The sequence below is a fragment of the Pezoporus wallicus genome, unplaced genomic scaffold, assembly GCF_028554395.1.
Source record: "Pezoporus wallicus isolate ANWC-B61680 ecotype Strahan unplaced genomic scaffold, APGP_CSIRO_Pwel_v1 contig_7068, whole genome shotgun sequence".
Taxonomy (NCBI): Eukaryota; Metazoa; Chordata; class Aves; order Psittaciformes; family Psittacidae; genus Pezoporus; species Pezoporus wallicus.
Window position 1 is genome coordinate 1,313,063 of NW_026635623.1, and position 140,353 is coordinate 1,453,415.

The 140,353-nt window shown below is 46.1% G+C and overlaps 3 protein-coding genes and 1 long non-coding RNA gene across 7 annotated transcripts in view; 3 read left to right on the forward strand and 1 right to left on the reverse strand.

Moving 5' to 3' along the window:
• Nucleotides 1-2,717: 2,717 nt before the first annotated feature.
• On the forward strand, nt 2,718-23,082 carry LBHD2 (LBH domain containing 2). The gene is made up of 4 exons (XM_057397152.1): nt 2,718-2,901; nt 16,232-16,322; nt 20,108-20,312; nt 20,946-23,082. Exons 2-4 carry the CDS (start codon nt 16,233-16,235, stop codon nt 21,020-21,022), a joined length of 372 nt encoding a protein of 123 aa, XP_057253135.1. The 5' UTR covers nt 2,718-2,901; nt 16,232; the 3' UTR covers nt 21,023-23,082.
• Nucleotides 23,083-55,754: 32,672 nt separating this feature from the next.
• On the reverse strand, nt 55,755-65,273 carry LOC130592664 (uncharacterized). The gene is made up of 3 exons (XR_008970626.1): nt 65,219-65,273; nt 64,438-64,498; nt 55,755-55,986 (listed from the first exon to the last, which is right to left on the reverse strand). It is a non-coding gene; the product is annotated as an uncharacterized LOC130592664 (long non-coding RNA).
• A 23,780-nt stretch (nt 65,274-89,053) lies between these two features.
• EXOC3L4 (exocyst complex component 3 like 4) lies at nt 89,054-111,752 on the forward strand. 2 transcript variants are annotated; one of them, XM_057397145.1, is made up of 12 exons: nt 89,054-89,070; nt 90,420-90,795; nt 94,131-94,782; nt 97,741-97,858; nt 98,876-99,001; nt 99,991-100,091; nt 102,004-102,099; nt 104,048-104,162; nt 106,227-106,349; nt 107,003-107,155; nt 108,035-108,156; nt 110,212-111,752. In XM_057397145.1, the coding sequence occupies exons 2-12, from the start codon at nt 90,450-90,452 to the stop codon at nt 110,372-110,374; spliced, it is 2,115 nt and encodes a 704-aa protein (XP_057253128.1). In that variant the 5' UTR covers nt 89,054-89,070; nt 90,420-90,449; the 3' UTR covers nt 110,375-111,752. The 2 variants fall into 2 exon arrangements, with proteins under 2 accessions (XP_057253128.1, XP_057253127.1); XM_057397144.1 differs by lacking the exon at nt 89,054-89,070 and adding an exon at nt 89,149-89,216.
• Nucleotides 111,753-123,561: 11,809 nt separating this feature from the next.
• The window catches only part of TNFAIP2 (TNF alpha induced protein 2), an 18,169-nt gene continuing 1,377 nt past the window's right edge, over nt 123,562-140,353 (forward strand). Inside the window, exons 1-12 of one of the 3 annotated variants that reach the window (XM_057397149.1) lie at nt 123,562-123,632; nt 130,182-130,533; nt 132,299-132,926; nt 134,128-134,242; nt 135,446-135,571; nt 136,406-136,506; nt 136,596-136,694; nt 136,897-137,020; nt 138,033-138,155; nt 139,040-139,195; nt 139,667-139,788; nt 140,212-140,353. The exon at nt 140,212-140,353 is cut by the window's right edge and continues 1,377 nt beyond it. In XM_057397149.1, the coding sequence (XP_057253132.1) occupies nt 130,194-130,533; nt 132,299-132,926; nt 134,128-134,242; nt 135,446-135,571; nt 136,406-136,506; nt 136,596-136,694; nt 136,897-137,020; nt 138,033-138,155; nt 139,040-139,195; nt 139,667-139,788; nt 140,212-140,353 (2,076 nt within the window). In that variant the 5' untranslated portion in view covers nt 123,562-123,632; nt 130,182-130,193. Of the gene's footprint in view, nt 123,633-125,568; nt 125,587-128,970; nt 129,059-130,181; nt 130,534-132,298; nt 132,927-134,127; nt 134,243-135,445; nt 135,572-136,405; nt 136,507-136,595; nt 136,695-136,896; nt 137,021-138,032; nt 138,156-139,039; nt 139,196-139,666; nt 139,789-140,211 lie in introns of those variants that run through there. The other 2 variants (XM_057397150.1, XM_057397148.1) reach the window with 2 other exon arrangements.

Sequence of the window (140,353 nt, forward strand, 5' to 3'; positions counted from 1 at the left end):
CAGTGGAGGTACTGCTAAATGAGGACCATCAAACAGTGTGTGCAGATTTCTCATGATCCAAAGGGACCTCAACCACCTCCTCTTATTGTCCACGTCATTGCTCATTATCCCTGCTGCTCTGTCTGGGTAGTGTCCTAGCCAGCTGCTCTACAGTCAGTCTCAGCTAGCAGCTGCCTGTTGCCCAGTGACACCCAAAGAAAGGAAGAGAGCCCTCAACCAGTGCCCAGCCCTCAAAGGCCCCGACATATTGCTTGGGAGGAAGGACAGAGAGGCTCTGAGCTTACCTGTTACCTGAAAGCCCCTCATGAAGAGGCACAACCACCCACTTCCACATCATGATCTCTGCAAGGAGCAGGAGCAAAGCCCCACCACATTGCAGGGCACTGTGCGGGCTGAAGGCAGGCAGCACATCCCACAGCACCCACAGGGCTTGGTTCAGCCTGTGTGCCGCAGAGGCATATGTGCCGCTCAGGACTATACAGATCCTGTGGTGGAGACAGGAGCTTGTTCTTTTCTTCCTTGTGGCCACAAACAAAAATAAATAGTTGTTTCTGCCAAACTCAAAACAGATTTAAACCATCTTTTTTTTTTCCCAGCAGCAGTCAACCGCTGCCCCATCTCTCCTCCTTGCTTTTTGCAGCTTCTGGTGAAGCAACTTGGGAAAAAGTGCAGGCAGGAACCTGCCTGTGGGTTGTGGAGAGCAGAAGCAGAGGGAAAGTTCTCTTGGTGGTACTGCACTGTCCCCACCAGCCTCCCCACAAGATTTTGGTGCTATTAGACATAGTGGGCAGCCACAGCAGCAGCAGTTCATCTGTTTCACTCAGTGGGGCAGATTGCCCAGCCCAGTGGCTGGATCCTACTATGTACCAGCCACCATCTGCACTGCACATGATGGCGTACCTAGGCTCCCTAATATCACCCTAAGGTTCTAATCACACAGACACCTTCTTCCTAAAGATATCCTACAGTTCCCAGTGTTATTGGGAAGCCAGGTTTAATATCCACCCTATTAATCTCCCCTTACTGCTGTTGCTCTCAAGCAAGTATAACTCACTATTACGAGTCTGGGAATAAAACTGCCAGAAACAAATAGCCAGCCCACTGCCATGGCAGAGCTCGTTCTCATAACACTGTCATTATACACTGAAGGTATATATTGCAGGTATAGGTTTAAACTGGTGGCTACATTTTATGCACACTTGCAAAAGGAGCATGTAAAAAGCACACAGTGTGTAAAATTCACAGTTTAGGAACAGCTCCTGAAGGAGAGCCGACACAATCAGTTCTTGGGTGATTGTTGAATTGGGGTAACCCTGACACTGGAAAATACCTGGGTAGACACACTCTGTATGGAGAGTATACATACATCTATATATATCCTTTGGAAGGAGCTGCCTTCACTCCCAAATAGGTTCACTGGGCATGGGCCCAGATCCCTCCTGTCCACTGTCCTGGGTGAATGAAGAGCTGAATGCAGCTCTGCCAGCACTGCCCCACTGCACTCATTCGGTTACCTTTCAGCATTGCTCACAGAAATGGGTGGGTGTCTTGCCTTAAGTCACCAGCAGCTGACATTCTTCTCCCCACCAGCCAAGCGTGAATCACCCTGAAATGGAGATCCAGCTCCTTGTTTCCTGACAACTAGTTAGCCCAAGCAGAGATCAAAGAGTAGGTTCCACATTGCTTCCTCTTCCCCTGCCTGCTGCTGGTTGGGCAGAGACTCTAGTGCTTGCAGCTGTGCCTCCCCTGGATGCTCCATGTGCCTGCTGCTGTCAGTGCATGCTGGCACTGGTTTTGTAGGACCTCACATAAGCCAAGTCCTGGAAGGGCCTCCCCTGGTTGACACCCATCTCCCCTTTTATGCTCACACTGCTCCATCATGCTCTCATGTGTTCAGGCTGGAACCACCACTCTTGGGAAAAGAATAAATGGAAAAGCCTGTTCCAGCAACCATGGTGCACGTTCCCCCTTAGAGCTCCACTGCCCCTGGGCACAAGTGAAGACAGGACCCCTGGGGCTGTGCCTCTGCAGGCTGATCCCACATCTCTGGTCACTGAATGTGCAGAGGAAGGCAGGTTTTGGCCCCCCTCACACCTGCACTTGAGGTGCTTCCCAGGGGAATGCAGGGAGGACCATGCTCTTCCATAACAGCCCTCCCAGGGCCACATCCCTCCACTGTCACTGCTCCCTGGGCCTCGGCCTCAGTGCCTCACTCCACTGCAGATGTCCTCTGCCACTTTCCCCAGCATCACAGATACAAGCAGAACTGCAGCTGCTCCCCTGACAACCTCTATCCAGTGGGTATGAAGTGGGATTATGGCAGCCCCCAGCTACGGGGGAGCCCATTATTACTGCCCCGGCGCTGTGGCCCCTCTGGGCGAGGTGGTGGCAGGATGCTGACGCGGGAGCGGGATGCAGATGGGAAACCGACTCTGGGGCGCAGCCCCCCCCCCCCCCCCCCCCCCCCCCGCCAACCCCCCTCAAAACAGAACCAGAAGTTTGTGCTGCTGAATTCAGCCTTTTCTCAGCAGGGAACGACCCCCGTATCAGCCCCACACCCGTGAGCAAGGCGAGGGGGAAACCGCTCGGGGCACAAAAGGCCGGGAAGGAGAGGGTTGCGCCCCGCTTCCCCCCCCCCCGCGGGGCGGCCGGGGAGCGGCGGGGGGCCGAGCCGTGCCGGGGGGCCGTGTCTGCGCGCCGCCCCGCAGGCGCTGCCGGGGGAGTGGTTTCCCCGCGCTGGCAGTGGCGGGGCCGGTCTGCGGGCGGGGAGGTGCCGCGGCGGCGGTGCCAGCGCCCGGCCCGGGAGGATGCGGACGCGCTGACGGAGCTGCCGGCTCCCTTCTGCCGCCGTGCATGGGCGGCGGGCGGCTGCCGCCTCGCCTCGCCTCGCCTGCCCCGCCGGTGAGCCGCGCCGGGACGCGGGGGGGCTCCGCCGGGCTCGGGGGAGGCGCGGGTGGAGGGACACGCCTGCGGGGTCCAGCGGTAGCTCGGGAAGAGCCGACACCTGTAAGTCCTCCGCTGGCAGCGCCGGGGAGGCACGAACCCGCTTCCCGGGACCGTGCCACCACCGCGGTGCAGCGCCGCCGTAGCGGAGCCGGAGCCGGGTGGGGCGACGGGAGCGGGGCGCGGTGCGGTGCGGGGAGAAGTCACTCCTTCGCCTGGCTAAAGGGGTAACGGGGGGGCAGAAAGTGAGCCCTAGACTTGGCTTGTTTCAACAGATTCTTACTCTTCTGAGTGAAGGACGTTCAGGAGAATTCACTGAAAAACTGGCTCTCCTTTAAAAAAAACCAACCCAGCAACAACTTGTTCGGCAGCCGACAGGGCTGTGTGAGGGAATCCTGATGAATGAGCATAGCACTGAGGGAGCTGTTGGTTTGTGGGCTGCCATCGCCTCAGCTGTTCGTTTATTCCAGTTCTGTTTTTTTTTTTTCCAAGGCAACTTTTGAGGCGAGGAAGCGGGTAGGAAAGCTCAAGTTTAACACAGTGATACTTTTGCTTGCAGCCTAGCTAAACTGGGTAAAAGAGCACTGAAATCCTGCTTTTCCCATCAGGTAGCAAATGCCACACATACGATTACTTGTAGAGAAAGAAAAACCTTACTTTGCTCTGTAAATGAGGACTGTGTTTCACTCTGGGCAAGCGGTGTGAATATTTTCCAGCTGCCAAACGAACATACCACAAAATTTTTCTCTTCATCTGGGACAGAGCCGTGTTTGTAGATCTCTGAATATGCCTACAGTGACAGAGGGGAGTTAGGTGAGCCTGGATATACCATTAACCCCTCAAGCCACAATAAGCGATAGACAGAGGGAACATTTGTTTCCATTAGTCTTTTCGTGACTGGGATCGTTATTGCAGTCGTATAGGCAGTGCAGCAAAGGAAGCCCTGCTGGCTATAGGCTCAACTCTTACTGAAGGACCCAGAAGTTGGTGCTCACACCTGTCCTCTAGCCTGGCTCCTGGCACAATGCGTCCTTATGAGTAGCCTGAAATGAAAGTAAAGTGGGGACATCTGCCTACACACAACCAGGCTCAAGCCAATGTTTTCCATCTCTTAGATTTAATGAACAATCAATTTTGTGCCCAGAAAAGAATCCAGCTCACAGCTCAGGATTTTGGTAATTAATATCCCATTAAAAAAACAATATTTTCAGAGTCAACATTATGATTACAGAGAGAAAACAAGCAAACAGGGAATGGCTTGACCTGGTTTCCTTGCTTTTCCCAATCTAGACTGACAATTTGTCAGTGAAGTGGAATTTTCTCCAAAGTCCCTGGCACATTACTTTAGCAGAAGAGATGAATGTGCAAATATAGTTGCTACTTTCCCTCCCTTCTCACAATGATCTCTTTGTATTAAGCAACAGGCTTTTGCATAGATCAGGTATCAACCCCACAGTGTTACAGGCTGAAATTGCTCCTTCTCCCTCGTTTCTGAAATTACACCCCTGCATTTGAGCCTATTTAACCACATTTGTCTATTTTGGAGAGGTTGGTCAGAGAAGCCTTGATCCGGGGCAGATCCTGTGTCATGTAAGGCAGGAGGCACCCTGCCAGGACTTCAAGGAGACTAGCATCTGCTTCAGCAAGAGCCCTTCCCTTTGCTCCTTAGACATGCATACATTCTCTGGAAAAATCTGTAAATGAATCAATTTCCTGCATTTTCCATCTTCAAATGAAGGCTTTATTGCAAACCCCAGGAAAACTGCCAAACCAACAGCTCCCGGGTAGAATGAAAAAGACCAATTGATACCAACAGGTCCTTCAAACCTTGTCTCAGCCCCCTGTTTCAGCCTTTGTCTCTCTTTGATTACAAGTCCTTAGGGACTGGGATCACCTCTCCTTCATAGTTTGGAGAGAGCATGACCAGTGCCATCCTCTGCAGAGCGGATGGATACCAGTACTGGAAGAAACTGTGGTCCAGCAGGACAATCCCCTGCTCTCACCAGGGTGCATTGACTGATTCCACGGCATTTTGCCCCACAGTGCTGTCTCCCTGTAGGACTAGGAGAAAATAGTCCAAGTCCATCTCCACTGCTGAGACCACTGTAACTTCTGTAAGATGTAACCTGAATTTTCATCTGAATTCTGTCCCTTCTGTGCAAATATTTAGGAGACCTCTAGATCCAGAAGGTGCATATTAATTGGTTGGCAGGAGGACTCATAGCCCTATTGATGCATATCTGCTTATCTGCTTTCAGCATTAATGACTCATTAAAAAAACAAACATACTGCATTTTTATTTTTTTCATCATTTCATTATTTTTAGCTGTGTGTTGTCCTCACCCTCCATCGTGCCCCCTCCTACTGCGATAGCACGCGCTGTTCTCATATCCTCCATCTCAGGCTGAGCCTCCCATACTTGGAAATTCAATTATGGTGACGGACTTTTAATTTCTAGAAAAAAACAGTGTTGAGTTGTGATGTCGTGACACCTGCGGTTATGCCCTTAACTACCAACAGGGGACATTAAAAGTCTCTTCATTGTCTTTGTACTCTTTAAGAGTGTCTTTTGGGTTTTCGTTTGCTTGTATTTTAAATCTAACACTTTTGCCGTGTTGGCTTTACTAAGTTCTCTACTAAATGCTCAATATCGCATCATATTACAGCACTAATAGCACCATATTCTAATTTTCCCAAAGTTATAAGGGAAGAACTAGTTTAGCCATTAAATAAATATTGTTCCACCTGACAGTACCTAACCTCTTACCTTATTCTGTTACCCAGAAATGAACCCAGACATAGACTGTCTGGAGTATTCTTTCACAGCACTAGAAAGACATTAGGCATTTCACAATCCATTTCCCATGACATTTCAATGTAAGAATCTCCTACTCTGTGTTGATGCTCTAAGATAACCTCTTTTCCCCACTTATTTTCTGAATTCAAGACCGTCCAGAAATACCTAGGGAATAGCAGAAAGGGCGCAGGAAGCTAATTTTGATCTGTCACCAATTCCCAGATCACAGGTGTAATGATGAGAGACAACTGTGGCAGGAAATATGAGGAATGGGAGAATCATAATCTTCCAGAAACAAAAGCATTTATTTCTGAGACCCTTTAGTAACAAACAGTTGCTCTGCATTAGAAGGAATGATATACTGATTTGTAAGGTGCTGGCTTCATAAGGTTGTTTTGAGAAGCTGAAGCCAATGCAAGACTCACTGTGTGAGCAGAGCTCAGAAGTACTCTGCTTGGCACAGGCACCTCCTATCCCAAAACCAAGTTCTCAGATGAGAGAGTATTTGCACAGCAAAGATACCTCTGAAAACATGAAGAGATACCTCTAAAAACATTTAACAGATTGTTGAGGCTTATCTCTAATTTCGATGGGGCTGTTTTCTCAATGAGGTTCTCTCACATCAATTAGCTGCTGAATATGGTGTTAAGAAAAATAAATCCAACTTTCTCTTGGCACATGGTTCCTGAGGGCTCTATGGAGATTTCCATGATACCAAGGTCTACCAGCATTTGGAGGAGCTGGCTTAGTCATTCTTCCCATCTGCTATGTTTCTTCCTCCCTCCGCTGCTCTGCACATGCTTCCTGGCTAGCTACTCCTCATCCCTACCCCTGAGCATCCTGGCTGGCTGCCCTACTCTCCTCCCTTGCCATACCTATCCCTTGTGGCATCTTCCACGAGGAAGTTCAGGTAGTTTAGTGCTGAGATCAAAGAGCTGAAATAAATTAGCTTCTCTAAAGTAGCCAGGAGAAAGAAAAAGAAGAAATAAAACCCACCAAGGAAGCACCCATTCGAACATCATTTGAAAAAAAACTGAGTTAAATCATGCTCAAATCATGAGATTACTTTAAAAACTGTGGTAGTTAAATGCAGGCACATTTAGTTCTTTTTCCTTCTTTGACCGTTTGAGTGAAGTTTCTAGCTCCTTTTTGCAAACAGGGCCGGTAGGAACTTGGACAACTACAACAAACTGGAATTTGAGCCTTGCGTGTAGTCATGGTGCTCCAGGAGCAGGAGATGTCAGAACAACACTTCCCCAGTGTCTCTCTGTGCAACATGAGGCATCAAGGAGGCGGAGGCTGAGTTAGAGTGATCTGCCAGGACCATGGCCTTTGCAAGCCTGTGTTTCCTAGCGTTGGTAGTCCACAGATGAGTGTTTGAGAAATTCCCCAGGGTGATATTTACCCCAGGAGCTACTTTGGAGCAGGAACAGTAAAAACTGCAGCTCACTGCAAAGTTAGCCGTGAGAGGCAGCGCGGTCTGGAAATAGCAGCCTCCTACCCCTTTTCGCTCTCCCAAACTATGTGCTGTGTCTCGTGGTGAAATGCCTGCTCCTCCACATTGAGAGTCATTTCATCTCGCTGCTTCCTGAGAGAGATCGGCATCGTCTGCAGAGCACATGCTGCCGAGGAGAGGAAGGCAGTTTTGGCCTGTGGAGAGCAGAACTCAAGTACTGCGTGGGTGGCCGAAGACAAGAGCTTCTGAGATGAGGGAACAGAACAGATCTCTAATCTCCAGACTCTGACACATATCGCACTTCTCTCAGTTGCTTAGGGAAGAGATTTGCATCCAAAAAGAAGTGGGATGTTTAAATAGCAGTTCATACACACACGCGTTTATCTTCTGTGGCCCATGTGGTAATCTACATTTCACTAGTCCCATGGAATCCACAACACTTCATAAAGTGCATCCATTACAGATGTGCAAGCAGGAGAAATAAAGGAGCCGTCCAAGTTCCTATCTGCAGTGTCCAAAAGCTGAGCTCAGTAGGCAGTCATGGAAATTGGAGGCTGAAGGGTGTCAATGAGGTAAGTGCTTACTCTATGTTGTGCCAAAATGCTGAAGATGCTAGTGTCCCATCTTCAGCTGAGCTACTGGGCATGGTCCTACCTATGCATGGCCCAGGACACCTGTGTGTCCTGAAGCACTGCAGGGTCTAAGCTGTAGCTCCATCCTCCTAAGACTGAGTAATGTAAGACTGAGACATAGAAGAGATGGATCCACAGAAGCCCCAGAAAAAGCCAGCTGACATTTCCTTGCAGGGATGTGCACCTTCTGGTACCGTGTGAGCAGCCCCTTAATAGTTTCATCCACCACAACAACTGTAGCTCTTTCCTAGATGGCCCACTCATCCACTCCAGCCAAACTCAACCTGCTCCAGCAGAATGGCCCAAATAAGGCAACCTTTCTTCTTCTGGGTGGAAGAAGTCCTTGGACCTGTTTGTTTATTGGGAATTGCGGAGCAGGGTTTAATGTGGCACATTGAAATTTTCCACTTTGCAAAAATCAAGCAGTAGACCATTGCTTCTCTTGCCCAGCACCATTCTTATGCATGCTCTGTCCCAGTTTTCCTTGTAATCAATAGCAGGGGTTTCTTTTTGTAGCACACACAAAGACTAAACTCCTTGAATGAAGAAAAGTTTGCATTTATCCAGAGGCTTTACTGGGGTGAAGAGGGGGGGACCGGATGCCCAAGGCTGAACTCCTGGTTTGTTTGAGGCACTATCTGAAGTCAGTGGGAACCGCATGTGCACTGAGATTGCATGGGTGAGCTCCCAGAGCTTGGTCTTTACAGTCCCCGCACACAAGGCTGAGCCTGTGAAGCCTCATGGGGAGTGTCTCTCCAGCACAATTTAAACATGGGTCTGGTAAAGCCCTTCAATTGTCCCATTGAAATAAGAAGGGGAGGGCTCCCATTTCTGCAGTGCCAGAAAAATGATATATTTGCACACAGAGCAAATTTTTCAAGGCCAGTTCAAGGCCAGTTTCTGCTGCCTATCTGCACTGAGTTGTTAGAAGGTGCACCTTCAATGTGGTATTGTTAGGCTGTTATCGTCATAGTTCCATGAGTGCTCAGTGGGGGAACGGTTAACAAGGGAAGTCCATGAGGGGAGGAGGCTGTCTCACAGCCCCTGCTAATCTTGCAGCAGCCCTAGCACTCTGTGGTCAGGTCTCACTCTGCCAGTTGTCTCTATCACTAGGGCAGCTGGGGAGGAGGGGTGATCCTTTCAGAGTAGGAGGCATCTCTAAATAAAAGTGACCCGATGCTGGAGGTGCTGCTGCCTCCCAGGGAAGCATCTGGAGCTCAGCACCTCTCAAACACAGGACTGCTTTATCAAGCGGCCAGTCTGTGGGCTGCCAGGGTTGCAGTCTGTGTCCTGTTCCTATTTCTGTTTGCCTGATGAAACGCAAGTGCTTTAAAAACATGTACTCTGCAATTCACAGTCAATTTATCCCAAGGAAAGTCTTCATCTGCTGTGAAGCAAAGCCAGGCAACATTTTGCTTCTCCTCCCTAGGACTAGTTGTCCTGTGGGTGCTGAGACCACCCCACCAGGAAGGACTGTGTCCTTGTGGTGTAGAAATTCCAAACACATAATGTGTCCCAGATGCTTTCCAAAGTGGGAGAGAAGGCACCTTTTGGTGCCTGGGTTTTTGTCCCATGCCAAACAGCACAGGTGGATATCCATCCGTTTGTGTGGGGTGGGAGTCTGAGGGCCCTTGATCTGGGCAAAGGGGCCACCCCTGAAGCATTGCTTGGTTTCACTGGTGGAACCAGCTCTCTTATCATTCCCTTGGTAGCATCTCCTCACATTTTGCATAGTTGCTAAGGTTGCTATGGCTCCTAAAGAGGCAGAACATGACCAGCTCTTTGGAATAGTCCCTGAATCAACTGTTCTTTACTGGGAGGTGTAGCATGGCTCTCCAAGCCCAGAGTCACTGGTGTCTCAGATTTGAGGCTTCTTGGTACCAGTACCAGCTGTATTGGTACTCCTGAAGCCATAGAAGAAGATGGTTATCAAGCTGAGGCAAAGGAGGGCAAGTTATTCTGGGGGAAGAAGTGGGGTAAATTGGGAGAGGATGCATTGAGCAAATGGGCTCCAAGCTGGACTCATCAGCAAAGCAGCTGTAAAGCAGGGTAAAAGTAAGAAGGGACAAGAACAGATAAACGGAGAAAGGTTTCACTTGAGTTATTTCCAGACTGTTTCCATTGCAGTAAAGGTTTGTCTCACAGTCTCAGCAGTCATGCCTGTTTTTTAAAAGATTAAGCAGTATCACAGAAGGAAGGATATTTGTGTTTTCTCTACTTTCAGCCAAAGAAGGTAATAACATCTATCAGGTAGCTAAAGCGAATATTTCCTCTTCAGAGAATAAATGCATCCTGGTAGGTTTATACACTGGAAGCATTGAACTTTTCAACAGTCTTGACTGGGAAGAAGCTTTTCTGTTTTTAAATATGACTGTGGGGCTGGGAGAAGGGATTTCTTCCACACTGCAGTCCCTATGAGATTTTTTTATTACAGCTTTGAAGTAGCTGACTCCCAGAGGCTGACATCTCTTCTCAAGCATTGCATTTGGCATAGGGCAGAGTTGCCCAAAACATTGGGTAGGAGATTGGTCTTGAGTCAGTTCAGTCCAGAAGTCCTTTACTGAGACTGGAAAAGCAGTGGATGTTGGCTTAGTTCATTCAGTACTGTGTGGATCCTTATATGCTGCTAACCAGGTATCTGAAGATACCTCTAAATAGTGAGTGGCCTGGCTTGAATTCCAACCAGTGGCCATGTGGTTCCTGGTTTGTTAGCTCTTACACCGTTTTGTCTCTCACTGACAGATAACTTAGTGCAATAACGGTTCTTATTAAACACAGTCTTTTCTAAAGAACAGACTGAAGGTAGGCGATTTTGTGTTGAATTTTCATAGGTTTAATAGCAGTGGTTTTTTAATGGGTAGTGGGATAAAAATCTTCCCAGAGCAGATAGTATGGTATTGGATGCTCTCTGGTTGCCGTCAAGAGACAAGCACTGACTGTAGTCATGAATTTTTAAGGTACAAAACATTAGTCTCTGAAGTTGGTTTGATCATTGGTTAGGAAGGAAAATTGCCAGACAAGAATTAAACCTTCTGGATTGAATCCTGGGGATGGAGATGTGATTTCCTGCTTCCCTAATTTGCAATAGGCGTGGCTTATGGTTTATGAAGAAACTCCAGAATGCAGTGCACTATTTTTTCACTGTCACTGTTCTTGAATAAAATCAGTGTGCTGTTAGTCCAGTGTTATAAATCTTGGTAGGAAGGCTTCCAGTGCAGGTAGATTTGTTAAATCACTTGGGCTGGAATCCAAAACACTGGAGGATATAAAATATATACACTAGTGCTATTCACTTCACTGAAAACACCTTTTTCCCATCCAAGGAAATAGCTGTGGCTGGCATGAATATATATTTGGCAAGCTGTAGGGCTAAACAAATTTCTCAGAAAATCATCTTTGGCCAAGATACTGGCTATATTTCAGCACTGTAACTCCTCAAGCTCCTAGCAGCTAGGACGTCCTGACAGACAAGTCATAAGAAATAAGTGATTCACACTTCAAAATGATGGAATCCTTACTTCTGCCCACAAGGTTTCCTGTCCTGATACCAGTCAAAGTTTTACCTTCAGTTTAAACTAGACCTTTGAAAAAATCACTTCTGTGACATCTGAAAGAATGATGGTAATGTAATCCTAAGGTATTCTTCTTTCAACGTATTTCATCTTCTTTGTGTCTTGCCCAGTAGCTTCTTGAGCAAGAATAGCTTTCTTTGCTCTTTTGAATTGTTTCTCACTAAGCACACTGATCCTGCCAAATAAGTGTAAGCGTTTTTATTTTCTGATTTTCCAACCGTCATAAAAATTCCTGTATGGGAGAATTTCAGAGTGTCCCAGTTTCAGCAGTTTTTATGTAGTTTACACTAAGGAATAAGGTTTAGCATCACAAAAAGAGTCTGATTGCAAGGTATTTCAGCTAAGAGATTTGGGTGTTTTTGGAACATTAATTGCCTTTTTAATTCACAAGGTATGCTACCAGCAGCATCCTTAGTGAGATCACATCCCATCTGGCATAGAAAATGATACAGACCTTCACAGTATGAGTTTCTGCAGCAAGTTTTCAGTAGTACTCTTTCTCACTGGTCACTGACAGTGTTCTCACTTTGGTTGCATGCTCTGACTCTTGTATCATCTCTTTCAGGCACTTTTAGGATTTGACAGAGTTTGCACAACATTTTGTCAGCAACGTGAACGCCTGCAGCAAGGACAGTTTTGGAAGTGCTATCCACTGATGTGATTGAAGGTAAAATGCTCTTTTCTGTCATTGCCCTCCGTTTGCCACATATCCCCTGTGAAGCCTCATGCCCTGGCTGGGTGGCCCCTTTTTCTGCCTGTCCTGGTTGGTGAGGTGGGAGCAGGATAGGCCTCAGTTTGGTGCATGTCTGAGCATCTTCCAGGTTTATCCTTGCTTCAGGTAATAGCTCTTACTAACCATGGCTCAGCCAGTCCCATAAAATGTGGGTTTGCCCCTCTTCTGAACGAAATCTTTGCTTGCATCATGCAACCTGCCTGTTTTCCATAGCCACATAAGTACTTCATGTTCTTGAATCCTGAAGTTGGTCTTCATTCAAATACTGTTTTGCCACCAGGAATTTCACAGATCAGTTCTGTCCTCTGCTCAAAACCTGAAATAAAAGTGTGTGCATTGTTTCTGAGCGCTTCCTCATGGTAGATGGCACTTGTCAACCTATATATTGCTCCATCACTGACCTTGTTAGTGCCATCACAAATAGCTGAAAGTGAGCTGTGTGTTCCCTCCATGCCTCCAGAAAAGATCAGTATGGTGTGGTCCTGCAACTGTAGCAGTTGCGTTTAAGACAATTTTCTCTAAAAGTAGTTTTCTCACAGAAAAGCAAGCACAATATTTTTTCCCACCCTTAACTGATATCTTTGTGCTTCATTAAATCTAGGGGAAGTAAATGCATCTCTGAATTCACTGGTTCAGAGTGGGTGACTCATCCACCAGAACAAAATTTATTCTTTGTTTGTAAATGCTATTTATTCCATGTTTTGCATCACTATGGCTACTGTATGTCATTGGTGATATCAGCATCTACCATACATAAGGTGACCACAAGACCGAATTTAAGAGATATAGTTCTTACAATAATTTGTTTCTATCAGCCATTTTTCTGATGTATGTTAATAAGTCTCACATAAAAGCAGCACCAAAAGTGGCTCAATATTTTTCCATCAAAAGTGGCTGGAAAATAAAAAATTCTCCTGCACATAAATTGTATCATAATTAAAAAAGCCCTAAGCAGCCACCAACTCCCCTTTTCAGATTCTGTGGCTTTATAAACGACTCAGTGATGTCCTACAGGTGATTTCAAAGTTTCAGGTGAACAGATTTGCAGTGGAATTCCCAATTTTACATCTAGTTATTTTTAGAGTTAAATACCTAGTTAAGCTTGTTAGAAGCATCACTGCTTTCACAGCCAATATAGATTCTTCTGCTTTCCTTTACTGTTTCTAACTGGAGACTGAGAACAATTAATCTATTCCAGTTAAAGCTTAATTCCTTTGCCAATTGCATGGACCCATGTTCTTCTTTGAAACACATCAAGTACAATCACTTCTGCCATCCTATTCAATCAAAGCCTTCAGTTGCACAGATTTTGTGAAATGGCCTGGGCTTTAACATCTTGGGAGCTGATTCAGTGAGGCATCTGCTGTAACTCTGGAAGGACTGTCATCATTTTCCTAGCCAGAATCATTTGTCTTTGTCATTTAGAAATAATCTGCAGGGTATAATGTGGTCTTAGGGGAGCACAGAGCCCATTATTGCTCAATAATAGAATTTCATGAGGTCTTAACAACTTCTTTGAGCTCATATGGCACATTTGACAGTGCATGTGTGAATGTTCTGTGGAAAAAGGACAGAGAAGGGTTTTAAACACTTGGTACTTATTGAAAGGCTGCTAAAATAAACCAGCCAGCTGTGGGCAGCTGCAGAAGTCTGCTGGTGACTGGTGGGGACCAACCCCCAGGACACACAGCAGTGGGACATGTCTTCTCCATGGTAGCCAAGCCCAAGACTTCATAAATTCCATTCCCCACCCAAAGCCTCCAAGATTTTTTTTACCCAGACACACGCTTTCTCATTTCCTTTTCTCTGCAGTCCAGGACAGCTGGGGATTGGGCACTGAATTCCAAAAAGGAACCAAAAAGAAAGATGTTCATCTTGGACACGGTCAGAGCAGTGGGCCCTTGCTCCCCCAGGCTCATGGCCAGATCCGGATCACAGGCAGTGTGATAGCCCCCAGACCAACTCTTCTCAAATAGCTGGGGTGAGAGAGCAGGGTCCTGCTAAGGCCCAGTGTGGTCATCTGCAGGGGCACTGATGGAAAGGCAGCAGGGGGGGTACAAAAGGGTCCCTCTAGGACTGAGGGAGAGACCAGGGACAGGGAAAAAGGGCAAGAACTGTATGAACATCAAGATGGGGATCAGAAGGAGGATGCAGTGGAGGGAGTGCTGCTTTGGTTTTGTCAAGGAAGGGTACAAGAGCATGGCTGTGTCCTTTTAAGTGTTGTCTTGGGTGGCAAGAACAGCTCCGGGAAAGAGTCTCCCATTTCCACATCACCACTCCCTCAGTGCTGCTGTCCATGGGTGACCAGTGCCATGGTGTCCATGGCCTGCTGGATGCTGCAAGACTAAAAGCATGTGTCCAGAAAACAGATAGATGTATTTTATTGAGTAGGTGGTTTGTGGTGTTCTGATGTGGTATCTCTGGGGAGGGTACAGATGTAAGAAAGGCTAGGGAGCTCAACACTCATTTCCTAGCAGGCAAAATCTGTCCCTTTTCTACTCTGTCATGGCTCTGGGAGGATTCAGGCTGTGTAAGTTGGGGGGTGCTCCGATTCTTGCTGAGTTCCAGAGGCTGATATATGTATGTGTACCATTAAATGTGCTGTCTAATTCAGTGTTGGTTGGGTCCAAGGCTGGCACTTCAGGGCTGTTCCCTAAGCTGGTGGATGCCCATAGGGCTGGGTCCTGGCCCACAGCTGAGCTCAAGTGACTCCTGGGTCTGCTGTGCCCTTTTTCAAGTATGATGCTGTGGGAGTGAAGGTCTCTTGTGATATCACGCTGCTCTGTGCTACAGCTAATTAAAGTCATTGTGAAGGGCTTTGTAGTAATTGCAGATATTCTAAAATTTAGTTTTGTGGGTAATTGGTAATATAGGCCTGAAACAAGCTGTCCATAAAATATTTTAGTTTGGATCTCCCAGTAGGAGCAGCCTTTAATAGGAAGGCTTTTTTGGGCGAAGCAGGACCAGAATTAATGGCAGCATTTAGTTGTGCCTAAAGGGGTGCTTGCTGTGGCAGGTGGCAGGGTGGTGTAATTGATGATGCTTACACTCTGTGTGCTGCAGGAGGCTTCAGCAGCCATTAGCTGCTGTACCTGACAAATGCCATCTAGGGAGAGCGAAATGCCTGGTGCAAAACCCACCCAGGGTTGATGTATTTCCATCCAAAATGAAGGTGGCCCCTTCAGTTTTTAGGTCAAATAGAGTGGTTCAGGCTCTGTCTGCTCCTACGTGCTTAATATGCACTATGAAGTTTTCAAACATCCTTAATTTTCCAGTAAAATGCTGTATTTATAAATCTCAAATGTGAGGAAAACCCTAATGCCATGGGAACCTGCAGCTACCCAGCCATGGGCTGGGCTGAGCTCCCTGCAGCAAGGGCTGCAGCCAGATCTCATCCTTCTGCTCCAGGGTGCCCAGCAGAACAAGGAGAAGTCAAGGACCAGCGCTGTAGTGCTTTGGGTGCTAAACAGCACAGGGGGGTACTTAATGGGCACGTAAACAGCTTAGGCTCCTAAGTTGTGGATTTAAATGAGATTTAGGTGCCAAACCTTCCCTCATGCATTTGAAAATCCCACTCAACACCTCTCTGAACACTCAGGCAAGTAAAGATTACTGAAAATCTGGCCCTTAGACACCAATACAGCTGGTGTGTCTGGAATTAGCAGTTTAAAAAGAAGTGCTGGCTCATGACTAAATGGAAGACATTTGGGAAGAGCAAATATTGAAGATGCTATAAAGAATCAGAATAAGAATTTAATTCAAGGCTGATAATTCCATGAACAACTTGTTCATGAGCAAATGCCATTTCTGAGCTCATATATCAGTAATAAACTGTTTTCTGATAACACTGGAGGACTCAGACAATTCTGAGATCTGTGGGAGTCCTCTCTGCTGTTCGGGGGGTAGCTGGGTTTGATGCTCTGCTCTGCATCACAGCATGCACCAGTAGCAGTTGGCCTGGGGTGCAAGGAAATGCTTAGTGGGCTGTTTAGAAACGATAGTCTGCAACATATTTATTTTAATAAACATGAAAAATCAATGTTTTTGTGGGGTGAAAGCTCACAGCTGAGTTTTCCCATTCTGCTTTAATATTTGCAGCATGACAGAGGTGATGAACACACGGGAACCGGTTATGGAGGAATTTGCTCTCAGCCAGACTCCTGAGGAAGAAGGAGGCCCTTCAAGTCAGGTAACTTTAGCAAAAACTGAAAAATATCCTGAGTTGCTTTTCAAAAGCAATTTAATGCAACCAATAACTGTCATACATGTAGATGCTGAATTGCAGAGCACAGCTGACAGAAGAGCAAGCCCTGAAATACATGTGTGATCCTACTTAGGGTTTATTTTTAAAAGGTAAGAGTTCTGGCAGGAGGTGTTTGTCAGGTTCCAGGTCTTGGTGGCATGGTGACAGCAGTGCCTGGTTTCTGTGGGAATGCAGGCAAAGAGGCCATCACCAAGAGTTCAGATCTGAGCAATCATCATGTGATAGAGATGTCCAGTCAATACTGTACCACAGCTTTTCTACAGCCACCCTTGTGATGAGCTGAGTTTCCTCAGGCTCAGAGGGAGCTCCCTTTCTAGAAAAGAGACCATTTGAAATGATTGTGTAATTCACTTAAATGGCTGTGGCATCGTAGCAGCAGCACTGGCCAGGGCCATTTGCTGGCAGGTGCAAGAACATTTTCAGTCTCCAGGCAGTCTCCTGCACCTACTCATGGACCCGCCTGAGGAGCCAATTCCAGCAGGAGACATCACGACGTCCTGAGACCCCTTTTGACAGCTCCCGCACTGTGGTTGTGCTCGTGACTCTCATTGTCACTGCCAGGGACAAACCGCCTAAAAACGTGTCCTGATGGAGCCGAGCTGTCTCTTGGCATAAGGTGTATTATTGCAGGCAGACTCAGAAAACCACCCTAGGAGCAGCCTGTTTCAGGTTCAAACCAAGCACCTGGAAGCCAGGGAAGTCAGAACTGAAATTTTGCAAATTCCTTTCAGATCACTTGTGCATGTAATGAAAGGCTGCATGCAGTTAAAGAGTGTACCATAAGCTTTCCCATGACTCATTGACCACACCAGGATAGATGCTGCTCATTCACTTTTTCAATATTCTCTTTTCTCTTTTTTACCTAGTGCCAGGTTTTCATTACTGTGTTAGTGTAGACTGCCTAAACTCTGCCAGCTCCAACTTGACTTATGTATTTAGGGCAGTTCTATGGTGTCCCTGGTCATATATTCTAGAGGTTTCCCCCTCCCAGCTCCTTTACCCTTCTCCTCTGGGAGAAGGCGGTCCCATCCACATGTTAGTGATGGCCACCTGAGGCAAAAAAGCAAACAGAAATGAGAGGCAGCCCAAAGTCAGTGACTCAGTGGGAAAACTAGATTTCTTCTAGCAACTTCCAGGCACTCTGGCCAGGAGACCGGCCCTTCTCTTCCTGCAGTCTCCTGCCCACTCGTCACACACTCCAGCTTCCACAGCAAAACACAGCGAGACCCGACAGGCAGCTCTGCTTCCTGCAAGTCCTGACTCATTCCTGGAGGGACATGGTAAATACTGGGCCCCAGTGGAAGAAAAACATTATGTGATTGGTGTGAGAAAAGTCCATATGAGAAAGAAATAAATAAAAACAGCCAAGCTGAGGCCGCACAGGTGCCTTGCCTAAGTTCTGTTTCAGCCTTAATAGTTGGCTCTTAGCGTATTTTTAGATCAGTGTGTGTCATTTCCTGGGGCTTCAGAAAGCAGATGAAAAACCAGGCATTTCATTGCATCGGATCCCCCAGCCAGGGGTTGCCAGCAGGCTTGGGGACAGGGTGGCTGTCACACAGCCTTCTTACCACCCAAGCAGGCTGAGCAGCACCTCATATATGCAGCCCTGGGAGGAAGTAAGTCAATTTGCCCACTATTTCATGGCTATTTTCTGCCACTGAGGCATGAGGCTCAGGGAGGTGGGCTCTACCTTAGGTCTGAAGAAGAGCTCTCTGCTGCTCACAGGTGTCTCTGGAGCTCTCCTGGCCAAGGAGATTTTACCTTGTCTGACATTTGGAAATAGCAGGAGTGTATTAGTAGCTTCTTAAAAATTCCTCCCAGTCAAGCCAGCTGCCATGGAAATGTCTTTCCAAATTATAAACGGCTCAGGAGGAGGCTGTGTAATGGTAAGTTTGGGGGAACTTTTCTGATAGGCAGCATGAACAACATTGCTTGATCAGGACAAGTTAAACCCTTGTGGGTGCAGCTCAGGGAGGCATTAGAAAGGTTTACCTTAAGTGATTCACTTGGTCTAGTTGCACTGAAGGGCTTTCTCACAAAAGAAATGTCTTCTTAATTGTGTCTCATTTTGCAACACAAATAATAACATACAGCATTTTTCATCTTTGTGTAGATTTGCAAAGAGTAATGAATCCTTGAAACACTACCATAGGGAGTGAGGGTATGAGGATGAGAATTACTGTCCTTCCCCATCTTCGGAAGTCAGATACAGGCATAGCAGCAATGATAAAAATGTGCTTAGTGCTTCCCAGACACATAGGAAGAGAGTTGCCTTTCCTAAGGTCTTGCATCCCCATACCAGCTCTGATGCCAAGTGGGACAACTAAACCCTAAGCTCTTAGAGAGAGCAGCTACTGGGATGAAGGAAAGCTGCAAAAGCCATGGAGCAAACACCTCCAAGTGGGTTATGACAGCCTCGGGTCCCTGGCAATGCCCTTCAGGATATGCTCAGCTTGATGGTGGTTAGGGAATATCTGTGTGTTTCTCCCTGTGCTCATAGCAGGAGCTGTGTTGAGACTGGCTCACACAACCAGCAGCACTCAGTCTAGCCAGAGACCCTGATACAATAGTGAATGTGTTGCAGGTGTGTGGGGTAGTTCCCCTCAGCAAGCAGAAAACCAGTGTTAAATTCCAGGCATTGCCTGGACTTTAATTTAAGTGGAATAAACCAAAACAAAATAAGATAAACTCCACCCGTATGGAGAAATTTACAGCCCATTAGTGCAGGTATATGGAAGCAGCCTGGAGATGAGGTTTCAGTGAAGCAACAACAGAGTTTGTCTTACGTTAACATCCTGAAGGAGCTGGAATGATTTTTCCTAAAAAAAAACCCAACAACCCAAAACCAATCAAACAAAACCAAAGCAAACCCCAACAGAAAAAAAAAAAAACAAACAAAAACCAATCCAAAACAAAGTACTCTCTTGTACTGAGAGATTTAAATGAACCATCAATGTTGAAAACAAGAAAGCACTTCTATGTGCTACACTATCCTTCACTAAAAAGACCTAGTTCAGCTTCAAGCTCTAACTGCTGCACAGTGTTTGACCTGCAGCTTCAGTGTGACAAATTAAAATAGTAGCTTGAACCACCCTCTGTGTAAAGGTGATATCTGGGGCTATTGTTTTGCATGAACGCATCATAAAATACAACGTTTCACATTACAGAAAATAGCTCTGCAGAATGGTGGCTTCTTAATAAACTGTCACTCCAAGAAAACATGATCTCAGAGTAAAAAACCAACAGCTAGAAGGGCTGCAGCAGCCATTTAGCTTATGACACAGCAACAAACCTTGTGTCCTAAAACCCCACCAGAACTGAGACATGAGTATTTGGCAGCATAATGAATTTTGTCACCTAAGTCTCCATTTTCACTATGCATGTCAGGTCACACAAGTCAAGGCAATCGTCTGCCTGACACACTGGAAAGCAAAGTTGGTTCTTTGCCCAGGAAGGGACAGCATGGGCAGAGAGAGTGTGCTGAGACCTATAGCCCCTCCATGCCCATGGCCAGGAAGAAGCTGGATTCAGCTTTTCTTGAAATCCTCCCTGTGCAGGACTGTTGCCCTGTACCAGTTTGAAGGGGGGTTTTAATAGATGTGGGAGTGCATGTCAAATGCAGAAGGGATGCTAAGATGGAGCAGGTACTCTGCTCTGAACATGCAACCCTGGGCAAGGCTTGATAGATGCGTACCCAAATGTCTCACCAGGCCTTCCCAGACTCACGTGAGAAGTACCCCAAGCTGTCCAAAAGACTGCCATCGATTGTAGTGGAGCCGACCGAGTCCGGGGATGTGGAGAGTGGGGAGCTGCGCTGGCCTCCTGATGACCTGAAATCAGCAGAGGACAAGGGTCTTCACGGTGACCAAAGAGTCTGTGTCCAGCAGCAGCAGCAGCAGCAGATGGATCTGGAAGGTCTGAATGAGTAATTTTCATCCCAGTTCCCCATAGGAAAATAGCAGTTTCAGGCTATGCCATGCACTGAAGTTAGTAGTGTACCAAAGAGCAGTAGGTGCTTGAGGGTGCCCAGGAACACTTGCACTGGAGAGGGAGTCCTGTGGACTGAAAATTTCCTGTAGCTTTAGGGCATATGGTGTTTTCATCTGCATCAGGCTCAGCGCTGGCCATTTGCATGACCAGCAGGCCGTTCACTGCACATCACCAGTTCACCCTAGAAAACTGTAAAACTGCTTGATAGTATTTATCTATCTCCTTGCCTCGAAGCAAAGTGTTTAACAGCTGCACATATGTAAATCATCATGGTGTTCCACGAGCACATTAGTGTAGCAGGAGCTCACAAATATGTAGATATGAGTCGTGATGTCACTGTGGGGAAATTATGGCTAAGGGTAAGAGCTGGTTGGAGTGTAGCTTGCATGGAGTGGAGGGGGGTGGCAGTGCTGGTGGTTAACTGCTAGTTTGCAAGTAGAAAAAGTTGCTCATGTCAGGTGGGATCACTGTAATGGATTAGCTTCCTGATGGAGCAGGGAATCAAAGGCTGTTGTACCTGTATGGGGAAAGAAATACTGAAGAGCCATTTCTCTGCAGATACTTCAGCACACCCAGCTAAAGAAGTGGAAGGCAGTACAGATACTGTGGAAGGCAGAACTGAAGAGGATGAGTAGAAACTCTGCGGCCTCAGAAGTGAAACTTCAAGTTGTGAATGTTGTTGGAAAGCCAACACACTTTGAAGACATGTCAAAGTAACCTGTATTTAAATCTGCAAGGGTTTTATTTAGTTAGTACCTGGTAAGAAGCATCTGGGCTTTAGAACTGTTCTTTTAAACATCTTGATTTTTAGGCTGGGATTCATGTAATTTGTTTATTTTTTCCTTGGGAAACAGTGGGGCGTGTTAGGAAATACGAGATTATCAAGGGAAAAATGCTCCTAATTTCAATTAGCACATTTCATTGGTTTTACCTTTTTCAAGCAAGGCTGCTTTCAGGTATCAACAGCAGGACAAAGGGGTTAGATTTCTACAGGAGGGATGTCTTAAACCTAAAACCTTTCTTGATTTTAGCCATTGAAAACTAGCACTGTGATATTATGGACAATAGATGTAATATAATGTCACCATTTGGTTTTGTAACTTTTGTATAGAGATGCAAGTGTAAGATTTGCCTCCAGGCTGCCTTTCCAGGGGAGCCCAGAGCAGATCTCTCCCTTTGGCTAACCTGTGCAAATTTGGATGAACCAGCCTTTTATTAGCCGCCTTTTCAGAAGCGCTTTCTTGCTGTACATTGATGAAGCAGATAGCTAGTCGCTGGTGCTTGTGGAGTGAGGCTGTCTGTGGTAGGCTTGATCAGGTGGATTGTGCTGTTCGTGTGCATTTCAGGACCAGGTCCACCTGTGGCGTGGAGTGAGCTCCCCTCCCTTGAAGCCAACAAGGTGGCTCCCGCTTCCACCAGGGTTGGATTGGTCCCACCTTATTAATAGAACTTGTTGTGACAATTCTCCTTTTGGTATGTTTTGTGTATACCATAGGTGCAGAGCCCCAGCTGTTTCTCTTTTCACCCAAGCCTGGCGGTGGTTGGGGGTGGGTGACAAGAGCTCAGTAACACAGCCCAAACCTACCCTCCATTGTGCATGACACCAGGTCCCACTCAAGCCACCCGCAGTAGGAGAGGGGTGGAGAAGGGCTGAGGTGGTGGGACACACACCACCTCCCTCCTGCACAAGCGGTGCTGCCAAGGAGAGTGCATGTGCCAGGGTCTGCCGTCACCCGTGGCATGGCTCACTTGGCTGTTTAGATGCACAGCCACCATGGAGACCAGAGCTCACGGTGGGACAAGCTGTCTCTGGACACTTCTGGTCTTCAGTGGATTTTCCTTGGGCATTTGGGCGTCATTTTGACAGGGGTGAACTCTTTCCTGCATGGTGACCTCCCAGAGACTCACTCCCACCAGGAGGAACACTGGTCTCAGCCCAAAACACTACTCTTTAGACAGTGTTAGTGGAGACAGACAATGCGTGTACTCAGAAGGGTTTAATGCATGTACTCAGAAGGGTTTGAGTGTCTCAGTGACAAGTGTCCCATAAGCTAAGAAGTTGGCTTTCTCCATCTCTGCAGGGCTGGCTAGGGGTCTGTACTTCCAGTTAATGTTGCAGCTGGAAGAAGCCTCTAGCTGTAGGTGGAATGAAATAACAGGATTTCTTCTACCATTAACTCCTAAGTTGACTTCAAAGTGCTTTCTTTTCTCTAGTATTAATTTTCTCTAATGGAAACTTTTAATTGTGTGATGGTGGATAAAATTTACTGGCCAGATGTATTAATAAGATAAGTTTATACCTTCTTAGCAACCAAATTTAATATATTTACTTACAAAGAATTCTGTGCAATGAATGTTTAATACAAAGGAAAGAGACTATTTTACTTCAAAGCAACATTAATTTATGTACAAAACTATAGCTCATTATTTGGGGTGTTTGGGATCTTGGACCCTTTTTATAAGCAGTGTAGTATAGTATAATGTGATACTTAAGTTAAATTTTGCTCTCATAACCTATATCACAATCTGTTTTGCCTTCTTGATGTAGACTTTCTTACCTACACTATCACAGAGTTATTCTGTTGGATGAGTGGGGCTCTGGTGAGAGCACTGAATTCCACCAGAGTAACTGACAGGTTCGAGAACACCTCTTAAATTTGGTTGCTCTTCCTGTCACCTCCTTCCCTGGGGACAGTTTCCTCGTAAAGAATCAAGTACAAGCTCGAGCTACATGTTTGGGTGGCACATGAGCAGTGAGAGGAGGTCCTTGTCTGGGACCAGTCTGCAGCTGGTTGCGGCAGGAGAGCTGCACTGGTGAGGTGGCCAGGCAGATGCGAGGTGCTCTTTAAATGCTGCTGTTTTATTGTCCGTCAAGAGGTTTTACAAAACTCTAGGGGAAAAACAACAGTGGTGACGACATATTTTTAGCTATGTGATTTCCTTTCAATCTGCATCTGCCCAGCTCCATGAGGAATGACGTTAGACATATCACTTAATTTGCTTTTCACTTTGTAAAAGGAAAAACAGTTGCTTGAACACTTCCCCCAATTTTATGTGCTCTCTATCTGCTTTCAGACGCTCCCTCCCTTCCTGCTCTGGATGGCCCTTATCCTATTTCCACCTGAGGTCAATGGCACTTCCCTAAATAAGTTTTCCAAAGAAACAACAAAATTCTACATACACCATGAAAAAACTCCACACAGCACTACTTTTTTTACCCTGCTACGTAAAGCTACAGCCCATACAGAAATCTCAGATTTCCTCCTCCCAGCTTAATTACTCCTCTCTTTCCTTTTCCCTCTTTTTCACTGCTCCCTTGAAATATTTTATCTGAAGCAAACGGATGCTTCAAACTAAAGCTTTCTCCTAAAGCTGTGTGGCCTCAGTTTAACAACCACACAAAGCCAAACTCCTCCTCCCATTTTTATTGTTCTGAACATCAGCCAGAGGCCCTAAACTAGGAGAGCAAGATATAGAGAGAAATTGTTTTATACAAATAAGCCCTATTTATTCTACTTGCAGGTCTATGAATGTCCACTTACTTTGTCTGTGTGCAAGTGTTGTCTCTAATAAACTCAATTAGTTGTTTTGTATTTTTCTGGATTAAAAGCTTTGTAGAACCTAAAAAGAGAAAAAAAGACATTCAGTCATATTTTTCTAGTTGAGCTTGTAGAATATTTCATGTAGTGCAGAAAGGAGGTTTTATGGAGTAAGACATTGTTGGATTTTGCTCTATTTCGGTTCTTTCTAATTTTGTAAAATGCCACCTGTACATAATACTCAACTAATGTATGTCCTGTAGATGTATTACACCATTTAGCCTATTAAATGCCTATATTGGACCGACTGGAAGAAGTGGTATACTCAGAGTGTCTTGGTTTAAAGAAATGCAAAGGTTTATTTGTGGTGGTGTGCAGCTCCTGTCCTACCACTAATACTACCAACACAGGGGAACAAAGCTCGCTCTAAGCTTGCCTTTGCCCCGTGGCATGCAAATACTCATGCTGGCCATCCATCACACATGCTCCTACACAGATAAATTCAAATTTATGTCAACAGCAGTTGTCATCTCCGTCTCTTTCCTTCGAGCACTTCCTAGACCAGGCTGCTCAACGCTCACTGATTCTATCTTGGGATTTTCTTGCTCCCCCTCACCCTGGGTGGTACAACACCTTATGTGCTGTGCTAGCAGCGAGCCAGTTGGCTCATCTTCATTCACCATTAATGCAATGCACATTTTTAACGTTTTCTGGAAAGGCTATTGTGGAGCCCAGAAGGAACTCACGTTACTAGAAACCTATACCCTGTGCAAGGAGAGCGGGGTCATGTGGCAGAGAAGATGAGAAGCAGAGATAATCTGCCATGGAACAACCAATTTTATCCCAAAATGTCAAGTTACCAAAAAGTAAAGGATCAGATAACTGGAGGGTGAGACTGCCTCTTACTTTCCCAGTTCAAAAGCAGCTGCTTGCTGCTTGCTGAGATGAGTATACCAGCATGGCAAAAAGCATTGCTTGGGGTCAAAGCCAATTTTTTCCTGCCTGCCACTGCAGGTCTGTGCCTGATAGTCATGGTGCCATGGTTAGGGACATTTTCTGTGTCCCAGACTGGAGGCAATGAGCCCAGCTTTGGCACTGCAGCGCTTGCAAACCTGATGCTTAATGTCACCCAGTACTGGAGTTTCCATGCACCATGCATGGAAAATCTCATGTCCAGGCATATATTACCCTGGGGCTGGGGTGGTAGAAGGACTGACACTGCCTACTTTTCATCTCCCTGGGAGCCATCCCTTCCTTCTAGGGTTTTCCTCTGTGATGTATGGTGTTCAGCCATGTAAGGCACTACCTGATGGCTCCAGGGGCTAGAATTTCAACTAGTGTCAGTTTTATGTCACTGTGAGATCTGTGCTGAATCCTGGATATTCTCTTTCCATGATTCTAAAGGCAGGGGGAGATTATCTGCAATTAATTATATAGGATGAGGATTGCAACACCATTGTCTTGCTCTTCTATTTTACATCGAAATCCACAGGATCCTTAGGTTCATTCAATGTTATCGCATTGACAAATTATGAGACATTTTCATTTATCTTTAATCAGACATCTGCTCAGTAGTTTTTTATTTCAGATGTATTCTGCTTCACACTCCTGTCTAAAGGAGCAAACAACATTTTTAAGTGCAATTAGCCTTTATTTAAACCACCAGGAAGAGATGGAAACTGGCTTTTATGACGTTAAGCTGAAAAATGTCACATCTAAAGCAAATCAATCCTAATTTGCGTTTTTACCATTGTTTTCTCTCTCTCTCTCTTTTTTTTCTTTCCAAATCCAATATTTGTGTGAACTCTTTTGTGGAGAAAGGTGATCCCCAGCAGCTACAGGGAGCCATGACTCCCACAACAAACAGCACATCCCTCACATTCACATTATAAAAGCTGTTATTCATATGCACTGCCTCTATCATAAATTAGAGCAGGGAACCCTTCTTCCCCTTGTCTTTGAAACACAGTGTGGTTTCCATTTTGGAGACAATAACCTTCCACAGTTTAAACTCACTCAGTTCTGGAAATCTAGGATTTTAACAAAGTTTCTGTTTTTCTGTCTTTAGGAAAAAACAACCACAAACAACAAACCCAAACCCAAACAAACCAAACCAACAACAGCAAAACCAAACTCCCTGAAACATCAAAAAGTTGCAATTTTCCTTTAAGAACGTGGATAAAACATTTCCTTCCATTTTCTCTGACATTTCTTCCATACAGTCCAAAAATTGCACACCTGACATTAGATTTCTGTTCTGCAGACCCCCCTGAGCCCAGCTGGGAGGATAGGCAGGAGTGGAAGAGCAGGGACCTTGAGGGAGGTGAGGACATAGATCAGGAGCTATTCTCCTCACACTTAGCTTTCAGACCCCACACTTACACTATGAAGGGCAAGAATCTTTTCATTCTGCCTGACAATTCATACCCAAACACCAAAGGAGATCTGTTTAAAATGCCTGCAATTGCAGTGAGTCCAGCCATTAAATGAATGTTTGCAATCAAGCCAGCATTCAGCTTCGGCATGGTTCCTGGTGTGTGACAAATTCTCTTTATGAATTAGTCATTTAATTTATGAAACATTGGTTGGATATTGTCACATACCCACATGTCCTTCATACCCCTGACAACTGTACCCCTACGCATTTACTATTCAGGAGGCAATGAAGCCATGAAAACCCCTGGGACTGGGATGCTGCTGGGACATACAGCCAGACCCAGGAGGTGGTGAAAGCTCCAGATACCATAGAGCTGGAAACCTAAGAATAATTTATTGTGGCTGTTAGCTATTAACAGATGATGATTTGAGCAGGGAGAAATAGCACAGGTACCTATCCCATCAATCCAGCCTTCCCTTGGCAGCCCCATAAATCCTCCTGGATTAGCATTTCAGGATGGTGAGGTCTTGCAAGTAGAGAACTGCAACTGAAAACACAGGGGCAGAACAAAATAAACTGAACATGGGATCAAAACCAGCAACTCAGGTACTATTTCACTGGTCCGGGTCTTTAACTCTTAGCTCGGGTGTGTAAGGCAAGCTTTTTATCCCCAGATTTACAACAGAGGCAGAACAAAGTGAACTGGACACAGACTTGTCTCCATGCAGCTATGGAGCTCACCAGCTCTGGAAGCAGGATGGTTAATGCTTTAATTCTTATTAGCCATGTCTAGCCACTAGCCCTCCTGTTCCCCAGCAGGACACACATGTCTGGAGTGGCTCATCCTCCCCCTCCTCATGAACCCAAGGGCTGGGACGTTCTGCAGAAGAGGCTTAAGTGGGAACAATACTAAAAATAAGATGGGGTTTGGGATTCTAAACACCAGGAGGATTTGGTACTTGAAGCACAACCAGAAAACATGAGCAAAGGCAAAGCAGCCATTTGACTCCTCATGGCCCCAGCAGCCTCCTTCTAGCACAGTCTCTCTCTCTGGACCAAATGCAGTGTCCTTGGTTACCTTTAATGACCCCTTAGTGTAGGGACTCTTCTCACACAGAAGCTGTGTCTCTCAAGTGTGATCTAACTAAGGAGACACATGTGAATTCCCTAGTTCACATAGAGGCCAAGGTGCTGCTTCCTATTTATAGCTGGCTGAGTTAAATAAAGTGCTTTATTCATCCCTAAGTTTTTACATGAATTCCAGAGAGGACAAAGGGCCTTGTGTCTTTTTCCCCACCCTTCTATTTTCTTTTTTTTTTTTTTGGCCTAGTTTGTACATGCAGAGCTAAGACTTGTTCCAAGAGTGATTCAAAATAAGACTAGAGAATTATTTGCTGGCTCAGCATGAAACACTGTCCTGCTAGAAATCATCTCTGTGATTTTCATATGCATTCTGAGAAAAGAAGCTATTAAAATAATACAAAGTTTTGATATGTTTATACAAACCCTGCTTGCAGATCCACTGATAAAAATCCTCTAAATCTGCTGGCATTGCTTTGGGTCCACTGCAGCTGAGGAATGACTTAGGGTACCAAGGCAGAGAAAAAAAGGCATAAAATTGAGGGCATTTTAAACTCCTGCTTTATAGAAATGCTCACTAATATATTGAAATATGCAGAGCAAGAGATGGTGTTTATCATGCTAAGCTGCTGACCCAAGAAAGTCCAACTGTCTGAGTCAATATGGATTTTATTGCATTCTTCAAAGTTTTTCTGATTTCTAACAGTGATGTGTGTCCTTCTCTCCATGTAGAGACACAGTGCTTTTGGGTGCTGCTGTTTGAACAATGCAGAAAACTACATTGCTTAGGTGTTTGCATTTCATTTCAGCAAATAAGAAAGAACTGATTCAACTCACAAATAACTCAGACATGCAATTACCTGGTTTCTGCAATAGGTGATTCTGTCACAACCTAGCATCTGGCTCCAGTCATGATAACCACTAATGTATTCCAGCCAAAGCTTTCCTTCCAAATGATTCGATTTTAAACTCTTCAGGGTAGCAACTGCCTTTTGGTTGCTTTGCATTGGAAGCACCTGCACAGTGCCTACAGCAGTGGGATCCTGTCTGCAAGCAGGAGAGTCCCCTGTGGTGGGAGGAAGCCGGCAGGAAATACCTGAGTTGCTTGTACCCACACAGAGGTGCGTGATCCATACCCTGCCCAAGGCTCAAGCTGTGCCTGCCTTGCTCTGGGGCAGCTTTTGGCATAAGGCCCCTCTCCCTAGAAGCCTGACCAGAGAGGGAGCTGCCAGCAGAGCCCAGCTGGGTGGGTGAGCTGTATCCAGCAAGGACAAAACCAGCAGGGTTTTGCTGTGTTCTCCACTGTAGGTGCCTGGGGCCAAACTGAGAGTGTGTTGAGACCGAAGTAGGCAGGTGAAATGATCCAAGAGCTGCCCAACACATTTGTCTAAAAGTCAAATAAAAACATCAGCTCTGAGTCTCTCCAGTTATCTTTCCTGAATACTCTTGAGTTGCCAGGAAAACCATAGACAAATTAAATAATTTGTTCCTTTTTTAATTTTTTTTATCCAGAGAAGCTCACATGCATTTCTATGAAGACATAAAGTGATTCTTCCATGCAGAACTCTGCCAAGAGCTGTGCTTGTTATTCCAGATTTACAATAAAAAGTGTTGTGCAAATGACCTAGATACATAGAGTACAGCACTTAAGTAGGGATTTGGATAAATCCAGCACACATATCTAATCAGAAAACATACATAGGCTTGGGAAAACACTGTGGTATGGTGTCACAGAGTCTTAATATACAGGTGTGCGTAGGTTACAGAGGAAGAGACAGGCAATACTGCATTAATGCTGTAAACTGTCTTTTGTATTGGTTTGTAACATCTGCTGGCCAAAGGAAAGAGCTAGGAGCATCTTGAGATGTAAATCAACCTGATCCACCAACTTAGTGCCTGAAATGAAGTCATTTGACCTCATGTGTCTCAGTCATAGAGAACAGGATAAATGACTGATTCCCGAAATGAAAACCAGATGCTGCAACATTTTAGCAAAATCTTCCTGCTTGTGGAACTATTCCTACTTAGAAGGAAATTTCCACACTTTTTTATGCCTTAAACACAAGAGGATGTAGGCTTTTAGCAGAAGCATGACTGCAGATGGAAGGATAAGGTGCAAGCTTTACACCAGAGCAGAATACAGCTATCACTCTACAGCTATCACTATAATGCGGTCACACTTGAAGTGTTCATAAACAACAGAGCAACGCATGCTATAGGAGGTGCATCGCAGTAGGTATGTTTGTAAGTACTATACCACTGCAGAGTAGTTAATTTATAAAAGTTAAACGTACATAAACCAAATGAGACATACTGGCACAGAGCATCTGATGTTCAATATCAAATATTACATGTTCCTAGAGTGACCATCAGCTCTGCTCCAGAGAGAGATTTCAGAAGAAACTGGAAGAGCTCATTTCCACTCCAAATTTATTGTGATTAGCACTGCACCCAAGATACTTATTTTGATATTTCAGGGTTTACAAGGCACCACTATTTATTTGGCTTTACAATGTCACCTTCCTTTTCAGTGCTTTTTACTAAACTTTAAGATCATGACTAGAATTCACAAGATGACTTTTATCAGGACTGTGCCAGTACTAACTCAAAAACTTGCATATACCAGTCTTTCTACTGGCTATATGAACAGATAACACTCCGTACACTGAATTAACCCACAGTTAAACTAGATCTTCTCTTCATGGATTTATTTTAATTCCTAGAATGATACCATTACCCTCTGAGTAATTGTTTTCTCCCAACTCAAAGCAAAACACTCTGGACACAAATACATGAGAAAGCAGGAATCTCCAGTGTCTAACAGGAAAATAGCTAATGAGGTGTCATGGTTTAAAACCAGTCAGAGGGCTCGTTCACTCATTCCCCCACTTCTTGCTCTCCCACTACTCCCGGAGGGACAGAGAGGAGAATGGAATAGAACGCAACTCCCACGGGTTGAGATAAGAACAGTTTAGTAACTAAGGTATAACACAAATCACTACTGCTACCACCAGTAATGACAATGATAAAGGAAATAACAAGGGAAGAGAATACGACACCTCACCATCAGCCAACCGATAACTCGCCCCCCAAGCCCGACCAAGCTCTGACCCATACCTCCTCCAACCCCGCAGTCTCCCAGCCCTTCTGGGTAACTCCCAGTTACATCCTGGGCATGATGTGCTGTGGTATGGAATACCTCTTTGGTCAGTTTGGGTCAGGTGTTCTGTCTCTGCTTCCTCCCAGCTTCCCCTCCTCCCTGGCAGAGCATGAGGCTCACAAAGTCCTTGGCCAAACCAAAACATCCTTGTTATCAGCTCTGTTCCCAGGCCGAAAGTCAAAACACTGCACTGCACCAGCTACCAAGAAGGAGAAAAATGACTGCTACTGCTGAACCCAGGACATGAGGATACTCAGCTTTTGTCACAAAGGTATAAACCAACCCCAGCAGTGCCATGCTGCTAGGCTAGGTCTGGTGAAGTTGTACTTATGCACAGTCACTGCTCTGGTCAACTTGTGCTCAACCTCCAGCCCAATGCTCCTCTGAGATCAGATATATACAGAGGTAATTCCTTTGACTTTGTGGGCCTGCTTCTAGATGGATAATACACTGAATTTGGGCATTTGGACTGTTGTTGGAGCTTACTTTTGAAGTGTTTGTGCCCCTGTTCATCTGGTGTGCTTTTCTTGACAGCTTTGCTGAGCCTCCACTGAGAACTTTCCTTATGTGTCTTCCTGGAGAGATTGGGTAGCTCAAACAAAGGAAGCATTAAAAAAACACAGGATAGGATCCCTTATGGTGCTGATGTGTTTCCCACTTCTTTTGGGAAAAAATTTGCAAAAGGATATGTAGCCCAAGCTAGTGTCTTCTGCGCTAGAGGCTGATGGATTTGACCTACAGCCTGGAGTAGAAGTCAGCTAATACGTCCTATCTTTGCTAAGCAGCTTATTTTCTGTCTTTGAATTCCTACATGACAAGCACACAGAAAGCATATTAAAGATTAATGCAAAAAGCCCTGAAGACTGGAGCTCCTGAAAGGCATCACAGAGCAGGTCTTCGTTAGCAGATGAGAGCAGATGGACACACCACTGGGGGGGCGTCAGCACATGCAATGCTTCTCCACACTTTCTCCTCCAGCCTAATGCCTCTAAACTTCATAAGCAGCCTCAAAACACCCATAAATGATTCAGAAGAAGAGGGATTAACCAGGAAAAGTGTCACTTGCTGGTTCTTGTTTCACCACAAATATATGTAGAGCCCCTACCTTCTATCACACAAGGAAATTTATATATTCAGTCCCCAATTTTTCAAGCCCCCCATCTTTACTCTCCTGGGAGTGTCTACCTTTCCTCAGTAAAGTGCTCTGCATTCTTACATCCAATATCCACAGTCACATATACCTGTGGGATTCCCAAACTTTCTCATCTGCAGGATCTGGTCCAGGAGGCAGTGCCACTGCAAGGTCGATTTGGCTGTCTCTTTTCAGGGCAGGAGGAAGGTTGCTGAGCAGTTGTTAAGTGTTCCCCATTAAGAGCATGGCATCGAGATGATACATCAGTTAAAAGCAGTGACACTCTTCTTTTCCCTTTGTACCCCAAACTTAAAAGCAGCAATTTAAATGCCTAACATTTCAGAAATGTTTAAAATTAAAACAGACTACCAAATAATGCTAATACCCACACAATGTGACACTGAATGCTGCTGCTTTCCAAATTGGACAAGAATCATTATACATGATATCAAAACATGAGTATAACAACAGGGGTTTTTGTTTGCAACTCCTGGAGACAGTAACAGTTTGCACAAAACATATTGGCAAGGCTGGCATGATTTAGGGATTACATCTCAAATTAATGGGTGGAAACATGCATGTAGTTACCAGAAGCTGTCTCTCTTCAATTCTTGACTTTTCTCCTTTTTGGCATTTGCTTTCATGTTGCATTTCTAGTGCTGATGGTAGCTTAATACACAAAAACCAAACCAGCTCAAATATTCTATGTTCCTACCAGCAGCTGCCTGATGTTGCTATACCCCTCCCCAGGACACAGCTGCCTCTGTTGGATGCAAACAGCCACAAGAGAGCTGAGGAGCCAAACCTGTGTCTGTAGCAATGGTCAGCCAAACTCTACTACTGGCACTAACCTTGCTGCCTGCCCCAAGTGTTAGTGCTCAGCCCTCCCCAGGTGCCACCAAGCTAACACCTACGAACAGAATTGTTGCCCTTTTGCAGCCCCCATGTACCCAACACCTTTCTGCTCTGCCTTCTCTTCCTCCCCATCTGCCAAAGGGGCTGACACAAAGGCAGTCACCTGCCACCAGAGTCATTGGCAGATGCTTCCAATAACCCTGGGCCTGGCTTGGGTCATTGTTCCGGATTACAGAGCAGAGAGACAGGCAGCAAGCCTATCATCAGAGGTATCAGTGAGACCTGTCTCTTAGCTCCATGTCCTGTGCTTTAATGTTGACATTTGCTCCATACGGCACTCAGCATTGGCACTGCCCAGCACCCTGCGTGATGCCACAAGCTTTCCATCCTTCTGCTCTGTGACAGTTCATCCGAGCTGCAAACTCAGGCGATGCCTACTTGTTTTCTGAACTTGCATCCAGTTTTGTGGCAAGTTGCTAGACAATCATCCAGCCACACAATTTAATCCACAGCCTGTGGCATCATGTAACTGAATTTTAATGATCAAATGTTCAAAAGGGAACTTTTTTGCAAAAGAACATGTTTCAAAACATCTAACGATCTCCACTTTCTTCAGCATGATGTTTCCAAGTGGAGGGGAAAGAGCCACCTAGCCCAGCTTCCAGAAACGCTCTTCACCATAGAAACTATAAACTAAAACATCCCTACTAGTGACTGCAGCTCACTGGAGCATTTTAGTGAATAGGTTGTTTGAGTAAGAGGGATATTTGCAAAACACCACTACTAATCCTTCCATTTGCTGTATGTGGAAGGGCTCCAGCCAATTTTAGTGAAACTCCACCCATGCAGCAGGACAAGGGGCACACTGAGTGCTAGGCTTTTCCACCAAAATAACCCATCAGCAGCCATATTTCAATGTAAACTGATCAAGAATGAACATGGGATTGTTTCTCCATAGCAGTTTAATGGGGCTTTTTGCTCTCTGTCCCAGCAGAGCAGTTCATGATTTGCTTTCATATCAGCTATCCTGGACGATCATCATTGGCTGTGGGGTAGCCAAGGCTGGGCGTGAGTCATGGGGTAACCAGCCTCTTGTGCTGTCCCAGACCAACTTATTCTGCTCTTGTCCCTGGTCAGTATTGTGAAAACCTCTGTCTTTCTTGGCACAGTTGGAAAATTACAGGAGTGTTCTGAGCAAGGTTCTTCAGCCTGCATCCTTGTTGCAAGCTGACTCTGCTCTTACTCACACCAGCACACCTGGCTGGAAGTGCCACCAGACTCATACCAGATAATCTTGTGTGGGCAGATGTATGAAGTGATAACACTGGGTTTGAGCTCAGCTTAGTTCCACAACAAAGAACACATTCTTTGCACCAGATTTTTCTTTCTGAAGCCTTTCCGTTTAGTGCAGGTTGATATATACTTTCCCATCCCGTTCCCCATGAGAAGTCACAAGCTGAGTTTTTAAGACGAAGCCATAAATTTCCCATACAAGTGCTTCAAAAATCATCCCCTTTTTGCTTCACTGTGCTTGAAAGTCTTTCTGAGCCAGAAAATGCAGACCTCTCTGGGATATTCATTTGAAAGTTGAACAAATGACTGAGGCATCACTTACAAAGTCTATTCAACAGTCTAGAAGTTGAGCAATCCAAATATGCAACTGCGTATGTTATCTTCTTTCTGACTAAGTGACAGCAGCCTCTCCATCATACAGACAAAAAAAACCCTATGAACACTCCAAGAGCCCAGTGCTTTGGAATGTGAATGTTCAAGGTATCAAGTGCCTGTTTTGAGAAACTGAAACAGCTTTTGCAAAATACATTAGAAACTGAAGACACATGTATCTGTGCAGAACTTTGCAAAGGCTGGGTGGTCTAAGCACAAGGACCTCTATGCTGTAGGACTGTCAGCTCCAAGTGTTCAAAAGTTCTATGACTGGTTTAAAATAGCAAGATTTAAAATGTGTGGATCTGGGCTCCCCAGTTGCTTTTTGCAGCAGGCGAAGAGGAGAGGTACTGTGTTTGCAGTAATTTCTCTGTAGCACAAAGGGTTAGGAACATCCTTTAGAAAATCCCAAACTGAGATTTTCCAGTAGTGTCATAACTCCAAGTGCTGGATTTCCAGAGAGAGAATGAAAGAACATAATCTAGTGAGCAATAAAGCCTAAGTCAGTGACATTACCTTGGAAGACCACATTCCACCACCATTTCAAACCTACTCTGTGATGCTGGGCTGGTTGTTGGGTCCCTCTATGCTAAACCCACGTAATGACGTCAGCCTCAGGGCCAGACTCCTGTACATCCTGAAAATCAGTAGACTCACCAAAGGAGAGATGCAGGCTCCCTAGGAGACACATGGGAATACATAGCACCTGGGAAACAGGACTCACTACAGCCAGCCTGGTATGTGTGGGGATGCCCAAGTTATGCTTCAGGAAAGCCTGAGGTGGGTCAAGTTCCACCTCTCCCAGTGACTTACACAGTGGTGTCAAGGGATGTTTTCCTCTGCTCAGTGCTTGCAGCCAGAAGTCTTCTTGGGTCACCCCAGACTTCCTCCAGCCTGACAGAGGGGCACACCCTGACATCAGGAAAGGCTTTTCAGGGCTTTCCCTCCAGCAGATTAGCTGGAAAGAGCACAGCACAGGAGCTGGTACCTGGGGAGATGTGGGGACAAGGGAGAGCAGGACTCCAGGATTTCAACCCTTGCTCTAGTGAATCCTCACTCAAAAAAAAATATGGTTTAATTCACACTTAATCTTCCAGCTGGCTGCCCTAGGTAGAGCCTACGGGGTATTCATCTTCTCTTCTCAGCTGCTTGATGTTGCATTCAAAGTGCAGTAGGTTTTTTGCTCTTTAAGGTGCTAGAAATAAACTGCAGCCTCACAGGTTCCTAGTGCTTTACACACCAATCACCTTTGAGGCAGGAAACATGGTCAAATCACCCAGGCAGGCATGAAAACGCCTGAGGCGTCCCCACATCCCACTGTGTGCACCAGGCAGCTGAGCCCCCGGGTCTGAAAGTGATGGCTTCTTCCCGATGCTGCTGCCTGGGGACAACACTCATAGAACTGCAGAATAATTTCGACTGGAAGGGATGCATTGACTTCATTGACTTCATTTGGCGGCCTCAAAGCATGGCCACCTTTGCCAAGTGAGCAGGCTGCTCTTGGAGAAGTTTTTTTCTTTATGTCCTATCCCTTGGTACAATATGTGACTGTTTTGTCCTGCTCTTTCACTGTGCACACCTGAGAAAAGTTTGCCTCTTCTCCATAACCACCCACTGGTCATTAGCCAAGACAAGACAGAAAGGAGATCTCCCTTTAGCCTTCTGATGATTGGAAAGGTGGACTTAATGAAAGATGAGCCTTTGGCCCAGAGCTGGTGCTCAGGACATCTTGGCATAGTGACTCACTCCAACACCAGCCTCCCTATTACTGCTGGCAGGTAATCAGAGGAACGTGGCTCCTCTTAAACATTCAGCTATCACCCAAACAGCTCCTCTGTGTTCCTAGAGGAGTTCAGTTTCTCACTGCTACCATCTGGACACTTTGGAGCAGATTTTTTCCATGTCATGATCAACTGACATGAAGATCACACTTGAAAATACAGGTGTTTCTTTGACACATAAAAAGCAATTCTTAAAAACTATGCTGGATGTGATAGGTGTGGAGCAGATGGTCTGTGAGGTCTCTGTGCCATAAATAGGACAGTATAAGACTTCCTTTCTCTTATCTTTATCTGCCTTCTCCAGGGACATTTTCAAGGCAAGGGCTGTCTTTACTGAGACCATACATTGTTTAGCTGAAGGGAACTCTGGTCCTGTTTGGGTCCTGTATGACATAAACTGTAGAAAGTCAGAAGCTGCGACTTTCTCTCCATGGTTATTGCTGTAGTAGTGCTACCAGTGACTCACACATCAGCACGCTTCACTTCCACCAGGCTTTTCGTGGGCAAAGGAGGTGTTTCCACAACACACATGTGGAGGAAGCCAGGATGTGTTCTGCAGGCACCTCAGTTGCTCCTTGTCACACCAACCACATTGTGCACTGGCATTGCTAAAAAAGGGTGGAGGACAATAGCTATTGCCATTTTCCCCTGTTGGGACAAGTAACCCCTTGTTTAAAAATCCACACCTTTACGCACACCTACACAATACTCCAAATCATTGCAATATGTGGACTGAGATGATATGAATAATATAAATATGCCTTTGTACTCTCTAAGAGATTTAAGTTCTCCCCTCCACACACCCACCCCTGTGTGCCTCTATATATCTGATAATACAGGGTTACAAAACAGTGCTGTTATTCCTGTGGGGTTTGATTATTTAACATTGTGCTGAGCAAAGTTATCATAGCGATCCCAGTGGACCAAAATAACTCTTTGTTTCTGATGTGGTGTTTGAAAAATGGAAGCCAAAAATAGCTGTTGGCTGGTTGACTTGAAATATTGCTAACCTTTCAGCACACCCAGCAGAATCTGCCAGCATAGAAATCCCTGTGCTCTGTGTGTGCAGAGCACAGCACCCTTTACTCATCTCTTCCATTTGAGTCCTACTAAACTTGGGTCCAGTCCTGTCTGCTTTGAGTCCCGTTGGTTTGTGTGCTGAGGGGGAGACAGATGTCAGCACTACCTGGGAAGATTGTCTTCCAGGAGAAGAGAGGTTTATAAGAACATACCACCCTGTGCCCTGTTTCTGTGATGATTTTAGGTGACTCAGAGCCAGCCGCAACTGTAAATGTCTTTTGAACTGTTTCTTCCTCCCCACACAGAGGCAAACCTGGACCTGGATGCCAGAAGGGAGCCAGGAGAGCATTCCCAGTTCTGCTCGGGTAGGGTGTCCAGCTTTCTGACCTGCGCCCCCTTTTCCTCCCTGGTTTGCATTTCTCCGTCCTGCTCAGGGTTTTCTCAGCCAACTGTCACAACAAATGAGGGGTTTATAGTCACTCAGAGAATCACCATCAAAGGTATTAGCAAGAATAGTTTTAATAGAGTTTGATGGCAAAGTTCACTCTACTACTTACCACACAGATGAAACACAAGAAGGTAAAACCCAGCTAAAATGATTGATACAGAGAACAAAGACACAAAAGGGTAAGGGATACCCTCCCATTAGTTCAAGATACTAACAGGCACTTGACACCTTGAGCAAGGTTCAGAATGGACCCCCTTTGCTTTCTAAACTCCTGATGGAGCCTAGGTGCAGCTGAGTTCAATCTTAGTCTCAGTCTCGAACAACAGTTTATGTCTAATGGAAGAAACACAGAAATAAGGAAATCCTTCCATTAAGTCACAAGTAAACCCCCTTGCTTTTTAAACTCCTTGTGGAGTCTAGGTGCAGGTTTAGTCTTAGTCTCAGACTTGGTTAACAGTTTATATATAAAAGGTTACAAACATACTAATTCACTACAGATAGGGTTTTTACAAGGCTTTTACCTAGCAGCAATCTACAGTTTTAAGGTGTATCTTAACATTTACAAAGTGAGTCAACAAGATTTACTATACTCCCTATAGCAATTTATACACACATACATATGCCCAGACACAAAGACACATAAAGCTATACCTACTAGAAATGTCCTTCAAGTTCAGTGGAATACTCACTTCAAACATCTTAACATTTCCAACTGGCAAAGGGTTGAGCCTTGAGGGGTGAGGTGTCTTCAGCCCAGGTCTCATAGATAGATAGCTTTTGGTGACAGTCCTCCAATTATCACAGAATTGAAAGTTTATGAGTTCTGAGAGACATCCCATGCAGAGGGAGCTGCTTGTTGCTGCCTGTTGCAGTCAAGAAGAGTTCAAAGGGCCTCACTTCAGACCATTATAGGGTTGCAAGGTTTTAGTCATTATTAAGTTCCCATCCTGGTCACAAGCTGAGCCAGTAACTAGCCGAAGTTTTTCAAAACTCCAGTAACAGTGGTACTGTTAAATTCAAGCTACGATCAAGGGCAGGAATGTTCCAAGGATGTCAGGGGATGACTGATAAACCCCACTCTTGCTTCCCACCTTAGTCAGGCAACAAGAGTCCCTGGTAAGGTCAGTGCAACCTACCTTAGCCATGTAAGAGTTCCCTGTACAGTTGAGGAACAATTCACCTCCCAACTCATTACACAAAGGCCAATTCCTGACAGGAATTCCTGAGACCGTAGAGCAGCCCAGAGGATGGGGGTGCAGGATGCACCATCACACTAATGCATTGATAAGCACCTTATACCCCTGAAGAGGCAAAGTGTGTTAGGTGTTTGTCAAAGCTTAGTCCCATGAAACCCCAGTCCCTGCAAATAATTTTTTCCTGTATAACCAGCCCTCCAACTCATCTGTTTCCCTTCTGGTTTAAATACCCTCCTTTGATCAGGGACCATTTCATCTTCTGTCTCACACTGAACCTATAGTCCCATACCAAAGATCAAGGACTTAAGATAATTCCTGCATCGGTCTCATGCCCTTTTTAGCCAGGCAGATGACTGTGAGAGGTGCCTCCTGCTCATCTCATCTCATAGTGTCTCCTGTCCATCATTACTCCTTCTCACCCTTCTTTCACCTCAGATGAGAGAAAAAAAACAGGGCAGAAGGAATGTACACTTCAATAATCAGGGAGCCAGCTGAATGTACAGAGACATCAGGAACTAGTTCAGGCAATAGCCAGAGAAAGGAGGAGATGTGCTCCTTGTCCAGGGGTCTGTTCCTACCCATGGGACCACCAGTGGGAAAGTCCAAGCAGGAGGGAAGGCTATGCCGAGCTGAGTCACACTCAGAGAGAAGCCTTGTGAGAAGCAGCTCCAGTTTTTTCCTAATCACCCTCCCTTGACTGGTCACAAGGCACTCCACTTGGTCTGCAGGATAAAAAGTGAAAATCTCTTTCCTGCCCATGTCTGAAGAGACCATCTGCTCTTGCTGGATCTTGAGGGAAGCTTCAGCCAATGCAGACTGGACCCAGAGCTGTGGGATGTGCAGAAGTGGCTGCAGGGAACAGGCAGTGTAATGCTGCTTTGATAGTTCCAAGGCAACCTTCTCTGCAGTGCACAGAGATCATGGAAAGGAGATGCTCTCTAGGAATTCAGCTGTGAAATTTCTGTAAGCCTGTCCTGTGCAAACTGTGATTATTTTAAGGGCTCACACATTAGCTGCATTGAGGGGAATTTTCACATAGAAAGGCTGCCTTGATACAACACACCCATCAAATTTCACATCGCTCTTGCAATTGTTTCATAAAATGGGCAAAACAGTACACTTCTTATGCTTTATTCTTAAAAACTGCTGCTTTAGGTTAACATTTTCACATAGACAGTAAATATCAAATTACTTGGCTCAGTCAGAATGCTGTTAATGTTACATTTCTGCCCAAGCAGGAAAAGGCTGCACACTAAACAAAAGAGAAGAAAGAGTCTTATAATTGGAAGCATCAGGCAAGCTACTAAAAGGTAGCGTTAGCTGATGGGCCTTTCCAAAGATGGTGCTTTCTGCAAAGGTATTCCTAAGCATGCTGTACAAGTACAAGAGAAACAGCAAAAAGGAGGAACCTGAAAATATTAATAAACTCTACTGACATGGATAATATTTATGCTTCCTGTAATAGCGTAAGAAGTGCACAAGTACTGGTCAGATACCGTGAAGTATACCCTACAGTGAGCCTGCTGGGAAGGGGCTAGACCTACTTTTTAGTTAGTTTCTAATGGTGTCGGGATCAGACTGGTTGTTTAAGGGATGTTCCTTGCCAGCAACACCCTCACTAGGCTTCCTCAAATTTGATTTTATGTAAATGAGACAAAACCTGGGAAAAGAGAGGGTGAAAGCAGAAAGGGATCAGCAACTAAGCCTTGAAGCTCAGCCAGTTTTAAACCTGGTTTGTTTCACGTCTGTGCTGTGGATCACCATGGCAAAGTCATTATTCCCTACCTGACACCCCTGCTGACACCAGTAGGTCTTTTGATTGCAAAATAGGAGCAGGAAAGTGCAGCAGATAGATACTTCATTGCATACTGGATCTTGCGTTAACCCTTTCAGTGGTTATAACAAATTCTTGCTTTACTGCTTTGATCGCAAATTGTCTTCAGGAATTATCTGCAGCAAAATCTGGCTCAGGCAGCGTTGATCTCAGATTTGACCTTCTTGTCTTTGTCTTTTCACATCCTTATTTTATCATTCTTCAGCGACAAGTGTATTTTCTCTGTAAGAAGAACATCACATAGAGGGTTAGCATACAAAGGGCAGATTACTGGAGAACCCAGAGCAAAGCCCTTTGGGACACTTGTGCAAATTGCAGCTGAAGCAGATGGTGTTTAAATGGAAAGTCTGGGCACAATTAGTGCGGGAAGAGGAAGCCACAGATGACCTGGAAGGCAGACTGACAGATCTTGTAGCCTTGGTAACACCTTCTCCTGATTCCTCACATCAGATGCAGAGGATAGTGCATGAAGGAGATTGCTAATCAAGTAACATCTTTGACAATCTTCTTCATCTCTGCCACTCAGCTCTGAAGAGCTCCTGACTTTCCCCAAGCCCATGGAGAGGTGGCGCAAATTTGCCTGGAGGAGCATGGATCAGCTTAACTACAAGAATAAATAGCTCAGTACCTCCAAGGAGCTGTATGAAATCATGCTGATGGCAGGGCAGAAATATAAAAGACACACACAAAAAGGTTTCCGGATGTAACTGTGGTCAGGAAGGGCCTTCCCTCTGCACCCCTTGTTTGCTCGCTCCCTGAGCCCTGCTGACATGCATTGGCAGCATTCTGGTAGCTGGCCATTGTCTGAACTGGAACCGGCAGGGCCCATAGCTAGCCATACAATGTACCAGCAGCTGAGAAGAGAGGCTGCTGTTGGACCCTCTGCTCAGGCATCCACAGGATGGAAAGCTGGAAATAACAAACCAGCATGAGCTTTGCCTTTAGCAACTGCCTAGAGAGGGACAGAAATAGGCTACTGAGGGTCTCAGGCCTTATTATCTCCAAGCACATTCAAACACAATGATTTCCCAAGAGAAATGCCCCAGAACACACACACAGCAAAGTAGAGTCAACTTCTCTTTGGTGCCTTTGGTAAAATTAGAAGTGATATGGAGCAAGTTCTTGGAAAGCAGGTAAAGAGAAGTCCAGAAAAGGCAGATGTCTGGGCAAGCAGGCAGATCCATGCATTAATTTCAGCGTTTTGCACACACCAAGCTATTCCACTTGTAGTCATTGGAGGAAAGCAGACATTTCTAGAGGAAGATCCATCTCATCTTTGAGTAGATGTTTAAAATGAAGGGAAACAAATAGGTTCACTACATAAGATACAAAGAAAATTACATGCAAAACTTGTGACATTGGGATTTCCAAGAAAAGTGAAAAGAACACAGAAATATTTTCTCTCTGCCTTCTCTGGCATAATCACCTTGGACGTTACATAGGAAAACATTCATTTAGATGACAGATGCCATTTTTAACTTGACATCTCTGAATTTCAGGATAAAACTTCTGTATCACCTGCCAACTTACCTAAGATGTGCAGCTACAGTATTTTACCTACAAAAGTGTTTCTAATGCTTTGTCTGCCAAAGAAAGCAGTGGATAAACAACCTGAAATCTAATGTAAGCAGTTCTTATTACCCTGGGATTGTAGGAGGAGAAATAAATAAGGAATATCTACTGCAAGGGTAAGCATTTGGGGGAAAAGGGTAAATAAGGAGCTAAAAAATCGGAGAGAAGAGGAATTGGTTCTTTTCAAAATCCTCCTAATCTTACACAAACCAATTGATGGGGATGTGGATTCAGGTCCTTTTTTCAGACTGCAGTAGCTGCAGGACCAAGTAGCCGCTGCTCTCCACCTCTGCTCTGGTACAGATGGTCCAGAACCTTCTGGCCAGCACAAGGATAAATCTTTTGCATGAATTTTCCCCATACATTTGTCTTTTGTCCTTCAGTAATACCTGCCCTTATCTGCTCCTTTTCCTCCATAAGCAGCATTTTATCAGCAGCATAGATGGGCCCATTTTGCCTTCCACAAGAAGTTCTAAATGAAGAGCTCTGACCTGCACTAGCACTTCGGTCTCACTATTTAGGACTCCCTTGCTGCTCAGTCTTACACGTGTCTTGCAGTGGCTGGGGAATTCTGTGAGCACACCTGCACACAAACACACTCAATCCATCCCCAGTACTTTAATGCTGGAGCCATGCACAGCTTCAAACAAAGCCTTTAAACCTTTTCTAAGAGCCAGTATAGTTGTAAACAACTCTTCCCCCCCCCCCCCCCATTATGGACTATTAACACAGCTGTTCTCTTTCACTGCTCAGCCTATAAAGCAGAAGTATAATTTCAACATGAAAAGGACATTAATAAAATTTTCTCCACTCCTCACTAAACTGCTCTCCCATGTTAATGATCTGCAGTGTTGGATTTGAACAAGTGTCAGAGCTTGCAGCACCTGGAGCTCGGAGAATGCAGGGATCCCTCCACAGACAGCCCAAAAGGTGATGTGCAGAATGGCATGGGAGCAAGGGCAGAGGAGGGAAGGCTGGGAACACCTCCTGCAGCTCAGGGTCTGGCTTTACACGCCTTTGCATGGCTTAAAACCCAGGGAGGAACCGAGGAGTTGTGTGAGCAGACACTTAGTCCCTGTGTCCAGCTTGACCTGGGAGGTCAGCTTCCTCCCTTGCCATGATTTGGGGCTACCTATGTGGAAACCGGATAAGGACATGAGCAGCATCAAAAAAAGTGCTTTGTTAACAAGAAGAGTTGCACACAGACGTATGCTGAAGCAGCGAGCCAGGCACCTCAGAGCTGAGGGTTACTTCTGTGAGGCCAAGCTGCAGCTCTGTTTATGCAGATGGAGGAACCAAGAGGCCCCATACATCGCACTCTGCCTTCCCATACTCAGCGGCTCACTGGCAGAGAGCATCCTTTCATTCCCTGGGCACCTGCACTGACATACCCATCTGTGTACCTGTCCGCCAAGCAGGGTAACACCGCGGATGCCCTGGCAGCAGGAGCAGGGCTGACTCATCACTGTTCTGGGGATATCTTATCAGACTCCTTATTTTCAGAACAGGAGAATAATATTTCTCTTTGCCTGTGTCGGGATCATTCTGGGTGGGTTTGCAGCACTGCTTCTGGGAGAGCATCCAACGTCCTCCGCCGTGTTTGGAAAGGGTGGCTCCCGCCTCACAGCCAGGCCTGCCGTTGATGACATTGGCAGCTGTGGCAGATCTGGCCCATGGACCTTGCTCTCCTGGTTAGTTTTCATCCCATCTCATGTGTTTTTTTTCCACCTGGTCTCCTCTCCCCAGGACTCTCTGGCTGCTCCTTGTGGTTGTCCTTGTTGTCCCCAGCAGCAGTCGGTGCCACACATGGGTTGCTGGGTGCTGGCAGAGTCCCTGGAGCTACCACAACCCCTATTTTCCAGCAGCCAGCCAGCCATGGGATGCAGCCTGAAACCGTACAGGAGGCTCACACCTCTTCCCATCCCTTGCTAGCCAGGAGTTGCCAGTTTTTAACAGCTTTCTGCGCTGTGGCAATGTGAAGGTAAAGAACAGCCTCTCCCCAGCCCAGGAGTGGTCCAGGATCCCACATCTCTGGTTATAATAGCGTGAAAATACTGATTAACTGAAGGTTCACAGCCGCAAGAGCAGTCCCATCCAGACAGTGGGAAAGCATCCCAAGGGCTCTGGAAAGAGCAGACACCAGCCACTGGTAAAGCTACCTGCAGCTTGCCTGGGACAAAGAGCAGTGGGGAAGATTGGGGATGTGCTCTCTGCAGGCACACTGCAGTGAGGAAAACCAGAAAAGGTGGGTTAGCTCCTACACCAATCGCTCTGTGAACTTCCCCATGAGAGGATGAACATGCTTCCTCCCCAGGGGACTGACACTGTGCCCAAGCAAGCACAGGGTGTCCAGATAAGCCCAGAGCACATCCATGCTGGTGGCAGAAATGCCCTTGCAGTCTGGCTGCTCATGGAGCTCCTGGACCCCTGGAGCAGAGCAATTCGCACTGTTGCCTCTTGTGGCAACCCTGCCTGGAGTCATCTAAAACCTCCAGGGACCCGCCTGGACCTTTTCCACACCCTGAGCTCTCCAAATAAATAACATTCAGCAGCCAGGTTTTTTAAGCAGAAGACAACAAAGAGCCCTTTGGCACAGAGAAGAGTCAAAATTATCCAGAATTAAAGCAAATGGTGTTTGCAGTTCTGCAAAGATGGTGTCCCCCCCCCTGGGTTTCACCAGCAGCTGTGTCTCCCTGCACAGAGACAAGCGCTTTTTGAGGACCAGCACTCTCCCCATCACTTCAAGGCTGGGCTGGGCTGTGGGCCATCCGTGCCCATACCAAGCAAACAGAAAGCTTTCTGCTCTGTGTTATCTCTCATAGGCTTTATAGGAATATAACATAGGTACAGAGAACTCTCTGTGAAAACACCATAAGTCATCAGTCATATCCTTGCTGCACCTCAGCACAGATTTAGCCCAATACCTGCTGGTGACTGAGCTTCCTCATCAGCAAAAGCAGTTACCTGTGTTATTTGCTGCTTTAAAACCATCAAATTCCCAGACATTTGCATTTCTCATGATAGCAAACTCAGTCCCCTTCTTTCCCTGGTTTGGCACTCAAACCTGCCCTGATATATAGTCTGAAGAGGTGAAATCAGCACTGCTGTCCCCCTCTCTTAGGCAGCCGCTTCTTGGCACCTGCTAGATGATGCACCATTGATGTGACCACAACTGCTGGAAGCAGCTCAGCACCTCCAGGCTCATTGCTGTCTGATGTGCAACATCAGCAACACCAGAAGTCCCAAATCTGTCCTTCAGAATCATGGAGGTGGCTTAAAAATCATTGGGCATGATTCAGAAATACATTTAAGCTCTTTTTAATTTGATGTTTGTGTTTCTGTGTGGTTAAGAGCAGTGCTTTGTATATTAAACAATGCTGACTTCTGGAAACTTCTTTTTCATTTAAACAGAAGTAAAGTTTCTGCATCTGGGATCTGAGGTTTTAAGAAAACAGTAAATATGAAAATCACAAGACTAAGCAATACTCTCATTAGGAACAGCCATTTTCTGAGAACACCAAATGGTTGGGTAGCCAAAGGCCAGGTTGTGAGGTCTGTGCAATGGAGGCGTGACCCTACTCACAAAACCACACACTTCTTTTATAATTCCTTTTTGTGTGCCAGTTGAAAGAATGCTCTTGTAAAGAAGACACTTACCTGCCTTGCTCAGCATTTGATTGCCAGCTCTGCAGCAGATTTTCTTCTTGAGCTCAGGAAACTGGTGTTTCAACTCTCTCTGCTTCAGTTTTCCCATTTGAAAACTAAGGAAATCAGTGAAACTCTCACAATGGCTAAGAATCTAAAACTATGGCTTGTTTTATACAAGTTTCCAGAGAACTTAGGAAATGTCACATAGGCAGAACTCTGAACTACAAACCATTATTTTTCATATGAACTTTGTCTTGAACTAAACTCTCCCCTTTGACTCACTGTCCTCAACTGACACTGGCATGTTCCTTCTTTCGTGCCTTTAATTGCTTCAATATTTCGTAACTGTGAGACTTATAAAGATTAATTAAAACGTAAATTAAATGATAGCTTGTGGGAAGATTGCAATTACCATGATTTCATCTCTGTTTCATCCCATGGTACCAACAGGTCTGTGCAACAGGTATGCCAATTAGTAGGAGGCAATAGACATGTCTGCAGTCACTTACCTCTCTGTGCTTCAGGTTATTCAGTAAATGCCTTGTGCTGTTACTAATCAAGTAGCTGTGCTGAGTCTCCAGCTCCATCAGACTCAGAGGTGAGAGAATGAGATCTTCATGCAGCAAGAAAAAAATAAGAGAAACATGCTCCAAACACTGTACAAACCTTTAAGAAACTCTTCAGATTATTTCCCACATGGCTGCTGGGATAGTTAAATGAAGCAGCATAATTAAAGTTTTGTTTTGTCACCATGCCTTTCCTTGGTCTAGCTGAAAGTGGATTGGCTTTTCCATTATATCTGTGTATATAGAGCTGGTGAGTTCAACACGTCTTTAGGCTGAAATTACCAAGTATCAAAAAGAATGGCTGTAATTAATTTGATTATACCAAATCAGAAGACAGAGTTGGGGGAATCATGTTTTTTTTTCTTGCTTACCTAGGAATGAAAAATTAAACACTTCCAACAAGGTTATGAAAATAAAGTCACCACGGCATTTACAATGACTCTGAAATAAGTGCAGTATCAACAGTCCTCATAAAACCCATCAGTCTCTTGAAAAAAGGTGGTGGAAACTCAAGTTGTTTAACATCAGAAGATCCCAGAGCTTGTGATCTTCACTGTCTGAGAAGCCAGAGGGACAGCAGCAGCGTTGGCAGCATGCCTTCAGCAGGGCAATAGCCATAACAAAGGGAATATGTCCACACAGAGCTGGCATTGGGGTTTCTGGAGCCACTCACAGGATGGGTGAGGGTGGCAGAGACTTTTGGAGACCATCTGTCCAACCCCCTGTGCAGGGCAGGCTCACCGAAAGTAAGTTGCTCAGGGTTACTCGGATTTTGAGTATCTCCAGGGATGAAGACACCACAGCCCCCCTGAATAACCTCTTCCGGTGTTCAGTCACAGTCAAGGCTGAGCTTAGGAGAGAATGGGCAGAAACAGGCACCTTGTGTGCAAGACAACTTTTGGTAGAAATGTATGAATACAGAGTTAAAATGTCCTGCCTGTGGCATGTGGGGAGATGGAGGTTTTGACTGCGACAGGGGCACTGAAGAAAACTCAGTATCCTGGTCATGCAATAGTGAAATTACAGGAGGTGAAGGTATGGCTTCTGGTCATGCTGTGAAAGGCTGCAGAGAAGTAAGCAGAAAGTATATGCAACAGAGTGAAAAGTGGTTGAACCACATTCTAGGGAATGATGGTCTACTCTCTACAGGACTGTGTGAGGACCCTACTAGAAACTCATCTGGCCATGAACAAATATTGCTATAATGATAACAAGCAAGAGACACACTGGAAGAGTCATATCACTATGGGAGGCTGTACTACTCCAGCAGCAGCCTGGAAAGTTCAACTGCTGATGATATTTCTGATGATTGAGGGTCAGAAACCAGTGAGAAATGCCAAGAATCAGACTGAGTCAAACCTTATACAGGAAACAACAATACAGAGGTTCAGGTTTATAAATGAAAGAAGAAGGATAGAGATGTTCTGTTATGTGGTGAGAGCTCGGTAGATTAAAGGTAACTGAGGTATTTCCCCAAAACGAAGCAAATGTTTTGCTTGAGTGAGAGCATTAATGCTGAAATCATACCAAAAAGTTATCATACCTAAAGTAAAATCATACCAAAAGAAAAAGCATAAACCTAAGATGTTGTTGTGTTAGAGTCAGCAGCTGTGTTGGGAGGAATTGACAGAACAAATATTCTCTGCTGGATTCTTCTTGCATGTGAAATCATTGTCCTAGCAGCAACGCTTCTGAGGGAAGTCAGGGCAGGCACACCTGACTAGGCAATAGCAAATATAGCACATAGGTGCCAGAAGCCCAGTAACAAGTGGTGTCCCTCAGGGAACGGTGTTGGGACCGGTCTTGTTCAACATCTTTGTCGCTGACATGGACAGTGGGATTGAGTGCACCCTCAGCAAGTTTGCCGATGACACCAAGCTGTGTGGTTCGGTTGATACGCTGGAGGGAAGGAATGCCATCCAGAGGGACCTTGACACACTTGTGAGATGGGCTGATGCCAACCTCATGAAGTTTAACCATGACAAGTGTAAGGTCCTACACCTGGGTCAGAGCAATCCCAGGCACAGCTACAGGTTGGGCAGAGAAGAGATTCAGAGCAGCCCTGCGGAGAAGGACTTGGGGGTGTTGGTCAATGAGAAAATGAACATGAGCTGGCTTCAGTGTGCGCTCACAGCCCAGAAAGCCAACTGTATCCTGGGCTGCATCAAAAGGAGCGTGACCAGTAGGTCGAAGGAGGTGATCCTGCCCCTCTACTCTGCTCTTGTGAGACCTCACCTGGAGTATTGTGTGCAGTTCTGGTGTCCTCAACATAAAAAGGACATGGAGCTGTTGGAACAAGTCCAGAGGAGGGCCACGAGGATGATCAGGGGACTGGAGCACCTCCCGTATGAAGACAGGCTGAGAAAGTTGGAGCTGTTCAGCCTGGAGAAGAGAAGGCTGCGTGGAGACCTCATAGCAGCCTTCCAGTATCTGAAGCGGGGCTATAGGGATGCTGGGGAGGGACTCTTCATTAGGGACTGTAGTAATAGGACAAGGGGTAATGGGTTAAAACTTAAAGAGGGGAAGTTTAGATTGGATATAAGGAGGAAATTCTTTCCTGTTAGGGTGGTGAGGCACTGGAATGGGTTGCCCAGGGAGGTTGTGAATGCTCCATCCCTGGTGGTGTTCAAGGCCAGGTTGGACAGAGCCTTGGGTGAGATGGTTTAGTGTGAGGTGTCCCTGCCCGTGGCAGGGGGGTTGGAACTTGATGACCTTAACGTCCTTTCCAACCCTAACTATTCTATGATTCTATGCTGGGAAAAAGGTACAGAAGACTTTATAACACTTCCTGCAAAGAGGAGCAGTTAAATAAATGGATAAAATGGGATAAAAATGGAATTATTTTGCTCAATACTGGGACAGACTAATCTGACCATTTGTGTAAGATTTTCCAGCTGTACATTTCATCAGCCTAGAAAGCAGCAAAATTTTCTTACAGAATCACACAGAAAATACAGAAAATATTTAGGGCAGACAGAAATCAGCAGAAGAAAAGAAAGGCCTTTTTTTCTTGAAAGATAGCTCTTTCCAAACTGTGGCAACCCACCACAGAAACAAATCCCACCTCTAAAGCTGCTTGAAAATTTACTTTTTTCGTATTTCCTGTACTATTCTAGTGTAACAGCTTTATTATAATGCCCTGGATCTTACTGCCCAGGTTTGCAGGAGAACTGGGAAAGAGGAAGATGCCTCTTCATGGACATTTATCTCACAAATGAGAGGGCAAGGATGGATAAGGCGTGGATACCCATGGTCACGTTTTTTTTGAGAAGGCTACAGAGGTCAGCACCAGTGATGTATCCCTTGAAATAGAAAGGGCACCAGCTTTCCTCCCTTGAGGGCTATGAAGGACCCTGAAAGAGAAGCCATTCCAGTCAGGTTCAGTGGCATGGAGAAGAGGGAGGCATGGGAAGGATGACAAAGAAGTGGCACTTAAAGCAATGGTGAGGATGATAATCACAAATGGATCAGGACAGGGTCATGGACTGTTTGTCCAGATCAAGCAGAAGGGGGCTTGCAAGGAGCAAAACAGAAAATAACATGTGTCTAGGCAGAAGCTTTGGCCGTAGCATGGCTAGATGAAAGCTCTATAGAGATGTAGCATGAGAAGAAATCCAGAGGACTTAGTCATGACATGGATACTGGGGTCAAAAGAGACCATCAGCAAAGATGATGCCCCCTCAGTCATGACTTATGTGAAGGCAAGATGCTAGAGAGATTGCCAAAGTGACTTAACCAAGTACTTTGTAAAGCACTGGAGGACAAACAAATCTAACCAAGGTAGGCAAACTTTTCAGATAGGCAGTTATTTCAAGTGGTGAGAAAGTGAAGAGGCCTCTCAAGAACCAATGGCTGGATTGTGCTTTATACCAGTGTAATAACAGCAAGATTTGCCCAAGTAGGATCATTTATTATAATCTTTTATCTATCTCTGTATAGAACATTTTTGCTGTGAATTTGAAATTGAAAGCTTTGGTGCAATAAACTTTCCCTGATTTCTTTATTTGGTACTGGAGAAGAGGCTGAAGATGAAAGTACAAATAGGCTCATAAGATGCAGTAGCCAGTCTCAACAAACAGCTTGCTCAAATACCATAAAACCTGGTCTGCCTTTCCCTGCTGCACAGAGCTGCCAGGGCAGTACCAGAGCACTCCAGAGCCATTTACTGTTGTGCTGCCACTGCACAGAAGAGCTCTGTGTAAGAGCACTAAAGGGTTCAACAGGACGTACCACCTATGGCGAGGTGTTAATGTGAAAAGACACCGTATTAGCAGAAATCGTGGTTGGGAAATACAACTGAAAACTTAGAGAACACAAAACAAGGAATGCATTTTCATCCATCAGGAGATTGGAGCTCCTTGGTTTGCTTTTTTGAAGAGCATAGAGAGACCTTAATATAAACCAACACATATTTCAGGGAAGCTTAGGGTGTAGCTTCTCAGTTCAGGTCTTTTTCAAATATTTAACCAGAAAATGTTTCCAGATAAGATACCCTCAAAACAACAAGCAAGAATGGAAAAAATGAGACAAATGACACATAAACAGCTTTTAACAGAGCCTTTGGAAGAGTAGAGAGCATGGGGACATAGAAAAATACTCCTGAGAGACACCATCCTTAGAAATCAGGATTTACCACAGTGCAGTCCATAGCACTGTGCTGCACTGGCACAAACTGGGACTTTGCAAAGTCTAACTTCTGGTTCAAGGTGAGGCCCTGAAATCCTGCCACTCCTACAATCATCCTTGCAGCTCGGGCAGCGCAGTGTGTGCTCCCTGTGGGAACATAGGCTGTATGCTCAGCTGCAACCTTTAGTGCATGGTACACATGCAGCTCTGGCCACATTTCCAGCAGGTTTCCCAGAATAAGCCCTTGCTGTTTCTGGGTACACACATCCACATGTGGAAAAATCAGCATTTGTGCCATGCTACTATCTATGTGTGCTGCAATTTGCCCAGTTCCTCCAGTCAAACAAGCCTATTTTTGTAGAGCTGCTGAGAACACGGCCCTTAATTACCACCTTCGTCAGGGAGCGGGGTTATCTAGTGGATGAGGTTAGCAGCCTTGTTGCTTTGGGGATGACATGGTGGCCAACGGAACTCCAGTCAACAGTCCTGTTTTGAAACACATTTTGCACCCTCTCCAAAAGTAATAGTGCTTGGTTTAAGTTTATAGAAGAGTTTATCTCTTTTACTTTTGTAATCAGGGCTTTCTTGACTCTTCACATGAAACATTAAAAAAAAAAAGCAAGAAAGGCTTTTATATTGTGGTGTGATCATTGGGAACCCTTGGTGCTTCTATGGTATGAAAATGATGTATTTAGTTCTATAGAGATGGGAGAGAAAAGGACAGTATGCCTGAGACATGTCACTCCATCACAGGCATCCCCATGGGGAGCGGAACCAGACTGAGGAGATACAGCCCATCAGAGGAACCTGGTCAGGGCAAAGAAAGGGGGAGAGAGGGGTGAATATCAACCCTTTTCAAATTATGAATGTGTTTATGCATTGCCATGTCAGAGCATAACCCAACCTTCCCCCTGCCCCACCATTAAATGCATTTTGCTTTTGCACTGTTTTCCTTCCTTCTCCATTGCTTCCTCTTGGCCACCAAGTGACATTGTTATTTTTTTCTTAACTTGAACTGTCCTACTTGTGTCCCTGCACAAGAATGGCTCCACACGTCCTAGAAAAAAAATCAGCATTTTTGGTTTCACAGTTCTGGTTTTTTTTTTCCATTCTCTAACTTCTACAAATTGAAGTTTTGAAAGGTTAGACAGTGGAAAAAGGAATATTTGGAAAGAATATGTGAATATTGTACTTCCCCTGGCAAGCAGATGGAGGGAAAAGCTGAGGGGAGGTGGTGATGAGAGCTGGGAGTGGAAAAGAAAAAACAGACTGAAAGGAAAAAAAACAATTTTGAAAATTGTCAAGTGGAGACAAAACAAAACAAAACAATAATAATAAAAAAAAAATTAGTATTTTCACATTTCCTGAAATTTCTCATGAAATTGCTCTTTTGCCAAAAGTGAAACCTTCCCATGACATCCCTCCCTCTTGTCACAGTGTATTCCCATTGGAAAAAAAAATGTGTGCGTTGAGTCCAGGAAGAACAACATAATGCTGGAGTGCTGTGCCCAGGGAAGGAGGGGGTACAGGGGGAGATGGGCTGCTGCTGTGCCCAGAGGAGAGCTGGCCAGCATAGCAGGCACACTGCTTGCCAGGTCAGTGGTGCTAGAGCCTGGGAGACCCACACTGGGGAACAGTCTGCAGTAACTACAGCTATAATTCAGGAGTACAATAGATCTCAGTGACTATATTCAACTGTACTCCATAATCAGTCTCTCACAGTGAGACTGGAGTTATTTACAGCCCAAAAGACATATTTACAAGGGCCTGCATCCCACAGCATCTTCAGTACTGATGTTAATAATGGGATAGAAAAGATGCTTACACATCTATAAACATAGCATGGGGCAGGCTGCTCCGTGCTGGATCACAAACAAATATATATTCTGAAAAAAAAGGTAGGATGGAAATTGAGAACAAATTCGAAGTCCCACCTGTAGGGAAGAACAGGCCTTCATGTTTATGAGAGATAAGAAACTAGCTTGGTGTCAGCTGAGTAGGAAAAGATCTGAAGGTTTTAGTAGGTCACAACTTGACTGCAAATCAACATTGCTGAACCAGAAGTCAAATACCTTACTGTGACATACAAACAGGTTTGCTGCTGATAACACACGTGTAATTCTAGTCTGTGCAACACTGGCAAGATTTTAACTTGAGTTACTGCCTTCAGTTTTGAGTCAATTTAAGAAGGTCTTGAGCGTTCTAGAGGGAGTTTAGAGGAGACAAAATCTGGGTGAGCAAAGGCACAGAAACAGAACTTGCGTAGGAAGGTCAGAAGGGGGTCTGTTCTGCCTGGAGGAGAGAGGATGAATTCAAAGGAAATAAAGAAAAGCAGAAATATATTTTTCCCTGTTTCCTACTGTGGGTAGGACAAAAGTTATGTGTGCACGTTACAGTGAGGTAGATTCGGATGAAACCCAGCAGAGCTTTGGGTCAGTGGGAGCAAAGCACTACAGTTGCTGAATCAACTTTTCTTTAAGAGATTCGACAAGTACCTTGAGAAACAGCACAGGTATATCACCCAAGATAACGCCTTGTCAGTGCCCTTCCACCCAGTTTCCTGTGATTTTTATGACTGGTGCCATAACAGTCCAGCAAGTGATGATTTTTTAAAATATCTCCTGAAAGGTTTGGTGCTTTACGAAGATGGCCAAACCCTCTCTTTCTGCAAGCTTTTCCTACTGCCTTGTGCTTCCCGTGGTTTCAGTGAAAGGAGGGCTTGCTGACTGCAGCTCTTGGACCACATCAATGACTGCTCACAGTGAAACATTTCATTTACGTCCCAGCCACACTGGGAGGCTCTGGAGTGAGCAGCTATTTTTGAACCCACCATCCTGCCACACTGGAACATTTGCTCAGCAGTAGAAGGTGTGCTCGAAGAAATAATGACTGCCTTTTTATCCAAAGACTATTCTAGCTAATGTTTCAAGTTCACTAAAAAACATGTTTCTGTATATTAATATGGAAGGTATATTTAAGGCAAACCTCCCTCAAACTCTACTCAATAAGCAAAGAACACACAGCAATACTCCACTCTTGACATTTTTAAAAGCCCTCTGATAATCTTTTCTTCCTTTAACAATGGGGCCAATTTTTCCTTTCCTGGCTGCCAGCCTGCCGTTGCTTTTTCTTTTAGCACATCTTGAAATTACCTTGACCTCACCTTTAAGCTAAGCACACTCTTCTCCAGGACACTGAGCTCAGATGTGGTGGGAGGTGTTGCTGATGGAGGAATGAAAGATCAGACATTAGCGTAAGGGTGAGAACATTATCAGCAATCTGTTTTCTCTAATGAGGACCCAGCAACCCCCTGGAGTCACTATTAATATTGATCATGGGCTTTGCCTCTGCCTTGTCCCTTCTCAGGGCTGCAAATCTTTGATGCTTTCTGGCCATTGTTCTCCACGAAAGACAGACTGACTGGCGCACATGGGAGGGGAAAGCAAATGGACCAGGTTCAGTCTAAGAGACAGATGTTGACTGCTGCTGCCACACACTCATCCTCACCACACCAGAGGTAGCTGACTCTCACAGACGGAAAATAAGCAGTTTTCTCACTTAGAGGTTTAAAACTACCAGGGGAAAAAAAGAGATCCTCCCCCTGCTAAAAATAGAAAAGTCATCTACCAAGAGGAGCCGAAAACTGTGAACATGTCTGTGCTGGAGGGGTCGCATTCCCAATTCATAGACACAGGGCTAGCACAGATCTCCACTCTCTCTTACTTCAGGGCAGGTCTGATACAGATTTGTCACTGCCCAGGGACACCCAGGTGATGGACCAGGAAATGGGCTTTCGGACCAGGAGCAAACAGCTGTGCTCTACTCATAGCTGCTTCAGTAAATCACTGAAATGAGGTCATGGGCTCAGCAGTAATCTCTGCCTCATCTAAAAAAAGAGAAAAAAATTTTGCTTCTGAAAAAAATAACATAGCCCTGAAGCTGGTGAAAGACTTCTCTGTCACCATCACTGTGAATGAAATCCTCTATTTATCTTTCTGACACTAAACACCACTGATTCAACCCTGTCAGCGCAGCTCAGTCCCACGCCAGCAAAGGCTTCTCTCTGGGGCAACAGTCTCCCCTGGCTCCATAGCTCCTGGCCTGACTTTTGGGCCACACATATACTTGAAAGGCAAATCAGATTCGAGTAGGCTGCTAATTGTAAATGCAATCCCCATTCTTAAATATCTCTAACTCATCCAAATATCTCAACTCATCCATGTATGCTAAAACAGAAAAGGACATTCAACCTAGATTAAAATGGGTCATGTATAAAAACAGATACCTGCTATGGCAAAAACTAGCCCTGACTTACTCCAAACAAGCAAGCTCTAAGCATGCCAGAAAGCTTGAAAAATGGCACATTTGTGAGGTATTGGCCAGAAAAGAGATCCAGACCATATTCAGTAGACTGAAGAAGGTTTGTAGGCCTGGAGAAAGAAGGCTCTGCATCCTGTTAGCAAACAGTCTGTGTGCCTCTGTGAGCACTCTCCTGAAGGTAATGACAACTCCCACCTTGCCAAGGCTCAGACAAACAGGTTTGGGTTTCTTTAACACCGTGTCCCTTCTGAAGAATACCCTAGGGACATTGCCTGCAGACACATTTTACAGTTGGGTCATGGCAGGGTGCTTCCTCACTGCCAAACACAGTAAAACATTAACTGAACATGCTAACAAAGCCCTACCTGCACCTTTTGCAGTAGGTGACTCACCCTCCATAGCGAGCCCCACGCGTTGCCCCAGGGCCCAGAGGCCTCTCTTCCGGCTCCTTGCAGCATGAGCGATGGCACCGCCTGAATTACAGATAATTTCGAATTGCAGAGGGAAGAAAAATATTTAGCAAAATTATCTAACTGAAGTTCAAAAATAGCCTGTTACCATCTGCTTGTGCTATTTTGAAGACCAGAAACCCCTCAAGTCTTTTTAGAGCTAGCTATACTGTTTGCAAACTCAGCCAAATTTTTCACAAAATCTCCAATTTTGCAGGCCTGATTTACCTCCAGAGTTTTTGGAAGCAGTTTTGCCTGCACACAAGCTGTACTCAGTCATACAGCTCTACTCCACATCTGCCACGCGTGCGTTAAAAGCCCAATCACATTCCTGTGAAAGCAAGTGCACAACATCAGGAAACTGCAGAAGAAGCTAAAATAAAACGTAAAACAAAGTGTAAAGTAAAATATAAAATACAAACCCCTCAAACACTACGGATTAATCCCCAACCCACTGTCCTGCTTCCTTCAGGCATCAGGAGATGGCTATTCTAACAGCCCAAGCTGCAAGGAAAACACCATGCCCCAGCTGTTACTTTTGCTAAAGCAGCTGGGAACTGCAGATAGCCTGAAAGTGTGTGGACATGACCTTCCTCATAAAACAGAAAACTTTGTGTCATTTGCACCCAGTTGAAATGTCAGCATGGAAGGGAGCACTGCTCTGAAACCCCTCCAGGCTTACAGCTCACCACCACAGGGATTGAGCCGAGCACCCAGCCGTGTAACGACATGCCGGGAAGTGAGCTTATCCAGCCACACATCATCACTTCTTAGGTCTAGCATTCAAATATCACTATTGACTGTTAATCTTATCAACAAATCCCAAGCAATCACCTTCCCACAACTGCAATTGAATCTCAAAGGTTATGCATTAGTGAGAGTGACTTGTATGGAAACGTTTAGCATTCAATACTGGTTACGTATCACTATCCAGTTTTCAGGAAAAAAGTAAAATATAAATAACAATGCTTTTAAATGGATTCTAACATCATCTCATTTGAACCTGACCCCTGCAACAGGGATGATGGCAGCACCTACCTGCTCTGCTCTTGAACTTGCCACCACAGCACTAAGCTAATGACTTCCACAGCCAGCGCACCAGGGAAAGACTGTTTCTCTTCAGCAGCTTTATGTGCATTGCCTTTCAGCCTCATTATGTAAGGTTAATTATCTCTGACTTGCTTCCTCTGTACAGGTTGGCAACATGCTCCCATTGCCTGCCCTGATGCTTTGCAGTCCTGACCCCTTTTCACACTTGCCTTCCAAGACAGGAACATGGAGGAGTCTTTTAGCATAGACCTTCATCACCTCTGGATACATCATCTGCCTTCACTAATGCTCACAGGTGGGCAAACCTGGAGGGAAACCTGGCCTGAAACAAAGCCTGAGACAACCCAATTTACCTCCAGGTTGAAGTGCTCCTGCAGGAATTACAGTCATGGAACTGCACACCCAGTTGTAGGTAAAAGCTGAAAGCAAGCTATTTGACAGCATTATTATAGTCTTGGAGTGAACTATTAGCTAATACTTAGGACTTCCTAGGGTTATTTCTTCACTGGAAAAATTGAGAATCCAATTAAGATGTGTCCCAGGTGCAATTCTGTGTATTTATAGTGACTGAGTACAAAGCCTAGTTTTGTCAAGTGTGGAAGAACACAAAAGAGCAGTTTTGCTCCCATTTGCCAAAGGTGTCATTTTCTATAGTAGCTTGTAGCTTTCTAAATGGAGGCTGCTGCCACCCTGTCTGCCCCCATCCTGGCTCCCTGGCTGGGCAGAGCTGCCCTCCTTCTCCAGGAGATGGAGGATCTGACCAGACTGCTAAAAGGTTGTGAAGAAGGTGGAAAGGATGCCAGGATGCCATATGAGTATCAGCTTCAGCTGTCCAAAGTTCCACTCCATTAGCAGGTCTGAGTTTCCAATGAACTCTCTCTCTGATGGACAGCAGTATTTCTTCTGCTTTCTTTCTCAATCACAAGAGGCTATGACTAATTAATCCTTCTGACCTTACGATTACAATCCCAAAGAAAAGCCCTGCCACTCACTGCTCCCCTTGATGAGGCTCCTGCTGACCTGGGCTTGACTTGTAAGGCCAGGCTTGCTGGTCATGTTGGCCAACAAATGACAGCCCCTGGCTGTGCCAGAATCTCAGAGGAGAAAGAGGTGCTCAACACATCTGTCACCCCTACCAGCCTGTGGATAGAGATCAAAGTCCTGCTTGACTGCAGCCATTATAAGAAGTCCTGCAGTGGGGTGTTTTTTCAGCTTCATTTTCCACATCTCCTTGGCAGGCCAATGCCCTGCTCTTTGCACCTGCCTCGCTACCGCTCAGGGAATTGGCTATCCGCAGCAACATGCTGGCTTGTTTTCTCCTCTGGCTGTCACAGTTAATTGGGAAAGCCAATAAAGTATAAGCACTTCAAATTAATTTTCTGAAGAGCCATTATTTAGCCTCTGTCACCACTGAATTTCATCTGAGTCTTATTTGGTCCCTTGCTAACGTAGGAGCAGAGTTTTGCCAGCTCCATCCTTGCCCTCCCTTGAAGGTCACTCATCAAGGTGATGAACATGAGCCCAGGAGGCACCCGCTCTTACCCCACTGTCCTGGCAGCGTGCTGTGCTTTGCTGCACTCACATCCTGACCATCCCATGGGCAGGGCTGTTCACCTGCCTTGATAGCCTCTGTGATGTGGGCTCTTTAGTCAGTGAAGGTCAGAAAAACATTATTCTGTGAATTGCCAGTTTGACATATTGTGCTGCTCCAAACAAAAGCATGCTGAGTTCAAGTTGACAGTTCCAGCTGAAAAGAGTACTTCAAAAAAAACCCTAAACCAGCATTTCTGGGGTAAAAAAAAGAAGAAAAAATTGTCTAAATGGAATTTTTAGTTTGAAAATTACTGTTTTTTTCTTGAAAAGAGGAAGCCAGCAGGTGAAGAACCACATGGCCAGGCAGAAGTTTCCCTCCATCTCTCTCCATACCACGCAGTCTTTGCAGTACATTGCCCTACAGGAGGGACAGGGGAGAATCTGAGTCACCAATTCAAAAAATAACTAAAAAAAAAAAAAAAAATCAAAAATTTACACAGCACTCAGTGTTCACGTGAAACGCCGACTTCCCTGAAAAAGCTTCACAGCTGGTTGTGACTACTGAAGTTCTTGATAAAGTTTCTCCTTCAGGCCAGGACAGAATTTGCCATCAAAGCTAGACAGCTGTGCAGCTGTGTGGCAAACCCACATTTAAGACACTGTTGGCAAGGAAAAGCTGTAACCAGAATATTACCTGGTATGCATTGAGCTGGTTTGTCTCACAGCTTTGCAAGCCCCTCTGTCTTTAGAGGACTTGATTTTATTTCAGAAGGAAATCATATTGCATCTGCATCTGCACCAGCACTGAACACAGAGGAAACACAATCGCACCACTCCCACTCACTGTCTGCTTTATGCACCAGGGAATTGGCTTAGCTCTCAGTCATCAGTACAGCATGCACCTTCTTATTGTTCATCATCATCTTCCCCTCTGCACCTCCAGCAGCCTTCAGAAATGACCGTCTCCCTGGAACCTCATCCTGTGCAATAAGCCTGGTCCCAACTCCTTGCTTCTGGGTGAGAAGGTGCCTCCATTTGGCTGTACTAATACACCAAAAGATTGCACTCAGCATCAAGGTCCTATTCATGAGTTACCACTGTCCCAGTGTCTACATCTGCAAGCTGTTAAGATTTTCTTTGCAAGCTAGTCAGAAAGTCCAATAGGACAAGGCAAAGCTTCAGAACTATCCTCCTAATGTGGTTGCCAACATGATTTCCAGTGAATAGTAAACTCAGAAAGGCAGCAGTCACCACCTCCAACCTGCAAACTGGAGCTTTAGAGAAAGCACTTCTGGAGAGGAGCTCTTTGGACATCCTTTGTGATGTGGAAGAAGGCTTTTACCACTGGTGTAGCTGCCAGTGACTGGGAGGTCTTTTGCCCATACTTCCTCATGTACTGAAATTTCTATTAGGATTTCAGTAGTTAGGCTGCAAGCCCTAGAGTGGCATCTGGGTTGTCCTGGGACATGTATGGGATATGTGGGATGCTTGGGAGGTAGCACTATTTCTCATGGAAAGGTTGCAGAAGAAGTCAGGTGGGAAGCAGGTTTCACATAGGGGGACCATGGGATTCCAAAAGGTTTTAGAGGATAAAGGGAAGGAGCAGGAGATGCTGACATTTGATTTCTAGCAGTAAAAGCACTGTAAATTGGATGTGTGCTCAACTTGGAGGTGCACTAGGACTCTGCATTCCTTTGCTTACTGCATGTTGAAACTTTAATTTTACTTTGTAGTACCTGATGAGGGTCTCTCATGGGAATTTGATCCATTCATACCACTTTGTTAAGAGGTAACTGGAAGCATTGATATATTTCTTGACCATCAGTCAAACTATGGTTGCAGTGGCCCTGTAAGGGAACAGTAGCAGGATAAGAGGATTGGAAAGCCACTTGAGAGAGTTCTTATGCAAGAAAGCCTCCTATATCAACCTTCAGGATGTCTAGAGACTGCAAATGAGAAAGAGGTGAGCCCACCTCCCAAGCAAATCAGCGTGTACCTTCAGCTTAGTGGGAACCAGTTGTGCAGCATGAATGAGATGCCAGAGCTGCTGCTTACCTGTGGCTGGTAAAGGTTGGAAAGAGGCAACAGCCTTCTCAGACCATGTGGTCTTGTTAAGTAAAGAAACTTGTAGAAAAAAAAAAGAGGTTTTAGACGCCTTTTCTCTGCTACCTTGGAACTGACTACATTTCAGAGGGAGCAGGATTTAACTTCTCATGCATGGTAGGAAGAAAGCAAGCCTGGCTGCTGCTAGTGGTCAGGAGCCTGCAGTGAGGTTTCCCAACTGATCAGCAGGTTTAAAGGAAAGGAGTTTCTAGACAGGAAAGAGAAAAAAAATAGGCTCTTAAAAATGGAAGTATTCCAGCTTCCTGCTACAAGCTCTGGCCTGGCATGTGCAGGCTAGTGCCCTGCAGACTGCTCAGTGGCACTGTCATCATCCCACACCAGCCAGAATCTAATTGCACAGGGCTTGTTCAATTGTCCCAGCTGAGACCTCATCAGTGGGCTGGCTGGGAGCTTGAACTGGAAGCCTCTTTCATTTCTTTCATCCAGGCTCTGTCCTCAGTGGAACAAGGAGGCCAGTTCCCAAGGACTGAGCACAGCTCATTTCACCCCAGTACAGCCTTTCCCCAGTGCTGGCAAGTGACTATGGGTGAGATGATCTCTGCCTGCCATCTCCTGGGCAAGTCCTTGGGAAGCCTGGCCATGGTCTGAATTGGAAAAAAGCCTCCACACCGACAAACTGCATGAGGTATGGTTAATGGCTACAGAGACAATGACTACGAGGGAGAAACAGAATCTGCACTGTGGGCTCGTGGCATCACTGAAGAGTTCATCCAAAGCTGTCAAAGACGGGATCTTGTTTGCTGCCAGACACTCGGGAGCCTGCAAAAGTCTCTGCTTTGGTGCCCACCCTGAAGAACAGGGTCACATTAGAGATAGCCTTGATACTGCTCCTGCCCCAGAGCCATAGCAAGGATGGTGGGTAGAGCATGTAGCAGAGTGCTTTGATTGCCTCTGGGAGAGTACACGTTCAGGAAATATGAGAAGGGAAACAAATTGGACTCATGCCCTGTTCTGATTCTTTGTGTATGAGAGGCTGGAAGTGTTTTGTTTTCTGCTTTTTCTTACTCAAAAAAAAAAAAAAATCAAACATGAAGTTGTTTTTTGGCAGAGGTCTCCTCGGAATATCTAGAGAAGTGGAGTGGGAGGTTTTGCAGCTTCTAGGGAAAGGGAGAGAGGAGGAGGTGTTGAACTGCAAAGATTTTTCTCTTCCAACTGTTGGTTAGGAGAGGAGTTAGATAAATGTTAGCTAAATACAGACTGCTTAAAACACTCTGTAGGAAAAGCAATTCTACTCTAAATTCGTCAGCTTTTACTTGCACTGTCATAATACTATTAGTTCTCCACTGAAGAAAAAACAAACAGGGTAGACAAGACCTGAATTGCTAATGTAAAAACAAGAAAGAAAACAATTTTTCTACCATCCTTGCACAACAAAGATGTTGACTGAGTGCCCACTTCTCCTTAGCTTTGCACATTCTTTGCTACTTCTTCCTCTTACTGTAAGAAAAAAAGTGCATGGGACTTACGCTTTATTGCGGTGCAAGATTCCTCAACCCTCCTCACACTCAGCATGCACAGCGCCAGGGGGATTTCTGACATTGACAGTGGCAGGGGTCTAGGAGATACAAGCATAGAGGCCAAGCAAAACTGCTTTCTCAGATCAAGAAATGGAGATGAGGACTGGAGCCTTTGGATGAGCTGACAACTCAACCTGTCAGAAGATACTTCTCAGGTGGAAGAAGGAGCATGCTGGCAGCTATTTTGAGCCTTGGACCACTTAGTGGACCCCTGCTGTCTGATCCTAACCAAACTATCTTGGCCAGAAGTTAGAAACTTGAAGAGAAAGCCTGGAACAACAAACCTATTACAGATAGGTTTCCAGAACATACCTACAGAGAGTCCAGCTGGAAAAGCAGCTTGAGTCATAGGCAAGATGGAGAGAGCAGTGATCTGCTCAGCATGATTTGAGTGCAGACAGCCAGGAGTAGGTTGCAGTAAATTGAAGAACAAGGAAGTGATGAACCTCTGAGGCATGCTGGCTGGAGGGAGACACTGCTCTGCTCCCAAGTAAAACACTGTGCAAGAAAAAGACCAGCAATAGGGGCAAGGTTCTTGACATGGATTATGCTGTTGAAAATCATTCAGCACTACCCTTAAACAAGAAGGTGCAGTGAAGATGACAGACAAGTGCTATCATCATAGAATGCTTTGGGTTGGAAAGGACCTTAAAGATCATCTAGCTTCAGACCCTCTGCCATGGGCAAGGACACTTTCCACTAGACAAGGTTGCTCAAGGCCCCGTCCAGCCTGATTTTGAACACTTCCATGGATGAGTCATCCACACCTTCTCTGGGCAACTGTTCCAGTGTCTCACCACCCTCACACTGAAGAATTTCTTTTTAATATCTAATCTAAATCTCCCTCTGTTATCTTAAAGCAATTCCCCCTTGTACTGTCACTACACGCCCTTGCAAAAAGCCCTTCTCCAGCTTTCTTTTAGGCCACTTTTAGGTACTGGAAGGCTGCTATAAGGTCTCCCCAGAGCTTCTCTTCTCCAGATTGAACAAGCCCAACTCTCTCAGTCTGTATTCATGGGAGAGGTGCTACAGCCTTCTGATCATCTTAGTGGTCTCCTCTGGACTTGCTCCAACATCATGTCGTCAAAGAATTTGTTACAGCAAGGTTATAATACCAAACCATTCACAGGTAAGGTGACTGTGCAAGTAGGGATAGATAAGGATGAAATAAGTAACATCAATGGGCCACAGAGAACTGTTTCACACATTAGAAATAAAGACAGGAACTATGTCAGCAAGTGAAATTGAAAGTGAGACATGTATTACCAGGTAAACTTTCTCATAACTGTAAAGAGCTTGTGTGAGCATATACGGCAGATCTGGACAATGTGGTCAGGAATACAAATGCTTCTCTCTCCCTTCCCTAACCTCGTAATCTTATGTCCTGGGTTCAGCTGTAGCAGTCATTTTTCTCCTTCTTAGTACCCGGTGCAGTGCTGTGTTTTTGACTTTCCGCCTGGGAACAGAGCTGATAACACTGACGTTTTTAGTTGCTGCTCAGGAATGTTTACCCTGACCAAGGACTTTGTGAGCCTCATGCTCTGCCAGGGAGGAGGGGAAGCCGGGAGGAAGCAGAGACAGGACACCTGACCCAAACTGACCAAAGAGGTATTCCATACCACAGCACATCATGCCCAGTATATAAACTGGGAGCAGTTACCCGGGAGGGTTAGATCACTGCTCGGTCGGACAGGGTGTCGGTTGGAGGGTGGTGAGCGGGTGTATTCTCTTCCCTTGTTATTTCCCTTATCATTATTATTATTGGCGGTAGCAGCAGTGATTTGTGTTATACCTTAGTTACTGGACTGTTCTTATCTCAACCTGTGGGAGTTACATTCTTTTGATTCTCCTTCCCATCCGCCTGGGAGCAGGTGGGGAGGAAGGGGGAGGTTGTGAGAGAGCGACTGCGTGGCTGACTGAGTTGAAACCACGACATCTTACTGAAAAGAAAACCACCACCAAACAAACAACCACACCCAAAAAAAAACCAAAACCAAAAATTCTAAGACATACGAGAGAACTTGAACTTCAACCCTCAAAGAACTCATCCATGTGGGATCCAGTTCTCGACAATGTATGCCACACACACACGTGAATATTGCAGTTTTGTGATTTCCTGAGGATAGAAGGTAAAAGGTAAAAATTACATCTAAATACAATAAGAGAAGACCTCATGAAAATAAACAGGCTGCTCTAAACATCCTCACTAGTAATAGGTAGGGGAAAAAGACTAAGGAAAAGGGTTCCAGTCTGATCCTGCAAAAGATCAGCTGTAGGAAAGAACTAAACGTTATTGACAGGCTTCCGCAGGAGTGTGAGGTGCCAGAGACCTACAGGTGAATCAGTTGCAACTAGAGTGACTCAATCAAAACTGACAGGGAAATAGTCTCTCTAGCTTTGAAGAATAAAGAAAACATTAAGTGGAACTTTTTATACATTATGTTGAATAGATATTACTTGAAATAAAATTCACCTTTATCAGCATAAAGGTAGAATTTTATATTAATCACAAGCAAATATCAGCTTAGGGGATTTCAAAGCAGTTGTTAAAGACTCACGGAGTCTTTAACACCAGGATAAAACTCCTGCCATTTTCTTTCAGCAGCTCTGCAAAGAAAGCTTCAAAACAAAGCTCCATCACTTCAGCTGAGCCTGGGAAAGGAACCTACTCCTAGCAATTCCCTAAGGATGGGGAAAAAAGCACTGAAGATTTCCTCAGCGGATTTAAACTACTGTAACAATCAGGATGTAAACATGCTGTTGCTTGTTACAATTCTTTTTGCATAACAGCACTACGCAGAGCCCACAACACTGTCAGGAACAAGCTTCCAATGCAACTTAGGTTTTGTCCTATTCTTGCATTGACAATATTTTCCACATGATTTAAATTAATGGAAGAATAGCAGCTATCCTGTCTGTATTATATTGGCTTTCAGAAAGTCTTTGATAGGGCAGACAGAGACTTGCCACAGCAGATATTTTCTAACACCAGAACAGTCACACAGATTCACACTGAAAGTCCATCTAGCCCTGTGTTCTGGCTCCAACAGCAGTGAACAAGAGACGCTGAGGGAAAGAACACAGGTATGGAGCATGCATACAGTGAATCCCTCCCCACCTCCATGCATACTTACTTCATTCCCCACCCCAAACATCTGTGATTTAAGGTCCTACTGAAACAGGAGATCATCATAATATTTAATTGCCCTCAGTGGATTTCCACTTTCCTTGACTATCTATCACTTGTGAATCTTAAAATACGAGGGGGAAAAAGTCAGCATGTCTTCATACTATCTCCTAGAAACAAGATCCTTGAGAATTTCTGATGCATGTGCTTACCTAGGCAGCAGTTTTCCTTAAACTGGTGGCTTCATCCACAGTGGATAGCACTTTTTTTGCAGGATCAAAAAAAGCTGCAGCTCTCTAGCAATAGCGCACTAAGCATAGGTCAGAGTCTTAGAAGAGAGGTGAGTCCAGCCAAAAGCAGTTAAATTGCTTTTATCGGGAATGCTTGCAGCAGATGTTCAGAATAAAATGGCCAGACAATGAAAACTGCTGAGATATTATACTGCACAAGTCCACAGGCAGCTGTACAAACAGTACAGAAGAATTGTCTTTGGTATGTCCTACAAAAGCTGGGCAACAGGATCTCTAAACTGTGTTATAGGCAACCCTCAAATGACACCAGCCTAGCATGATCCCTGCAATCTAAAAACAACTACAGCAATGATTTTATAAGGGAGCTGTTTGAGAAAATTAAAAGCATTTGTTCATTATGACATTTGTCCCTGCTGTCTGGCAGGGACAAGCTCTGCCTCCTGCACCTGGCAGGCAAGATGTGTGTCACAATGACCAGAGGTTGGATTTGAGTTTACTGGGAGCATCAGGACCAAACTGATCTCAAGTACCATGATCCCTGCAGTATGAGCAAGGCCCTTACATGCTGCCTGAACTTTCTGGCATGCTATAGCCTCCTCATTACAGCTTTTGGTCTTTGAGATGCTCCAGGCCTGTGTCGCATCTCATGACATTCAGCATTTGTGATACTGTAATTAGAAAGGGTCTCAGCTGTTCATGCAGCTGACCAAAAGGGCTAATTTTATTTTAAGAAATGCATTAAGTGTGATCTTAAACAGCCACCTCTTTGCCTCTAAATTGGTGCAATGGCATCATGTGTCATTACTTTGATTTGTGTCTTACAGTGTAGCATTACCCTTAGGAAAGCAAACAGAGACAAGTTTTAAAACATTTTCTATTGCAGGCTTATATAACTTCACAAGATAACATTGTTTACAGACTTGTAAGCTTTTCAGTAGCAGTCCAAAATTATTGTCTTTCAATATCACCTGACCTGAAGGAGACTTGCCAGTTTCCATCACCCAGGAAATCTGTTCCTTAGGCTCATTCACAGAACATTTTGAGCATCTTTAGCAAAACATTGGCTTGAAAAAAAAATAGGAGTTGTTATTCTGAAATAAACTCAAAAGTAAGTGCATAGACAGTAAGCAAAATTCCAGGATAACTTCATTTTCATGGGATGCACAGGCACCAAAATACCCATAACTTGACATTTCAGCATCTTTGTGCCCCTGATACAAAGCAAAATAGAAAGTCTTGTTTCTCTGCAAAAGGTCCCAGAGATGATCAATGAACAGTCAGTGCTACTGGTCCTCTGCAATGGCCTGAACAGCATGTAAATCAAAATGGCTCCAGTACAAAGCCCAAGTTGTTGTGTTATTGATTTGGGATTTGTTTTTTGGGGATTGGGTTTGGTTGGGTTTTTTTTTTGTCCCTGAGGAATAAGACCTCCCTCTAAATTAAGCACAGAGAGTGCTTGATGCGGTGCTTCTTCCTAGCAGCCATACAGTCAGAAACCTACTGTGGTCACATCTCTGTTGTCACTTTTACAAATACTTGGTAGAGAGGGAAATAATTGCTTGAGACTCTAGAGCAAAAGCTGCTTGACGGCAGACCTTAAAGCCCAGTTGTGGAAGCTTGAGGCCTCTTTACACAGCCTGACATGAAGGACCCAGCAGACCCCTGCACAGCAGCTCTCTTCATACAAGCACATATACAACAACCTGACAGTCAAGGGATGCAGCTAAGCCCTTGCCATCTCTAAAGCACTTCAGTGATTCAGAATCTGCATTTCCAGTAGTGCCAACCCCAAGGGATGGAAACATTATTAGTTCTGAGAAAATCTGCAGATTAAACACTAAAACCAGACTTCTAGTGGTCTTGTCTAACAACTTCAGCTTACCCCAGGGAAGACGCTTCCCATGCTGAGGAGTCCTGCTGGACCACTGCATTAACACAATAGTGTGCAGGCTCATGCTAGAGTAATTTCCTCAGCCAAGTCCCTCTGCTCTGTCTGCCCTCTCACACAGGAGTTTTTAGTAGCTTTGTGCACTCATACTTACCCACACTCAACTCCAGTTCTCCTCCCCTCCAGCTTCCCCTGACCTCCAGAAGGTCAGAGGAGCATCACTCACCAGGGAACAAGCAGCACCAGCAACTCACCTCACTTTAACACTACCCCAAACCACAGATTTAAGGCCTCCAAGACACCTCTTGCTTGGCTTGCTTTTGTAATACTGCACACAGCTGTGATGAAAACAGCATTCCTAGCACTCACTGTAGTTAAGTTTTGTCAGCTCTCATGCTTCAGGTGGAAATCATCAGCTGACAATCAATGTTTATTTATCATTAACATTGATTAAAAAAGCAACCCTAAGGAGCTTTCAGTGACACAAGAACAGTTGTGAAGGGATTTTACCTGCTCTATATCACAACTTCCAAAAATAGTGTGTCTTTAATGACTCCTTTGCAGTGGAGCCCTTTGCTGCCTGCTGTTGGCTATGCTGCAGTGTTTTACATATGTCCTAGGCAAAGAGAAGAACTTGCTGGGACAAAACGAAGTGTGAAGTCCCTTGGAGGGGCTGTTCCACGGGTCACCTGCAGAGCAGAAGTCCCTGCCAGCACATCACCATCACATCAGCAGATTGCCTCCATCCCCAGGGTGTGATACCTCCCTCACCACCTCCTTCTGCAGCAGCGGTTGCCCGTGGCCTTTTCCCTGTCCTGTGCAAGACAACTCACAGAACAGCGAGTCAAGTTTCCTCGTGTTTGCCTCCCCCGTCATCACTTTGAGTCACCTCATGGAGGGTGCGTGGTGCCTCCGAGCGCTGCAGTGACACACTAAGCCCCAGCACCGCAGCCAGGAGCACCGAGGATTGCTCATGAACAGTGAAGAAGAGGCACCATGACACACACAAGTCACGATTTTTTAACTTGCATTACTACGTGCTCCTCACAAAAGAAAAGTAAAACACACTCTCCATTGTCTCCTTTTTAAGCCCACACTTGTCTCAAGGTAGCCAAACCCACACCATCGCCAGTATACAAGTGGTGCCCCAAGGCTGTTTCCCACTTCTGCTTGATGCTTCCCACACATATGCTGCGGACCCTTGCTCCCACTCTGTGTGTGTGATCACTCCCCACGGGGCTATGTCCAGGACCACAAGACAGGAGCCCCTCACAAACACCTCTGGTGAGGAGTCAAGTGCTGGAGGGTTTGAAACCCATGCAAGGCTGCACATGAAGCCTGATCACCCTGCATTTACAAAGGTCATCTGGAAACTCTGAGGCAACTCTCAGAAAACCCTGCTTTCTTTCAGAGACAAGATAAAGCAAAAAAAAAACTTTGTGCAGTAGCTGCTTTGCCTTTTGATAACCTGTTACTCCAGCACAGACAGTAAAGATAAAGGGAGCCATGTGGGGAAGACTTTTGTGCTGGAGAGTATTTCTGAGTCACTGATCAGTGAAGGAAGTAAAGTGCCTTAGAGCTTCTTGCTCACTTAAAGAAAAAAAAAAAAAGGATCATTGATTTTACCAGGCCTCCCCCTAGGCAAAGCAGTTACCTAAAGTACAATATACTTTTATTGTGCCACGGGGAACTGGATGCAAACATTTATAAATCTTCCTTTGAGGAGGTTATCACTCAGCCATTATAAATAGCTTTGTGAGATACGAAAATTCTTAAAACCAGACAAGACTCATATTCAAAAGAGCCCACGTTTGGAAATGGACCCCATGCTCTCCCTCATGGATGATGCTTTCCTCCCCAAAAGGAGGCTGAGGTTAAATTGTGCCCCACTAGACTCTCAGTGTTATCATGTGGACCAGTCCTGCTGCAGCAAAAGAGCAGAGCAGAACCCAGGCATCTGTGTGATCCCCAAGGGCAGAGTGTAGGAAACAGCTCCCCACCTTGTTTCCACTGAATGCTGGGGCAGGCAGAAATGCAGAGGCTCAAAGCTCCTGGAGCCCTGTGAGATGAGCTGCTGGCCACTCCTAACAGGAACAGAGCCTACTCATTTAAAAATCACTCGGGTATCTCTGCATCCACTGTGTTCTCTTCAGGATTGCAAAGCTAGCATACCATGAGCAAGATGCAGCTTTCATTAGCAAGGTGCTGCTGCTAAGGCAGCAGCAGTCTAAGGATGCAAGAAAGGTAAGGAGTGCAGGAAGATATATTTTTTATTGTAGCAGCTGGTGTGTTGGAAGAACTGGACAAACTCTGCCCCAGAAAGGGTTTGGGTGCCCTACAACTAGTCTTTTTTGCAGTTGTGTTAATTTATCAAACAAGGCTGGAGCCCGCAGAGGCTGTGGAGAACACAAAGTACGCAATCTGTTCAGTACTGTTGAACTGCACTGAATTAAAATCAGTGTCACTAAAGCAGTATACCTCGCTTTTCAGGCCCCATGGTAATTAAAAAGTGTCTTTTGAAACAATTTTCTCCTGCACACCAATGGAAACATTCTCTGTCTCTTCCAGTACAGGAATTAGGGGCAGAAAGTGAAGCCTGCTTCAAAGTGGAGCCCACCTTCAACACAAGCAGAAGAAAAAGGTTCTTCAGTGAGCAGGTGGTCATGTGGGCCTCCTTACTTCATGATGTTTTGGATGGTAGAAATTTGCATGCATTCAAGAGGAAGCTGAAGACATTCCTGGAATATAAACCTGCTGAGTGCTGCTACATACATGCTGCAGACCATGGTTAGCCCAGGAAGCCCCTGAGCCAAAAAGGGTTGGAGGCTGGAGGAGTACCTGGTAGATCTGTTTTATTCTTACTTTTCTTTGTGTACCTGTTTATGATGCTTTCAGAGATTGGGTGCTGAGCTAGATGGACCTACGGCCAGAATTGGTATTGCCAGATTGGTGCTATTTTAAATCAAGCCATTCTGATCCAAATCCTCTTTACACCAGTATGAGAGTGTCTGTTCATTGGGACCAAAATAAACTACGTGGGACCAGTGTAAAGGAAGGGCTGAGGGATGCAGGAATCTAAAACAAGAAGTGAGAAGAGAAGCCAGCTCCTAGCAGAGGCCGTGCCACAGAAAGCAGAGTTTTCTCTGGATGATCTCTTGGCTCTTCCTTTTCCTCCCTGGGCCCCGATGAGGACTGCTGCAATTTGCCAGCTCCTGGACCAGAATGGTCACAGTCCCTTCACCAGCCCTAGAAGGAGACCTACCTGCAGGGACACAGCAATACAGATAGGAAAGGTGCAATTCCTTTTTGGGCTGGGGGCCTGCCATTCCCAGTCCTCACAGACAGCCTTGCTTGTTTACACAGAGCATTTTGTTCCTGTTTTTCTTGACTACCAGCCGCAGGTGGATGAGCAGAGGGAATACAGATGCATAGAGTGCAGCTGTAGAGACAAACGTGGGCAAAATAAAGTTCAGGTTGCTTTGCTGATTTTTTTTCTTTTCTCCCTATTTTGAAGATGGTAACAAGATGTATTTTCCACTTCTGTCCCTTGTGTTGATCCTGCTTCCTAAACACTGAGCTCTCCCAACCTGAGCACTCCCAGGTAGCAGTGCATGTACCCCATTTGGGGGTCTGAAAAGGAGAATCGCTTGTCCAGCATTGCTCTGAGGTGGCCTGTCCTGCCCAGGGAGGCTCAGCAGGAGCAGTGGAGCTTCCTGGCCAGTTCCTGTGGGGAGGAAAAGGCTCAGGAGCAGGAGTCAACTGGGGCCATGTGGGGCAGCAGCACAGTGCTCCCAACATTGGAACCAGTTTGATCAATTCTCAGAACTTCTCAGTTCTAAAGACCTTTCAGAAATCCCAGAAGATAACAGTAACTAAATGCAGACCAGTGCCTGGACATTAACACTGGCTTCAAGAGTGTAGCAGAGGAAGCCAGCAAATGTGTACCCTAGTGTCAGAGTGGCGCAGGTCTGTTCCCGCGCCTCAGTGAGTCTCACCAAGGCCACCAAGCATGAGTGAAGTGTGAAATTCAGTCAACAATAAGCAGTCAGTCACAAGAAAGCATCTTCCTATGGCTGTTGACATTATTATTCTAGATGAAGAAGCAAGTCCTACGTGTTAGTTACTTAGTAGATGAAGTTACCATGCCAACTTGTATGCTACCTTTTTTTTATTATTATTATTGCAAGAGTAGGCAGCACTCCCTTGAGATTTCACAAAAGGGGAGGAAAAATGTCAAAGTGCCAAGAATATAATGGAATTTGTAGTCCCAGCCCTCTTCCCCATAGATCTGTTTTTCAGCATACATCCCTCTCCCCCTCACGGCAGCAGCGAGGCTAAGCCAAGAGACTCTCTGAATGGTAATTTAGTGGCCAGCCCACGATATTGTGGTGCTACACTTCAGCAATCTGCTGCTCTCCTCCCCCGCTTTGCACAATTTTCAGGGAACTAATGCAAGGAGCTGCTGCCAAATGATTGCACAGCCTTCCCCCAACCTCTCCTTGACTTCTCTGCACTTCTTTCTTTGTTCGCTGTTTCTCTCCTGTCTTCCCATCTGTCTCCTTTTCCTCTGCCGGAAAGATTTCTATTTCTGACAGCTACTTCCATTTTTTTCCCTGTTGTCTTTACTTGTTTTCCTTCACAAAACGTATTATATGCCTGTCTCTGCCCCCAGTTAGTGCTGCACTTTCTGTTTTCCACCACCTCTAAGGCTCCCTTGCAGAGCATGGTCCCCCAGGGAAGCAGGTGTTGGTTCCACCAGCATGATGCTGGCAGCAGGGAATTAGCTGTCCGTACCTGTAACAGTGCCAGATGGGCACCAGTTCAGTATGAACACAAGAAACCTTTGCCTGCCTGTGCTGCTGTGCCCAGCCTTGCTGGAGGCAGAAATGAAATCTGCCTCAATTTAGCGCACTTTGCTTTCTGCCTTGGGTCTAAAGCCACCTGGCTCCAAGAAGCATGGCTGCTGTAACCTCTCCAGGGAGAATTCCAGTGACCCTGGATGTATGAAAAGAGAGGGGCCGCGAGGAAGAGATTTGGAGCAGGATGCAACTGCCAGCTTCCTATCCCTCTTTGGGAACCTACATAGGGTTGGCTTGTTGAGGAACAACAGGACTCTTGGGAGCCTCCAGAAAGAGAGGTGCGTTCAGTTAAAGGCAGACGCTCCTGGCACTGCCTCCTGGCACAGCCAGCAGTCCTTGGCACAGCACTCATCTGGATCAGTGCGCAAGCCACTTGTGCCCATACACCGACGGTTGGTTGTGTCAACATTGCCATTTGTTTGGAAGACACGCAGTGGAACTGGAGAGAGATTGCCTGGCAGAGGCTGTGCGGCTGCAGGGTGGATATGGGGAGGGTGAGTGAGGGTCCCTGAGCTGCTCGCCATGGTGGAGATAGGGGTCTGAGTCCTTGCTGTTCCTGCAGCAGACATGGGCAGGGGGATGCCAGCCACCACTTTCAGACCTTGGTCCAGATCTTATGTCCCTTGTATGAAGGCACTTGAATCCAGAGTAAGGAAAAGCACAAATGCTTACACCACTTGCACACACCATTTTAAGATCTCCATGTGTACCGCTGGAGGGCACAAACCTTTGTACCAAGTAAATGTTCTTTCACACCTTACCTTACATCACTTTACCCTGCTTATCTGTTCACAGCCCTGGTCAGTTAAGTTCAAGGATGTGATATGGGTTGTGACTCAGCAGCTGGCTGCAGCCAGCATCAAACAGGATACATTAATTTATCCTGGTCAACATCCAAGGCCAAGTCCTGCTTTTTATATTATTTAACAAACTTGGTTATTGACCATTGTATTCAAATGCTGTCAAGCACAGTGAAGACAGGCCATCCAGAGGTGCTTCTTGTTTTTTCATAGACAATACAGCAGGTAAACATGAATAATCACTGCAGTTTTAATACTATGCAATGTATGCCGATGCTTGGGTTTTTGTGCTCAGATTTTACACGTCTGTTTGACTTTTCCTGTTACCACTGGACTCTACAACATGTGAAGGCCTGACTTAGTGATGCACAATGGGACTCCCCAAAAGTGTCCAGTGGCTGCCAGCTCTGCTCCCACTAAGGCTGGTGGGCATAAGATAAATCCACACCAACTTCACACCACCTGCTACCCCAGATATAAAAAAATATTTTAGAAGCATCAAGCTTAAGCAGAAACAACCCTTAAACCTTGGAGTGGCTGTTCACAGGAATGAGGACTATCCCCACAGACCAGTGCTGCTGAAGGGATGGCAAGACTGGAGGCTGTGATTAGAGAAATTACACCAGTGCAATTACTGGTTTGTACATAATGACTTGCATCATGGCTTGTGGGGGGGGGCGGTACTTTCACTTAGACACAGTGCCGTAGCATGATGGGCTGTACAGTGTGATGCAGTGTGTAGTAAATCTGAAACCAAACTGCACTTGCACTGAATAACTCAGAGCCCACAGTCACAGCTTGAACAGAGGGTGAAATGCATTTCAGAATATGATGCTGAAAAAAAAAAACCAAAACCAACAAAAGCCCAGAGAACTTTAATAGGAAAAATTGAAAACTCTTGTTGGTTATAGTTCTTCAATCTGATAAAAGGCAGTAATATATTAGAAAGTAGTGTTTAATAGTTCAGAGGAGATGACTTACATTCCTCTGCTATGTGGTACTAAGATAATCATCATGAGGCCAAATATTTTTCAACATCAGTTTAGCAGATGAAGTCAGAAAGAAAATTAAAATGCAGGAGGCAAAATGTGTGATGGCCATAGAAGCAATACAAATTTGACTTCATTGTTTATCCCTTGTTTTTTTAGTAGGCTGGGGAAGACATTTATGCTTGGATTTAAAATGTGATTTATCAATCCCATTGCTATTCTGCAATCATAGAGAGGGAAGATTTATACACCTTAATGTCATATTCTCTCATCCTTGTTCTCCCCTTCCAAGAAAAGGTGCCTCAAATGGCTGATTAAAAAACAAAGAGTGTGGAAAACTGGACGACTGTCCTTAGAGTTTTGGTAATTCAAACATATCTGCGTTTGGCCTTCCAGTACTTGATAGAAACGGCTTAAAATCCAAATTCCTGTATAAGAGAGGGCTGGAGCCTGACTCAGGCCAGCGCTGCATGGTTCCAACATGCCTGCCAGACACTGCCCCAGGAGAAAGGTTCATGCCTCCCTTTCAGAGCCTGCACTGCAATAAAGCAGTCCCGGGAGCAAGGCTGAGCAGCTGCCTCAGACTGGGAGATGTTGTATGTATCTAGATGAGGGTCTCACTGGACAAGGTGTGCTTACATGATAGGGGAGGCCAAAGAGGTCACCAAGCATCACCTGCCACCTCCTACCATCCAGTTCTACCTCAAGACAGCTGAAAGCAAAATGGGGAGAGCAGCAAGAAAGATCAGGCGAAGTTTCATGTAAAACACTTGAAAACCAAACCAAACAAACGAAAATTTTAACATTCAGTTGAGTTACAAATTGTTTTCTCCCCCTCCACCTCCCTGACTGTGTGGCTGCTGGCCTGGGAAGCCAGGCCAGAGGGTGCCAGCCTGGCATGGTGCTGCAGCTCCCTCTGGGATTGCCCAGTGCCTGCCCGTGCGGCCGTGTCAGAGCTCTACAGCTCAACGCCTGGGACACAGGTTTGAAGCTGAGGGAACTGCTGCTTCCCTGCAGGGAGAAGGGAAATAGTCTCCCCCTGTGAAGGGACGGTGCTGACGGCCCCTGGTAGCCAGGGCCTCACATGGGACTCCACAGAAACAGGCAGAAAGCTCAGCTTGCTTCCACCTGCTGATTTCAGAATTGTTTGGTTTTCTTCCTGTCTTTATTCCCGTCAGCGGCAGTGGGAAGCCCATCCAGCACAGACAGCACTGAGAAGCAGCAAGGGCCCAGGGATCCCAGGCAGGACCCTGTCCCTGGGACTGATATGGGTGCTGTGCCCACAGCAATGTGCTCAGCAGGGGCATGGGCACCACTGCAAACCGGGGGGCTGGCTGCAGCACACAGCTCCCAGGCAGAGGGAGCAATACTCCCTGGAGAGCCCAGCTCTGCGGTGACACAGCTGGAGAGGGCTGCATATTCACAGCACTGAGAGTTTCATCCATCTTCCAGCTTTCCAACTAATGCCAGTGCATTCTGGCATTAGTTGGATGTGTTTCCAATGCATCCCAGCACATCCTCAGGTCTACAGAGACGAGTGTGGCTCAGCCCTAGAAAGGATGTGAACCGCAGTTTACTACATACCTATGCACTGCTGTGGCTTGTAGGGCAAGTTGTGTCCTCAAAACTGTGGCAGTAGCATTAGGTTAAATTAAACTGTATTTGTTGGTGAAAAAGGAGAAAGGTTGGCAAGGTTGGCAGCTAGGAGGTAATGCAGACAGATGCAGGTTGCTCAACCTCAGTTGTGCCGTGGCGTGTTTGGTGCTGTGCAAACCACACAGACGTCACTCAGAGGAGTTTTCTGTGAACTCAGGGATGGAGTCATGGCTGTGCTGCCATGATACCTGGCCTTGTCTTGGCAGAGAGGGGGACAAAGTGGTCCAAGGCAGGCTGCTGGGCTTTGCTCTTGGCAGCCATGCGAGGACCAGAACAGCAGCAAGGTCTGGGATGGCAGGACACAGTGACTCTGATGAACATGGCCCTCTGAGATCATCCTGCAAGTGCTGGATTCCATCCCCTTCCAGAGGAGCAAAGAGAAATGTTGCATCCTGTTATCATGATTTACTTCCATTCCTTCAAGATTTGATGGTCAGAGACAGGCTGACATTCAGTCCCTAGAATAGATTTCTCACCAACACGGTTCAGAGAGTAAAATTATTTTGTGTTTTAATCCTCAACCTGCCCACACTGCAGTATAACAGAAGGAAAGAAGCAGAAACACTACAGAAGGGTGAAATGTTCACTGCAAGAGTTTGTATGAAGGGAGATGTGATAGCCTGTGACTATTTGCTGTCCCTTACACTCATGCACGTGCGTGAATACAACCATCTCTCTACATAAACACATGTAGACAGGTTGTAATTGCAGCATGCACTGCAATGACGTAGTGGCATGTGAAGGTAAGTAAATAACTCAGTAAATCTGAAGCCTTTTTTTCCCAAGTTGGAAGAAAGTCAGTTTGTGTACCCAGGTCCAGCGATGCCTTACTGATGTTTGATGATGGGGCAGATAGAGACCATTAAGCAGATTGCTTAATTTCTGGTTTTGGCTCTGGTATAGTGAGGCTTTTGCAAGGACACCTTGGGAGCCTGGGACACCCAGAACCCACCAGCAACGCTGCCCCCGCAGCGGCTCAGACTCCGCAGCGGAGGGGAGCACACTGCCAGGCATCATCTCCTTGTTTCACTCGCATCAATCACAGCTTCCCACTGACACACACACACAGCCAGCCAAGTACAGCAGAATTACATCCGCTCCATTTGCCTCCTTGGGTTTTTATCCCTAGGCTTTCTTAAAGGGCCACACAGCACGTGCAGATACCACCCATCAGGGTGTGCACTGGAACCTGATATTGTGTGACAGCCCCAAAATACCTGTGGTGTGTATGGACAGGGGAAATCGCTGCTGCTGCACCACAACAGCTACTTTTGCCGGTGGCAGCCCTTAACGTGCCGGAGAAAGGCAGGGACAGGGATGCAGAGGCAGGTGATGGCTGACTGGTTTTCGTTGTTTGCCAGTAGAGATGCCAAAGGAACTGGGCTGCTGCTGCCCAGTGGGAGGAGATGTGTGAGAGCCCATGTGTGAAGGGTGGCCATGGAGCAAGGCCACAGAGGGCAATAAAAGCAGCCACACTCTCCCAAGCGCTCTCTTTTGCAACAGAGTGGCCCATGGCTCCAAAAAGTCATTCCCCATGGGGGTGCCTGTACAGGAGTAGGCTTCGCCTGTGCCCCTGCAATTGGGGCTGACTGGTGCCATGGTGGCTGGCTGGCACTGCCAGCCTCTCTGGCAGGCACATGTGCTGCTGTACACTGCTTTTGCACCCATTTCTGCAGGAGCCATGATGAGGAGGGGCAAAGTCTGCCAGCACATGTGAGCAATTCATTGTGCTCCTGTCACCACTATAAATCAAACAAAGCACCAGAAAAAAAGAGAATGGTGTTTTTACAGCAGCACCTGTTATGCTACTGCAACTAGGGTTCCATTATCACCCCCCGCACCAAAAGGTTTCAAAACACAGCTATGTAAGTCCAGTGGAACTGAAAACAAGAATAATGGCCAGTGAACAGGTCTGTTTGGAAAGGACTGCGGACAAACTGTACTGACAGACACTTCTCAGGGCTGAATGCTTTAGGAATATTCAAACTGTACACCAGAGCCACTCGACTGCATGAGTGATGTTCAGCCAGGGTGTGAGTAAGAGCCATTCCCACCAACCCCCTCAGCAGCTGCCCATGTTCTCTCTGCTTGGGGGGGGTGGTGGTGGTGGTGGTGTGTGTGTGTGTTCTGGCACCATTTTCTACTGATCTCCAGTTTTCCAAGGGGTAACACTTTCAATAAAATAAAGGGCAAACTCCTAGGACTAGTTTACAATACCATCATTGAACAGACTCCAGTCAGAAAGAAGAGGTGCCCAGTGTTTTGCAGCAGCAGTGATGGTTTGCAAACACTCTAATAACTGGTTAGGAGCTACTGCCTTCAGCAGCTTAATAGCCAGCTACAGCTTAACCATTTCACTCTTAATAAAGCAGCAGCACGGTTTCCATACAACTGGCTATGGGCGTACCACCATTGACACACAGAAATGATGCACAGCTCACTGCAAAGGACAGGAAAGAATACGAGAATAAGCCTGATGCATTGCACATGAAATATTTGGGCCACATCTACTGAAGAGTTTGACCAGGCTCCGATGCTCACCCTGGGCATGGCTTGGTTATGAAAGTTTCAGCTTCCTTGCATGGACAAGGCCCCTATGCCATTGCCAACCACTCACCCTCATGACAGCGTCTCATTAAGAGAATTATCTTTACACCAATGTGCCCTGCAGGCATTCATTGGCACAATAGGTAAGAGCAGTTTCAGCAGATTTATGGATTTAGGGTTTATGGAGTCATTGATATGTGAATTAAGCACTGACTGATTGAGACTAACTCTTCAAAGGGAGTCATTATAATCTCTATAGAAATGTAATGATTCCAGTGACAACATCTTCAATGAAACTTCAAAAACACTCAAAAATAAAAGGTACAGAAATATACATTTAAATAAAGCTCTAGTTCTCAATTTTTCCCAGCCACCAAAAGGTAAGGAAAATTCAGCTTTCCAGAGGTCAGACATTCAGACTTCATCTGTGGAGATGTTCAGTAAAAGCTGCTTCCCCTTTCCCTGGGGCATTGCTGCTGGGATCACAGCTCACACTGGTGTGGGCAATGCAAAGGTGTGGGTCATGCATCCTCTGGTGTTGGAAGAAAGCCATGGCTCATAGTGTTACACACATAAGAACCAGCCTGCAACTTTCCCCCTATGTCAAACCAAATCTGGGATTAAGCTGGAGAAAGTTTAGGCAGGAAGCAGAGGCCAAAGAGGTTTCTTACAAGGCTCTCCTGGTTTTTGTGCTTGAAACTATCCTGCAGCAATGTGGCAAATATTAGTCTGGCTTTGGTAAAGATTTTGATAGACTGAAAATTTTAGTGCAGTAAAGCGAACCGCTGCAATAGAGAATGACAAACTCCTGTCAACCATGACCTCCACATTCTCTGCAGGAGAGGTGGTGCTGAGCTCCCAGCTCAGTCCTTGGCCTCGATGACACGTTTTCAACAGCAGACATTAGCTGTAGTGACATGCACAGCAGCAGGTGCTTTTTCTCCAGAAGTGGGTTGCTTTTAGCTAATTTAAGTGACAGAGTAATCCAACATTTTGTGAATTGCTCAGTGGAGCTTAACCGTGCTTAGGGGAGCTATCAGCCCTGGGCCACCTCCAAGGGGGAGCTCTCCCTGCCAATGCCATGCCCCATCTCCAGGTAATGGGGCTGGTTATCCCCCCCAGCACTGACGTATCTCAGTGCTGAAGTCCATGGAGCTGCACCATGGTGAAAAGCTGTGGCATCAGGACGGTGTTTTGGCAAAACACTGTGTGAATTAAGAGCAGAAGCACAATTACATAGGTAGCCCACAGTCACTGTCATGCACAAAGCACTTCTGTTCTTCAAGGCCTGATTTGGCATCTCCTGTGATGAATGGGATGTCGGCACTCTGCTTAGTATACAGCAGCTTCTTTCTTAAGTCAATGAACTGTGACATTTCTGTCTTGAGGCTGCTCCAAGGGCTGGGATGATGGACTCCACCCCAGGCTTGCTGATATTCACTGCAAACTAATTGGTTACTGAGCACACAACCTGCACAGCTAGTTTTTGTGTGAAGAGCAAGTACCATCCATCTACTCATCGGTTCACCACTAATGAAAACCAAGCAGAAGGAAATGCTCAGCAGACAGCACCACAGCATGTTCCTGATATACCAGCTGAGCCATCCCGGGAGAAGAGCTGCTGCTAGGGTTGGGGAGCACATGAACACTGCATCCTGGCTGCACCATGCAGCACTGGGGGGGGTGGGGACTCGTCTGTGCTGTACTCTGCTGGTAAAATGTGCTTGCAGAGCTGTGGGAGTGAGTGGTGAGCCCAGGATTTGTAGGTCAAATGCCAGAACCAGGTCCAGCACATTTCAGCGTAGCTCTTGGCATAGCTCCTGTCATAGCACACAGGGCTGGTGGCTTGCTGAAAGTGTTGAATATTTTCATTATACCAAAAAAAGAAGAAAATCAGTGTGAGAGATCCTGCTCACACAGGCCTTTTTCAGAACTTTTCTGGGAGGAGGAGAAGGAAAACTTCAATGTTTCCTTCAAAGGAACCTAGGATGGGCTTCTGCAGCAGCAGCAGTTCTTATGGAAAATCCTCCTAGCCCAACTTTCTGCAATGAAATAAGCACTTACAGGTTTGTTCTACAGTGTAATTTTTAATAATCCCAGTGGTTTCCTTCCATGGTGTTGTGGTTTGACCCCATCTGGGAAGTAAGTACCACACAGCTGCTTGCTCACCCACACCCCTAGTGGGATGGGGAGGAGAATCAGAAAAAAAGTAAAGCACATAGGCTAAGTACAGTTTAATAATTGGAATAAAATATAACCATAATCATAATGAGATTATTGTAAAGAAAAGGGAGATACGAAAAGAAAGGGAGGGGAATAAAACCCAATAAACACAAGTGATAAACAGCTGCTCACCACCCACTGACTTTTGATAGCACTTGGTAGCACCTGGCCATCTGCCCAGTTTCTATACTGACCATGATGGAATATACCTTTGGATGGTTTGGATCAGCTGCCCTGGCTGTGCTACCTCCTAGCTTCCTGTGCCTCTCCTCACTGGCAGAGCATGAGAGACTGAAAAGCCCTTGTCATGGAGTAAGCACTACTTCTTCACAACAACTAAAACATCAGTGTTATCAACATTATCTCATCCTAAATCCAAAACACAGCACTGTACCAGCAACTAAGAAGAAAATTAACTCTATCTGATCTTAAAGCAGGACACATGGCTGCACAGAAACAACGTAGGAGGCCATCACACACCAATCCCTGGGTCTGGAACACCCTCCTCTCCCAGGAAATGCTCTTGCGCTTTGCAGAAATGCATGCTTCCAAATGCTACTGAAGCCCGGGGGGTAGCATCCCCTTTGCAAAAGCCAATCTCCAAATCACTACCTGCATCTTCCCTGTTAATGGGCATTTTAGCTTAAGTTTCAACCCTCCCCACTTTCCTCTTATCCCCTAAAATGAGGAAGACAGACATTGCAGGTGAAGCAATATATTTCATTTGACTGCAAACCACCCCCAGGAGGCACTGACTGCATAGGCACATGCAGCCTCTGAGTGTGCCTTTGCCTCATCCATCACTGATAATGCTGTTAAAAATATCAGGCCAACTTCTCTGCTGCAAGAAATCACTGCAGCACCTGGGTCTCCTCCACCCACAAGGGCTGAGATTTTGGCCCCAAAAATCCCTCCACGGGGTGAATGAAACTTGCAGAAAGGGAGCAGGTCACAGCACACCCTGCTGAGGCTGTGCTGGTTGGCTGGAAGAGGGGATCCAGCAGGGCTTTCAGCCAGGGCATTGGAGCAGTATTTGCCTGCAGCCTCACACAGCAGTGTGTTTTTATTCTGGTGATGAAAACCCCAGGGCTGTGGAGCGGATTGCAGGATCCCCCCATGCCACTCTCCCTGCACCTCACCCCCACCAAGGAGCACTGCACCTCTGGAGAGTTTCACCATGCTCCATGGATGTCAATACAAAAAATGAATAAACTGGAAAATAATAAATATGAGTAATAAACACAGAGAAGGGGAGAGGGAGCAAATAAACCCCACACCAAGTATTCAGAAGGGTCAGGAGGAAATATAGCAAAGTGAAAGACTCACAGAGGTTACTGAGTGCAGGGTATTAGGAAACTGTTGGCCAGGAACATCCGTGCGGATTTGGGCTGTGCCATGTCCTTCACACAGTGGCCATGGAAATCAGAAACCCCTTGAAATATTCTCATAACAAGAAATTGACAAACACATCTCATCTCTATGACCTTCCCAAGGAGGGTAAACCAAATACCTGCATTTCACAGATGGGGAAACTGAGGCAGAGGGCATAGCAACATGTTCCATGCAAGACATGGTGAGTGGTTCTGCAGCAGAATCCAGTGGGGACATCTCCAGGTATATCTCCTCTGCCTTGGACTGGGCCCGGAGGGCAAGCAGGCTAGGAGCATCCCATCCTGAGGGTTGGGATGGCAATGGTGTGAAACCATGTGCCAGAGCAATGGGAACCAGGAACAAACGTGCTGGACTTGAGGATAGACTTGCTGCTAAAGGAAAAAAAGAAGAATCCCTTTCCTTGCAAACTGAGCATAACGGACAGGGAATGGTGCTCTAGTCGCCATGGAAACCCCCAAGGCTGTCACTTTTTGCCATAGCGCTGGGAAAGCCATATGTGTTTGAAAGCCTGTGAGGTGGAAGCCTCTGTTCTGCCCCAGTCTGGCCTGGCTTTCACATTCTGCCAGTATTTCCAGAAATAACCAGAAATATTTAGGGACATCGAGCTTGTACATTGTTCTCTCTCATAATCCTTACCTCATGCCTGGATCTCTCCCAGCACCTCTGCATTCCCATTAGCCTGGCATTTGGACATCAACAAATCCTTGCCACTAGCATCTATCAATAACTGGGCTAACATAGAAAACATAGAGTGAAAACATTTTGACACTGCTGGATCATGAAGAATGTCTAGAGAAAGGAGCTAAGGTCACAGACAAGTAGCTGAGAACAAGCCTTGTTCTCCATTAAAGCCAAGCTGCAAATTTCTCATTGAATGTAACTTATCGTCTTCTGCCTGGTTGAGTTATCCTCATGGGAAAATCCAAGCTTAGCTTTGTCCACCAACCTGCTGCTTGCTCCAGCTTGAGACCATCAATATTCAAACACTCAGACAGTGATTAATCTGTTCTCATGACTGCGCCCAGAGACCTAACAGGCAATTAAAACTGGTGCTGATGGGTGGAAGGTAATTTCATGGTGCTTCCTCCAGATGGCCAGATCTTTTCAGGAACACGTGTTCCCATTGATGGCAAGGCTGAACAACCGTATGGAGCACCGCACGAACAACCAACCATACAGTGCAGCCAGGATGCTGTGTGGCTGTTGCCGCGTCAGTGGGTGGATTAGCAAAGGCTGAGCGGGAGACAATCTGAAGCATTGCTGGGGAAAAACAGTTGGAGGCCACCCACTGCAAGGATTGGCTTTTCTCTCCAGCTCACTCATCTGCTTCAAATTGAGAACATGGTTGTGAGTTTAGCATCAGAGGGCTGTGCCTTCCTGATGGCTGAGAAGGATGGATGAGCTCTGTGAGCCTGCAACACCTAGCAGGGCTGGCTTGGGTGCCTCATGGCTCTCTGGGAACAGGATGGTGTCCACAGCACTAAGGAGGACCATGAGCTTTTTAGCTCAAAGTTCAGAGAACTTTTTTTTAGTGCAGAGTTCTCTGGATGCTTACCATCTTCACTATGGTACTGCTGAGAACACACACACTTGATACTGCAGGGCTGTTAATAGTGGCGTGTGAGGAACCAGGACTTCTTCAAGACTTTTGCTCCAGAGGCTACAGAGAGTAGAAGTGGATAAATGTACTATAGCATCACCCAGCTTCACCATTTTATTGAACTTCACCACAATCAGTGGAGTTTTTTAGTTGAAACTGACTCCTGGAGTAAGGAGACACTTATGTTTCCTTTTTAAACACAATTAACCCTCACTGCTAGCTTGAGGGTTTTGACCTTTTAGCAAAGTTGAAGAAAAATGGTAAAAACTGCACGATTTTAAATTCTCATGACCTTCTGGGGCCAGACCCTTGGAATCAGCATTGCCCTAATAGCATCCCCAGGAGCAGGCATGCTCCTTGAGAGCTGGTGTTGCAAGAGAGCACTGGAAAGAGCTGTGGGCAGAGAGTTGACCTAACCTGTGGGGTGCAGAGATCCCCCAGAGTAGTGTTTATTAGCACCCCAGCAGGCTAGTGTGTTGGGGTAGTTGACAAGTCTGAGGGAGGTCCAGATCAGACCCCATCGAGGTCAGACCTGCTGCCTGTTCTGGCTGTAGCAAGCCTGTCCAAATCAGCACCCCATGAATACCCAGTGGAGGATGTAATTACCAACCAGGATGGAAAGAGGTTTAGTTGGACTTTGTGTCCAAAGGGGATTTCCAAACCTTGCCATGTGCCTGAGTTAACAGCTCCTACCCTTTGACCTGTTGTCACCCTGCCAGAGGGGCAGCAGCGTTACCCATTGCAGCTTTCCCTAGTGCAGCAGGGCAGTCTCTGAAGAGCCCAAGGATAAAAGCCTTCTCTTTCCCAGGCTAAACAAGCCCAGCTCTCAGCCTGTCTTCATAGGAGAGGTGCTCCAGGCCTCTGAGCATCTTGGTAGCCCTCTTCTGGACTCACTCAAACAGGTCCACATCCTTCTTGTGTTGAGGGCCCCAGAGTTGAACGCACGACTGCAGGGGGGCTCTCATGAAAGCAGAGTAGAAGGGGAGGATCACCTCCTTCGACCCGCTGGTCACACTCCTTTTGATGCAGCCCAGGACACAGTTGGCTTTCTGGGCTGCAAGGGCACACTGAAGCCGGCTCATGTTTTGCTGTAGAAGGTTTTTTTTGTTGCCCTTGATGTCCCTGGACATATTTAACTCTACTGGGGCTTTAGCTTTCCTAAAGTGACCCCTGGCTGCTCGGACAGTTTCTCTGTATCCCTGCCAGGCTACCTGTCCTTCCTTCCACCCTCTGTAAGCTTCCTTTTTGTGTTGGAGTTTGTCCAGGAGCTCCTTGTTCATCCATGCAGGCCTCCTGGTGTTTTTGTCTGACTTCCTCTTTGTCAGGATGCATCGCTCCTGAACTTGGAGGAGGTGATTCTTGAATATAATCCAGCTTTCTTGGGCTCCTCTTCCCACCAGGGCTTTATGTCTAGGGAGCAGATCCCCAAAGATGCCAAAGTCTGCTCTCTGAAGTCCAGGGTAGCAAGCTTGTTGTGCACAATCTTCACCATCCTAAGGATCTCTAACTCCACCATTTCGTGATCACTGTGGGCAAGGCTCCCCTTGAGCTTCACATTCCCCATCAGCCCCTCCTTTTCTGTTGAACAAGGTCCAGCATAGCACCTCTCTTTGTTGGCTCCCCTACTGCTTGGAAGAGGAAGTTATCATCAGTGCATTCCAGGAACCTCCTGGATGGCTTATGCCCTGCTGTGTAATCCCTCCAAGAGATGTGCGCACATCTGCAGGGGTATGGTATAATAGGCATCACAGAAACATAGTGGAATGGCTCATCCCATAGTGGGGTGGAGTGTTGGAATGGAAGGTTACAGGCTCTTTAGAAAAGAGCCTGTCTTTAGAAAAGACAGGCCTGGCAGACAGGGATGGGGAGTTGCTGTTTATGTTAGGGATAGGCCGGAGAGTATGGAACTCTGTCTGGGGACAGGTGAGCAGTTAACAGAGAGTTTGTGGGTCAGGGTTAAAGGGAATACAGCTATGGGAGACATTACTGTGGGGATCTGTTACAGACCGCCTGGTCAAGAAGAGCCTGCGGATGAAGCACTCTATAGACAGATAGGAAAAGCCTCACGCTCGCAGGCCCTTGTTCTGATGGGGGACTTCAATCACTCTGACATCTATTGGAGGGATGGGATGGCCCGGCACAAGCAATCCAGGAGGTTCCTCGATTGTGTGGAAGACAACTTCCTTCTGCAAGTGATAGAGGAGCCGACAAGGAGAGGTGCCATGCTTGACCTCGTGCTCACCAACAGGGAAGGGCTCGTTGGAAATGTGACGCTCCAGGGCAGCCTTGAATGCAGCGATCATGAGATGGTTGAATTCGAGATCCTCAGGACAGTGAGAAGAGCGTGCAGCAAGCTCACTGCCCTGGACTTCAAGAGAGCAGACTTTGGCCTCTTCAGGAACCTGCTTAGTAAGGTTCCATGGGATATAGCCCTACAGGGCAGGGGGGCCCCAGACTCTTGGTTGATATTCGAGGATCACCTGCTACAAGCTCAGAGTGTTGCATCCCAACCAGAAGGAAGTGCAGCAGGAGGGCCAGGAGACCTCCTTGGATGGATAAGGAGCTCCTGAGGAAAATTCAAAGGGAAAAAGAGGCTTATAAAAAGTGGAAGCAAGGACAGGCAGCCTGGGAAGAGTACAGGGATGTTGTCCGAGAAGCTAGAGACCAGGTTAGGAAAGCTAAGGCCCAGTTAGAATTAAACTTGGCTAGGGATGTTAAGGATAACAGGAAGAGATTCTATAGGTACATAGTGAATAAAAGACAGACTAGGGACAACATAGGCCTCCTCCGGAAGCTCTCAGGAGAGCTGGCTACCCTGGATTTGGAGAAGGCTGAGGTTCTGAATGACTTCTTTGCCTCGGTCTTCACTGGCAAAAGTTCTGACCACACCACCCAAGTCTTGGAAGGCAGATGCAGGGACTGTGAGAATGAAGACATTGCACCCACTGTAGGAGTGGATCTGGTTTGAGACCATCTTAAAAATCTGAACGTGCACAAGTCCATGGGACCTGATGAGATCCATCCGCGGGTCCTGAAGGAGCTGGCAAATGAAGTTGCTAAGCCACTGGCCATCATATTTGAAAAATCATAGCAGTCAGGGGAAGTTCCTGATGACTGGAAAAAGGGAAATATAACCCCCATTTTCAAGAAGGGGAAAATGGATGACCTGGGGAATTACAGACCAGTCAGTCTCACCTCTGTGCCTGGCAAAATCTTGGAGCAGATTCTCCTGGAAGGCATGCTAAGGCACATGAAAAACAACAAGGTGCTTGGTGACAGCCAGCATGGCTTCACTAAGGGGAAATCCTGCCTGACCAATTTGGTGGCCTTCTATGATGGGGCTACAGAACTGATGGACAGGGGTAGAGCAGCTGATGTCATCTACCTGGACTTGTGCAAAGCATTCGACACTGTCCCACATGACATCCTGGTCTCTAAATTGGAGGGACATCAATTTGATGGATGGACCACTCGGTGGATAAAGAACTGGCTGGATGGCCGCACACAAAGAGTTGTGGTCAATGTCTCAATGTCCAGCTGGAGACCAGTAACAAGTGGTGTCCCTCAGGGATCGGTGTTGGGACCGGTCTTGTTCAACATCTTTGTCAGTGACATGGACAGTGGGATTGGTTGCGCCCTCAGCAAGTTTGCCAATGACACCAAGCTGTGTGGTTCGGTTGATACCCTGGAGGGAAGGAATGCCATCCAGAAGGACCTTGACACACTTGTGAGATGGGCTGATGCCAACCTCATGAAGTTTAACCATGACAAGTGCAAGGTCCTACACCTGGGTTGTAGCAATCCCAGGCACAGCTACAGGTTGGGCAGAGAAGAGATTCAGAGCAGCCCTGCAGAGGGGGACTTGGGGGTGCTGGTCGATGAGAAAATGAACATGAGCTGCTTCAGTGTGTGCTCACAGCCCAGAAAGTCAACCGTATCCTGGGCTGCATCAAAAGGAGCGTGACCAGCAGGTTGAAGGAGGTGATCCTGCCCCTCTACTCTGCTCTCGTGAGACCTCACCTGGAGTATTGTGTGCAGTTCTGGTGTCCTCAACATAAAAAGGACATGGAACTGTTGGAACAAGTCCAGAGGAGGGCCACGAGGATGATCAGGGGACTGGAGCACCTCCGGTATGAAGACAGGCTGAGAAAGTTGGGGCTGTTCAGCCTGGAGAAGAGAAGGCTGCGTGGAGACCTCATAGCAGCCTTCCAGTATCTGAAGGGGGCCTATAAGGATGCTGGGGAGGGACTCTTCATTAGGGACTGTAGTGATAGTACAAGGGGTAACGGATTCAAACTTAAGCAGGGGAAGTTTAGATTGGATATAAGGAAGAAGTTCTTTACTGTAAGTGTGGTGAGGCACTGGAATGGGTTGCCCAGGGAGGTTGTGAATGCTCCATCCCTGGCAGTGTTCAAGGCCGGGTTGGACAGAGCCTTGGGTGAAATGGTTTAGTGTGAGGTGTCCCTGCCCATGGCAGGGGGGTTGGAACTAGGTGATCTTAAGGTCCTTTCCAACTCTAACTGTTCTATGATTCTATGATTCTATATCTGAGTGGTTGAAGTCCCCCAAGAGGACCAGGGCTGTGAACATGAGGCTGCTCCTCTCTGTCTAAAGAGGGCCTCATCTGCTCAGTCTTCCTGGTTGGGTGGCCTGTTGCAGACACCCACTATAACGTCTCCTGTCCCTGCCCTCCCTTTGCTCCTGGCCCACAAGTTCTTTGTCAGCTCCTCATCCATCCCGAGGCAGAGCTCCATGCACCCCAGCTGGTCATTGACATAGTGGACAACACCCCCTCCTCCTCACCCCAGCCTGTCTTTCCTAAAGAGCCTGTATCTCCATTCCAACACTCCAGGCATAGGAACCATCCCACCACTTCTCTGTGGTGCCAGTAAGATCATAGCCCTGCAGGCATGCACACTTTTCTTGTTTATTCCCCATGCCATGTGAATTTGCATTGAGGCATTTAATTTTGGTCCCTGATGAAGCCAATCTACTGGCTGGAGTGGCAGAAATTCCTTTGTGCTCTTCTCCTGCTTTACCACCAGTGCCTTGGCAACCTGGGACAGCCCAGTGTGTCCAGCCAGGCACCTTAGGCTCCCCAGGCTTAAATCACTCACAACACACAGTGACAAGCCAAGTGACTGTTCAATGTCATTTAAACCTTCTGAACCCCTCTTTTGCTCCTTTGCTTCGAGTTGCCCCCATGGTGCCCAAAAGCTCTGAGGGGGGGAAGAACCCAGGGTCAGCATCCAGCCCCGTGGAAATAAGTGCCCCTGGGGCAAAGTGAGGAGTGGGGAGGTGAATATACAAATACATAACATGGGACACAGTGCTCCCAGTCCCTCACACCTGGCAATCATTACTGGGACCAAGCCACCCGTGACCTCCGGAAACAAGACAGAAGGTGGTGAAATTCACCCATTCCCACATGGCAGCTCCGGGGCTGCTTTTGTACTCCCACACCTGGACACCATGGGGCTTCACCCCAGAAGGGCAGGACCAGGTGCCAAAATACTTTTCTCAGCAGCTCAGCAGAGCAGCTCACCCCATTGTTGAGCCTGTGGTCCCACTTGCAAGGTGAATAATTAACCTTGGAACTCGCTCAGTGCTCCTCCCCCCTCACACACCTCTTCCTTTCTTTTAAATGCCTAGGTAGAATGAAAGTGAAACAGTGCCAGTCTCTCCTGAGGAGATAACAGGTGAAGGTGCTGGAGGTTTTGTGTGTCTGGGGACAGGCCTGTTTTTCCCACTTCTGACAGCCCTTTTCCAGGAGGCAAAGGAGGATGGAGTGTAGCGCTATTCCTGGAGGAAGCTCCCTGGCCGGCGCAGGTAGGCAGGACGCTGCTCCAGTTAGTTGAGGTGCATGAGCTCATGTGGACCTCTGCCCCACAGAGCTGCCTGCCGACCACCACATCTCCCTGGGATCTCCTGTGGCACGGAGCTGCTTTCAGTTTCTGCGGATCACGCCTGCGTTATCCCAGCTCGCTGTGGAGAGGATTGGTGTGGTCAGTACCGGGGTGTGTATCCCTTCTATTTCCTTGTCCATGAGCTCACATCTTATGGCCCTCCTTCCCTGGCTCCCTCCACTCACTTCCCTGGCTCACCCCTTTGATCATTGCTGCTGCTCCACTCTGGCCACAGAAGCCCCATGTGGAGTTTGAACTAGGGACTCACCCCCCTTTCCTACTGAAATCTCTGGAAAATAGGGTCCCCTCCTCTCCCTCCCACCCTCTGAATAGGCTGTGATGGGCTGAGCTGCTGAGCAAGACAGTGAATGATTGAATATTCCCCTGAGAGGGTGTGACGCACGGTCTGAGCCCCACTGTGTGATCAGCTCAGCAAACCCATGGGAAGATGCAATCCCTGCAGTTTATAGCCTGTGAAATAATCATGCACCAGGGAGAAAACTCAGGCCAAACTCAGATCAAAGAAGCATGAGATCTATTTCCAGAGTCCCAGCATGCCTGTTCACTGTAATCACATTTCAATCTCTGGCTCCTGTGAGCTGCACAGACCCGAGACAGGCAGTTCCTGGGTGACCTCAAACAATAGCTGTTTCTAATGATTTAAACCTATCACTGAGCTGCCTTGAGCCTGCTGTGGGGAAATGTGGCTGATGTGAACCCTTACTGCACCATATAGCCTCCTGCGCTGTAACCATGATGTTTTGGAGAGCAGAGATTGCTCGGGTTTTGAAGGGACTAGAGAAGAGCTCAGCCACACACCAGGCACTGTTCGACCACGGGCCACCTTCCAGCAGCGTCAGGTCAGGGCTTGAGCAACCCAAAGTTGCTGTATCCACAAGAGAAAGTGACAATACCTCAGTGAGACCCAGGGAAGGTTATCATTCCTACATGGCTGGAAATCCACCTAGAAGAATGGAAAGCAAAAACTTATCTTGTTACAAAACAAAATGGCACATTTACACAGATATCAGTGTCTCTGGTGTTTAGTGATTCCTTGGTGCTGTAGAAACAGCTGCCACTTGCCTGATTTATGGAATTAAATAGAGCTTTCCAGAGCTAAAAGCAGGCCAGCACCTGGCGTCTGTGGGTAGAGAGATAGTTTTAGTAGCTACAGCCGGCAAAGACTTGCTCTGTCCTTCTATTAGGCACAGGAAAGGGATGAACCACATTTTCAGTCCAGGACTGACTTTGGAGACACTGTATTCTGGAGACAGCCTAATTCTGCTATTTTATGCATTTCAGTGATTTGGAAAAACACCCGTGTTGAAAGACATGATGAATAGACATATGGAGTTAGACCCGAAGAGTGTGACCTCAGAACCAACAAACAGTCCAGGGAAGGAAAAGAGGGGGGTTGCTTCCGAGCTGAGCAGCCCAAGTTTGCATAGCATGGACAGTGGGTTCTTTGAAAGAGGTATTAAAACAATGTTAAGTATCCGGAAATCAAAACGAAGTCTGAACAAAGAGAAAGAAAAGGAAGGTACTGGCACTTGGAAAGGAAAACGACTTTCTTTGCGATTCCCTAAGAGCTATGAGAACAAAACCACGAACTGTAATGGCCTGCAGGAGGTTAGTGAGAAGATAGAAGCAGAGCCCATTCAAGGAAAACCTCTTTCAGGTAAGAAGCAAAACAACCAGTGTAATACATGTCCCCTTCAAGTAATTCACTCTGCAAATCCTGGGCCCAACAGAGGTGCTAAAGAACAGGCATCTCATTATGGGGTAGATACAGCTGTCACCCACTCATTGGGGTGTTACCTGGGCAGGTCGCCTACCACTGAACATGCTGCTCTGCGGCCTCCACTGCATTAGTTTAAGCATATCAGCCTGTCGGCTCATGTACCAGCGGATATATCTCCCACCATACATTATCAGCCACCAGTGTGCTGAGCACAGTTTGTGAGCTGCTGGTCTGACAATATCTAGAAGTGCAATATGGGCTGTTCCTACATTATTGTCTGCATTGTGCTTCTGGGAAATTTCTGCTCTTCAGCTCTCAGACTGATAGTCTGCAGTATGTACTCTGTGTCTTGCTGCAAGGTCTTGATAGGGAAAAAGGTTGGTCTGGATGTGATCTATTTTGGAGCCTCCACCTTGGCTCTTAACCTTAGAGACTGCTTTGCAAAGAGACCTCCACAGATACTTTGCTCTCTTACACTGACTTTCCATCTATTTTTCTCACACCAGCGGTGCTGCAAGTAATTATGTGATTTGTTTTCCTCCAGCTGGCTACTCCCATGTGTTTTGTCAGCATTATATAGATAGGTCCTTGTCAAATTATAATAACGACCTTCAGCATAGCTCTCGCTTTTCCCCAAGTGTGGCAAACTACAATGACTTTGATCTTGGTTTAAGCACCGCTCTCCTCTACCTTCTTAAGGCAGAGGCACTACAATGCATCCACCAGGAGGTAGACTGAGGTGGGTCAACATGCTTGACCTTTCCTCAGCCTAAATTTCTAGAAAAAAAATCTTGGTCTACTGCATAGGATGGCATGGGGATCAGATATAAGGGCTGGCATTGTCTCATTGCTGTAATATGCTCTACTGTGCCATAAAGTTATTTACTGCTTTGCACTGGTAGACTGTGAGGTTGTTAAGCTGGATCTGAGCCCACCTCATAAACTTTGAAAGTCTGTTCTCAAAGGGTCATAGATGAGGAGTGATAGGAAATGTTACTGTAAGCTCTTCTCATCTCTTCCAAATAAACAAGCTGAGGAATTGAATGAATAAGACCCATACTGTGCACAATAACTCGTGCTTGGCCTAGAGGAGCAGCTCTATCAGAAACACATCCCATCCTGAGATAAATATGGCAAGCGACAGAGACTCCACCATGTGCACCATTAAGCTGCATAATGGTTAATTGCCTTTCAATTATCTTCCTTCAACTACCAGCTGTCTGGTCTCCTATTGCTAAATTAAAGATCCATTTAGCACCCAGTATCACCTCCCTGAATAATAATCCTAGATAGTAATTAAATGGTATTTTCTAACTTTGATAAACAGAACAGAATGTATTCCTTTAGTCTCTCACTGCAAGTACTTGTGCAAACACAGGTTTTATATTTATTTATCTAGAAGAGGCTAAGTTATTTGCCACAGTCTCCCTCCCCTCTGAGCACAGAAGTAACTGTAGCTCCAGACAGGCACTCAAAGCTCTATGCCTTCTATAGTGCATCAATAGTTGGGTTATTTGGCATATTTCTGTCTTCATACAGATATTTTCTGCTGCATAGATTTGGTGCATATGGTATAAAATCTGTTTGCATACAAGCCCAAGGGTATCAGTTATGGACAACAAACCATATATTTTTTTGAGTGCTCTCCATTTTTTCTGTATCATTTTATATATCTGAGTCCCAGAAGCAGTAGCCACACATGCCTAAATAATACCCTTTCCCTTCTCCTCTTTAATATTTGCTTTATGCCCAGTATCACAGTGGGATCTCCTGTTCAGAGCATCTGTTATGATGCTGGAGATGGTGAGATCTTCCCAGGGAGTCTCAAAATCTAACAGTGCTCTTGCATCTTCTCAACACATGACAAATACTTCTTATATTACTGGCAAATAGGCAGTGGTCACCACTTGGAAAACAAATGTCCCTGTCTAGAGGCAGTGCTTGGCATCTGACTGTAGGTTTATATACAGGCGATGAACAGCCAGGTCACCCAACCTGAAACACCCCAGGAGGATGAACTTCACATATTTTGGTGTTTCTCGTTTCCTCCTGCTGGGATCCTGGGATCACCATCCCAGAGACTCTCCTCATTCCCCAGCCAAAGGGTTAGTGCAGACTGCAATAACTGCAGAGCTGAAAAGCTGTGGCTTCTGGACCTGCAGAAGTCCCTCTTTTTGTCTGAGAGGAGTCTGAGCATTCACAGAACATCTGAGTGTCTGGAACAGGTAAGAAGCATCTTTAAGAGGGCATTTGCTATGGTAGGCACAGGCTTGCAATGGGTGGCAGGCCACGGATGGGCTAGTCGCTGGCTTGCTACCTTGATCCCTACATCTCAAGGAGTCCTCATAATGCAAATCACCAGGGACCACCTCTGCAGTTTGCATTAGCATTTTGCTCAGCCCTCAGAAATGCAGGAGCAGCTTTAGCTGTGATATTAGTTGTGTATGTGTCTTAGGAAAACTTGATAATGCACAAAATCAAGCCAGAAGGGGAGCCCAGGCTTTGCCCAAGGTTACATCTGAACTGGGAATGTTCCTGAAAATGTATGGACAGCATGCCCAAGCCAGTATCCCACTCCCCCAGGGCCTTGGTATCTCTGAAGGACATGAGGGAGTAGGGTGGGGGCAGACATGACCATCTAGTGTCTGACCAGGAGCTCAGAAGGCTCGAAGGGTTCTGTCCTGCTGTGCTCCCTCCAGCCAGACCCTGGGCACTCTCCCTGACTTCTTGGACAGCACACTAAAGCACCTTTTTAGCCAGAGATGCCAGAGCTGGGCTGCAATGCAGTGGCCAGTCCAGCAGCAGAGCTGTGCTGAGCATGCTGGTGTGCTGGGAAACAAGGGGATCCATGCTAAAGGAAATCCTACTGGTAGGGTATATCCCGAGCTGTTCCTGCTACCAGTCCCACTTCATCTCCGCACTTAAAGACAGGCAGAGCCAAAGGTGGTTTTATGCAGCTTGAGATGCTAGTGTCCCTCTCTGCAGTCTCGTTAGCCATCGCTTGAGGTTTTCCTGCAGGCCTATAATAATTTTATTTGATATTTCCTACCTCTGAAAGCAGCAGTTCAGAGATGTGGCTCAATTCGCAGTAATTGCATTTCCACTGCTTTGTCTCCTGTGTCAAACAGGAGCTGGAGATTTGGGGGGCTCAGTCTTAGGGGCACTGCTGGGACCTGGAAATTGCAGCCTCTCTGTGAGCCACCTTGTCCTGATACCCCCTGTCAATCACCTAATGCCTGCTTTGTCTCAACCCCTCCCCCTTCTTTCTGCAGTAATGGAAATCAATGAACTTATTCAGAAAAGGCAGCTTTTAGAAGCATTTGCAAGCATCAAGTACTTGGAAGATGAGACTATCACTGAACGGGATGCTGAGAAATACAAAGATAACCCCCAGGAGTTTGTACGGAAATCCAAGGATGTGGATTTGCTTTATAACTCCATCACAAATGTGATCCAGGCCATCGTGGTGGGAACACTGGAGCATCCCACTGTAGAGGATACCATGCTGACCTCCCTGGTGACTTTAATTGCCTACGAGGAAGCAGCTCATCCTAACACAGGCAGTGCTGGTGGTCCTGGGTCAGACTCGCTTGGCATGCCCAGAAAGTGGAAGGAGGTGTGGAGGGAAGCTATCAATGAGAGTGCTAGAAAAAGGGTCCTGAGGGTACCCATGGCATTGAAGGAAGAAGACAGTTCTTGGCTTAATCTTCACTTGGGTTTCCTCCAGAAACACCTGAGTGAAGACTTACTAAAAATCAAGCTATCAGTACAAAAGTGCTATCCGGAGGAGTACCAGGTGTGTGACTTGTATGTGGAGGCTTTTCACAAGGCCATTGCCTCACATTTGCAAGATCTCTCCCAGAGACCGCTGGAATTCAACGAGCTCTACACCTTGCTCAACTGGGTGGCCAACACTTACTGCAGGTAAGCTGCTGCACTTGCCACACCACCTCAGCCTCCTCCAGAGCATGGCAGGGCCACAGGGCACTTCAAGAGCACTGAGCTATTTTCAGCTTTTTAAGCAGGGGGGAGAGACACGGTCACTTCTACAGCAGAGACAGATAGCTAATCTATTAATAGGTGGGGACAAAGGTTTGTGGATAAAGCACTTGCTGCTTTCCACAGATCTAAATTACTCTGTTTTCCCCTCCCTCTCCCACTTGTTCTCACGTAGAATTATAGAATCATTTAGGTTGGAAAAGACCTTTAAGATCACATGGAGTCCAACCATTAACCCAACACTGCCAAGTCCACCACTAAACAGTGTTCCTAAGTGCCACATCTACACGTCTTTTAAATACCTTCAGGGATGGTGACTCCACCACTTCCCTAGGCAGCCTGTTCTAATGCTTGATAATCATTTTGGTGAAGAATTTTTTCCTCATATCCAATCTAAACGTCCCCTGGCGCAGCTTGAAGCCATTTCCAGGAGGCTCCTCCTTGCAGCTCTGATAAACCTACTCCCTTTCTGCAAATATTTTGCAAGGTCCTGCAGCTGCTTGGTGACTTTTCCAGGCACAGGGAGTGACCTGTGGGGGAGCCCTGCCTTCTTCCTGTTTAATTAAAACTCTGATGTGTTTGGAAAGAAGCCATGTTACCCCCTATGCTCACAGGTCAGTCATCTTGAGGAGGCGCCAAGACACCACCATGTGTAATTGACCACACGAAAACAAAGGCTCTGGCTCAGACATGCCTGCTGGTTGAATAGGGGGACCATAATTTTTAGGACCTTTAAAAGCTCCCTGCAATCCAGGGGTGACTAAAGTATTCTAGGAGCTGTATGGACATATCAAATACCATACTCAGGGCACTCCGGGTGTTGGAGTAAAGGCAGGAATTCTTTGCAACAGCAGTAAAAACTGTGCTGCTGGACATTGCCTCCTTTTGCAGCCAAAGGAGACACCTAAGGCACCTGTAGTAGGGCCAGGCACTGAGTGTCAGTGTCCTCAATTATTCACTCGCTTTGACTACCGCCCATCACACCAGGCTAAAACCCAACAGATATACACAGTGGGGTGGGAAGGAAAAGAGAGGCAATGTCCACAGGAGATGCGTCTGGTAATAAGCATGTAAAAACAGCTACGTCAAAGCAAAATCATGTCAGTCCCGGTAGCTGGTCTGCAGGCCTGAACCAGCTGATCAGTGGTGGGACAGCACAAACCAACTGGCACCCCTTAAACAAACAAAAGAGGGAGAGAAGGCAGAAGTAGCAATACTGAGTCAAAAAGTGCGCAAAAATAGACAGGGAGGAGGGTGGTGGAGCAGAGCAAGCAGCAGCAGCACTTGCTCAGATCACTCCTAGCTTGGGGTAGCTTTTGGGTCAGGAGCATTTGTGCTGCAGATGGTCTTTGTTTTGAGCAGCCCTCAAAAGATTTCTTCTGTAAACTTGTCAGTTGCTCCTAAAACCCCATTTATGGTGTGGTGACTGTGATGACACGTGTGTTACTCCCTCAGCATCGTAGCACCAGCTGACAAGTGTTATGGCAGGACTGCTGTGGGAATGACACTCCATCCCATTGCCCTTCTCCCTCACATGTCGCCTGCCAGTCTCCTCTGGAGGGAAATTTGTGCATATCCTCAGCCCCAGGAACTGTACGGCACCCTGATATTGCAGGAAAGGGGGAAGAAACAAGCTTCAGCAGCCAGGTTCTGCACCAAAGAGAAGTACCCCTGTTGTACTTCTCTACCTTGCTGTGAAAGAACTTACTGAGAGCCTGCTCTGTTTAGGGCACTGCTTGCAATCACCTTGCTGTGTTGGGCTGTTTCCATTTGATTTTCCCATTCTGTAAGAAATTCATCCCCTCTTGGGACCAATCTCAAAAAATAAGAAATTGTCTGACCCAAACTCATTATTGATGCTACAATTCAAACAAATAGAAAAAAAAGAAAGCGGGGAATAAGCTCCTTCAGCGTATGTTTGAAACAGTCCTTTCACTCATGGTGGAGAGTTTGTATTTAAATCCACTGGTGTCCTTTTTTTTTGTAGGACACTGCAGCTGTGTTCCCTGTTAACCAGGTTACTGCTTGCAATTCAGGTCCCACATTCAGCAAGTGCACGAATATTTTCTTCTTTCTCCTCTCCACCTCTATCACCCTGAAAGACACAATGCTTCCATGGTCCATGGTAGATTGCAAGGGTAGCACGTTCAATTGTACAGGCTAATAACGGGTTTCTCACCCTAGAAGGAGAAGCACAAGCACTCCCTCCCTCCCCGCTAATCAGCTGGCCTGATTACATGGGCAATGCAGAGGAGAGTGATAAAATCATGCATCAGCTGAGCGACTTTGGAGTCAGGTTCTGTAGCTGCACATCCACCAACTGCTTCCATCTGTGGAGAAGCCATGATACTGTCCTGGTCCATGTTCCAGGCATGGGAGGGCCTACCAGAGGCTGCCCTGTGCAGAGCAGGACCTGCTTTGCCACCTTCAATTGCTAGGGATAATGCACAGGGGAAAATAGCAGCTTGACAGAAGCAGTGATGTGACACTGGAGGGGAGCCAGGGAGATCAGCTAATTTCAAAGCAGCACACTGCTACAGGAGTTACCCTGAAAGACATTTTGCAGGCTCAGAGGCAAATGAATCAGCTTCAGGTTGTTTATTTTAAAAAGTAAATTCGCATGGCACTTTTCATGTCCAAACAACTCAGAAGTCTCATGATTTCTAAGGTGGGCTGGAACCTTAAATCATTTTAGTTTTGAATAATTAAGATTTTGAATAGGGAGAAAAGATTTTCTTGTTAAAGCTTGAAAACAAGCACTGCAATTTTAGCTTGAAGTATATTTCTCACAGCTTAATAATTATGTAGCTCATGCCACATGAATATTCCATCGGTTTACTCACATTCTGAGGCCACATAATTTGTTCTTTTGAACCTTTCCAGTGAACTCTTTCTGGGTAACCCCGATCTCAAACCAGAAATTAAGACAGAAAACCTGTCCCTGCTGTTAACGCCAGCTGTTTGGGATAAACTGAAAAACGACTACATCACTTCTGCAAAGGTGAGAGCATTGACCTTGTCCCCACATGCCCCCAGGGAACGTTCGGGAGCCCCAGCCTCTCAGTAAAGGTCTCAGATGGCTGCATCGTGGTTTCTAGCTCCACCAGGTGCCGAGTCCTGCCAAGACCATGCAGAATGGCCTTTAATAAAAAGCGCAAGCAGGCCATGAGCCTGAACCTGGATAATCACAGAGCCAAAGGGACTGTACTAGACCCGCACAGAGGCTTACCGAAAGGTCATAGCTGGGCTTCAGCAGATTGAACGCACTTCAAAGCCAGATGTAAAGGCATTTGAGCTGCTACTTTCACAGCACATGATCTCCTCCAGCACATCTGAGGTTTGCTATATGCAGACAACTCTAGACATGACGCTGCCAGAGGATCATCCCATGGTTCACTCCCCCTAGGAAGCCCCTTCTTCAGTTGCCTTTCTGCCATCCTTAGCTGGGACCCTGTGTAAGACTGTGCTTTCCTGGCTCTTTGCTGGGTTCAGTCATCTTCTTGCAAACCATTTCTGAAGCAGGGCACTGCTCAAGGTGAGCTCAAGGTACCCAGCTTATTCGACAATTAGTATTGCTCTATTGTGCTGGTGAAGGATCATTTTGTTTTACTGGCAACAAGACTGATTTATCAGCCAGGACTGAACCATGCTGCCACTTACTCAAGTGGCTGTGCTGCCAGAAAGGACCAGTTTGATCTTTAATCCTGACCTTGTGTCTTACACTTGCTGGAGAACTTTGCAATCAAGCAGTCAAGCAGCTGACAAAACATTCCCCTGCCAGGAGATCTGCTCTTGCTTAAGTTGTACCTTGCCCCCACAAACCACAGCTCCTGATTTTTCCTGAGATCTTGTGTAGCCTGACAGGGTCTGGAGCAAGACCTTTGACTTTGCTTACCTTTCTGCACCACACACATGAGCCTTATATATATGCCAAGAGAGCAAAATGCACAGATGCAGTTTTCTCATGTTTGCTTCATTATCCTGAGCTGGATGTTTCCTTCCTATGTTAAACATTTAGGGAAAAATCAAAAGCTATTTTGGAAACATCCTGAGACTGGAGGTCACAGAGAAGTGGGAGAAGGAAGTTCACCCAGAAGTGAAGGAAAATCTCTACCAGTCCTCACTCTCCTTAGATATTCAAACGGTATTTAATGAACCGGGGCAAAGTGCGGGGGGCTCTGTGGCTCCAGGGAAACGGGATCATTACCTTCTGGGGTGGAGGTACTGCCTCCTGCGATAATTTATGTTAGTCACGCACTAGCAGAATACATTAGAGCAGAAAATGCTGTTTATTACAACTTTTAGCTCTCCCACTTGCCTTCTAGCTGCAAATTAAACCTGCTGTCAATTGTGTCAGCAACATAATAGGCAACTGATTTTAAAGCCCCTAAATCTCTTTGATTAGAAAGAAGAAGGAGAAAGGAAAAAAGAGGTGGAAAGAAAAGGTTTGTTAGAAAAACCCTTTGGCTGAAAGAGCGTCTTTGTCCTGGGGCTGTGGCAGCCACAGAAAGGCAGTAGGCAGTGACAGCCACTCCAATTTAAACAGTACAAAAACAAAAGCTCCTACTAGCTTTAGAGACTACAGGGTAATAAATCCAGGAGGGGTTTTGATTCATTCTCCTCACTCAAAAGGTTGAGTCATTTCAATTAAATGAGAGAGAGAAAAAGAAAGAAAATCAAAGAGTTTTGCCTGCTACAGTGACTCTTTTTCCATAGAGGAATATTACACATTGTGTGATTACTGGGAAGGCATGTCTGAATTGGATTAGCAGATGGGTAGGATGCCTCAAGAAGTGCTAGAGCAGGCTGCCTCACTCTAGAGAGGCAGCACGGTTGTGGGAATGGGAGGTAGGGAGGGGCCCCAGTGCAAGCAAGGTTTCTGGGTGATGCCTGACCCTAGGCATCAATGATCAATGATTATGCCACAGATCAGTTTGTGCCTCTTGGCCCATCCTGGTTTATTATATTTAGAACTGCCAGAGAATAATGAAAAACGCCTGGCAACAAGTGGGCCATTTGCCCCTTTGCTAGGCAAGTCACTTTTATTAACCAAGGCTGCGTGATACCCTTGTGAAGGATGTTTTGCCCTTGCTTGTCCCTTCACTAGAGAGTTTTCTTTGTGACCTTCTCTAGATCATCGGGGAGCACATGAAGATATCTAGAGCAATCAGCAGAAGCCTGGAAACAAAAATGCTTGAGCTGTGTCTGGCAGAGCTGCGTGAATTCATACCAAGGTCATCACCGCTGCGGGCAGCACATTCCTTTCAAATGAGTCCCACATTGGTAAAAAAGCAGGGAAAAGGTCCATGCACTGAGCCAGACGCTGGCATCAAGCAGGCATGGGCCTGCTCCTGAGAGAATTAGAGATGACAATTAGCCCAACAATAAGCAAGCTGCAGAACAACTCAGCGGGAGTCATAAACAGACCCAGATAGGACTCTTGGGAGTCCCAAAATCTGAGGTCAGAGCTCCAGGAAGTAAATGCTAGCTGCTCTGGGATCTTGCTGGTGTTGGATGCTGGTCTGTTGCAGCCGCAACCATGAGCAAGTAGCAGTTACGAATCTTCAGATCCAGACCCTGCTTGCCCAAAACATTACCTGGGTGTCCTGGGGAGAGCCCTGCTGAGAGGGTTTTTCTCTTGCAGATGGAATCCTTTGTGTTACACCCAGGCAAAACTTAAGGCTGAGTCTTTTAAAAATTTACCCATTGGCCAAAGGACACAGGATCCCATGTCTCTGCTGAAATTTTCTGTTTGGTAGTCCCCAGGTTATGGCCTCAGATCTTACTCCTTACTACATGCTTTGGGGATGCTCTAGGGAAGGGGTTTGGCTCACAGAGGGTGCCAGCAACTCCGGTGGGGCTGTGTTTTGGAGGGGTTGCAGCTACTTTCCGGAGCAGTCATCTGTAGATGAGAAAGGCTGCTCAGGATGAACCAGCTCCAAGCAAGACTAAAATGACTTTGCCATTAACCTTTAAAATTTTTCACCTGCTGCAGGCACTGACCAGGGAGTTTGCTAATAGATGTTTTGCAGGAGTGAGGACAGTGAGCCAGAGAGCTCATGATCATGAACTCAGGGCATGCCAGGAGTCCAAAGTGCACTAAAGGCAGTGTTTTTCCTGTTTGTATCTATATCCCAATCTATATGCCCCTTTCATATCTAGTAGCCCAGTGATCTATATTTGTCTCCCATGTCCTGAGCAAGCAGCGTAGTTCAAACCAGCTATTTGGCTTTGAAGTCTCTCTGGGTTTTAGAGGAGAAACATAGTACTGATATTCCATCCATTACTTCTTCTTCTCCCACAGCCCCCACACCCCCATTTATTTGCTTTTTTCCTCTCCTCTGTTCCTTTTTTCCTTTTTCTTTGTTATCTGTCAAAATATTTTTCCTTTTTTTCCTTTTCTTTTTCCTTTTTTTTTTAAAAAAACCCAGCAAGTTGGCATTAAATGCAAGCTGCAACATAAAGGGGTCCCACATGAAAGACAACTGAAACTTCAGCTTTTTCTTAAACCAACCCAAGATGCTTGGGCTAAGGCTAGCCCAAGCAGGTTCCTTTTTCCTGACAAAGAATGGGGCCACCAAGCAAAGCCTGCCTGAGCACAAAGCCTCTTGCCAGCAGTGTGGACCTGGCTGTGAAACAGCTGTCAAAACCGTGACTGCTGTGCTACACAGAAACAGCAGCTGAGGTTATGGGGGGAAAGGTAGACGTGCATCTCCATTCCTATTCCGTTTCTGCTGGAAAATCAGCCCTGAGGTAAACCCTTTCCTTGTGTGCTTAAGAGGGCACAAATTATATTGCCCCAAAAGCCAGAGCAATGAAGAACCAGACTGATGAGCCTGAGTACCATAGCTGCAATTAATCCCTCAGTGTGAGGAAAAGGCAGAGATTTCATGTGCTGAGATTCCTGGCAACTCTCCAAAAGTGGTGTGTACCTGCTCAGGCAAGCACACCCTAAACCCATAATTATCTGCCATCTATTCCCCTCCAGTGCACACACATGTTACGACAGCTGGTAAAAACATGTCCTTATACACAGGGGATAGGTTGGGGCAGCCACCAGTGTCTCCTGACACCACTGTGTACACATAAGATGAGCAATCTGTGGCTCCCCCACCATTAGTGTTACCTGTGTGTCTTCTCCCACAGGTTCGAGGAGGAGTTTGTAGTGTGGAGCACTGCCCAGGACAGCCCCATCTTTGCACCCTATTTTGTCGCCTACATCAACAACTTTCATGACCTGCTGTAAGTCTGCTCCCCCCAAACTGAGCTGCTGCTTTGCTGGGGTCTGGGAGGGTGGCAGCATCCAGGAAGGAAAGACCAAGGTCTCCTTGGGGTGCCCCACTGGGTGCTCAGCCTACAGCCCTTCCTCCCCTCATGAAGAGATGCTCCCCAAGAGATGAAGATTAAAGTCACAAGGGTGAAGAGTCAGAAGCAGGGATGGATGTGATGCATGCATGAAAGATTTAAGCTAATTTTCAGCCCACCCTTTTCAGCCTCAGAGGTGGGTTTATTTCATTTTTGGTTCTGTAGTTTAGCACCACAAACCCAGTACAAAGGCTGCTTTCGGCACTGGGCTGGAGGAAAATCTGTGAAAGCAGCAAATAAACCCCTGCCATCACTGCTGGCAGCAGGAATTTATAGAGCTTTGCACGTGTTATGAATTAGTTATTTGAAGCCATGCATTGAAAAGGCCTGTGATAAGCAGGTATGCCCACCAGCTCTGCCTATCAAAGACTCCCCTGAGGGGGATGCTCTGCAGCCATGCAAGGACACAGCCCAAGAAGGCTCAGGGGCTTTTCAGCATCTGGGGTCATCCCTGCCGTGCAGATGTGGTGCTTCATCAGAGGCCGATTCAGCCAAGTGGCACGGGGCTAATGCCGGGCGTCTGGCCACCTCGGGATGTTACCTCCAGCCCATGCCGCTGTGCTGCTGCCTGGCACGGCCTGCCGCAGGGGTGCTGTCTGCCAAATAGCATGCAGGTCACGCAGAGGATTTCGTGTTGCGATGCTCACAGCGGCCGACGGCTCCAGCCGCAGTGAGCACTACCGCCTGGAAGTCTCTAGATGGCAGGGTCTCCCCAGCAATGCTAACCTCGCCGACGAGCTGGCTTTCTCTGCCTCCTCCTGCCCTTGCGGAAAACTGCTCTCCCTTCCCTGCTGGGGACTGTAACATGGCGAAGGAAGAAGCCAGCCTCAGGCAGGGAGCTGGAAGGTGTTTGGATGGTTTATTCCCGAGTCGAGTTAAACATTTTGTCAGCCTAGGGTGATGAGTTGCAAGGCAGAGGTAGGTGACCTAATAGCATGATTTTGGGGATGCTAGACCCAGACTTGTGGTGCTCAGCAGGAGTTATGTACCTGAGCCCCAACCCGGGGTAAGAGGGATGCTGTGAGGTGTTTCGTAGTCCTGCTTCAGCAGCTTCAGACATAACAAAATAGCTACTGGGCAGTGGCAGGAACCCGTCACACTCTAGTCACAGCAGTGGATGTGTCACATCCCGGGAAGCTCAGGAACCACTAGCATTTTGGTGATGCTGCTTTGGTTCCCCCTAGAGCATGTTACAATGAGGAAAGGATCGAAAGTGAGAAGAAATCCAGGAACTTGCAAAGTACCCCAAAGCCCACACATACAGCTGGGGATTTCATTAATCTCTCTGAAGTTGTGTTTTCTTCCTCATTAGTGTGAAAATGTGCACTGTCCCTAGGAAATTCCATGGGTTTCCACCTTGGTCATTCACCATCCCCACTGCTGCCAATAGATATTGTGTGGAGTGAGTCAGCCAGGCTCTGGGGGACACAGGGTCAGCAGCTTTCCCTTCTTTGGCTTTATTATTTACGTCTCCCTTACCCCATAATGCCCCAGTGCTCTCTCAGGTACCTGGAGATCATTTAGCAGAAACGTTGCTCAAGTGAAAATGTAACCAGCCTACGCAACTCCTCCGCATGGTTGAACCATCCCACCTGATGAGGAAATAGGTGGTTTTTAAGCACAGTTATTCAGTTGTGGTTAATTTTCACTGTATAGGATTGTGTAAAAGAGTCATTACTTTGACCCAGTAGGTGTTTCCAAGCGGAAGTACTAGCTACACAAATTTACTTAAACTAACACCCAAGATGCCAATTTGGATAAAGTGGCAATGTAATAGTTTACCTTTTAACATTAACACATTGGTGGTGCGTGTGTCTCTCTCTAGGTCAGGGTTAGAAGCAATGTTTAAAGTCAACACTGAGGAACTGCAGAAGATTGTGGCAGCTCTGACAAGGAACTTCACAAGTATATTTTCAAACAAATTACGAAAAAAAGCACAGGTAAGAGCATCTTGGGCACACTGGTTTGTAACTATAGCAGGTATGTGCAGGACCAGTGCAGCAGCTGAGGACTACCTCCCTTCCTTTGTTTTGCCAAGTAGACCTTGTTTTTCAGTGCATGGCATTATGGTCCCTCCAAAATGCATTGTGTCTAACATGTGTAGAAATCCTCCATAACCCAAAGCATCCTGTGAGTTTTTCTCTATGAGCAATGATACATTTGTCAAGTTGTTTACTTTAGCACAATGGCAACAACAACAACAACAACAACAAAACTATTTAGTGGCTTCCAGCATCTCAGGCAAAGAAGTAGAGGGAAACTTTACCCATCAGGAAGCACTGAGAAATCAGCTGGACACCACCAATAGGACATTTTTCCATCTATCAAAATATTTGGATTTTTCAGGGCTTTGACTTACACTTATTTGTAGATCTGCCATCATGGTCTATTACAGAATCATAGAATCATTTAGGTTGGAAAAGACCTTTAAGATCATGGAGTTATCAGTCTCTTCAGACAGGACAGAATTCTGTGATTTTTCCAGGCTGTTTCCATGGTGAAGAAAGACTGACTCTTTCAGTGTGAGGATGCTATCAGTTGATAAAGCTCTGATCTCAGCTTAACTTATGTAAAGAGGCCTAAAAGGCAACTTGCTGCTATGCAGTTTGTGTTTCCTGGGTGATGTAGACAGCACTATCTGCTCTCAGCCATATGAGGTCCACTAGCCTTAGCTGGTATGAGAGATGAAAGAAACTAAGCTTTTGGTCCCACCTCTTTTGACCTACCTAATTCCTGTTCCAATCACCAAGCATAAGAGGTCATTGCAGAAAGCAACACAGTACTGCAACTGCTCCTGTCTAAGCCAAACCTCCCTGGCCAATGGGACTTTCCAGTAACTGTAGAGTTTGTCTTGGAGCCTAAGGGACAGGCAAGGAAGGAGTCAAGCCAAGGCATTGAGAAAGAGAGACAAAATACCATGAGAACTGAGAGCAGAGAAAGCATTTCTAAACAGCCCTCCAGCAGGAGGGAGCACAGCAGGAGGGCACAAGTTGGGAAAATCATTGGGAAGGAGGTTGCCAGGAATATAAAGACAGAATCCTTAGAGCTAAGAGAATAAAAGTACACAGGGAATGTGGTGGAGAAGGGTTATTTTAGCCTTAGGATCCCTTAGGGATATTTCCAGTCTCCTCCTGGTGTCCCCAGAAGCCTTTCACAGATATTGCCGTGTTTCTATGTCGAGGCATATTAGCTCTAGGGACTCAGCAAGGGAAGTAACCCACTGGGGACTTTTGGTCAGAGCTCCTTGTACCCAAGACAGACAGGAAACAGTGCCATTGCTCCCACATCAACACTGACCACAAGGCATCAGTTTGGGGATGCTTGCAGCTGCTATTTCCCTCCCCCATCAGAGAAATGAGCAGAAGTAAAATCACAGTGAGACTTTGTGCAGACACATGGGTCTGCAGGGAGTGCAGACAGCCCCCTGTAAGTGCTTCAAGAAAGAGATTTATAATTTCCTTGTGGGGAAGGCTGGAGGGGTGACAGATTACTGGGATGATTTCCAACAGATTCGCTACCAACTGACTTGTCATGTCCATAGCTAGTGCAAACCTGTGTAATGCTAGTATACATGGTTGCACACCACAGCCTGTTCTAGCCATGCCTGGTTAACATTCACACCTGTTTCTTCATCCCTATGGTAGGAATACAAATACTTACCTAAAGAAATATAGCTCATGGGTTAGAAAGCAGCACAAAGCAAGGAAATGGGGTGTCCCAAGTAAGCCTTTAATGCCAAAGCATCTCCTGTTCAGGGAGTGATGCTTCTGTCTGCACTGGGGCACCTACCCAGAAAGGGGAGATGTGGCTCTGAATTCCCAGGGGGGAAAGAGAAACCCCTGGTGCCTAACTCCTAGTGTGTCTCACAGAGAGTTAGTGTGCCATCAGTGTTCTGTGCTTTTTGGTGCAGCCACACTGAGAAGACATATAGACGGGTGCCTTTGACTAGTGCATCCACTAGTCTGAATATTACCAGTGCCATCAGTGAATTGGTTCTTTTGCAGCCACTCCTTAAGAAAATCCTGACCAAGGACTGGATTTTGTTGATGGAAAGGCCAGACTCGCTGGCGTCTGCAGTCTCACAGTTCTCCAAGCACCTGCAGCACATGAGGGAGCCCATGGGGCAGGTAGGCAGCTGGTCCCCTGGGCACAGTGATGTTGGGGGGTACCACTGTCATTTGCAGGCTGTGGTCACACCTGCGGTGGGGGCTGTTTATATAACTGTGGGCACTGCTGATGCAGGGGAGTTCAAGCTATTGCTATACTTCCAAGTGAGAATAAGCAACACCTTTCCTTTCCGTAGTTTAAATATGGGATCTTCTTTCTTTAAAGAGGAACAAAAACCTTTGGTGAACTTCATCACTGAGCATTACAATTCCGTGAGTTGCAGGCTTATCAGCTCCTTTCACATCTGTGCGGTTGTAAAATAAACAGGTGGCTGACAACAGCTCTATGTTTAAAATTTGCAAGCACTACCAAACCCTACTTTTAAAGCAATCCTAAATTTCTCCTTTCGATACTGAGGGTCCAAACTGACCCTCAAGGGTTACTTCACGGGGGAGGCACATTTCCATGGCCATGGAGTGAGTGTTGCGAGCAGTCAGCTCCTTTCAGCAGGGCTGGCCTGGGCAGCGTGTGCTGACCATCTGCTGCATTTGTGTACCTCCTCTATACTCTTGGCTGCTGCTAAAGACCTGAGGGCTTCCCCTGTCCTCTCTCATTGCCATGGCCTTGCATGGGAACCAAGTTGAAAATGTGAGGCTTGCTCTTTTTTAACCAGGAGCTTCTACGTGATGTTCATAAGTACGTGGTGAGGGAATACATCACGTTGGTCATCAAACCCAGATGGAAAATGAACAGGGAGACTCGGCAGCAAGTGAGCAACAAGATGAACCAGGAGGCCAGAATCATTCATAACATGCTCATTGATCAGGTATGTGAGTTCCCTCCTGGCATCCCTTGGCTTCCCCATTCCCAGAGGTGAAATGTCCCCACTTGGCTCCCAGGGGACCCAGCAGGCAGGCTTTTGAGGAGAGCAAGCCTCAAGAAATGTGAAAGTGCTTAAAAGAGAGAAAGTAAAGTGATTACTGCTGGTTCATGGTGTGGACTTCCAGCACAGTGGCTACTCTTGTAGTAGGGGCTTGTGCATGCTCAGCTGGAGGCTCTCTGATTGCAGTGTCTGGTGTTTTAACACACCCAGGTACATGGGTGCTTTGTGTAGGGTGGTTCATGTGCTGTAGGATCACACTCATCCCATGGCAACTTCTTCCTGGGCCTATTCCCTTGGGCCATGGGATGCAACTTCTCTCAAAAGGATCTCTGCCCTTGGTACAGCTCATGGAGATGAGTCTATATGGAAGGTCCATTCAGGCACACAGTCTGCATACCAGAAAGCGATGGGGAGAAAACTGTGGCTGTTTTCATGTTTTGTGACAAGGCAGACTAAGTCTGGGGTTTTCAGGAAAACCACAGTTGAATTCCTTGGATTCTGCAGAAAGTCAGGTGTCCAGGGCATAAACCCCATGGAGGCAGATCCCTCTCAGAGGTGAGGCACGTGAAACTACTAGGCTGCAGGAGGTGAAATCTCTGGCATTCACTGCTGTCCCAGACCACAGCCACAACGCCCAGCCCAGGGCCTGGGTCACTGGGGTGTTCATGAGCACCAAGGAGGCCCCAGCAGAGCTTCCTGGGATGCCTTGCCGTTGCGGCCCAAAGCTGCCTCATCCAGTACGCTGCTGTCCCCTAGCAGCACCCTGCCCACCCAAGGGCAGTACATCCCCCCCAGTGGTCCCCTGTGCCTCTTTGTTTGCAGGGCTCTGATGCTGACTGGCTCGTTCCCGCCATGCACCACATTGCCAATATCATTGGGGAGAAGAAAAAAGACAAAATCAAGGAGTACGTCAAGGAGCTGTGTCAGGATTATCCAGATATCAGGTACATGAAACAGCAGATGCCAAAACAGCTGGGCTTCATCCCAAAAAAGTGCCATCTTGCCCCATGCCTTCCCCAAGCTCTTCAGCTTCTCTGCTGGTAGCTACACATTAGAGGTTAAGGTGCCAGCAACAGAGGGAATCCCACCTTACTTTTCTTTATTTATAGCTGTATAATTTTTCTCTTTTCCCCATCTGCTGGATCTTATGTTGCACACAAATTACCTCAAAAGCATTTATAGAACAGAACAGAATAGAATAGAATGTTTCTGTTTGGAAAGGCCTACAAGGATCATTTAGTCCAACTGCCTGACCACTTCAGAGCTGTACAAAAGTTAACACATGGTGTTAAGGGCATTGTCCAAATGCCTCTTAATTACTGACAGGCTTGGGGAATTGACCACCACTCTTGGAAGCCTGTTCTAGTGTGTGATCAACCTCTGGGTAAAGAAATGCTGCCCAATGTCAGGTCTAAAGCTCTCTTTGCACAGCTTTGAACCATTCCCATGCCTCCTATTGCAGGATACTTTTTTATTCCTCCAGATCAATCTTGTTTCATTGTAAAGCTTGAGGCTGCTTTTCAGTGCATCACCAGTATCAGCCCAGCTTGCCAACTTGTAGGCTTCAGCTTTGGAGCAAATAGTTTGTCTCCTGTTCCCAAGCTCGGACTTCAAAGTGCAGCAGACATTGACAGAGTTCAGCTGCAGTTCCTGAAACGGCTTCAACACAACCACTAAGTTTTGGATTAAATTACAAATTCTTTCTTCTGTACTTTCCATTTGCTGTTCCAAAGCAGCATTTGCAAAATTTAAGGCTCCTGGAAGAGTAAATAGAGTGACTAGCTCTGTGCATAGCTAAGTAGCTGCATATCAGAAGTTGCCTCATCTTCTGCAGCTTCCTGCCACTCATTGAGAAGGAACATCAGTGGTACAGCTTGCAAAATATTCCATTTCATCAGGGTCATTTCAGAAGAAAACCAAAGGTTTTTGCCCTGTGCTGGTTACAGAGCTCCTGCTGGATAACATTTATACAGTCAAAATACCATAGATTTAACAACTTGCCCAGAACACTGAAGTGGACCCTCGAATATTAAGAAAAAAACCCCAACATTAAATATATATATTTTTTTTTCCACAAAACTGAGGCTCAAAATTTTTCATAGGCTTATTTAACTTGAGCGAGTCAGATATGTATCAGGCTTATCTGTGTGGGGAAATTCAAGACATGGACTTGAAAAGGAATAATTTTTCCTCAGTAATTTTCTACACGAACACACCTCTCCAGCAACAACTACAAAGAAGCCTGAACCCCAGTGGCCAGACTAAGCTGGTGAAGGAGGCAGTGCCTCTTTTGGGAAGGATGGGGGAAGTAAATGATGGCTAGTCAGGCTCAGTTATTTGAAAACAATTTTCCAGGCAGAAAAGCCATTTACAAGGCTGTGATTGTGGTACTTTTTCATCATTAGCCTTCTACCCAAGCCAGGTTTTAAGGTTCATACTCTTTGTTGATCTATTTCCTTTATTGAGTAATACTATTTTATTTCCATTATTGAGTAATATTATTTTAACCATTAAGTCTGTAAAACAGGGAGGAACCTGCTGGACCTGCATTGCTTCCTGTTCAGGTCTCTGGTAATTCTTCCCCTGAGCTCCTGGAGATGTTGCTGATTTTGTATATGCTGAGATTACTGGAACAGGATATGTTTCCAAATTGGCTTTCCTAGCTCTACTCTAATTAGTGTCTATCAGCTTCCTAAACAGCACTTCCATTTCTCAGCTCAAAATAATCATCAAATAAAAGGTCTTTAGCCTCTCAGGAAAACTTGCAAATGACATCATATGTGTGTGGAGACAGAGGAGGAATTCCCCGAAGCACCAGCAGCAGGAGCAGTGGTGTCCCAGCAGCACCGGGTGGTAGAAGCTGATGCTCACTGGCTCAGCATCTCCGGATGCTGCAGACCCCCATCCAGTGCAGCAAGGGGATGCTCCCAGGCACTTTGTGCTGTCTCCAGCTGGTTTTGCTCGACAGGACTGAGTGAAGTCTCATTTGGTTTCTGCAGGAAGGAGCATGTCCTGGCGATCCTCGCGCTCCGGGGCCTGGGGCGCACCAGGAGAGCAGCGATTTTTCGGCAAGGCTACCATGTGCCGGAGAGCCCTGATGGTGGGGAGGGCAGCACACTCTTCGCTGAAATTGATGTCCCAGTGATCACCAGCTGCTTCTAAAACAACCATGACAAGAGGTCAGCATCTTTCCTCCTCCTATGCTGTCTCTATGGCATGATCCAAACCCTGCTCCCTGCCTCACCCCTCTGCAAGCACAACTTTTTGATTGTTGTAGGAAAAGGAGAAGTTTTCTGAATTTGCTACCCTGAGTTCAGAAACCAAAGGCAACAGATGCACCAAGTCACTGACCTCCTGCAAGAGCTCCTGGGAGCAACTCCAGCCCAAGCACTGCCGTCACCCTGTGTTCAATACAGATTTTATTGCTAGGAGAATGCTCTGTTGTTTGGCTCAAGAATCTCTTTTCAGAGAACAGGTGAAAACCAAAAGGAATTCACTCAGAGTTATATTAAGGCTTGCACTGTGCATTGTACAATTATACAGCAGCAGAACAAGAACCTCCTTCATAATTACTGTCCCTGAACAACCGAAAGGCAGAGCTTGGGCAGGGATGTGGTAGCACCCAAGTCCTATTTCCTCCTCTGTGAACCAGCTGACTGAGCTGGCATAACGCAAGGTCAGTGATGCTGTGACCTGATGCCACAAACCACTACCTGCCTGAGGAGGAAACCCTTGGAGGGTACTCAAACCCCACAGCTGGGATGTGAAGCACATGGACCACTCTGCGCTCCAGGATGGACCCTATGGCCCTTCTGCTTTTTCAGCAGATTTTCCTCACATGTGAGCTGCCTTGAAAAACTCCTGTTGGACCAAAGACCTGTTCATGCTATCACAGCCTTTCTGTGTGGACAGACATGTCTGGACTGGATATGGAAGGAAGCTCCAAATCCTCTTGTCCCAGGGTAAAGGGCCACCATGCCACCACTATGTTCAAAAGTATTTTAACAAATCGGATACAATCTGACTGAGTAAAAGAGACCTCCAGCAGCCTACAGCCATACAAAACTGATTTTAGTTAATCCAATTTATCTTCTCAGTTGTCCTCCACAGTTAATCCAAGCCTCTGTGCAGAGACATGTTTATGGTTTATCAATCAATGTAATAAATGTGGACAAGGCATAACCTTGAAAACTAATCTGTTTGCTGCAGAGCTTAGAGCATCAGTAGTGAGCCTCTTCCATTTTCTTTGCTCCAGTTTGCACCAGTATAAATTTCAGCTCAGGTGAGCAGCAGGAACTGGTGACAGGCCAAGGGAGCTGTTCTGATGGATAAGGAATACAGAGTGCACCTTTAATTCACAGTCATCATATGAAAATTTTTCTGACATAGACTTGCTGTCTCCACAGTCAAGACAAGTTGTTTTTTTTTAAAGATGGCTTTGAAATATGAGGTATAAATTGAGAGCTTGAGGCAGGAAATCTTAGGAAGAATTTTGTGTCCTGCATCTTTCTTTAATACAGCTCATGACAATTCCTGTGAATCCTCGGCTTGGTGACTTTCCATATTTGCTATGGGGAAAGAGAAGTAAAATTTCATCTGCATTTCCTGTCAGATGTGCAGAGCTCAGGAATACTTTTGAGCTCCCCTTCCCTCTCCTGGGAATATGGTGCAAGCAGGGACCCCTGGATTACACTCCCCAGAAGCCCCATCCTAACAGAAGGGAAGGGAGTAAGTGCTAAGAAATTTATGTTTTATCAAAAGCACCAAGTTGGGGGGATAGAAAGGGAATTTCAACTTTGGCATCCGCAGTCTGAGACATCACTGAATTTTCAGAGGAGCTCAGGTTTTGAGGCACTGAAGCCTCAGCGAGTTTTGTGCATAAGAAATTTCCCTCTGCCCTGTGTACACCCCTGATCCAAGCACCTCATGCAAGGCATCTGCAACACAGGAATTTTCCCAAATGCTTCAAATGTATATGGTACAATGGGTTTCAATCTTGTTATTTTACTGGCAGTCTCTCCACAAAGAAGCTGGCTTTCCTCAGGCTCCAGCTGCCTGGCCCTTGGATTAGATAAGGCCCTCAGCTTCCGTTTTCTAATAAAAGAAAGTTGCTAACCTGAAGTCACGGCAAAAGGCTGGGCACAGGGATCTGCCTTTTGTCACAGACTCTCCTGGGACACCCAGATCTCCTGCAGCCTGGCATCCTGTGAGCCAGTGGCAGGAGCACAGCCTGCATCCTCTGGGAACTGCTGCTCTCCTGCTGCTTTCTTGAGCAAACCAGTTTAAGGTTAACCCCATCAGAGCAAGACTACGGTTCAGTCTCTCTCCTGCCCCTACAGCAATGCAGGCGGAGAGTAAGCTGCAGGGTGTTGCGGAGCTGGGGTCCCTCCCTGGCAGCAGGATGCTTGTCTGAGGCCACAGAGCAGATCCTGGGGACACCCAAGCAAGCAAGGGGAGAGGAAGAGTTGTGCTTTCTGAAATGAGTGTTGCTGTCCAGCTGCCTTCTGTCAAACACCCGGTGTTCATTAGGACCACTTTTCACATTCCAATAAAAGAGAGGAGAAGCTTCTCAGGGCTTTTACTGTGAAACATGTTGCTCTTGTAGGAAAGTGCCAAGGAACTCACTTATTACCCGGTTAACTCCCTCTGTTTGTTTTGCACAATCAAGCCCTATTCCCATGCCGGCACACAGTTACATCCCCCACTGGGAGACTGAGCTCGCTTATACCCTGGAGGGCCCAAGCAGATACATCCCTGGTGAATAAGTCTTTCTCAAAAGTTTACAACCAAGTTGAAGAGCTAAACTGTCCAGATTTAGCTTCTCAGGGGTGAATGCTGCATTTCAGAGCTGGGGCAGGGAGTGATCCGGCTCAACTCACAGCACTGCGTGGGTGGTGACAGATACTATTCTTGTTTTGAAGTTCTCTGCTCTTTCACAATAGCATTTGTTCTTGGTTTGGGGTGAAAAGCAGTGTTTCCAGTACTCTCTGTCCAAGGGAACAGTGCCTGCAGGCAGGATAGCCCTTGGGCTGTGGTTTGGCATCTGAGACCAGCCTCGGGGTGCTATCATTTCAGAAATTTCACTCAGTGAAGTTCTCCTTTCCTGGAAGATATGGAAAATAGGCTTGCTCCAAGCAAGGCAGGAACAATACCAAGACAGTGCAGTGAAAGCACAGGAGTCTGTACCTGAGCTGAGGATCCTAATCAGTCAGTCAAAATATTCCAGAAAAAATCTGTAGTGCGCAGCAGCACTACAACGGTTAGCTCTCTGCCATGTGGCATCTTTCAGCAAAGAGCTTTCAACGGGGTTAAAATATTAAGGATATTCAGTGAGAAGTGGATTGCAGTGTTACATCCACTTCATGAGCTGGACAATGTGGCCTGACACTGTCCAGCAAACAGTTCTCCAAAGTACTGATGTTTAGCAAAACTTTATCTTTTGTATTCTGCGTATTTTTTCATGAAATCTTGTGGCTGGATTTACTGCTCCAAAGTCAATTTGGTTCTCTGGACATGGGGCAGATACAAGAATGCTCTGTTCAGCATCACTGTGCACTTCCATCCCTCAAGGGTGTTTTTATGTAATACTGCTACTGATGACATAATGTCAGCACTGGGATTGGCCCACCTCTCCCATCAAGAGGTCAGTCAGATTGCTGGACATATATTGGACACAGTATTTTTAAACTATTTACTATTACATAATAAGACAGTATTTGTGAAAGGTACAGACTGGTATAAATTAACGTGTGCCAAATGTGGAATAGCTCTTAAAGAGCTACAAGAACTTCCTGTAGGCCACGGCCACATAACTACATGCCTGAGGACACCAAGCAAATGAGAACTTTGCCTTCCTGTATTTATCGCTGTCATGCAGAACTCTAATAATCTTCCAGTGTAACACTCCCCATTTATATCTGTAAATTCCTAACAAGTCATTTGTTGTGGTTTAACCCCAGCTGGTAACTTACTACCACTCAGCCACTCACTCAACCCCTCCTTCCCACCCCGAGCGGGATGGAGAGGAGAATCAAAAGAATGCAAAACTCATGGGTTGAGATAAGAACAGTTTAATAACTAAAGGACAATATACTAATAATAATAATAATAATGATAAGGGAAATAACAAAGGAAGAAAATATAAAACCAGAAGGGGTAAAGGGAAAAAAACAACAATACACACAAGTGATGCGCAATACAACTGCTCACCACTCACTGACCGATACCCAGCCCGACCAGAGCAGTGATCTGCCCTTCCAGGTAACTCCCCCCCAGTTCATATACTGGGCATGACATGCTGTGGTATGGAATACCCATTTGGCTAGTTTGGGTCAGGTGTCCTGTCTCTGCTTCCTCCCGGCTTCTTCTGCTCCTTCTCACTGGCAGAGCCTGAGAGACTGAAAAGTCCATGATTAAGGTAAGGGCTACTTAGAAACAGCTAAAACATTGGTGTTATCAGCATTATTCTCAGTCTAAAGTAAAAAACACAGCACTGCACCAGCTACTAGAAAATTAACTCTATCACAGCCAAAACTAGGACATCATTCAAATATATTTTATGCTACCCTTGAGTAGATCCTGCACTTGCGGTGCTGGCCAGGATGTTGCAGCTGTGGCACCCTCCCAGGCTGGGCATGCCCTCGGCATGGTGGCATTTAGTGTTGCAGCAAAGGTTATGTACACTGTGGCAAGAAAGCACCTGCCAGGAGCCCTCATGGTAGAGTCCCATATGTGACATTTCACTGCTGCCCACTGGCAGGGGCCTGAACCTGAACATACCATTTCCTCTGCTTTTGGGCCTGAGATTTCTCATTTCCATCAAAATGCCTTTTGCAAGGGATTAAACACTGGAACAGCTCTAGGTTGTCTCTTCTGAGTGAATTAATAAAAAATAAAAAAATAAAAGGATTTGTTTGGCTTGCAATAGGGCAGAAATACTTGAATGGATGCCTAGTTTTGCTCTATTAAACATCCAGTGTAGGAGAAAATCTTCAGTTAATAAAACTGCCTACAGGCAGGCAGCAAAACTCACAGCAATATTGTTCAATTTCCCAGAGTTATTCACAATCCATTGCAACGAGCAACTGCCGCATCTCCACAATCAGTTAACCTTTGGTCTCCGTGTGTGGATTTAGATGCCATTGTTCTAGTCACAACATGAAAAATGAATTGCATTGTTGCTGTTACAATTCTACTGGGAAAATGCTTTCATGGGCTGTACCAAACAGAATCCTCAAAGGAATGTTATTTTCCACAGTTAAAAACTCCCAAGCTTTAATGTTATATGTGACAGCCCTTCCAACTCTTATAAGTGAAGATGCTTTTTCCTAAAGCGGGTGAATAGAAGCCTGAAGGAGTTAAAATTGCACACACAGGGCTTACCTTTAAATACAGCATCCAAAACACTGCCTTTACATAGGCATTGCAAGGTTGGGTTTCATATCCATCACTCATTTTTACTTACTTTACAGCTTTTCTTGTGTTCTATGAAGGTGATGTTATATAAATACCAAGACAACCTCATCCAGTGGTTGGATGCATGGATCCGAGGATCCATGTCTAGCTGCTGTGCTACTGGGACAACTCCAGGAGAATAAATATGTACAAAGCACCTCACCCAGCCCAGCAGTGTGGGCTCTACCAGGGCAGGGGGAGGCAAAGAAAAAGGTTATCATCCTGAAGAGCCAGCAGGATTCTTCAGATATTTGTTGACGAAAGAGGAATTTTCTATTGCAAGGTCAGTGGGAATTTCAGTCCTCTGGAGACCTGTAAATCTCATTCAGGAATATGCTACTATTTATGAAGAGATGAAGAGTCTCTCTGTACTGCCAGTAAATTTGCTAACAACAGCTCCATTGATTTCAACAGTGCAGGATAAGCAATGAGTTTCTGAGTCAGATGGTTTGAAACACAGGCTATTAAGTCAAGTCTTCATGGCCACTTGGATTTCCCCTGGAAAATTCCCTCTGTGCCACTCACCAAGCCTGAATTTGCTTAGGCAATCAAGGATAGACAACAACAGCAGAAGAGAGCCCAAGAAGAGTAATGGGCAGACCTTGAGGACACAAAAGGAAGTTCAAAACAAGAACTTCTTGGTGCCTTGCTTTCAAGACCTCAAAAAGAAGTACTGCTTTTGCAGTTTCACACAGGTTTCCCCCCTCAGTGCTTTCACCAAAGTTTATGGACAGCCTTTCCTACTGGGCAAAAATAGATGCCAGAAGGCAGAAAATCCTTCAGCAGGGAAGGCACCCGTGCTGGGCAAAAACAACTGCAGCTGGACAAGAAAAGACGTCCTGATTAGTCCCACCAGGTCTAAACACAATGTGGCTGTCACCATGAAGGCCAGCTGGGACTGTGTCCCATGCAGTGACCTTTGAGTGTTTCATTCCCTGATCTAAAATTAGGCCCCTCGTCCCCTGCACATGTGCTGTGTGCCAGCCCAAGCACAGCACTAGGAAGACAGACATGCCCCAGCCCCAGCTTCTAAACATGGATGGGGATACTTCCTCTGCTCCCATGGGCAGCAGGTATTCTAGCAGCTCCGCCAATGCCACCAAAGCAGCTCTGACAGCAGCAGGGTGGCTTGGCAGTGCAGGGTTCAGCTGGTAAGGTTTGCTTTGCGGCAACTGTAGAGGATCACTTGACTTTCAGGCAGCACAGTGCAAGTGTTAGGCTTGGTTTTGTATTACAGACCTGACACTGCAGAGCCAGATGGGCAACCCAGCCCTGTGCTGTGCTATTGGATCTGGGAGCACCAAGCCACACCACAGAGAGCGTGGACATTCAATGCAGCCCAGGATGTGGCTTCTTGCACCATTCCTTGTAGCTTAACTGGTGAGGCAGCCCTCACTTGTCTTCCCTCACCCGCTGGCTGTGCTGAGCTCTGAGGGCATCTGAGTCCAAAGTGACCCATCTTAGTGATCCCCTTTCTAATGTAGTACTGTGAAAAACAGAGTGCATCTCATAAGCACACACACACTTGTCTAGGTTTATAAAGTGCTGGTCCTTGTGTGCTCATGCTGTCTCCTCCCTCCCCAAGGGCATTAAGAAGCTGTAAACAGAAAAGTAGTGTTATGTAAGGAAGCAAGAGTAAGCTGGAAAAAATAAAGAACTATGGGGTAGCAAGTGCTGGAGCACAGGGTGACAGAAACAACAGTGCTTTTCTGACAGAGGATCTCTGGGGTTTCTCCAAAGCAGCAGTGTTTCCCAAAATGTCTGTTGTACAGGCAGATGTCACCCTCCTGAATTGCCCAAGCTCAGAGCTCTTGCAGATCCGCACCAAGGGCCTCATTCATCCCTATCCCAGACCTCAGCCCAGTGCTGTGACCCTACAATATGCCCACCATTTCCAACAGGAGCAGAATGGCAAGAACTGTGAGTTCCCACTCCTCTGGGGTGAGTTGTCCTGAGATGACTGAACTTCCACACTGGGGAAAAAACACTTCCAGTTTCCTTCAGGTGAGGAGGAAAAAGCCACATTCTTTCCTTAGCAGCCGCCATTCCTCCCAAGTCACCACACATCAGATGTTGATAGCTGGACTGATGGACACGTCAGTCTGCAACAGCCCCAAACACAGGAACACCACTACTTCCATTTAATGGGGCAGGGCAATTTGTCCCAGGCTACAAAGCTGCTCAGCTCAAGGTCCAGGGATAGCAAACTGGGAACTTCTGGCTTTCAGGGCCATCAGGACCTCCCTTCAGCATATGATCTCTCCTGCCACTGTGAACATGTCAGGGACAGCTGGGCCCAGACAGAAACCTCCGATATGGACTTTTCCTCCCTTCTCCATGTCATGAGGAGGGTGGCAGGGCAACCTCAAAAATGCACACTTCCCTCACACAAATACTGGGGGTAGGGTGCCGGAGCAGCCTCAGAGACAGATGCCTCCTCTGCCAGAAATATCACGGCAAAGGTGTCATCAACCTCAGCTATGGACCACTCCTCAAGCAGAAATGTCAGGGTGGGGATGCAGACCACGCTTGCATACAAGCCCTTCCTTTGAAGAAGTTTTAGGACATTCCTGACAGATTCATATTCCTGGTTCATTACTCAGACATGTTGGATTTTTGATCCCAGTAGAAATCAAATCAGGAAAGCTCTGTATGGTTAGTGCAGTTCAGATGTGGCTGAAGAGGGCAAAACTATCACCATGTGAGGTTTGTATGACTGGTAGCAAAGTTCTCAGAAGAGGTTTATGCTTTTGAAGCTACAGAATTACAACTTTGCTGCAGGTCAAACCTCCAACACCAACCTCCCTCAAATAGACCTGTCTAAAAACATGTGTATTCACTATTTAGGGAGGAAGAGAAGGGAGCCACAGCTATGAGAGAAGGATGAAGACACAATGCTGCAGTGGCTGTTGTTGCTGAACATGGTTGGTTAAGGTCATCCTGCTTGGCTTTCACATCCAGATTTAGTGAAGCCTGAGCAGATCCATCTCCTCAGCACAAAGCCAGGCTTTTGCCTGCTGCAATGGGGTCCATATTGGAAAGGACGAAGGATTTTGCAGGAGGAAGGGAACTGTGTGGATCAGAGAACATCATTTTGGGTGAGTCCTTCAATACTTAAAAAATATTCCATATTATTTGGCATTAAGGTGTTGAGGTTAGGTGTCATTTTTGACCAATAAGATACTACTAAAATTGGCCAACTTGTCGGTTCCCTTAAAGCTCAGACTGAAGCTATCACAGATGCAAGGGAAGAATCTGCTCCTCACCTACCACAAAATGTGACTTTCACAAGTTCTTTAGAGAAGGCCACAAGTAAGCTTCAAAGACAGCAGAAACCTCTTCCTTAGTGTGTTCCTGTGACTGTTTTGGAAGCCAGCAAATGATGTAGTTAAACTTAACACATGTCTACAGACAATTCATTGCAAATGTGTAATTATCAAGGCTTGTGCAGCACAAATAAAAACAAAGTTGGGCCTGGGAAGTAGTTAATGAAATAAGTGGAAAAACAAGAGGCTATATTCTGTCATCTTACAGGAGGTTTCTCAGACTGGCTAGAACAACAGTCCCATCAGCCTGAAATGTTTCAGACTTGTGTCCCAGGAGGTACTCTCCACTCACCTGTTGAAGCTGGGCCATAGTACATCTAGAAGAAGTCCTCGATTGCAGCTAACTGGAGTTTTTCACTTCACTGACACATAAAGAAACTGCAAGAGGAAGCACCCTAGCAGTTTCACATGTTGTCTGGAAGAAGCCCTGGCTCCTCCATCTTTGCTCACCACTACTTACTTATTTTTTATATGCACAGTCATCATCTGCCACAGGAATTTTCCCAAAGTGGTTAGTACTGTGTGATGCAATCTGCATAGTGAACTCGGGTCCCCTCACCTCCCTTTCTCATGCTCTGTTTCTGCAGCTCACAACTACCCTGTTTCTATGCTGTAAGGCCAATATATGGGCATATCATGACACCTCTTCTGAGCCTGGCTGCTTATGGAGAAAAAGAGCTCTTGTTTCCATTACTTGCAGTCATTATCACACTGGAGAGGAAAATACCTCAGTCAGAAGTAACATTTTGATGAGCACATAATCAAGCAATTGAGCACATCATTCAAACAATCCTTTTATGACCTGAGTGGTCTGAGTTGGAATGCTCAACAGTCCTGAGAGCTGGATACATATCCTCTAGGCTTTCCACCAGTTACTAGCTCCTTTGCCTCAGCTGCTGAGCAGTGACAGTGCCTTTAGAGCCAGCAAGTTTCTCCACAGCTTACTGACCTGCTACATCCCTCCACTAAAGGAGGGGAACTGGGGCTCCTCATTACCCAGCTGCCATTGCTCTGGCCTGCAGATCTTGAGTCAGCCTTCAGAATTTAAATTTTCGGCCCTTTCACTGACCCCAAACTTTACAAACTTCAGGACAGAGCCAGGTAAGCATGGCTGGTGTGACCTCTTGGTCTTTTACCCCACAGCTTAATGAGGACCCCAAATTCTACTCTGTTACCCCTGCTTGCACATGCCCCTGCTTCTATCAAAATATCCCACAATAAGCAGAAGTAAAAGAGGTATTTTTGTGCACAGGAACAGCAAAGCGACCAGCTACAAGCTGTTCAGGGTATAGCAGATACAGTCCCCACTACATGCTTCTTCATGTGCCTCTCCTAGCACTGCAGGGAAGTCAGCCACCACAGTAGCATCCTTCCTTGTCCCCCATTACACATGAATAAGCTGTTTGACATTACCTGACCCTAGTTTTCCAGTTCAACCCCACACTGACAGCATTTTCTGACTCTCAAGCTCTATTTGGGCTTTTGTGCCCCAGCAGCTCCAGACGATAGTCCCAAATCCCAAGCAGAAGATGACAGTGGTGCCTACTCACCCCAAAAACTCCTACCAGCCACCTGCACCCGGACCTGCTGCTTTTCTAGCACTGAAACATGCACAGCTGTAATTACTTAGGACAAATGAGTTAAGCTCACGGAAAATGAATAGTTCCACTGTCTGGAATAAAGGTAATTAAAACAATCTTGATGAAAAATTCTCAAACGCCATTCAATGAATAAGCATATTGAAATAATGGATCCCAGGAAGAAAACCTTTACCCTCACAACACTCTGCTTCTTGACACACCTTCAGCTGGCAATGCAGGATAACAGCTCTTTGGCATGCTGAAAGGAGAAATTAAAATTTCACTTCAGAAAAGAAGAAAACTGCACTTCCAAAATAATATTCTTATCAACACCTCTTGTTTACAGGCTCTTTTACAGGCAAGACAAATCTTTCATTGTCCAGTGCAAAGGATTCATAACTTTTTTCAGTAGAGACATATCCCTTTTGTAGGCTCCTGTCCAGCTAAATTTGGATATTAGGACTGCTAGTGAGAAAGTCTTTGATGTTCAATATAGAATAGGTGAACGAACCCATGCAATTTCATTGTTCAAAATTAAAGAAGCATCTGCAAAATGAAGTTACAAATCTCTGAAGTATATCTTGCTTTTAAGTGTGTATTATGGAAGTTAAGTGTAAAACCCTGGATTTCTCAAAATCACAGACTTAAGATAGCTTCTTAGATAGCCTAAACACTGAATATCAGTGTAGCCCTATGCAACACATTGAGTAGTTACAGAATACAGAAAAATTCCCACTAGAGGGTGTGCAGCCAGGTATGACTTGATTATCCACTACCCAATATTACATCGGTAAATACAAGATGCCTGTCTGGAAATCAGTCTACATAGACAAGCAATGCCATGCAGAAGCAGAAGCTCAAAGTACAGTGATAGGTTTATTTCAGGTAAATAAGGGTACCTGATGGATGACACCTAAGTTCTAGGTTATTAAGACCCAATAACAATAAGTTCCCCTGTCTGCTGGCAGAATTCAGTGTCCTGATCCCACTGATGTTAGCTTAGAGTAGCTAAAGATGAGATCCCACTGTGTGAATCCACTTTGGATCCCACACAACGCATGATACGTAACAGAGGACATGAGAAGCACACCAGCCCCAGGGTACTCCCTGCATTCAGAACATCATCCTCTGCTTTCAGCCAGCCATGAACACTGCCATGCCCAGAGCTATGTGAGTGTGTAACCCCCAAGCCACACCAGCCTCCCTGGTGCCTCCCAGGAGCCACTTCCCTTTGCTTTCTGTATGAAAGGGTCATTGGATACAGCATCAAGCTCGCCTCCAGCTGCACTGCACTGCCCCAAAACCCGCTGTAACTGCAGATGGCAGACCTTGCCCCCTCTTTTCTTCACATTGCCATTGGAGAGGGCGATGAAGCACTGAGAAAGTTACTGCACTTCAGGGCCAAGTCTCACACCATCTCATGTTTCCAGTGATTTTCAAACTGATGTGGCACCCAGCATTTGTGTTCCATGATGATGGCTGTTTCTGGCCAGTGGTTGTCAAGCAGCGAGGGGATTCAACCCCAGGACAATCCCAGGGGATCACCCTCCACCCAGTTGCAGGCTGGCCTGAGATGAATCAGTATTTTCCAGAGACAGGAGATCATGGGTTTGCCCATCAAGGCAGCCCCTCAGCTCCTGCTTCCTGTTTTGGCACACATTGTTTTGGGAGTGGTTTTTTTCCCTGCTACCATGGTCTTTTTGGGGAGACTCCCATAGAGAAAAGCACCAGTCCCGGCAGGCAGGATGCCTACTAAAAGGCACAGGGCAGGAGAAGCATCAGCTCTCCAGCCCCATGCCCACTCAGCCAGGCAGTCCTTCCAGTACAATCGCTGCTCCCAGACCATGTCTGCTGCCGGGGCATGCCCCCACACTGGGGCTGCATAGCCTCCTGTGCAGCCACACAAGCCTTGAGTGTGGGCAGCAGCAGCACCATGAAAGCTTATGGTTCACAGTCAGCTTTAAGTCTATGGGCCCTTTTTTCTGCATTTTGCATTAGACCACAGCTATGAGCTATAAACCAAAAATTGTCCTAGGCATAGTAGCCAGGCACTGAGACCTGCTGCCTGCCCCACTCCTGCCCCAGAACATATTCCCAGGAGAGGAGAGAAGAGGTAAGGTTTGCAGGACCACAGTATTTTTGCTGCTGCAGTCCAGATCTCACCCAGGTGGGTGCAGAAGGTGTTCCACATTGAGGCTATCTAAGCAAGGCACAGCACAGCCCTGGGAGCCTTCACAGACCCTCTGCAATGGCCCCAATAGTCACTGCTGTCACCCAGACACCCCCTGGCAGTCATTAGTCATATCCTGCCATGCAGCACACACGCTTCCCCAGTATAATGGTCTCACCACAGCTCCACAGCCAGGGGTGCAGATGCCTACAAAATCAGGGACAGAAGTCAGGAAGACAAATGTTCCTTCTGCAAGTGGAAACCAGAGGTTCAGCATCTTTGAGGTGAGCAAGGAGGCCTGTATCTCCCTAGGCAGGGACTCAACTCGCTACACTGAATGTGTTTGATGATACTGGTGTCTCCTGGGAGCACTGCGCTGCGGAAGGCACTTCACCTTGGGCACGATATGGGTCCCCAATACAGACACTGAAGGCTGTGCTTTCAGGCACACACCTCACCTCTGCCAGCCAGTAGCAATTCCCCGATCAGGGAGTAGAGCTCTTGGAGGCAGCTGCTCCCTCCCTCCCTAACGGTGGGTTTCCAAGGCTGCAGTGGCACACATGGCGCATACAACCCCTCGTGGCAGTGAGGCCAGGGTACCCCATCCACCATGCCCTCAGCACACCACGCTGCGGCTCAGATACCCGCAGGGACCCGGCGCCACGCCGGGGCCAGCCGCCCCCCTCGCCGTAACTCTTCCCCGTCGGAGGGGATTTCTCGCTCCCGTCTGGCTCTCGCCGCTCTCGGAGGGGAGGTGCACCGGAGTGACCCGTACACCGGGTCTCCGATCTCCGCCTCCGAGCCCTCCCTTATAGGGGCCGCCCGGGACTGCCGGCGCAGACGCCGCGCAGACGCCCCGTGCCCGCCGCCCGCCCGGGAGCCGCAGCACAGTAAGTCCGTAGCGCCGCTTGTCCGTGCTGCGGGGCTCGGCGCTTTCCCCTTCCCCTTAGCGCTGGAGTCTGTCCCGGTTCTCCCGCGCCTCTGCCGCCCTCCCAGCTCGCTTGTCGCAAGGCTTGTTGAAGGTTCTCTGTTGTCTCCGAGGGAGGGGACAGGTCGGTGGTAGGTGTTTAAGGGGTGCATTCATGGACAAAGTGACGGATTTCAGACCCACTTCGTAATAATCAGAATAGAGACTAAATGAAACTGCTGCAAGAAGGATCGCAGCTCCAGAGACATCCCGGGGCTGGGGACTGCTAGGATATTTGTCTGCGTTGTGATGGCTGGGTCGGATTTCTGTTGCTCATCCCCCAGATTTCAGGGCATAAAACACAGGCTGTGAGCAGTGATTCCTGTTACCGCCATCCTCTTCCCCAAAATCCCGACATAGGATCACCAAAGCATCCTAAACCCAGATCAGGCACTGGGATCTAGATTCAGCGTGGCACTTCCTGCCCCCTCCTCTTTGTCTCTGTTCAAGAAGGCAGTGTTTTTCTTCCCAGATAGCAGGAAAACAATTGGATTATGTTCACTCAGCATGATTGCACCAGAAAACACACCATTTAAGTGCTTGGACCCTGTATGGCCCCAGGCAGACCCTGTGCCCTGCATCCTGCCAGGGTCAATGTGTTGAGCTGGCGCAGTTCTGCATTGCCATATTTGCCACGTTGTGACTTCTTTTTTTTTGCCAAGTCAGGGAAGCCCCACTGCCTCTAGGACCTGCCTTTTCCCAGAGCACTAAAGAGCCCGTTGAAATTCCCTCCTATCCTTTGGCAGCCACCCCACATCCACTGCACCAACTCCTCAGGCACAAGTTGAAAAGTTCAACCTCAGGTTAGGATCCTTGGTGTGTTTGAAGTACGATTTCTTCTTGAGGCTGCTGCAAAGTAAGGAAGGAACTTACTATGACTGGAGCATGTTGCTCCTCTAGAAGCCACGGTGCCTCACCAACACACCCAAGTTCAGAGCAGAAAACCTGAAGGAACAGTCATTCTCCAAAGCATTCAATTGCTTGCCCCTGCTGAGGGACTTCGAGGCTTGCCAGTTCCTAAAAAGCCAATCAAACAGGAGCAGAGAGCTCAGAAAAATCAGGTCTGGGCTTGCTTCTGTCACCCTCTCTGGAAAGAGAGGCCTGGAAAGCCAAAGAGTCTGAAGATGCTGGCAGAGGCTTCCAGGGAGTTTGTGTATCTCCTCAGCCACTGTTAGCTCTAACACTGAACTTTGCAAACTCCAGGCCTGAATGCAGGATTTGGCTTATTTTGTTATGAAAACAAAATCCTAGACAGCCACAGCTGGGTTCTCATTTAGTAGCGGAAGTTTACAATAACATTGCTCGGATTTGAAGCAAGTAGAAAAATAAACATAATGAGCTGCATTTTCTCTGCTTTTCCCCAGTTACAATATATATATGTGTAACTTTCTGTTTTGCTGTTTGAAAACTTCTCTCTAACAACAGGAGACACTGGTTTACAAGACTGTTTCCAGTTATGGAAAAACAGATTCCCATTTAAAAACGACTGAGGCACCATGTAGCTGTATCTACTCTGTTCCCCTATCATGTAAGATGGTAACATGGTTTAATGCTGGTTTAAAGTGTCTCACACCAAGTGAGATGCCCTGGGGTCCTTTGCCTGGTCTACTACTGCCATTCCCGTAAGTCCCTTTGGTCCCCCATCATCCTCAGCCCCATGGGAGTCCCTGGCCCGTGGATTGAATCCCCTAGGAAGGCTCTACTCCTGCCCTGACTTCTTTACTGGTGACACAGGTTTTGTTTCCCCTCAGCTTCTGACCCCATTAAGAGCGGAACTTGGTCACCATCAGGATGGTGCTGGACTACGCAGGGTTGTGGGTGTCCATAAGGGTATGTGGACAGGACCCTGGACTTGACCAGCACAGTAAAATTTCAAGGTGAGGGTGTTGGTGGAGCTTGTCTATGGAATGTGATTTCTCAGGCAGAGCCAAGTGGGAGCCTCTGTATTCACAGTATCTCCTTTCAGTACCCAAACCAGCTGATGAAAATTCACAGGAAAAACACAGCTTGCAGAGATTGGTGATGGCATCTCCATAGAGATTGCTTTGATTAGGAGATTTTTTTTAGGTGTCCGAGCTTAGTCCAAAGTACACTAAACTCAGACTTGCCGCACTGCTTTACTGCCTGCAAAGACGGTTTGACCTGGTGTGATTTTCTTATGTGGGCAGGAGTAACCCCATTTCCACAGGAAAGGGGGGGAGAAAAGGCTGATGCAGAGATAAACTTAGCCAAATAACTCTGGATATCTGCGAGTGTGTGGGAGAGTGGGGGATTTCCACTAAAATGAGACATAAATCCTTGTGATGTGGTATGTCAGCAGGCTGGAGAGGACAAGAATCCAAACAAATGATTATTAATGCTGGCAGCAGCTCAGGAAAAAGATCAGCAAAACATTTAAGAACAGGGGTAATCAGTAAATCTCTTCCCCTGAGTGCTCTCTGTCACTGTATGAGCCACCTCTTGCAAATGAGCTCATCCCGTAAGTGTGCGGCATGAAAGATGTTTCCTTTGAGGAGGAAAAGGAGAAAAGGGAAGCAGCTGTGGCCAGAGTCTAGGTTGTGTCCTGCAACGTGGCTCTGCTCCAGGGATTTCCCTCACCCTTGCAGTCCACCCTGGAAAAAACTCCATCCCGGGGATACGCACTGTGGTCAGCACCGTGCGGAGAGCTTGCTGCATCCCTCTCCAGACACACCATCAGTCAGCAGCACTGCTGTCTAAATGGTACAGAGCTCTGGATAGATGCTATGCATGCTGTGCTCCTCTTCTGGTTGGAAACCACAATCTGAATATACTACGTCAAATATAATTTGAGCTAAAGATTCCCCTGGCATAGACTATAGTGCCACATAATAATGAGTATGATGATGATAACAGTAATTAACAGCAAGTTAGTAATAATAGTGAGTTGGGATCTATGTCAAGTCTTGACCTTAAACCACTGGATTTCCCAAGATTTGAGCTTGAGTTGTGTGCCTGAGAAATTCTTTGGCATTTCCCAAAGTGTTAACTGATAAAACAATTAGGAACCTGCTGAAGTTTCAACAAGCTTTGATGTGTGAGCAGAGCACAGGTATACAGGAGCAGTCTGTGGCCGTGCAAGCCGAAGCCAAGCTCCTGGTGTGTCCCATCTGCTGCAGCAGGCTGGAGCAGGTGCTGATGGGGGCACAAGGAGCAGTGCTGGCACACCATCTCCTGCCTGTGGCCTCCAGCCATAACCAGTGCCACTTCCTTTTAGCTGAGTGTTTCTTGGAGAAAGTGGGGAGGTTTTGTTAAGAAAGCTTCTTATAGGCAGTTTCTATTAGGCGTTTCTTACAGTAAGTGCTTGGCCATCTAATGATAAAGAGAAGAGACGGAGGCAGAGTTTTTGGTACTACTTGCCGGAAGGGACAGAGGCTGCATTTCAAGGCAGAGCTGGGGTTTGCTGGTATTTCCTGTTGCAGATACTTCCTGATGTAGATACAAACATATAGAAACCAGCAGTGGCACACCCATAAATGCTGGGCAAGTGTTCAAGCTGGCCAAATGTGAGTGAGCATGGCCACTGCACCAATGGCAGATACTGCATTGACAGCCTTACTCAGATGCTTAATTCCTTCAGTGTTTATTAGCTCGAGATAAAAATCACACCCTGACACACCAAAATTGCCAACAGTTCCTATGCTGTTCATCTGGACAAAGTTCTGCCAGCCATTAAAAACTAGATTTCTAACCAACTTAATCATTCCCATACGGACTATTTTATTTGTAATGTCATTTCAATGGTTTTCAAATATACATGATATTCATCTTTGTATTGAAGAAGAAACAAAACCATTCTGAAATTCACCTTTCTGATCATCATTCTTCAAAACAAAAAACTCTGGAAGTTGTCTTTGGATATAAGAAAGGGAGAGGTACTTTCTTTGATGAGAGAAAAAGAAAGAACCACAAATGCTTTGTTTGGAATAATAGGAGAGAGAGAAAGGACTCAGCTGAGTCTGTGCCTGAACAAGCAGGAAGGAAGGGATTTGGCAGAATGAATCTAAACACACCATCATACTGTGAAATACAAACAAGGAAAATAGTCCTCCAAAAATTAGGGAAGTCCCAAACACTTAGAGCACATCTCTGTTGCTATGGTATTTTTTGTAATGGAAATGTAACAAAAAGAATCTCTTTTCCACCATTTTTAGGATTATAGTGGGGCATCCTGACTAGAATAGCTGGCGTGAAACGTGGTGTTTCATCTCTCCTTTCCTCCCTCTCCAGTAAGTGTGCTATGGGAAGGAGCATAGCTTCAGCCCTGGCTCAGTGCCACTGGGCAGCTCTGGTGCCCGGCCCCCCTTTGCTCACCCACATCACCGGCCCCACAGCCCTGGAGCACAGCGCTCTGACAGCCACCACTGTCACACTCAGCCACGGGAGCACCTTAGGTTTAGCTTCACACTTTGCCCCAGATCACGTATTTAGCTGAGAGCCAGCCCGGTCGTACACACACCCACACCCGTCCTTCTCCTGCCTAAATGAGTTTTAATCTTCACTGTGTTTTAAAAGCAGTAGCATTACTAATCCTGAGCATGACCTGGCAGCCAAAACACAGAGAAGGAAAGCTTTCAGCAGTGCCAGGCTCTAACTGCTCTGTATACCACCCTGCTGCTACCACTAACTTGTTGCTTCAAAGGCCTCCAAGCTGCTAGGAGCCAGCAGGAGGAATTGCAATTAAAACAAAAAACCCACAGTCTTCGAACAAGTTTCCTCAGAAATAAGTATCAGAGTCTGTATCAGCATGATACGTAGCAACAGGGTAAACTTAACAAGGGTATTTGAAGATCACCACATTGTGGCCTGATAAGTGAAGTGAAATTCCTCCTTTATTCAAAACCTAATTCCTCTGCCTTATGCAGTGCAGGTAAGCCAAAACTTGCCTGAGAGTTCTTCGTACAAAAGTACACTGGTCTCCTAGAAAGTCAATTAAAAAAAGTGTTGTTAGAACAAGGATTGGAAACTATGAGTCCCTTTATTTATTTAAAATATTTATATAATTATTACGTAGATTAATATAATTATGCAAATAAATCTATAGCAATATATTAAATTCTATAAGTACCTGAAGAATTCTAAATACAAACTCCAACAATGTGTTTTTACAATAACAAATGGCCACCATTAATTATTTGTAGCACAGGAGCATTAGTGGTAGAGCAGGATTCTAGCAGGATAACATCTGTTTAAACAAGGCTAAACCACCCTGATCTTCATGCCTTTTTCTATTTCCCCGTCAGCCAGGCAAGGACTGCTCTGAACATACATGCAGCAGCCCTGGTCACTCGCATCAGTTTCATTTAGCAGCTCTGGGAAAAATCCAGTCTGGTTAGCACCTGCTTATCAGAACCTTCCCCCTCCTTTACCCCGTTGCACTAGCATTTCTTTCTGCCCAAGCCCCACATTTCAACATAAAGAGACGGGGAAATAATTGCTGCTGGGTATTTGAAAACACTCATCAAGTCACGCTGAAGTTGCCTTGTCTTGGGATGCCATAGTCACCCTGGGACCATTCTGAAAATGAGGTAATGTAGAATGTTAGTGGATTTGAAGGGTCTGAATATGTCCCTGAGCTTTTGTCTGCTGCTTTAGCAATGCGGAGAGCATGTAGAGCATTGAAGCTGGGATTTTGGGGCCTAAAGTGATAAGTCTCCTAATGCTCATATCAGGAGATACTGCTGTGCTTCCCACACTCCCATCCTTTCGACCACGTTGTTCACATCCCCAGTGTTTCTGAACTCTCAGTCACCTTCCCTGTGAGCTCTCCTCAATAAAGCTAAGAATTTTATTAGTGACTTAAATGGGGACATAGTTAAACCAGCAGGACTTTTGCTCAGCAAAGACTGATGCATAACTGGCTTGTCAGGCCCATCTCATATTCATGCTGTACTTGCAAACTCAGTGTGCAATAAGCTACATGGATGCTTCCAGAAACAGCTGCAGCCAGATGAGCAGAGACCAGCAAAAACAGGCCCTGAGGAAGGTGGGAATTGATCCCAATGCCATATAAAGCACATAAAGGGAGTTTTGTGGTTGCTTTGAATAGGCACAGGATGCTTGTCCCACCCTCCCACATCATTCATGTGCAGCATTCATGCTCATGTCTGTACTCCCACAGCATCCCATGAGAGAACCCTTCTCTCCTGTACCTGGACAATCTCAAGATCTCAAATCAGACCATCTGAGTCATCCTGAAAATCACTCACTGATTTGCTCTAAGTTATTTATTAGACCAGAGAGCTGCTTCTATCCTCTCAGTTACCCGAGGTGATGTTGCTCAGAGACTTTTCCTGCCGAGCTGTGCTCATATCAGATGTGTGTAGCACTGCCCACACATGGACACCTCATTCCAGAATTAATTTTATTAATGGGAATACACTTTGCCACATTGTGTCGTGGTATTTTTCATGCCAACTGTTATAACCTGACCAGTTCTTTCTGAAACTTACAGGCTAAAAGGAAAATGATGAAAATGTTACCTTTTTTCCAAAATGGTCCCATTGGAATGTGCAGTGGATCAGAGGGTTGCATTGGTGAAAACAATCAGCTTGAAAACCCTTCGACATCAGTAGCTAAGCAAATCCCTGCCTGTCCTGAACCTTCTGGAGACAACATCTGGTCCAGGGACCAGGAGAAGATGAGCGAAAAGCCAGAGGGAGCCTACAGATCCTCACGTGCATCTTCCATTGCGAGCAATGGGAGCTGCACCTCTGCTGGCGACAGTCCTGAAAAGGGGAAGAAAGGAATAAAGGAAATCTTTACAAATGCATTTAAGAAAATTAAAAAGATCAAGACACCCAGTGGTAAGTGCTCCTTAATCTTCCTTACACCACCTCATAGGCCATAGTTCCTTCTACAGGGACTGCACAAGGTGGAAAATTGTCCTCTTGAGAAACAAGGGGACCAACAGATTGAAGTGACTTGCCAAGGAGCCTTGGGAAACATGGGCTGAGGGAGACCTCAGGTCCTAAGTTTTTGCTACCAAGGGCATACTCCCTGAGGAACTGCCAGTTTGTGTGGTTTCTGTCCAAAACAGAACTTAGTTCTACTTCTCATGGTGACACAGAGATCTGTGGGTGGGCAAGAAACCAAAACACAGCTCTCTGTTCTGTTCCTCCATGAAACCACCACCCCGTGAAATCTCCTTTTTCCCCAAGGCAGCAGTGAGTGGTGTGCGCAGGTCTTTCTCAGGGCTGATACATGAACATACAGTTCCTCCAGTCACAATACCTGCTCAGAGAAACCCAGAACTGCAGAGGAAAGTGCCCCTTGGCACTTCCAAGGCTCACCTACCATCTCAGATGACATATGTCATTACCTGGTTCATAAACTTCATGAGCTGTACCTTGAATTTGCTCAACTAAAGAAACAAGTCTACTGAAAACAGGCTCTTTGTGCCTTTCTTCTTACTGCTACACTGCCCTATTCCCAATGTCTTTTTTGAAATAAAGCAACCAGAATTGCAGAAAATGTTCCAGATGAGATACCGCCACTGCCTGGTACAATATGTTACCGTTTTCCTGTCTCAGCTGGTTGTTCTTCACTGTACACATCCTGGGGTCATATATAACATTTTCACCATCATCTCTCAATAATGATTTACTAATTCTCCAGGCATGTCTCTTCTTCCTCCATCTCAAGATGATTCACATCCAGCTTGCAGCAAAAATCCTATTTGTTGCCAAGTACCTTTTGTTCTATTGACTTTGTGTCTTATACTTTGTGCTATTAAATTTCAGCCCATTTCCTATTCAAGTTATCTTGCTGTTACTGTATAATGCAGGAACTGTATAATACTAAGCCCTCAGTTTCGATGATGTCTCTGAACTTTGTGTAATTAACAGATGCAAGTAGGGCACTCCCAGCTTTTGTGCCACAGTCTCTGAGGAGAATATGAAGTAAGATGAGTTTCATGAATAATATAAGCTTTCTCCACCCAGAGTTTTTCATAAAAGCCTTACACACCCAACAAAACTTATTTTGGGATATAACTTCTCCAGTTTAACTAATAACTTCTCAGATTGCCCGGTATTGAGAGACTGCAGCTCAAATAAGACAGTTCAATTGTATTTATATCGTGCTAAATGCATCCATCAAAAACATTTCGCAGGTCAGATTGTGCCAGCCTATTTCTGGAAAACCCATGTGATATTTCCTCTAGCACATCTCATTTAGCTACATCTTGCCATCTACGTTTTTTCTAAAGCCATGTTTCCGACTGGAGATCATATTAATGGGAAAGTTGATAACAAATAAATAAATAAATAGAACTTCACAAATCTAAATTTTGGGAACAGTTATAGGTAGCTCATGAATAGCTGTCCATATGTAACACAGTAGTGATGGGTATTCAAATTTCCATTGCCCCAGTTAGAGGCAATCTAGAAAAAAACTCATCTTTAAATAACCAGAAAGGTTTTCTATCTGGTAAAGGAGCCTAAGATCCAGTGTTAGAGAAATATAATAATTTAAAAAAAAAAACCAAACATTCCAGAGCCATAGTTGTTTGTAAAGCAGAAATGTAAACCTTCACTACTGGGTAAAGAAAGGCTGTTCTTTTTTCACCAGTCAAAAAAATCATGGATCTCCTCGAAGAGCAGAAGTTTTGCGAAGCCACTCAGCATCTGATTGTGCTGCAGAAGAGCCTGTCCAGCAAAAGTGAGGAGGGACTGAGCACCAGCCAGCAAGATGTCGAGTCCATCTACGAAGTTCTGAATTATAAAGTCTTCAGCATCTTGAAAGACTCCATACTGCTAGCAAAAACAAACCCAGAACTGCTGCAGCAGGCAGTAGAGGCACTGAAAGAGCAGGAGAAAGAAGATCAGAACTACACATCAGAGAATCCACCTGACCAAAACATGCCATTTAGACCTAGAAAATGGAAAGAGCTTTGGATGGCTGCAGTAAAGGAGTCAGTAGAGACTCGAATGAAAGACACAAGCCGTACTCCTAGAACTGAGAACCTCTCTGCAGTTGGCCAGAATCTCCTGCATATGGGAAAGACAATGAAAGAAGATTTGATAGTGGTTGTGAAGTACATAAAACAGCTTTATCCTCCTGAGTTTAATGTGTTCAGCATATATGCAGAACTCTACCACAATTATTTTGCCTCCCAGACAAAAAAAAGTGCTGAATCTCATCTGGAAGACAAGGACGTTTATCTTCTCCTGTCATGGGTGCACAATTTTTATCCAAAGTAAGTAAAGCTTTTACACATTCTTATCCTTGGTGATCAATGCAGGTTCACTGGCTGCAAAACCAGGCATTTTCTTGATTTATGAATTGGTATCACTGCAATGCAATCTGGCACCTGGCTAGATTTTAGTGCTGTTGTGCTGATGTACACTAGCTGGCCAGGACAGCCAGAAGGGACACACTCAAGGCTGCTAGCCTGTAAACTAAGGGCCGATCTCACCAATCGGGCCTCTGGGCAACAGACAGACACAGATGTTTAGGGCTTCATTTGTTGGGTAAATTGAGCAGGTTTGCTGCCCTGAGCTCCATTTCTGCTGCAGACCTGAAGTCATTCTTGGAAAAATTGAAAATTTCAGCCCTCTGGACCAGAGGACAGCCAATAAATCGAACAACCTGAGATCCAGTTATCCTGGGCATGGAGGATGTTGCTTAAATGTTACCTACTGTTTATGCTCTCCTCCTGGTTAGGAGACCAAAGAGTGTACCCCTGTAAGAGGACGTCTTCAGCCAAGGGTCGCCCTTCATCCTCACAATCCCTGTCAGCTATCAAACTGAAAATATTCCTTGTTGTGGCTTATAGTACTGGATGGAGAATTGAGAGCTCTCATTCTTAGGTGACAAACAGTAAATACACCAGCAATGTTTCTTCTGCTGTTCTAAAGCCATTCAACCTTCACCTCCACTTTTCTTCTTGTGTTTCACTGGTGGAATATAATGAGTCAGTGTTGATCCTGGAAGCCTTCCAGAGCCAGTAGTGTGCTCTAGGTCAAGATACTCAGGCCTGAACCAGTGTGTGTTTGGAAATCGGTGACAGTGAGGAGCAGGGCTGAGCCTGAACAGCACAGCCCAGTGCTGGGGACAGTGGTGGCCTGGGCAGCAGCTGCCTTGCATGGTCTTCCCAGAGGTATCTGCTGAGAGACCACCTCTCTCCACAGCCAGCTTGCTTCAGGTCCCCCATCCCCACCAGTACACAGCAGCTGGTGCTCAGGAGCTGGGCAGAACACGACTGTTACCCAGGGCTGCTCAGGGTCCCACCCACAGCACAGATTCTGCTCCTCTGAGTTCTGCCTGGGCTAAGGACAGTGTACATTTCCATCTTTTTTTTCACTGATGGACTCGAAAAGTGTTAGTAATTTGCATCAACAGCTGTCTTGGATTACACTGCCCTTGGAAAATGCAATTGTTTGGCTTTTTCATTTCAGAGATATGAGAAAAGATCATGTTTTAGCCAAGGAGTTGGAAAAAGTTCAGCTTGGAAGCCTCTTACCATCAAGTCTGAGCAAAGAGCTTGAAAAGAAATACCTTGACAGAGAAGAGGTGAGAATCTGTTCAGTCCCTCCTCTTCCCATAGCTGCTCCCATGAGACTCCTCAGACGAGTTCCGACTTGTCCTGTACGTACACTCCTCACCTGTGGGCCATACACTCTTCCAAAGAGAAGAAGGAAAAGCAAGAATGCTTTTGTTTCTTTTGGGGGGTCAGGTCAGCTTTCTGCTAGATGGGACTTGCAGAGCAAACTTCTGCTTTGCCCTGGCAGCCATCAGAAAAAAACTGCTCTGTTCTTGCAAACTTTGTGGTAGGAAACTAGGGGGGAAATACAAATCTTTGTGGGTAACTTTCCCATTGTCTGTTAAATTCCCAGAGGGATTTATGCTCCCTCTTGCAGCTGATGAATTCAGGATTCAGCTGATGAATGCAGGTCTGGTGTTGAAAAATCTGTTTCTTTGATGGAGGGTGGCCTGGTGTGCAGAAAATAAGAGTTGCTTTGCTTTTTGGATCACTCTTGCATTAATGGAAACAAGAAGCAGCTATCACGATATTCCCATAGCTTAGTGCTTTTGTAGTTTTGGGCTGGAATTCCCAGAAAATCAAAAGATAAGTTCCAGGTTTAGCTGTAGCCAGTGATGGTTTGCATATGGGAGAGATGGGTGTGAGGGCTGCAAAGCATGTGAACAAACTTGGAGATCAGAAATGTAGACCAGCCGCCATACATATCATTTCCAAAGCCATGCTGTGTACACACAAGAGGGATCAGAGCGAGAAAATCTGAGAACGTTTTGTTTCACTCTCCAGCACTCACAAGATGTCAGAATTGCTCATGAAAAAGCATTGCAAAACCAGGTCTGCAGATAGCACTGAGTGTGACACACAGGCAATGCATGGCTGGGGGAATTTGGGCTCTGGCACGCATACCGGCCTGCAACCTTCCAACCCACAGCTCCCTTCCCCTGCGCTCCAGATCACCACTGATGTGGCAGGCAGGGGTGTACATCTTCATCTGCATTTCTACCCTGAAATACTCAAATCGCTGTCGCATAGGTGGGTATTGTGAGGGAGTTGTCCTTGCTGACATGAAGTGGTCAGTAAGGCGTCTTGCAACAAGGAGCCTGTATTTCTCATCCAGGATTGAGAAAAAAGTATGCTCAGCCAGACAAATAGTGGGTGGGTAGGTAAAACCTGCATAAGGCAGGAGCTGCTACATCTACTTTGTGGTAAACGCTGTTGTTCTTCCTTCCCTAAAGGCTACTATCAAAAATTTGCTGAGCAGATGTTTAGATAAAGAAATCCAAAGGTGGAAAGAAGAAGAAGAACCAGAGAAATTTAATGGGCATTTTCAGAGTGAACTACTAGGAATATTTGTCATCCAGGTAATACAGATATATATTAGAAATAAATAGTTTCATCCTGCACCTATTTATGATTTGAGAACAGCCATGATCAGTGCAAGAAAGCCAAAGGCCAAGTCACATGTGTAGGGCAGTAGTAGAGGTGGGTGGTACAGGGCAGCCCAAGCCCATGGTCTGGCATGATCCTGGTCCACCACATGCTGGAGACAAACTCCTGTATAAGCAAAATGAGCAGGAGATCTGCCTTCATTTTTTCCTGTGCAGTCTCTTTGCACCACCAGATGATGCCAAGCCATCAGACACTGGGCAATGTAGCAGCAGAGAAACAAGAGCCAGCTTTAGCCGAGCGAGGAAGTAGCACGATGCTGTTGCCCTGCTTGCTCCCACTGCCACTGGCAGAGCTGCTCTGAGTGCTCATGCCCTTTCCCCACACCCAGCACTCTCCTCTGGCTGCAGAAGATTAGTAGAGTTATTTTTTTTTAAATAAACATTTAATATTTTGAGGTGGTTGTGCTTAAATTGGTTTTTTAATGCAATGATACGACATTTGTTAAAAAAAAAAAGGCAAAACCCCCAAGTGTCACTTTCCCCACTTCCTTGGCTGCTTTATAGACTTTCTTTAACGCATCTTTCTTCTTCACCTCTTTCCCAATCTTAAAATAGGGTTCAAAATTGGCTTGAGCTAACCAAGTAAGTATAGAAGTATAGCTGCTCTGCACGGTCGTTGGCTCAGTTGCAGGGGGTGCAGGAGAGCTGGGTGCAGTTACCGCAGTTAAGGATCTATGCCTTTTCAATCAGTGAACCTGGCCTTTTTGGAGCAGACAGCATTTAAAATTGATCTCTTTTCTTTGTTAGAGTATCTACAGTGGCCAGAAGCGAGCTAAGGACATCAGCGCAGCAGTGGGAGAGGAGCTGTCACATCGCCTGTGGAAGGAGCTGCCTGCCTTCCTGAAAAGGTGCAGTAAGGCAGCGTAGGGCGGCAGGGCTGGCAGAGCCACCAAGGGCATGTGCTCATCTGCTTCTTCCCTTTCCATCTCCCCTCCAGCTACAAGGATGCTTTTGAAGATTTTAAGGAGAAAAGCAAGAAGCACAGATACTACAAGCCTATACTGATTGCAAGTGTTAACAACTGCTGGAATTTTAGGTAAGGATCCAAAACGAAAGGCTTTCCTCCTTCCTCCTTATTCTCCTATTCAACAGATAGTGTGATAGAGGTGAGGTACTCCAGGGCGGGCAGAGGAACATCTGTCTGCCTTCAGAGGAAGGTTTGGATACCTCTGAATTTCTCTCTCTCTCTCTCTCTTTTGAGGACAGATTATTCTGACCTTGCTGATATTTTCTTCCAGAGACTACACGGAGAAAAACGTGTCAGAAAAGGATGACAGTAGAGCCAATATCCTCAGCACGCTCAGTGACATTGAAAACAGTGGCTTTGACGTGCTGCTTCAGCAGCTGTTTGTCCAGCTGAAGGTACCTTATCCATGCCCCATACCCTTCTGCCCCATGGCTCAGCCTGTGCTAGTTTTAGGCATATTCTTCTGCTGTGCTATCAGTTGACCCAATCTCTGATTCAAATGCAGAAAAGTTCGGAAGGGCTCAGGGCCAGATCACCTCTCAGCATCAGTCCTAACTCACATTGCTGCTAGAAAACTCAGACTCACTTCTTCTTGAGCTGGTCCTCAAGCCTGCAGGCAAAACAGGCACAGCTACATAGAGGTGACAGTACAGACCAACATAAAACATGCTGATCATGTCTAAGATAAGTGCTGCAGGAGAGAGAGTCTCAACCTGCATGTGTTTACATTCCAATCTGTCAGAAGCAATCACAAATGACATGAACTGCAATTATGCAGCTTTTGGCTTCTTCATAAAGGTACCCTGAAAGGCAGTTCTGGTTTCTTTCTTTTTTAAAGAAAAAAAAATTATTTCTTTTTGCTTTTCTGTTTTTTTTTATATATAACACAAGCTTTTTAAGTTAAGCAAGTGTGGTGGAGGGGAAGGCGTAGGAGTTAGGAATGTTCAGCCACAATCTCTCCTGCTTTTTCTGTAGGGCCTTTTGGAAGGCATGACAAAGTAGTGGTGCTTTTTTTATCATTTTCATATTTATTTACTGTGCCCAAGAAAAATTGTGATTGAAAACACCTCATAATGATTCTTTCTTTTTTTTTTTTTCCCCCTGACGGTTACATAATTCTCTAATCAGGCAAGATAGCGTGCACGAAACATGGAAAATGTGGGGGAAAAACGAAGCATCTTCAATATGAGCCTTTCAAGCTCTCAGTCATTTTCATCATGAGGAACAAAGAAAGAGGCACAAACCCAACACAGCCCTCTTTTCCCCTGCCCCCATAGGTCATCGTCACCACATCCCTGCACAGGACTGCACACTGAACTGTCACTGTGTAGGATATTGTACATATAGAAATGTTAAATATGCATAGAATTTGCTTTGAGGGAACTAAGCAGATTTTCCTCTTTTCAGCCAATTTATAAGAAGTTTACAGAAAATAAGTGGGACTCCAGCAATGAAATTATGAATGAGATCATTAAAACCACCAGCAAACATATTTCAGACTTCAAGACCCTAAAGGACCCTTTCTACCACGTAAGTCCAAGAGAAATATTGGAGGGATTCTGGGGTGCTGAGGCTGCGTATTCAGCTCTGATCCTCTGGGACTCGAGTTGCCTTGACCTACATTAGCTGATGAACTGGCCTGGCATCAGAGAGCCCTCTCAGAGAAGTTTCTCATCTGCATGAAGTTTATCTATTTATGAAGATTAGCCATATAAATATTACTCTTCAACAGAGGCAGACTCCTATAGCTCTGCTGTGGTGTTTGCAGAGAAACCCACCCCTGCTGTAGAGAAAGTGCTTTAGGGACCACTCAAAATACAGCTTTATTTATGTGTGGGTTTGGTTATCCATGTTGAAACACAGATGCAATTGCATGGTTCTGTCTCATGGCTCCTTTGATTGCCCTAAGGACTGGAGAAGATGGATACAACTGGGAAAAGTCCCACCTAACTGATTCACAACCACCTCTTCAATGATGCTGCAGTATATATGAAACATCACTATATAAAAAAACTCGTTGATTTCCTGCCTTTGTCTTCTTAGTAGCTGAAACAAAATTACAATGTTTTGTGTGTTAGAAAAAGGAACAGGAGGAGCAGCATGAATTCCTGTTTCTCTGGTGTACTGTTATTTCTCCAGCACATGAAGATCTCTTCTATGCTTTAAACACTTCCCAGAAGGAAGCAAGATTTGGGAATTCCCACACTTCATTAGTTTGAGTACAAAGAAATTCTTGGCATCTAGGATGTTGCATACCAGTAATGGGGAGGTTGGCAACCAGCATGATTCCATGATTAGCAGCAGGCATTTTTGTGGGGCAAGTCTTACAGCACCCAAACCATTTCTGTCCTCTATCCACACTGTTTTTCCACAAGCAAAAGTAGATGGATGATCCCCGTTCTCCTTCCCAACAGGCTATCATCGAGAAGGTCCATGCCCACTTGGTTAAAGCATACATTGTGAGGCTGCTGAAGAGGAAAGTCAGCCTGAAAGGCACAGCACAACAGCAAAACTTGGCCCAACACATCTCCAAGAATGCTGCTGACCTGGAAGCCTTCTGCACCAGCAATGTACGTGAGTGTACTGTGAACACAATGGCATGGGGCATGATATACTGAAAAACAGGAAAACAAGTTTTCTGGGGCTTCTTGTTAACCTTTCCAAATCAGCTTAATTTCCTGGAAGGCAGAAAGAGGTGTCCAAGTGCCTGCCCGCAGGAAGGGTCCCCTGCCACTAGCCTGCCCCTCCCCAGATGGAGAGCCGTGATTTCATCCTCCTTTGTCCCATAGGCAGTGGTTTCCTTTCAAAGGTTTATATTATAACATGGTCAGATGATTTAGCTAATCTCTGGTTTCAGTGCAGCTTGCATGGGGTCTGGGTTTTGACTCTTCACCCTCACCCTTTATATTCCTTGTTCTACTGCTTTTAGGTCTGGCAGGGGCTGGAACAGACCCTAGGAAACAGCTTCAGAAGCCAGCTCCTGGGCTGGGTGGAAGTTTGTACTTCTGCGGTGCCCTACTGACCTCTTTCTCTTCTGGCAGGGCTCTCAAGCCACGTGGCTGAATTCAGCACTCCCCAAACTGGCTGAAATAATCCGACTTCAGGATTTAGGTGCTATTAAAATTGAAGTTGCGACACTCGCCAGCACGTACCCAGATATCCGGTAAGAGACAGTGAAACAGATTTGTGAGCACACTGATGGAATTTTAGTTGAGCTGGGAAACAATGGAATACAAGTATAGGTGAGGTTCATATAGCCTGAGTCTATAAAAATGGGTGGGGGCTGTCTGCCAGGCTGTGGCAATCCCAGTGCCATCGGACAACAAAATAATCCCTTTTAAAAAGCCGATTTTAATAGTCCAGATTCTGCCCTGATTTTGTGCTTTGCCTTGGAGATTCCCTACCCTACCCCAAACCTCCCTGGACAGTGCTGTGTCCCATGTAGGACTGCCAGATGCTGAGATGGCATCCATCAGACACCTTAGCACCCACTGTGGGGTGGGGTGGGGGCCACATCCTCGTGCAAGGGTCCCATCATGCAGAGATCTGCAGGATGAGATAACACCTGCCTGTTTCTCTTCCACAGCAAAAGGCACCTGGAAGCATTCCTGTACATCAAAGCCAACTTGTCTCGCAGTGAACTCAAAAGCATCCTGGGTTACTTGGCAGACAGCACGGCATCCCTGCTGCCCAAGGCCCCCCTCTTCTCCGACATAAACGTGTCCTAG

Coding starts and splice junctions, on each gene's coding strand:
- EXOC3L4 (XM_057397145.1), top strand. CDS start 90,450: ATGATGAATAGACATATGGAGTTAGACCCGAAGAGTGTGACCTCAGAA. Junction 99,002..99,990: donor TCTCCTTAGATATTCAAACG/GTATTTAATGAA, acceptor GACCTTCTCTAG/ATCATCGGGGAGCACATGAA. Junction 106,350..107,002: donor TGAGGGAGCCCATGGGGCAG/GTAGGCAGCTGG, acceptor TTTTTTAACCAG/GAGCTTCTACGTGATGTTCA.
- LBHD2 (XM_057397152.1), top strand. CDS start 16,233: ATGACAGAGGTGATGAACACACGGGAACCGGTTATGGAGGAATTTGCT. Junction 16,323..20,107: donor AAGGAGGCCCTTCAAGTCAG/GTAACTTTAGCA, acceptor ATGTCTCACCAG/GCCTTCCCAGACTCACGTGA. Junction 20,313..20,945: donor GCAGCAGATGGATCTGGAAG/GTCTGAATGAGT, acceptor ATTTCTCTGCAG/ATACTTCAGCACACCCAGCT.